Here is a 119,402-nt window from a genome sequence, read left to right as displayed (position 1 = left end):
AAACAACATTAGCATTCACTGAACTCTCTCTGGAGTGTATCATAAGCTATCACACTATTTTATTGTGCCAGGTTCAACTCTCTACAAATAAAAATATGCGATAAATTGTTTTCAAGCCAATGTATGAATTGATGCGATGTGGCCCCGACCGAGAGAATAACTTCAGTTAAAAGCTGCGTGTTTCAGCTTTCAAATTAAAGTGTTTGTTGGTACATGTATGTGTAAGCTTAAACTTTTTTTTAGAGATTGTTCCGAATCATAAATTTGATCAATTAGGGACCAATTTGGAACCACGACCATTAAAGAAATTATAAAGTGATTTTGTCACTGATGGTCATAGCGACCAATTTGATATCACATATGACCGTAAGGGAAATTACAAAGTGAGTTTGTCACTGAGTGATGGTCATAGGGACCAATTTGGTACCACATATGACCATAAGGGAAATTACAAAGTGAGTTTGTCACTGATGGTCATAGGGACCAATTTGGTACCACATATGACCATAAGGGAAATTACAAAGTGAGTTTGTCACTGATGGTCATAGGGACCAATTTGGTACCACATATGACCATAAGGGAAATTACAAAGTGAGTTTGTCACTGATGGTCATAGTTTGACAAAACTGAACGTTATACTGTAAGTCACTTCATCAGAGCAATGAATTAGATACTAAATTGACAAACACAGCACCAAAGTGCTGACGTCTAGAGCTAAGGCATCATTCATGGTTATAGGGACCATTTTGTTACCACACAGACCATTTAATGAAACTAATCAATTGATTTTGTCACTGATGGTCATAAGGACCAAATAGGTACCACACCTGACCATACTACAAAATGACAAAGTGAGTTTGTTACTAATGGTCACAGGGACCAATTTAGTACGGCAACTGGCCATGCTACAAATTTTCAAATGGTTGTAGGGACCAATTTGCTACCACACCCAGGCTGCATATTACACGCAACATGTGACGCTCGAGGCTGGCGGAAATACAAGGCTGGCGAAAATACAAGGCTGACAGCCCCATTCAAAATAGACGGTCAGCAGTTATAAATTGAAAAACAACATACTTGCAGTGGGGTACATTGTTGTACCCCAAGGTTTTAGAGTAAGATAATTTTGCTTTGACACCACATAACAAATTTAGAATTGTTTGTGAAGATTTCATGATTATGTGTTAATCCAATGGCAACGTCAAAAATGACGATATCACAGCCACCATCATCTGACCATAAATGAAACTACGCTTTAAGTTATTGAATTGACACTGATAGTTGTAGGGACCAATTTGGTGCCACAGGTCGACCATGTACAACTACAAAGTGAGTTTATTACTAATGGTCATCACGACCAATTTGGTACCACATATGACCATAAGGGAAATTACAAAGTGAGTTTGTCACTGATGGTCATAGGGACTAATTTGGTACCACATGATATGACCATAAGGGAAATTACAAAGTGAGCGCTTGTCACTGATGGTCATAGGGACCAATTTGGTACCACATATGACCATAAGGGAAATTACAAAGTGAGCTTGTCACTGATGGTCATAGGGACCAATTTGGTACCACATATGACCATAAGGGAAATTACAAAGTGAGTTTGTCACTGATGGTCATAGGGACCAATTATTTAGTACCACATATGAGCATAAGGGAAATTAGAAAGTGAGTTTGTCACTGATGGTCTTAGGGACCAAATTTGTTACCACATCTGACCATTTATAGGGAAATTACAAAGTGATTTTGTCTCTGATGATCAAAGGGACCAATTTGGTACTACACCTGACCATGCTGAATATGGTAAAGTGATTTGGCCACTGGTAGTCACAGGAGCTATTATACGCTACCACATTTGACCATATCACTGTAAAAAGTGATAGTTATTGGGCCAATTTGGTACTACAATTGACCATACTTAAACTATAAAGCAAGTTTGCCACTGATGGTCATAGGGACCAATTGGGTACCACACCTGACCATAAGTGAAACTACATAAGTTATTGAATAGTCACTGATGGCCATAGGGACCAATTTGGAACCACCTATGACCATAAGGGAAATTACAAAGTGAGTTTGTCACTGATGGTCATAGGGACCAATTTGGTACCACATATGACCATAAGGGAAATTACAAAGTGAATTTGTCACTGATGGCCATAGGGACCAATTTGGTACCACATATGACCATAAGGGAAATTACAAAGTGAGCTTGTCACTGATGGTCATAGGGACCAATTTGGTACCACATATGACCATAAGGGAAATTACAAAGTCAATTTGTCACTGATGGTCATAGGGACCAATTATTTGGTACCACATATGAGCATAAGGTAAATTAGAAAGTGAGTTTGTCACTGATGGTCTTAGGGACCAAATTTGTTACCACATCTGACCATTTATAGGGAAATTACAAAGTGATTTTGTCTCTGATGATCAAAGGGACCAATTTGGTACTACACCTGACCATGCTGAATATGGTAAAGTGATTTGGCCACTGGTAGTCACAGGAGCTATTAAATACTCTACCACATTTGACCATATCACTGTAAAAGTGATAGTTATTGGGCCAATTTGGTACTACAATTGACCATACTTAAACTATAAAGCAAGTTTGCCACTGATGGTCATAGGGACCAATTGGGTACCACACCTGACCATAAGTGAAACTACGCAAGTTATTGAATAGTCACTGATGGCCATAGGGACCAATTTGGAACCACCTATGACCATAAGGGAAATTACAAAGTGAGTTTGTCACTGATGGTCATAGGGACCAATTTGGTACCACATATGACCATAAGGGAAATTACAAAGTGAATTTGTCACTGATGGTCATAGGGACCAATTTGGTACCACCTATGACCATAAGGGAAATTACAAAGTGAGTTTGTCACTGATGGTCATAGGGACCAATTATTTGGTACCACATATGAGCATAAGGGAAATTAGAAAGTGAGTTTGTCACTGATGGTCTTAGGGACCAAATTTGTTACCACATCTGACCATTTATAGGGAAATTACAAAGTGATTTTGTCTCTGATGATCAAAGGACCAATTTGGTACTACACCTGACCATGCTGAATATGGTAAAGTGATTTGGCCACTGGTAGTCACAGGAGCTATTAAATACTCTACCACATTTGACCATATCACTGTAAAAAGTGATAGTTATTGGGCCAATTTGGTACTACAATTGACCATACTTAAACTATAAAGCAAGTTTGCCACTGATGGTCATAGGGACCAATTTGGTACCACATATGACCACAAGGGAAATTACAAAGTGAGTTTGTCACTGATTGTCACAGGGACCAAATTTGTTACCACATATGACCATAAGGGAAATTACAAAGTGAGCTTGTCACTGATGGTCATAGGGACCAATTTGGTACCACATATGACCATAAGGGAAATTACAAAGTGAGTTTGTCACTGATGGTCATAGGGACCAATTATTTGGTACCACATATGAGCATAAGGGAAATTACAAAGTGATTTTGTCACTGATGATCAAAGGGACCAATTTGGTACTACACCTGACCATGCTGAATACGGTAAAGTGATTTGGCCACTGGTAGTCACAGGAGCTATTAAATACTCTACCACATTTGACCATATCACTGCAAAAAGTGATAATTATTGGGCCAATTTGGTACTACAATTGACCATAGGCCTACTATAAAGCAAGTTTGCCACTGATGGTCATAGGGACCATTCTAGATTCACACCTGAGGATACTACAAAACGACAAAATTGAGTTTGTTACCGACAGTCAATAGGGACCAATTGGGTACCACACCTGACCATAAGTGAAACTACGCAAGTTATTGAATAGTCACTGATGGCCATAGGGACCAATTTGGTACCACATATGACCATAAGTGAAAGTATGCAAGTTATTGAATTGTCACTGATAAGGACCAATTTGCTACCACAGGTGACCATGCTGCAACTATGAAGTGAGTTTATCATTGATGGAAAAAGAGACCAATTTGGTACCAAACCTGACCACCAGAGGGGAGGGGGTGTTAGGGGGGCGTATTCAAGTTTGGTTTTGGTAGGGGTGTGCCGCTGATAATTTGCAAGTGGTCCCATCAATATACCAAATTTATCTGTTATCAACAGCAGATAGCAATGTGTGGTTAAGTGTTGAGAACCTGTTTTCTACAGTAAATAGCAATGTGTATTTAATTGTTATCTACAATACCGTAAAACCCCGTCTACAAGCATATAGTGTGCTTCTGATGAAAGCTACATTAATCCAGTCGCCATTTATGGAGTTTGAGCAAATAAATTACGGATCCAAGCATATACAAACAAGTATTATTTTAAGACCGATCTATTGTATTGGTATATTAACGCTTGCTTCGAATTAATTAAGCTTTTATAAAAAACACTATATATGCTTGTAGACAGGGTTTTACGGTATATAGCAATGTGTGTGAGTGCTACAAAAACTAATAAGTGATTTTGTCACCAAACTCACCCAGGGTACCAATTTTATACCACACCTGTCCATGCTACCAAGTGAGTTTGTTACTGATGATCACATGGACCAATTGGGTGCAACACCACACCATGTAACTATTGGTTATATTTGGTTGACCATGCTACAGAAATACAGAAGTGTTTTTGATATTGATGGTCACAGGGACCTATTTGGTTCCACAGTTGACCATGCTACAGAATTAAAAGGTCTTTTGATATTGAAAATTATTTGACGCTTTGACTGTGAACACCACGACCAATTTAAGCACAACCTATATTTTGCCCTTCAAAAAATCGAATAGGCTAAAATCGGGCTAACCATTTACAGCAGCGCGAAATCACGCTATGTCAGTTTCGCGTGCGTGAACTGTACCATCGCATCAAATGCGCGCACGCGGAAGGCATGGTGAAAAGTACTATTTACGGCTTGGAGGTACTATTTACGGCTCATCCGGGACATTGCAAATTACTATTTACGGCTTAGAGGTACTATTTACGGATAGGAGTACTGATGGTAGAACTATTTTTGGTCATGTGATCCACTTTTAACCAATCAATGAACAAGAATATATTAATGAAGCATCCTCTATTCACATTTATTGGGAATATGTTTTGTTTTAAAACAAATTTTTTAATATTTTAAATGAAGATATGCATAAAAAAATAATATTTTACATTAGTTATAATTTCTATTTAAGATTAATGGTGCAAATAAGAGCTAAAACTTACAAAAATCTAGGTAAAAATGACCAATATCTATAAAGCGCCGACAGAGCCTGTCGATATCCCATCATGCAAGTGATTTCGGTCGCCTGCTGCGGAAATTTGTAGTTCAAAACTTTGAAAATCTAGACTTTTTGTCAATAAATATTGCAAGAATTCTCTGTAAAAAACAACTTATCTTAATTTGAGTCGAAAGGCAGCTTCCCACGCCTTTTCAAAGACACTAGAGTAAATTTAGAGGTAAGCTTAAACTTTTTTTCGCAACTCGTATATGCGTATTTCAAAATTCGCAACCTTGTCACCGACAATGTTTATATTCAGCACAAACTGACACAGACCTACATCTACATCTGTGGGGCTGTAGCTACGGACGGTCTAATTAATTAAGGTTAGAGTGGTCTAATTAATTTTTAATGAAGTCCATGGCGGCTGCTTTGCCTTGAAGCTTTATGATATAGGCAAACTGTTCCAACTTTGTATTGTGCGGGGAATGAATGTAGATATGCTAGGTGAATTTAAATTTGCCATCAAACTGCATCATTTTATATATCAAATTAAAGCCCTTGAGTAAACAAAGCCAAAACTGAAAACCATTTTTTCATAGCACTTTCCGTAGCAAAGTTACATCTTGTCAAAGATTGACTTTCATCAAAAAGTTTCAGCTAGCAAAATTCCCCAAAACGGCATTTCGGGGTGTTTCTAGATCTTAGTCTCATTATGATAGCAGCTTTTTTTAATGGAAATGCTATCCAAATCCCTCTAAAATTCCATGTGCGGGTGACTTATCACCAGTGTCCAAAATAAGGAAAATATGGAGCCGGAGGTTATCCTGAGGGAAACAGGACGGTTCGCACCCTTTCAATTTCGGACCCGTGCACTTTCGCCCCCTTTCAATTTCGCACCCGTGCACTTTTGCCCCCTTTTTAAACCGCGGGTAATGTGCTGCTGTTGATTGATGATGCACGATCGATCGCTTCAACTCCCGGCGGTACAGTGGGGTGTTGTATGTGTACAGTATTGGTTGACTGTTTAGTGTTGATTGTCTGTGTTTGCAGTACCGGGAGTCCAGCGTGTACAAAAGCAAATAGTATGTTTACCCGGGATGTTGATGGACTCTCCGGTTCGATTGAATTTAATAGGCCTATATTATTACAATATATTAAATGTGCTTCGACTGAAGATTGGTATTCATTATGTTTTTGATTTGTTATTTTATTTTACTTAGGCCTATTTTATTTCATTTCTATTTTATTTTATTTTAGGCCTATTTATTATTTTTATATAATTATTATTATTATTATTATTATTATTATTATTATTAGGCCTATTATTAGGCCATTTATTATTATTATTATTATTATTATTATTATTATCATATTATTATATTATAATATTATTATTATTATTATTATTAGAATTATGTTACCTTATTAGTACTTTATTAATAGCTATATAATTTAGTGTTAAATTATTTATGGCCTATAAAATTTATATAGGGCCTAATATTGATATGGCCAAAAATTTGATGGCTTATAATTTATAATTTTATCCCATCTTTATGTTGCCGAATTGATCTTCTTTGACATGAAACTAATGGGAAAAAAATATTTAGCAAATTTCTCAAAGACAAATCATCACAAATGCGCACAAGCAAAACAAATGCCTGGCAGCAGCTTTGCGATAATGCTGTGCTGACTTTCGCCACCTTTCTTCATCGCGAGTATTAGCTGCCACTAGTACGCGAAAGCGCCGGGCAAGACATGGGTTCAATCAATGCAATGGTAGCTTACGGTGACTAGGCAGTAGCACGCATATATTCGTTCCCAGAACATACCCGTACATTTTGCTTGACAAGTCTCCGGCCACGCTGTGCTGCGTGACTGTATACATAAGGTGTGACTTCTTCAACCCATTATGTAATGAATGACTTACGGGAAAGCGCCGGGTATGGTGTGGGTTCAATCAATGGTACCGCAAACAGACTCGCAAAAGTGCCATATGCCTAGTGACGACGATCGATTGCTTGACAAGCCCCGGGCCCAGGGTCAAGCGTGCGGTATAAACTTTTCAAGAAATACATGCATACAAAGATATTTATTTACGAACAATATGTTACGATTGCACATTGAGAAATATTACAATTGCATCCTTATTCTTTGCCAAATACAAAATATTATTAATCAGGAAAGTTTTCTGTTCGTTTCAATGAGAAATGTAAATAATGAACCAAATGTTTTAACTTTTATGTCTTTTAATGAATGATGTATTTCGTCTGTGTTCTTAATTAATTTAATATATATATATTTCTACAAGTGTTACATAAATTGTATAAAACAAAGAAATGTAAATACTTTTAATGAATTTTGATATATTTGATGTATGATTTTTTTGATGTTTATGTTTAAAAATTCTTACATATACAATGTAGGGCCTATGTATAATTCTACAAATTGTTATGTATATTGTTTTCATGACACAGGGCAGATTTAGCAGATTTATCTGAAGGGTAACCCTGTATAAATATAGTTTTAATAAATAACATAAGTAAACAAACAAATTTGTGGAAAAAATGCTATCCAATTCTGCATTGTAAATGATTGACATTTATATGTTCATGATTAATTTTGTTTACCGGCCTGTCAATCACGGACTCATTATGACGATGCTTCATTAACACAGGGGTAGAAATAAGGGACCATTTCCTGATAGCCATCCGGGCTATCTAGCCATTTTTTCTGATAGCCCTGAAGGAAATTCAATAGCCCTGAATAAATACATTGTTTTTGCACAATTCAAACCAATCGTTTGTTCAAATATTCAGTTATTAGTGAGTAACCCTTACCCCCCCCCCCCATAATGAGGGGTAGCACTAGGTTTTAAAACCAGGGGCCCCTGAAAGTGTTAAAAATATGCGCTCAAATCCTAAAATGAAGGGTTCTTAATCTCGAATCTGTCAAGTATTGAATGTACCGTTTTAATTAATTGGTATCAGATTTTGTGATTTTGGTTACAATGATGTGTTACCAGTATAGATTCATGGTATAAATAGTTAAAGCCTGGCAAAAAATGTGATCTCGCTTTTCACGCCACGATTCTCGCCTGTAACCAACTATCTCGCTTTTTAAGAGAGTTCCCAAGCAGTTTACTTACTATAAAACTGTTGCTTTATGCCATAAAAGTTCGCCGAATTCCACAAAATGCAGTAACTTCGGCAAAGTGCAGAATTCAACACCATTGGCACCACATGGAACCCATGCATTTCTCAATAAAAAATGACATTTCATTGCAAATGAGTTCAAGTTTAGGCCAAATATTATGATATTTATTGAATTACTGGAGTATGATGACTATAAAACATAATTCAAGGGCAACTTTTTGTCATTTTTTTCCTTCTACGGCCGATCATTGTGTCGTATTTCACCGATGGCATATCTCTACACACCACCCATAAAGCATTTCTTTCCGATCCCTAGAATTAGAAAATTTTCCAACTCATGTACGTGTCATCATTCAGCACTGCAATAACTTAGCAGCAGTGGTTCTAGACAATATCGCAATCTGTGTAATTATGCCGGCGGTGTGTATTTTATTTCTATTTTTAAATTATGTTACAATGCTACGGTGACTTCATTTCAACAAATATCGTTACATTGCATTTTATGTTACATAATTTCTGGACAGGCCGTAAATATTGGAGATCGAAGCTTTTATTTTTCTTTCACATGTTTTCATTTTTCTGCGCAAGATGAAACTCCCCTGTAGCCCGACGGGCTACATGGAGATAAAACCCAATAGCCCGACAGAAAACCTAATAGCCATGGCTATCGGGCTATCGCTTATTTCGACCCCTGATTAACACCACGGCATATCTTACGTGGTATCTTAATCCGCTTTATACTTTATACCGACAATTTTAAGGCAGGATGTTTGAACTCGAAGATGTCAATAATGTAATAGCATCTATTTCTTAGATATTTTAAGAAGATCGTGTAAAGGGGATGACTTTCTTTCTTTCTTTTTTTTTTTATAGTGCCTTTTTTTTCTTTTCTTTTTATCAAGAAAGCTGCTTTGTCTTTTGAAACATGTCTTGTTTTTGGATGTTGCTGCACATAATAATTTATCTCTTTCTTTCTTCTTCTTTCTTTCTTTCTTTGTTTTTCTTTCTTCTTTCTTTCTTACACTTACACATTAAAGTATTTATTTTGGAACTTAGCTGCAAACATTATGAATTGCAACTAAACACAGAAACGCTATATTCAATTTATTATTATAACTATTATTGTTATTATTACTGTTATTATTATTATCATCATTGTTATTATTAGGGGCTGTGCAATAATTATGAGCCCTGGGGGAGGGTAACATTGGGGTGGGGGTGCAAGAAATGTTTGACGAGCCGCAAGGGGGAGGCAAGCAATTTTGGCCAGCCGAGGGGGGCAAGTGATTTTGGCACACATTCATGTGGCGCCTTTTAAATAAAAACACTCTAAAAATGCTCAGGAAAACAGTACGGAAACGCGTTAATATGCAAATTATCCTGCTGGCCTCCGCCGCAACATATATCTAGACCATTTAAGGTTTGAAAATTGGGATCCCAAAAATTTGGCATGTGTAAGGGGGGGGGCAAATATTTTTTGGCGGGCCGAGGGGGGGGGGCAAGCGATTTGTGGCAGACCGAGAGGGGGGGAAAGCGATTCTTGGCGGGCCGCTCGAAATTAACACCCGGGGAATAATTATTGCACAGCCCCTTCCCAGCAAACACAAAACGTTTTCGACATCATTCGCAAAAGGTTATAAAAGGTTGTCAGAAAACCTTTAAATGTCGGGTTATATAAAGGGTACATTAATGGTATAAAACGCTTTTATAACATTAAAAACATTTGTTCGTAATTTACTGCACAGCAAACACAAATGTTTTACAGAAAACATTTAAATGTCGGGTTATATAAATGGTATAAAAACATTCCAAAAACATTTTTGAAAACTTGGTGCAAATCATTCTAAACATAATGTTATTTTGGGGTTGAAAAATATTTTGCAACAAATGTTTGCCCAAAATATTTACAATAACGTTTTTAAAATGTTTTTGTGACCTTTATATAACCCGACATTTAAATGTTATTAAAACGCTTTTGTAAATAACATTTTAAGAACATTTCTGTGTTTGCCTGGTGCAAATATTTTAATATGTTATTTAAGTGTTGACAAAATATTTGGCCAAAAATGTTTGCAAAAATAGTTTACAATGACATTTCGAAAACATTTTAAAAATATTGTTGTAGTGTGTTTTCAAACAAAACGCTTAAAACGATTTCATGACCTTTTATAACCCGACATTTTAATGTTATTAAAACGCTTTTACCTGAACCAAAACCCAAAATATAACTTATTTAAAACGTTTTAAAAACGTTTTTGTGTTTGCTGGGTTATTATCATTGTTATTATTATTATTATTCTTATTATTATCATATTATTATTATTATCAGAATATTATATTTTTAAATTAACTTTGTTTATATTATTATCATTGTTATTATTATTAATATTATTATTATTATTATTATTATTATTATCATATTATTATTATCATCATATTATATATTATTAAATTAACTTTGTTTATATGTTTTGTGTTACTCCCCCATTGGATTTTGTGTCATACTTTCATTGTTTTTAATTTTATCCATTGCTTGTTGACACTTGTATGATCCTTTTGGATCCATCCTTTGGTCGTCAGTTGAAACAAATTTCCCCTGTTTTTATACATATTATAATTAATAATTAAATATAAATTTATTATTATTACTATTTATTATTATTACTATTTTATCATTGAATTCTAATTATTTCATTATTTTGGGTAAGCCTGCTGCTAAAATATCTGGCCTGTAATATAATACGGAAAAAAAAAATCGCTCCTCTATTTTGTTTTAAAATATCCTTTCTTTCCTTCCTTCCCGGGTTTATCATGACTTAATAAGTGCATGCCAGACGGCCCAGTACTATACATACTACACCGCATTGCCGGGAGTTCAAGCAATCGATCGTGCATCAATCAACAGCATGACAGCAGCACAATACCCGCGGTATAAAAAGGGGGCGAAAGTGCACGGGTGCGAAATAGAAAGGGGGCGAAAGTGCACGGGTCCGAAATTGAAAGGGTGCAAACCGTCCAGCATTCATCCTGAGGATAACTAAAGCATAAATTCTGCTTGTCCTCACTACATTTTGGTTGTCCCCAAAATGTGTCATCCTTTTGGAGGTAAAATATAGTGGTTGTCCAGGGGATAAGTACTTAGCTCAATATGGTTGTCCCCAGTGATTTTTGGACAAGAGGACAAGAGGATAAGTGCTTATTTCGAACACTGCTTATCACCATAAAAAATCATATATTTGGGTCAAGTGAAGTATAGAAAACATATTTATGTAGGTTTCTTTCTTCGGGCACTTGTTTTAAATTTCTATGTAAAAATGCATTGACATTGTCGGCGAATTTGACTGACTAGCAAATGTGTTAACTAAGGTTTGCCTGGGTTACCTAATGAATGAGTGGCAATCCTGACTTGTAGTCTAGACCACCCGAGCTATATGGTACAAATTGCAAATTTGGCATATTAAAACTTTCGCAACAAGGTTAAACATGTTTTCAACTGTGCAAACGTACCTTTTATTCCATCGAACAAGCTTTATTTTGTTCCAATATTCATGTTTTTATTGCTATTTTTGACCTAAAAGAGCTGGTAACAAAACCGGTGATGCCAGGTCCGAAGTTTTCGCGTAGCACAAGCGCTTGATGTACGCTCGTATGGACGGTAATTTACGCTAGCGTATCATGCATTTTCAAGCGTATTTGACATCGTTTTATTGCGTGACGCAATTCTGCATTTATTCAAGATGGCGAATTTCTCGAAAAACATGATGTATTTTACCCCGTAATTTCCCTCATTACTCAAAGCCCTGCCCTCTTTCACAATATTTTAGCTTCTTGGATATCATCGGAAACATAGATTAGTAATATTATGAAAAAATTAACGATTTAAGCTTCTTTTAAGTTACTTGTTAAAAAACGGGTAAAAAATCGTTTTTATCTTGTTGGATATTTTTGCTTTTAGTTTAAAGCTTGACTCCTTAGATGAAACTTTTAGTTTAAGCTTGTAAATTTGTTAGAATATTTAGTGCTGTAATCGATAAGCTTTCTGGGTATCGATATGTCGGGAGGCAAACATCCGACATGTCGATACTATTATCGATACTCACGCAGTTTGAAACACGGATTTGAGTTTACCAATTTTATTATCAGTAAGTTCCAGAAACAAGTTAACAACAAGTGTATTGAAGCCTAACAGCTAAAACTACATGGATCATGCATGGGAGACGGTAATTTGAGTATTTGACGGTAATTTGAGACCTGATTTGAGATAATCTAAGCATGTGTGCCATGTCGTTTGTGTATCGATACTGACATTGAGTGTTTCGACATGTCGGAAGTCTATGTATTTTCCGACTATCGATACTTACGACAATCGATTACAGCACTAAGAATATTAAACCTTGATGAATAGTAATATTTGAGCCCTATAGCGCGGGTGGTCTAAAAGTCAGGATCGCCGAATGAGTACGGTATTTATACACGTTTGTCTTGTCTTGTCTTTTGTACTGCCCAACACCCACTTCAACAGCGAGTCAACCGGGCAGGATTGCGATGCGCATGCAAATCTTTCTTGACACTGGTAGGCATGTTCACAAAATTTTCAAGTAGGATATTTCACATGGAAATTATTAAAAAGGTGATTATTTAACAAAAAACATGAGGGGTCAACCATGTCTGTAGGTCAAAAATTAGCGGGTTATGGGCTTAATGTCTGTTTTAAAAACTGCACTTTTCTGCGGCCATCATTGACAATGCCTTACACTGACTTACTGTACTTGTAAATAAAGCATGTAATGCATCATTTTTTATTACGATGATCCATTTTACACAAAGGCGATTTTATTTTATGAAATCTAACTTTCACTGCATGCTGACTTCTGTATCAAGGATAAAGTACCAGCACTTTTTAGACTACGCCGCCAAGTTTCTGGTGTCCAAATTCCAAATTTGTGTATTTCCCTATGGGGATTACACAGTTAAGCCATTGACTGTGAGCTACTGTGGTCGCAACTTTTTGGATTGAATGTCGCCCTCTATTATAATAAGTGGAGAGAGCGTGGCGCAATGGTTAGGGTACTTGCCTTTAGTGCACATGTGAGGTCCCGGGTTCGATTCCCGGCGGTGGCGATTTGCTTGGATATTGACTTGGATAAAAAAAAGTCTGAAATTAATTGGCAGCTTCTGTAGATTAAATTCAGACTTCCGCTCTCCCCATGGTTCATTTAGAATTGGGTAAATGAATCATGAAAGTACTCCCTCCTTCAGAGGGGACGTTAAGCCGTCGGTCCCGTACCTGTACATGTATCTCGCAGTCAGTTTAAAAAAGAGTAGGGTGTTAACCCCTGACTGTTCCAACTCCGCCCCGGTGTTCAAATGGACCCCAATGGAAATAAGCTTCAATATAGGCTTTCTTGGATTATCCAGGGTTGTCAAAACCCGAACAAACCAAACCAAATTAAAAAATAAGCAATGTGGACATGTCTAACACTGGTATGGTTATGGTTACCGTGATTGTAGTAGGTGGCGCTGAACAGCTGCTTTGAATGATTTCTTTTCTTGGATTGTTGATATTGATTGTGGCAGGGCCAGGGCGTTCCAGTCAATTAGGGTTTGTGGAACAAATGAGTTCTTATAGCAGTTCTTGTTGCAGGATATAGGGATGTAGTTGTTTATCTTGGTGATTGGTTTAGCCCAGGCTTCCCGTTAGTGGACGCCAAATTTGGACGCCAAGTTAGTTTCAGATGGCCGGTCGTATTTTGCGTCCATCTCACATGCATGTGGATGCAGACAAAACTTCGAAATTAAATCATATTTCCCGCTATGATTGGTTGCGGCGCGTTAGCGGCGTCAGGGGGGTGTCGGAGGGGGATGTGCCCCCCCTCCTGCAAAACTGATTTTTTTTTTCAAATTACACCAAAATGACACGATTTGGTGCACCACTTTTCATATTTTGGAGTTTTTGGCGACTTTGGAGAACCACTGGACCTATTCTCAAGTACTAGGATCATTCACAGTTAATTTGAAAAAGAAATGGAACAAAATTGCAAAAAAAATACAGTTTGTTATTCTTAATACGCAAACCAATACGCTAACTAATGTTTACCTCTTCATCTATCACATATTATAAATGCTTTGGTTTTCCATGCATTTATAATATGTTATACATAAAGTGGTTTGCATATTAAGGATAACATCATAACAAATATAAATTTTGATGAAATATCAATCCAAATTCACAATTTGATAGAAAATCAATCTCTGAAATATATTGAGTCCATACTGAACAGGACCTGTTGAAGGTATTTACATCTCAAAAAAAGTAACTACCCCCCTTAAATAATGGCCATTATTCAAAAATGTGAGATTGTATTACAAATCTGGAAAATGTGTTGAAGCAGAATTTATTTTGACACCTCATTTGTAATTTACTGTCTAAATATTGACATCACAGCGTACATTTAAATCAATATAATGTAACCCAAGATTTGAAAGTTGCAGTAAATCTATTGATTTGTATTCAGTATAATGGAAGGAAATCTGTGTAATGATATCTGAGTGTTTTTGTATTGTTGTAATTAAGTGCAACTTTCAAGTCTGGACCTCACTTCATTAAATTGACTGGTGTTTTATTGTTTTCTGGGCTATCGTATCAAATGAGGTGTCAAAATGTGCACAAATAAATTCTGCTTCCAATACATTTTAGTGATTTTACAGATTCGTAATACAATAGCTTGTTTTTGAATATCACATGTGTTCACATGGAAACAATCGTGCAGACAATATTTACAGTGCAAGTAAAAACCAATGTACACTGTATCTGTCATGATGGGCTGTTGCTGTTGACTGCAGCCACTAAGTTGTGACCTGAAGTTGGATCTCTGGGTATATTTGCGATGATCTGCCCACTGTTGATGAGAGTCAAGAGACCATGTTGAAAAGCTGTATCCATACCTATCTCCATTAAATTTTTTCAATAAAAAATGTTATTGGGAAACATGAAAAATGTAATTCCTCCGTATATACTTACTCTATGTACCTCAATTCATGGTGCATGACGAATTGACGATGACCCCTAGTAAATTGCTTAAGTCCATGAATGGCTCGGGACACAATCTTTTAAGTGAATGCAAGTGATTGGGGAATAAGCTCCGGGTATGACCCCCTAAAAAATAGTTTTTTGCTATTTTTGTGATGAAAAAAATGATTAAAACAAAATTAAACAAATATTTAATTTTTTGTGTGCATCGTCAGTTGTGGGCGGGTAGGAACTCAAGGATTTTTGATCAAATGCTTCTCGGGTCCCAAATATTGGTCATATCAGTTGCAATGTAGTAAGGTGAGATGTAACTTTAGGATAGTAATGCCCACTTTAGGAAACAGTGCTGGCACCTTACAGAAAAGAAACTGGTTTTTGTTCATCTGATCTGTTTTTAGTTTGAATACATTATAATTTTTCTTTCTTTTTAAACAGGTCAATTTGATTAAAGGATGGAATTAATTAAAACAGCACTAGGAGTACTATTTTTCAGTCTACTAGATGCAGTCACCAGCTTCCTCTTGCTGATTCATGGTAATCAGGTGGAACGATTTACCACAGAGGCATCTTCTTTTACTGTCAACTCTAGTTTGCTTGACCTCTGGGCACTTTCCATTATTCGTGTGGCAGTATGTGTGGGATCATCCATTGGAATAGTATGCAATCCTACTGATGGATTGCACAGATTGAGTAAATCAAAGATAGCAATAACTCTTACAACAGGCACCATGGTGATATTTACTGTAATCAAGCTATTGATGCATTCAGAATTGCCTGATTGGTACAAAGATCCTTGGTTCTGGAGTCTTATGGTATGGACGGTGCTAGCATCATTACTGTTCTATGGTTGTTGGCTTTCTTTAGTAAATGTGAAAACAACTTCTGTGCGACATGTTAATAGTGTAAACGTCAACATAAATGAAGGTGATCAGGAATGCCTAGTTGGTAGCACAACATCATCAGTGTCTGATTCAGTTGAGGATGAGGTAAAGTGCACAGATGAGAGTGAAGAAGATGGGGAGAAGAAAAATGAAGGCAGTCGAAGAACACTATTGAGATTGCTTTCCTACTCAAAACCTGACTTACCCTACATATTAATGGGATTTGTTGGTCTACTGCTTTCTTCTTCTGGTAAGTTAAGAAAATTGTGAAACAATTGTTTGTTTGTTTACTTTTTTGTTTGCTTGCTTGTTTGAATCAACAGCACTAAAATAAGCACTAACATAGTGAGCAAGGCCTTAGCCAGATTAGAATGTTTATTACCAGTTTGAGGCTCTACTCAATATGGCAAAACCATGCATGGGGTGAATTGGGTAGTTTTTGGAATCTGGTTAAACTCCTGATTGTGAGGTATGTGTAGCCATTTAAGCACACATCTATTTTCACACAACACTTTTTGTATAAATAGAGGGATTTATAATGTGCGATTTTCATCTTCCAAGTGAATCTGAAGGTGCTGATTGTGAATTTGTGAAGCACAATTGATTGCAGCTATAAGACAAGGATGTGAACTGGATAAAATGAGACAAGAAAATGGGAAGAGATCCAAATATCATGTACTTCATGCAAAAATTTAACCAAATTGAGTCGGCAGTGTTTTGATTCATTGTTAGGAGATCCACTGATAAGGACCTTTATATGGTTGTACATAATTTTCTTCTTTCCTTTTTCTTACCAGGTAATATCTTCTTGCCTCTTTATACAGGCAAAGTGATTGATGGAATTGTTGTTGAGAAAAACAGGGCCAAATTTACCCAAGCCATTGTCATCATGTGTCTGATTTCAGTTGTTAGGTATGATATCAAACTGCATGCATGCATGAAGCCACATCTCTTACATTGTACCTACAGGTGCAAACTTGGGGCTTCTTTGTATAACTTCAATTTACTTAGCACTCATTCAAATACCATTCATAAATGACACATTTTTACGTGCAATTGTCTTAGTAAAATCCGGCCCAAAGATGCTTGTCTCCCTGAATTGTGATGCTTCCGCCGCCACTGTTCAAACACCATGCATAATTAACACACTACTGGTGGAAACTTTTTTTATAATTTTCTTTTAGCTTGTAAATTTTAACTTTTACTCTCATTTATTTTAAGTCATAATTTCCAGTATGCCCTTTTACAATGTTATTTCAGAACTGTATTATGTGAACAATCCATCACCATTCATTTCAAATTTGTTGGTGTGGCCAATTTTCAAGTACTGTGGGTCTATGCCTTGACACAAATGAAAGATTTTGTTTTCAAGAACTGAATGGTTCATACTTTGTTATTATGTCATATCATGTTGTTTTAACATTTTTAAAATTTCTAATTTAAGACCAAGAGTTATATAAGTGGTCATCAGGAGCCCACAAGGTTACCATTACTAGTTTTGTGGGGTGTCACCCTAAAAATTGTTGCATATAAAGCAATAATAATGCTTCGTTCGTACTCAACATAATATATATTTACTGCTTAAGTTAACCATTTTGTTCACTGCTTATTTTAGTGCCTTGGCTGCTGGTGTACGGGTTGGAATGTTTAGATACACCATGAGTAGGCTTAATTACCGTATCAACAATCTACTCTTCCAATCCATCCTAAAACAAGAAATTGGTTTCTTTGATGTCACACGAACAGGTAAATTTTATACCAACAAAGGTGGAGTGTGTGAGTGTGTCCTCAGTGAATATTTTACCTTTTAACCCTCCTTTTATTTGCAAGGAATTATTTGGGTATAAAGAATTAAAAGAAATGAGAAACATGGGTGTTTCGTCTCAAGTTTTGTTGGGTGTAAGCATCTTCCTGCATGCTTACTAATCCTAACCAGTTACCACCATGAACCCATCAAAACTGTACAGGCTGGGTGCATCCCCTTCAGCAGGTGTGGTGGGCAACACATAGGGCACTTCTGGCAAACATCCCCTAAAGGGCGGTAGAGTCAATCTTATTAACATTGTAGCTGTTCCAATATTTCATAACCTAAACTGAAAAGCACTGATATTTTAACCAAATTCAAATCAAATCATTAGCAATTCCCAGTTGATTGATCACCATGTACATGTAGCTCAGAGTCTAGCAGTCTGCTGTACTGAATAAATGTTGGCACAGATAATATTAGAAGTCTTTTAAAATAGTTTTGGCATTGTCACCTTCAAGACACGAAGTTAGATTTATAATTAGGGAGTTTGCTGTGAATATGGACATTTGCATACCATTTTTGACCCTGATGTGGCAGTGATTTCAGTGCACATTTCATTGGGCGCAGCAAATCGCTAGAGTTCGCTCAAAGTGCTGGTGTACACACGCACATGCTTAAAGACACCGCATCTAGATGTGCAAGCAAAACAGCTTTGACGTTACTGCCACATCGGGGTGAAAAATCATAGAGGTAGCCTGTGTGGAGGTGATTGCATAGTAACTACCAGAACCAGAGAACCATCTGGGACAATCTGTTGTAACTTGGGGTAGGGATCTGCTGTGTTATTGTTGCATATCTTTTTAGTGTCATATATGGTTGTGTAAATTTGTACAAGTGTTTCAAATCACTACCGGTACCTCAAAAAACATTGTACTAACTGCTGAAAATGTAGGTACAGCCATTGAAAACATTTCCGGTAAGTAGTAATTATTTATGCGGTGTAGCTAACAGGTTTATTCATGCTCTCTACTTTGTTTAACCATGATTGGTAGTGATGTCATCACATGTGCATATTTGCTGGTCAGCAATGGTCGCATTATCAAATCATGTGCAATAACCTCAGAGTGTACACACATACAAGGGTGGTTTGTCGGCTTGCTTGTGGCCAGATGCTTGTGCTGCCACCTCACTAAGTATTAACATCACTACCAAACTCAAGTTGAAATGAAGCATAGAGCCATTGATCTACTTAAAATTTGCACAATATTCTTAATAATTATTCTTAAATAACAATGCTGAACTAAAGTATCTTCATTGTCTTCATTTTGTCCATTTAGGTAACATAACATCCCGTTTGACTTCAGACACTACAACCATGAGTGAATCACTGTCATTGAACATGAACATCTTCCTCCGCAGTATAATCCAGGTATATGTATGAACCTTTTTTTAGTTGTTGTAGGGATTGTCACAAGTTTAAAAGTTCATGAATAAAACTAATGGATATTAGTTTTTATGAAATGTTAGTTTTCAAGTTTTCAATAAATAAGACTTGAGTTTACAACATAGCTAGAGTTACTCATAAAATGTCAATCATTATAATGTGTGAATTTATTAAATAGCGTGGAAGTTGTAGAATGCCAGCCTTTCATAACACCTCTCATGAATATGAAAGTGTCTTAAATTTGGTGAAGCATCTAAAGATATGCCTTAAGCACTTTAAATTATCAAAGACACAGTTAGGAAAATTCCATGCCAGTGCTATCCTCTGAGGAAAGGTATTTATGTCTCAGGTGCCATCTGAGTGTGCTTGAATAGGCTGACCATAACAGTGTTCAAGTCTCACAAATTCGCCTATCTGTGCGAACTTTAAACATTCAAGTCATCAGCATTTATGCACTTGCTTGCTTCCCTGGATGTACTTGCTTATACTTTGCATTAGCTAATGTACTGAACATTGCATCAGACTTACAAATCCAATGGGCTAAGTCCTACCTTCCTCAGTACACTTAATCCCGTAAAATTATTTTATGTGACAGTAAGTTTGAATATCACTTGTGTTTGTCAAATTGTCAAACTTTGTAAAATGTGACATTAACCCTAATCTAATCCTCGGACCTTTCCATAATCTTATAAACATTTATGTATTTCAGGTTATTGGATATGTAGTGATGATGTTTGGCTTATCATGGAGACTTACTGTATTAGCTTTGGTTGCCATTCCCTTGTTAGCTGCTATATCGGATTATTACGGTGACTATTGTGAGGTAAACATAAACACCTGAAATACTTGTGTAGTTTGTCTACAACCATAAAATACAATTTGGAGATTCACCTTATGTTTTGTGTGTGACATTATAAGTAGACATTTACAAATTGTGCATGTCATGTAATTAGGAATGTAGTATTTTTACTGTAGGCAAGTCAGTGAAGTCAATGTGGATTTCATGGGCCTAGCTTCACATTGTGAGTATTCACTCCAAGTGTGAGTGTTCGCTCAAAGCACTAGTGTACATCCATATTTAAAGACACTGCATTGAGCTGACTCAACGCTTTACAGTCACTGACTTGCTGCAAGTAAAATGATTATAGTCTCATGATTTACTTAAAGGGCAATACAGATACAGCTACATTGTATGTACTTGAAGTGGTGTACACCTGTATACCGGTAGTTATTCTGAGGTGAATGAGTATCATTTTTACATTTCAACAAACACTAAAATTCATCATTTTATCCTGTATAGCTTTATTTTTTTTTGTTATTTCAACTTCAGTGGTAGTGCTGTGTGTATTTTGCTGGTTGTAGTATTGAATCATGCATGCCAGCCTGATCCCAAATAGCATATAACACAATACGTTCAAGGGTGGTTTGTCATCACACTTGCGGTGTAAACATGTGAAAGCATTGATGTCAGTACAAACCTTGAGTACAACACCCCATGTTTCTCATTTCTTATACTTTTTAAACATATTTTTCCATCAGAAACAAACTAAGGAAGTCCAAGATTCTTTAGCGAAAGCAAATAACATAGCTGAGGAGGCTGTTTCTACCATTCGCACAGTGAGAAGCTTTGCCAATGAAGATGGCGAGGCAAAAGAATATGCCAATAAGCTGTCTGTGACTTATAAACTAAGGATCCAATTAGCATGGGTGTATGCAGGGTACATTGTGTCTAATCAGGTAAATTATGTGCTTATATATGCATATGGTGCATCTTGAATGGCTTAATTGATGGTACATTTATATAATGAGTTTTATTCATTTTTGTGTTATCTGTACTCTTCTACCACAACAAAAGGGCAACTGTTTTTTTATGCAGAAGTTCTCCCCTGTGCTGTCTTCAGTCAGTCAGTTGATATACCACCTGAAAGGTCTCAATTTCAAACCTTAACCCTAAACAACCCCTTTAAAATTGGATTGCATGTACAAGTCCATGCAAACTAACTAAGTGCATTCAAACACAAGTATATAATTGTAGAAAATGTAAGACAGGTACAATTTGCCATGAAAGTGATTAGAGGGTTGAGGAACTGAAATATGTCAGTGTCTTTGGTACACTTGTCTGTTCCTATAATGTACTACAGAGTTGCAAACTAGTGCTACTTTCAGAAATGTTTGTACTGATTTTACTAAAGAATAGTGGAGAAATACTGAAAACAGGGTCGTAGCTAGCCACCCGTCTGGCCGTCATTTTAGACGGGGAGTTTGCTCCTGGGACGGGCAAAATTAATGCCTTTCACAGAAGCTATATTATAAATTGTATGTTTTGAGAAGCTAATTGACCTTTTTAGTAGACCCAATTTGTAGAACAAGGCCATATCAACACATATTTGAACTCTTTGAACCCCCAATGGGCTATAGATGTCTGGTAAATGTTTTGAAGGTCAAATTAGGACAGGCAATTTTATTCAAATGACGGGCAACTCTCAATTTCTAGCTAAGACCCTGACTGAAAATGGTACAGAATACTGTTAATACGTTATACGTTTTGGTATGGAAATATTTTGTATGGAAAATACTGAATTTAATTCAATTGAAAACATATCAGTCATAGTTTTAATGCTGATGTTAAGAATTATTTGTTGTTAATGGTGTGTGGTGGAGAATATGAGACTTAAAGGAACTTTCAGAGATCAATGAGGATCAAAAAATAGAAAATTGTTTGAAGTTGCCTTAATCTTTATAGAAGTATTGACAAAATATGAAGAAAACTGAACTTGCATCTTTGGGATCATGTTCCCTATTGGATTTGAACAGGAATTCCTTATGGCCGAGCATGTAAAAGTAAGAAAATGTAGTGTCTAGTTTATTCAGTGTAAGGGTTAGTTATACATTAGTAAGTATTCTAAAATTGCAAAAAATTACATGAGTTGGAATAGTGTAGTTGGGATTGACAGATCTCTGAATGTCCCTCTAACCACGAAATACAAACCTTTTGATGTTACCTCATTTATTTGGTTATTTTATTGCAGTTTTTAGACTTAATGTTTGAAGTCTCTACTCTATTCTATGGTGGCCATCTTGTTTTGAATGGTGTGGTGAGTGGTGGACAACTGGTATCTTTTATACTCTACTCTTTGGAGTTAGGAGGATCTCTTGAGGTGAATACCCTGTGAACAGTTCTGTGATATAAAAATATTAGTACTGATTCCAGCTGAAGCAAAGACAACTAGTTTGAATTTCTCCTTTCCATTTTGTCCTCACCTACAACAATGTGTTGTGTGGGTTTTATGTTATGGCATAGATGGTTTGGTTGGTCAGCTGATCTACAGCTTACACATAATAATGGTTGAACTTCAAGCTTGGTTGGGTTGAAATACTATATAGTTGATGTCAGGTAAAAACTTGATAGATAGCATATGTGCTTACTATCAAGTGTTTTTGAAAACATGAAATTGTACCATAGTCCGGCGCTTTACCAACTAAGCTAATGGGGTTGGCACACAATTTGCAGGTTTACTTGTTCGTATATATGTGTATCAATGATTTGCTCAATATACTTTACACTTTTGTGGATGGGGCTCTTCATGTTTGCATGTTTCAAAAGTGCTTGATAGTAAGCATATATGGTAACTATCGAGTTTTTGCACCATATAAACAAAAGGAAGGTGTGAAAAAATAATTATTAAGTTTTAGCGGGTTCGCTGTTGGACAAGTTTAGAACTGTTCTAAACTTGTCTGACGACGAACACACTTACTAGTTAGTTGTTATGAACTCCCATCGTAAAAGCCTATCCCACAATGTGTGAAAAAATGTTGTGTCCCTCATATACTAAGACCACACTATTATGCAAGTTCAAAATTGGAATACTTACTCATCTTATTTTGACTTCATATTGTGCACTTTTATTTGTCATGAATTGAGATCTATGTAAATGATACTTTTTGAAAAATTAGGTATTTTTGGAATAAATTAGTGCCAACAGGCTAAAACTTCCCTATCATGCATATTAATACTTATTTAATAGTGTCATTGATTCTGGGATTCCCTTTGTTCTAGGTGAATTTTTTTTACCATAGATCTTCACCATTTGCTTACTGCTCCAGTCTACTGGGTACCTACAAGAAGCATGGGTATACTGCTAGTTATGGACAATTTTTTATCAGACTTGAACTCGCCAAGGACTAAAAATAGAATAATTTCACTAAATCAAACTTTGATGTGTTGATTTTTACAGAATATGTCTAGTGTTTACACTGGATTAATGGAAGCAGCAGGAGCATCTGTTAAAGTGTTTGAATACATGGACAGAAAGCCCAAGATTACTAACGATGGACAAGAAATGCCCTCTGACCTCAAAGGGCATATAGAATTCAAGAATGTGACCTTCGGATACCCATCCAGACCAGATGCAGATGTTTTAAAGGTATTTTACCTCATCTAAAGATTCCCGCGCTCTGATTGGTTAAAAGAGCGGGCATAGTTTTGACTATGCCCATAAAAGTAACTATTCCCGGGCATAGTTCTGCATGTGCTTTGTTCCCAGCGTAAAATGTTATTACGCACACGTTTTTTTTGCGCGCTATAATTACGCGGAAATCGTCTGTGCCGTTCGCATTGAAACTATTACTTTCTCTTTCCAAAATCGATGTTTTTAACCAAACAGATGACAAGAATCTTAAGATTTGGTATATAAAACAAGTATTGACTGCTTTTTATTCGGGGTATGGTTAAAATTATAGGCCCGCGATGATCTCAAAACCATGACTATGCCACAAGGCTACATATTTGTATACTATTCATTAGGTAGTTACATGTGGGTAATGTAATATTCAATATCAAAACTTTTTCTTGAACTACCTACCAGACAGCATCATGCTTTTCTGCACCTGATGTCTGATATAGGAGAAACTTCCACATGACTCGGTCCTTGTTAGCAGCTTCCGCTTCTTCCACAGACCGGTGGCTTCTTACGCAGACCACCTGATGCCATTTTCTTAAACTAGTGATTAAATTTGTGATCTTTCAATAACTTGAGCATATACCATTACAACTAATCATGAACATGTGAAGACGCCAACATCTGATTTGAGAACATTTTGCAACATTTGTTCAATACGGGTGTTACTATATGCATTCTATCATTATTTTACTATATCTAAATGTTGACTTCTTGGAGCAGTTTTATCTGTTAATTTAAACAACTACTGTGATAACATCAAAGTGGATGGTCCGACTGTAACGTAATGGCATTTTCTACCTCATATTTAGGCCCATCACCTAAACATTCTATTCCAAGTTTTGAGTTATAATATTGCTTCAGCGATTTGGATTCTAGAAGCACAAATTGCATCATAAAGGCCAATCTTATTTTTGTTCATACTCCCTGAACAAAGGGTTATGAGAAACATGAGCTTTTGCCTGATACCAAAATCTACATTTTGACAGGGTAAAGTGTGGGATTGAGACTGTCAATTGAGTTAACCATCTTTATATACCTCATATATAGATTCCTGTCATCTGTTTGGTTGAAAGTGCAGTCATTGAATTAACTATGCACGCAAAATGAACTATGGACTGGTCCATGGAAATGAACTATGGACCGGTCACGTGCGTCACGATCAAACTGCGCACTTTCCCAGCGTAAAATGATATTACGCACGCGTTAATGTTTTCACACGCTATAAATACGCAAAAATCGCAGATTGTAATCTGTGTGCCGTTCGCATTGAAACTATTAATTTCTCTTCCCAAAATCGATGCTTTTAACCAAACAGATGACAAGAATCTTAAGATTTGGTATATAAAACAAATATTGACTGCTTTTTATTAGGGGCATGGTTAAAATTATAGGCCAGCGGTGATCTCAAAACCATGACTATGCCCCTCGGCCACGCCCGGGCATAGTCATGGTTTTGAGATCACCTGGGCCTATAATTTTAACCATGCCCCTCATAGCAGTCAATATTTGTATACTATTCTTTCCTATAGACATAATGTAATTGGCAAACCAAAGGCTTTTGCATATTGCATAGGATTTTGCACAATTAACAAACAACTAATTTATTATTAAGTAGCGGATGAAAGTATGAAAAATTTTTATTCACATTTTATCATCACCTATCTCTCCAACTTTATTTTATGCAGGATGTTTGTTTCACAGTCTCTCCTGGTGAAGTAGTAGCTCTGGTGGGACCCAGTGGTGGTGGTAAGAGCACCTGTGTTAGTCTATTGCAGCATTTCTATGAGCCTCAATCAGGAAGTGTAATGCTTGATGGAATACCTGTTAATCATCTTCAACACAAGTATCTACATAGTCAAGTAAGTCTCTCTTTATATAGCTGGGAATATGGTGAAGTAGTAGCTTTAGTTGGACCCAGTGGTGGTAATAAGAGTACCTGTATGAGCCAGTTATTGCATATGGTCATTTTCACGGTAAAGGGTGTAACTTTTGATTTTTAGGGTCAAAATTTCAAACCACTTAAATATGTTTCTGTTTACTGTAATCATGCATAGAAGCAACTTAAATTCCAGTAAAATAGTGTTTCAAGGCTTAAACCTTTTGATTTCTGATAAAAAATTTGACATTTCCATAACATTTTGGCTAAAATCTAAGAAAAATGTATTTTACTTAAGCTCAGAAAATTATGACATGAAAGCTGGAATACATGTGAAATCCCATTCCAAAGTAAGTCAACAGATATAAGTTAAATTTTATACCATGTTTTGCTATGTTTGTAATTGCAATTTTGAAAATTTTTAACATCAAGGGTCATTTGCAATGGAAATTTCCCAACCTTAAACATATTTTTTAAGTTTTAATTGGGTTCCTAAAATAATTTAAATGTCTAACTTCATGTACAAATACTACTTGATGAAAGGAACCTCCCAGCCAAGTTTCACAGAAATTGGAGTTATTTTTTAGAATTGGCAATTAAAGCGATTTGTGTTTCGGAGGCTTCAGTTAACAACACAGGTGATCATAAAAGTAAAATATTTGGCTAACTACTACAAGTTGACATGAAAAATAGGTAAAAAATATCACAATTACCAATTTTCATGCTTTGCTTCTAAGTATTGAATTTCAGTTGTGACAAAAATTAAATTATCACAGCAAGTCATTTTTTTTTGTTTGGAGGCTTCATGTTTACAATGGTTAAACATGGCAGAAGTAGTTTTTTTGAAAACAACACTGTTGGGATCATCTAAGCTGTTATTTTCTTGTGTGTATTGAATCAATGATTCTATGCGGCAGATATTGCAGATTTATAACATGATAATTTTTTCACCCATTTGTTAAGTATGGTGTTATTTGCATGTGAAGCCTCCAAGCGGGCTTTCTTGGATATCAGTATATTTTTCAAGCATTAACCATAATATCAATTTTTTTTAAATTTATGACATTCTGCACATATCATGCAACAATTACAATGCAGATATCAATATGGAACATACCAATTTAGATATGCATAGATGATAATTAAGTTTACTGTTGTTTCGGAGGCTTCATTTGTTTCGGAGGCTTCAATTGTTAACGGAAAGTTTGTATTGGGTCCCATTTTCAAACGGTGATATATATCTCCATGATTTAAAAACAAGTGACTTGAGGATCTACTTTGCTACATTTTGATAAATAGATTGGATGAGCTCTTTTATTTATATTTGCCCAAGCTTGCTGAACAGTTTGTTTCGGAGGCTTAAAAAAAGTTAACGGAAAATCGGCTCTTTGAAGTCAAGATTTTATAAAAATTTTAAAAGCTTGCAAATCAACTAATTTTTGTTACCCATTTCAAGTTAAGATATCAACTGTTATGAATCAAGAAGAAGTGAAGAAATAACCAAGAATTATGAACCAAAGCTATACCCACAAAGTTTGTTAACAATTGTTAACGGAAAATGAAGCCTCGAAGCGACAAATATCGAAGTCCGGTTCTCAAAAATACAGGGCTGTTCACAATTAAATCTAATGTGGCAGTGTTTACTGAACATATGACCGTACTTTCAGGATAAGAAAAATTATCCATGAACTAACTGAAGAAAACACAGGGTTTTACAAAAATGTTACTGTTTTTTACAGTTTTTCAAAATGGCAATATTAGGTACATTTAAGCCTGCTAAAACTGAACGCAGTAACTCCCGAAGATGATTATGCTACCCAAGGTAGCTGCTAACTAGATGACTTATGTGGCCAAAAATCATGGAATTCTGTGTCTTTATTAGAAAACTACGGATCAAAATGTTAAAAATCCAAAGTTACACCCTTTACCGTGAAAATGACCATATCTATGAGCCTCAAGCAAGAAGTGTGATGCTTGATCAACTCCAACACAGGTATCTTGGGCTTTCCCAAACTGTCTTATTACAGCATTTGTATGAGCCTCAATCAGGAAGTGTGATGGGATACTTGTGAATCAATCCCAGTAAAATACCTTCATAATCGAAAGTACATATGTCATATTGCTGGAGTGATAAGTAGAAAATTAACTGCGTCGACATTTGATGAAGGAAGCAAAGAAGCGAAGAATAATTAAAATGTCGTAATTGAATATTTTATTACACGAATTTTCGGGCCTCGCCCTTCGTCAGGTGACAAAAATAGTGTTGTGAGGCCTACACAAGAGAAACATTTAAAACATGATTAAAAGCGCGCGCCAGGTGAATGGTGGGAGCGACACGCATAAGCGACACATGAGCGACAAGCGGGTAAAGCGTATACAAATACAGCGTTAAACATGTTTAAGTTGGAAAACAAAACGCGCAAGACGGAAAAAATAATTATAAAATGCGCAAAGCTGTGCAAGTACAAAATTTTTTTTTTATAGGCGCGCAAGCACAAGCGTAAGCCTAGGTAAAAAGCGCGTAAAGCGTATACAAAAAAGAGCGTTAAACATGTTTAATTTAAAAAATGCACGCATAAAACAGAGAATACAAAAAATATATAAAACGGGCATAGCGGCGTGAGGCCTAACAAGCGAGGCCTAAAGGTTGAAACGCGTGGAGTGAAAAGGGGAAACCACGCGAAAAAGTATAAGAAAAAGGGAGCGCTGAAGAAAATTATGATTAAAATTTAAAACTGTTGAAACTAGCATTGAGTCCATTGGGTTGAAGGGTGCGAGTCTGAAGATTAATTTCTGTTCCATGTCTCTTCTGGCTTGGTCGTCACCGTGGCATTTGTAGACTCGGAAATCTTGATGTGTGTGGTGTTGTGTCCACTGCCGGAGAAATGTTGAGCTACTGGCAAACCTGGCATCTTGAGGCGGATTGATCTAAGGTGTTCTGTAAATCGATCCGCCATTCGTTGTTTGGTCTCGCCTATGTACAAGATGTTGCACTTTGTACACTGAATAGCGTAAATGACATTGGTGGTGGTGCAGGTGAAGGCTTCGGTGACTTTGACTGTTTCTTTAGGTCCCACGATGTTATCGGTGGATGATATATGCTTACAAGTGTTGCAGCGTGGTCGGTGACAAGGTGATGTGCTGCCTTCTTGGCGTCTGTCGGTAGGGCTGGTGAGAGAAGAAGTTACCATCTCATCACGAAGATTTCTATCGCGCGATAAGCACACAAAGGAGGCGATGGGAAGATTTTCTTAGTGGTGCTATCAGCCTGTAAGATGTTGGTATTGGCGCTTGATGATCTTGGCAATTCTGGTGTTGAGGGGATGGTAGGTGAGAACCAGAGGTACTCTGTCAGATGTTTTTGATGCATTCGAAGTTAAAGCATCAGTCTGAGTCATGTTGTTGGTACGATGAAGAGCTGCATTGGTGACTGATTCAGGATACCCTCGTTGGTGGAAGAAGGATGTCATTTGATTGGCCTTGCTGTCAAAGTCAGTGTCATCATCACAAAGGCGGCGTAAGCGCAGTAGTTGTGAGTACGGGATGCTATTCTTGCAAGCAGGAGGATGACAGGACTCATATTGGAGGTAACTGTGTGAATCTGTAGGCTTGTAGTATACAGACGTGGAAAGATGGTCTTTGTCAATTGATATGAGAATGTCCAAGAATGGTAGGCTAGTGGTGGATATCTCGTAGGTGAACTCTATGGCTGGATGGAAGTTGTTGGCATAGTTCATGAATTCAATTAAGTCTTGACTGGAGCATGATGAAGCGCCCACGCAGTCGTCAATATATCTGTGGAAGAACTCTGGTTTGGTGCCGTTATAGCTGTCAAAGATTTGTTGTTCTAGGTGCCCCATAAAAAGACAGGCGAAGCGACATCCCATCCTAGTTCCCATGGCGACGCCGTTTATTTGGTTGTAGTAGTTTCCATTAAACTCAAAGAATGAGTTGTTCAAGACGAGTTCGCTAATCGCAGTAAGGTAGTGGTTGAATGATGATACTTCTTGTCAAGGTTGAGGAAATGACGGAGAGCAGAGAGACCGTCTTTGATGGGTATGGATGTGTACAGAGATTTAACGTCCATGGTGAAGATGTGGTGCTGATCACTGCTAAATCTGAATTCTTTGAAGATCTTAAGTGCTTCTGTTGATGTTGTACAGACTGAACTGACGGCCAGCAGGCCAGATCCGGCCCGCTGACCAGTGCGGTTGGCCCTTGAACAGCTCAGAAATGTACAGTAAATATAGCAATCAAAGTGTATTTGGCACTCAGATACAAAATTTTTTTTGCCCTCCATGGTCCACGAGCAAATATAGTTGAGAACCCATGGACTAAACTCTTGATCCAAACATGTTTAGATTAAGTAAGATGTTATGAACATTTTAAGATGTTATATGTGGCTAAAACAAGCAATTTCTTTGTTTCTTGCTGTCTATATCTGAAAACCAATTGCTTAAATGTGATGCCAATTTCAGCAACATGAAAATATTTACAATGTGTAATCCTGAAAGGTTTTAATGTAGAAATTTAACAGGTAATTTGGGACTCATTTAGCTTTTATTTCAAGCTCAACAGCATGTTGTATTGATGTAATTATTCTAATTACTCTGTAACAGGTAGCAATGGTAAGACAAGAACCAGTACTCTATGCAAAGTCTATCAATGACAACATCAAGTATGGATTGTCAGAGTGCTCTGAGGAAAGAATACAGGAGGCAGCAGAACAGGCGAATGCGCACAAATTTATTACGGAACTAAGAGATAAATATGGCACACAAACTGGTGAAAAAGGAGCACAATTATCAGGTACAAAAGTATTAATGATTAAAAAAATTGTTGATGTATTTTTTTTCTGGTATGTATTATGTTGTTGTATGTTTATGATTTTATGTATGAATTTCTGTATTACTTCCCAACTTTTTGCAATAATCAGTTTTAGCATTGTATACATAATTATGCTAATAATTTATCATCATTAAAGTAAGTTTTTTAATACGTCTGTGGTCTGTGCTCGATGGTAATTACTGATCGTGTAGATCAGCCAATCAGCATTAGCAGCATGATTGTTTATTACTTCTGAGTTCATGCTTGTGTTCGCCAATGCACAGCACCATCCCAGGAAGTATTAAAAAATGTAATTTATGTATTATTTTATGTTTTATGTTTAACCGTACCATTTCACCATTAAGAATCCAGTGTTATTGACTTTGGTTGAAACATGTTATTACACTGGGTTTCAGAGAAGAACGGCAGTCCCTTGCTCAGATTGACGCGAGCGCCCTGTTAATGAGCGACATGCGCGGAGCTTTGTGTCACTTCAATGGTGCCGATCTGTGCCAACCAATGATTTGACGCACAATCGGCCAATGAGATTATCGGTCTGTTGCTATGATTGTCAGACGATTGATTCTGCCAATCAGAACCCCACTTCCGTGTTTTCACTCTGCACGCTCTCAAAATGTAAACAAGTGCCGTTCTTCTCTGACAAAAGCTTTAGATTAGGATTGCAAACAAACATCCACATGCATATCAACAAATAAAGAAGCAATCACAACAAATAAATAACAATGTGGTTTTTACCCAAAAGGTGCATGTTATTGAGTGAAAAGCCATGTTTGCTCATCTTTTTCCTTAATTTGAACACTGATGGTATGTAGTTATTTAGGCTTATTTTGTGAAACACGAAACGGGGGAAAAAAAACCCCAAAATACCCCTCCTCAAAAAAAGATAATCTTTTTTTGTTTTGTTTTAATTTGCAAAATATGGTAAGTCGCCATATGTTCTGTAAAGGTGCAGATCTCTAAATGATGCTAAATATAGTGGTTATGGCCACAGAAATGACCAACAATATTCAAAGTGTGCTTTGTGTTTGTTGGTTTGGTTTATTGTTCTCTAAATCACAAGTAATAATTTGTGACATACATGTACCTTGATTCATTTTCTTACATAGGGGGACAAAAACAGAGAGTTGCCATAGCAAGAGCATTAGTGAGAAATCCCAAAGTACTATTATTAGATGAAGCAACAAGTGCATTGGATGCTGAGAGTGAACATTTGGTAAGTAAAATGATTTTGGTGATTAAGCCAACAAAAAATGTGTTGTGTTGCCCTTACATGAAAATTTTGTACAGAAACTGGCGGTCGTTTATTGTTTTTTTTTTCATGTTTTGAGAATATATCGCATGAGTCATGAAAATAACGATTGAGCTGAAAGGGAGTTCGGCATTTTCATGACAAATTTGGCATATTCTTGTATAACATAAAATAAGCCATCCAATATTATTATTAATATTATATAATTTCAAGCTTTTTCGATGCTCTTTGAGTGCCAAAGTTCCAAAATAAACATGTTGGTGCCATTTGGAAACCAGTCCTTTGCCGGCAGTACATGAAAACAAACTCCGTAACCAATCCCGCTTTTGTCTCTCCGCATGCATGGGTATGTCACGTAGCACGCTGCGAGTTGTGCGCCCCAACGCAGAATAGGCGTGCCTGTTCAGTATCAGAAAATCTTGCACAGTATTCCTGTGTAGTAGTAAAAGATTGTGGTAGAGCAAAAAACTTTATTAAAACAGCTTATACCTGTGAACATTTTGTTTTCACTTTCTTTAATGTTTGGCAGTATTCTCTATTGAATATTTACATATACTTTTCTTTTCATGGATTAATGCTTATCAGGTCCAGCAAGCTTTATACCAAGGTTCCAGAGATAGAACAATTCTAATAATTGCACACAGACTCAGCACAGTGGAAAAAGCAGATAGGATTGTTGTCATAGACCATGGCAAAGTGCTAGAACAGGGCTCACATCAGCAACTCATCAGGGATGGTGGAATGTATGCCAGGCTGGTACAAAGGCAGCTATTGGTTGTTGAAGACAATGATTCCACAGAAGAACCAATAACGTGAAGGCACAGTGAGGCATTGTTTAAGCTGTTATGTTTCTAATGAGAATTGTACTTAAGAGGAATTTTCAAATGGGGTTACCTGAAAGAGTGAACACCCTTTGTGGAAGTTTAAGGTCATGTCTTTCTTCTGGTGTGTCTGGATTTCAACTGGAATAGCCCAATTACCACAATGGTGAGTTGTTATTTCACCTGAGGAAGCAATATCTATCTCACTGTTAAATTTTGTTCCTTCATAGTTATTAGTATGCAAAAGGGCCAGACTGGGAATTGAATGGGAATTGAACCCATGATGCATGTATTACCTTTATCTGCATAATTATAGATGTCTATGTCACCTCAGGTGATATTTTATATTAACAAATCTTTATCTGCATATAGATATATACATATTTATTTTTATAAATTTTTAAAACTTAACATTGCTCCGGTAGAGAATGGTTCTAAAGCTACTTGGAAATATGGTGTGTAACTATATGATATATTGTTTTGTGCATGTTATCATAATTATGATTAAGCAAACTGGACAATAGTGCAAAGGGAATGATTATTTTATATTTTTGTACCTTTATTAAGATCACATGCTACCTGTGGTGTATACGCGTATGTGACATGATCAAGGGGAATGAGTAGACTGCTGCCCTCAGTCGTCAACCGTCTGGATTGACGACTGAGAAAACTACGTGGAAAAAAAGTGACGGATTTTGCAACAGGATTCCTGTGGCATAGAGCATGCGCACAGTTGTGTCCAAATTGACCTTTTGACCGAGTTTGTTGTTTTTAGAAGTTCAGAGCGCGATCTTGTCACAGCGGCGCGGTACAGCGACGCTGCACGCTGGCGCCGCTAGTCAGTCGGCCACTGGCGCACAACTGAAGTCGCATTGAATAGTTTTCAGAAGTCCGTCATGATATTGGCTGTAAGATAATCAGTCGTCACTACGAAGCATACACAGTACATGCGAAGTGTAGACGGCTGATTGGAATTAGTCTAGGGAATGAGTCGGATGTCGCTAATATTGTTTTTGAGATATTGGCAAAAACAGTGTTCAAATTCTTTTGTTTTATATTGTTTTCAGCCATTGATAAATTGCACATAACTCGGTAACCAGATGTCCGATTTTGATGGGGTTTGCATCAAAATGTAGCATTTGTAAACTGCCAGAAAAAACTTCTAATTGAAAATAGCCGACATGCGACTCATTCCCTTGATCATGTCACATATTATCATTGTAATATTATCAACCAAGTAATAATCCAAGGGAAAGATATGTAACAGTAATATTTTGTTTGTTTGTTTGAAATTCTATTAGTGAAATTCTATTATCAATATCAGTGATCCATGTGAAAGTCTCAAAATATTTGAAATCTGTAGGAATAGCTTAAAGGTGAAGGATAAGTGTATATGGATAACAAAACAGCAGTGTATAGTCTAAATATCTACCTCAAGTCACTGGCACTAGCTTAGTGTGGTTTCTTGCGTGTACATATGTGGCACGTTGATGGTGCGCGTAAAAGTATGTACACACACCAAGTAACACTAAGCTAATTACGCAGAACACGTTGGACTTCAAAGCTAGTGCTGGTGATTGAAGGTAGCTATATGGACTATAGTACAGTGAAGATATAAGAAGCTCCATTTAATTGCATGTTGACAGAGACCTCCAACATTGACTAGAAGTAGAATGTCAAATTGATCCTATGACATGTAGAGTAACTTTTATGTGTTTTATAAGAATTCATAAAGCTGATTTGTTATGATTTTAGATTTAGCGGATCACTGATAGTGTCTTTTGCAGACTACAATGTTTCAATGTGATATGAAGCTTACTTAAACTAGACTTGTAGTTCTTACAGATATATATAAATAATGAATAATGAATATGTTCATGCTGCATGGATTAATGACACAGTGGATATTAAACACATGTTTACACTTGATAGCATCTGAAATATTGATATGAAAGTAATACTAGTATTAACATAATATTCAAAGTTTGAGTTTAATCAATTCAAATATTGAAATTTATTGTTTAATTTGTTTGATTATTAGTAACAATATAGAGTGAGGAAATTTGATGCATGCTGTTGGAGTTGAGGCTTCATTTCCACTTGCTATAGTTTCATTGTATTATTTGAATTCTGAAAATGGATTATAACTACCAAATAGGAAATAAATTGTTATCTAAAATGTCAATTCAAATCCAGTTCACAAAGGAAATTAAACTTGGCTGCAATGTATTCTTTTTGTTGATTAGATAATATTTAAAATTCAGTTGCCTAGATTAAGAAATATATTGGTGTAGCCTGGGGAGATAAGGAGTTACCCTGAAAAATAAGCATTTTCATTCCATTCATTATAATCAACTTATTCATTATAATCAACTTTATTCAATAAATCTTCAATAAGAAAATAATTAACGGGTTACAACATGTGTGTCAAGTGTTAGATTGGCATTTAATTGAATGCTAAAAATATGTTCACATATGGTGTGTGTTCACAAAACATTGACATTTTGCAAAGAATATAATCTAGAATTTTCATATTCATTCTGAATATCAAATTTTTTAGCAATATACATTTATGTGTGTAGTGACCAACTTGGTTGTCAGAGCACATCAACATTAATAAGCAGTTATGCTTATAAATGAAACTATCTCTTGTCAATTTTGGCATCATGACTAGCTATACCAATGAAATTTTAATTGCTTTTATAACAATATATTATATATACATTTGATTAAAAGCTGATTGTAGTACATATGTAAATGGTAACCTTTTATGAAATTTACACTACAGCACAGTAAATTATCCTGTAACATGTTGTCATGTTGTAGTAACATTCATTATAAAACACGATATTGACTCCTTGCTTTAAAAATTATATAATTTTATCACAGAATCCCCTATTGGATCAGTGATGGCACCAGGAATTTTGTCCGGGGTAATGGGGGGGGGGGTGGGGTTAAAGTGAAATCTAGGGTGCAAAAATCTGAAAATTTTGCATGTTTAACCCCAAAGATTTTTGGTTCTGACTTGGTTCTTGGGGGACAACACAGAGATGAAAAGCCTAGGTTTAGGAAGAAAATGCCCCCATGCTCCCCTTGGTTATGTTGGTGTTGCCACTGGGTAGCATTATAGTTTTGTCAAAATGTAGCCTGCAATCTGAAATATTGACATTGAACTGTTAGTGCACTTTCAGTACTGTTGCTACCTACTCAAAGGGTAGTATCATGTGTGTGATGTAAATCTTTGCCAGAGTAAGTAGGAAAGTGCAATTATGTATTATTGATATAATTGATTATTTTATATTCAAGAACTTTAAGATGATCATAACATACGTATGATTATTGTTATATTTTTTTATATAAATCCTTTGGAAGAGTTATTATGGGTTTATGACTTACAATGTGTTTAGAACTTACAATGTACATGACTTTTGTATGTATTTGCACTGGCTGTTTGAGCATCAGTTAGATGCATTGCAAGTTAACCCATCTAACTCTAACATATACATCCTTTGATGGGTTTGGGATTACAATATGTGTAGGACTTATCATGTATGTACAGTATTGTTTGTATCAAATGATCTCCCTCTAATAAACACCCCCCTCCAATTTGTCAATGAAAAATTGCCAACAATTTCTATACTTTATCATATGAGTAAGCTTAAAACTTGCATCGGTCATGTCAGTGACAATCGCTAAATTGCATGGACAAAACCTATTATGACTCAAACATTTCATTGCCTTATTATGACAGCATTTTAGTAATTTCATCAGATTCTTGTTTGATGATGCACTTATGGGTGTAATTTTGAAGCTTTTTCACTGAAAATTCACTTCTAATAAACACCCGCTTTTGGCAAAATGCAATGCCCCCAGGGCGTTTATTACAATCAATACGGTATTTGTACTGGCTGTTTGAGCATCAGTTAGATGCATTGTAAGTTCAAACCCATCCTAACTCTAGCATATAAATGCTATGGAAGAGTTATTATAATATATTAGGGCTTATAATGTATGTATTTTGTACTGATTGTTTGAGCATCGGTACCTATTTATATATTTATTCTCCGGTGTCTCCTGAGCATTGGTTGAGATTGTTAGAGCTCACTTTCCTATTGATTGGGAATGTATACCATTTTTCACCCTGATGTGGCAGTGATGTCAGTGCACATTTCATTAGGTGCAGCTTCAAATTGCTAGCATTCGCTCAAAGCGCAGGCATACACACGCAAGTGCTTAAAGACACCGCATATATGTGCACACGGAATATATGTACTTATTACCAGAGTATATAATCAATTATATTTGCCTGTAAAGATATCAAAACACAAACTTTGAATATCAAGTGAAGTATATTGGATCATATTTAAATACAATTACAATTACAATTTATGAATAAATTTAGGAAATATAATGAGTGTTGAATAATTATGTGGAATTTCAGAATGTAGTATAGTATAGAATACTGGTATAGATGTACTAATCTCAATACATAATGTACATGAGGACCAAACCAACTTTGCTGTGTTACCCTTTGTGACCGACCGAAGTTTTTACTCTACAAATTTATACTGACCTTAATTTTGTAATTTTGGATTTACATGATTTTTTGTCATGTCTCATATTTTTGACAATTCTAATGCTAAAATACAAATTCATGCTTAAATTGACAATTCTAAATATTTTCAAACATGACTTTAATATATCTTTGTGCAGGTTTATAGAATGGCTGATTGTTCTGAAGGATAATAATCCAGACTGTCTGACTGTCCCAATTTTACCCACTTGGGAGGGCAACACAACCATCAACTTTTTGAGGGCCCTACACACAAGTAATGTACATAAATAATATTAGTAATAATTGCCGGGAAGGGTTGCTGTCCATTTTAAGCTGAAATAACAAGGTAAAGTGAAAGAAATCCCACTGGTCATTTTGAACATTTAACATGCAGTTCTATGGGAGGAAACAAAGTTAAAATAAAAAAATTATGACTTTATATCGAACTTTGCGCTGTTGACCTACAAAGACAACAAATTTGGACGATTTCATTTAGGTGCAAGTTGGGACATGTGTAAACATTACAGCTATGCCAAAAAATATGGTTTGAAAAGAATTAACTAATTTCATATTATAAGATCGTACATTATGGCTTTAATGCTGAGGCTCTATATATATGGCCTGTTCGTCAAAGAAGTCCCCTTATAGTTAATATAATTCTAAAAATGTTTTTTAATATCATCTAGTATTGACAAAGTGCTTTTAAAAGAAATTGCATTTGGCTCCTGAGTTTTGTAACCTTTTATGTGTATAGATTTGTGCCCAACTTATTATGACAACAGCTGTAACAGACATTGTGTCCAAAATATGTCTCAAGTGGTTTGGTCTGTTGGTTTGTTGTAAGGATGCCTGACAACAGATTACCACACCAAGTATATCACCATGACATACAAGATGGATGAGACTGGCCACCACTGTGTTGGAATACAACAGGATTCTTAGCTCCCTGTCTGTAAGGCAGAACAGGTTGCAAACAGACAAGAATGGAGGCAGCACTCTTGCAGTAAAGCCAAGGAACAACAAATTCTTTGCACCTAAGTCAAGTAAGTCAAGTTTTATGTTTTATTTTTGCCCAGAGGTGTAGCCAAAGTAGGGTACATTAGTATCTTCTGACCTGTGCTATAGATGATGCGACGGCAATGTTTCTATAGAATTGCAGATTCATACGTAGTGGTAATAAAATGACAGTAAATTAAATTAAACTTTAACACTACTTGTTTATTTTCACCTACCGGGAGCGCTTTCGAGGAACTTCTTCATCATCAGCCGATGTTGTTGGCTCTGATGTATTTCTTGGAAACCGCTAGAGACCAACCTGATCAGGTGACATCACACTCTATGATGTTACCGAAGTCAGAAAAGTCCTGCCCCTGGTTCTGCTGGGTTTGTCCCACACAGGATTTAGTTCCAATCCTATATCTCGGTTAAGTGAAGGCCCTTGCTTCTTGATCTGGATGGCTTCCAGGACCCTCCTGGGAAAGTCTTTTGTATCTTTCTCCAGTCACGTTGTCCCATTGTTTTTGGTGCATGTTCTTACTCGCTTTTACGTGTTCTTGAATGGCCGATTTGGAACCAGCTGCTTTTGACTTGTGTTCCGCAAGTCACTTTTCAAGCTTCCTACTGGTCTCACCTATGTATGCGGCGTGACAATCGGACCCAGAGAGAGATGTCATAAGATCACATTTGCCCTATAATTTTACATAGGGCCTGCACTTTGGCTCGATATTTGAAAGGGCGTGAATTCATTTTTGGATACGCCCCTATTATAATTAGGTAATACTCGACTCACACACATTCCTTATATTAATATGTATATACATGTACCACATGTAGTCAATCTGTCTGCTTTATCTGTATTGTGCCGTTCTTAAGCAACTACGGTAGTTAAACACGATTTCATCAAACATTATAACAATAGCTCTTTTACAGTGTGCAATCATCCCGGCAATAATTGGGCAATAATAGAGGATGTGCGTGAAATTATTGATTGGCTCCATACAAAGGAATTGAACCGGTGTCCTTCACGTAATCATGGCACAATGCAGTGCATTCAATCAAACGTTGTCGTCAACCTATTTGATCGTATTTGTGCATTTGTTATGTGTGTGAGACGAGCTGTCGCAGTAGATTGCAATAGCTTGTAATCATGCTTTTGTTGAATGAATTTGAGTACTCCGCCATATTTACGGTATGATACGTCATAATCTAGGTGATTATTTGCATTGGATGTCTTGAATACACTGGCGAGGTTGTGTAATAATCGGATTAATGCTATAACAGTAGGTGAATACAAGTTTTGAATATATCGCGTTGCAAAGACCCATTCAGTGATCCCAGCGAAAGTGGAAAAAAAATCAAATTGTTACTTTTACAAAAAAATTTCAATGAAAAAAATTGGCACAAAACCCAAGAAAACGGCAGTATTGACGAAGTTGAAGCCCCATTCAAATACATGTAGCTAATTTATATATACTGTCAGTATATAAATTACAGATTCACGTAAATGCATTATTTTTGTCTTAAATAAGCCTACACGGCTTAGGGCTGAACCACTAGCAGAAGACACCAAGTTGATGTTTAATGACCTTTGACATTCTTTTGTGGCGAGTGACATGGTCAGTTCAATTCACGCCGAGTGTCCTTGACAGGTTTAACTCTGCTTCGGTGGTCATGAAAGAATTCAAAAGATAACCTCTGCCCCAACAATCCCAAGCAATTGTCTGAAACTGCTCTTCGGATGATGTATCATAAGAACTCAGTCGTCAAATGATGATAGTAATATAATGACCAAAAGATTTTTACTGACTATATCATTGAAGACTGAGTTCCGCAGTCTTGTACAAAATCTGAATTTGATGATTTTTACGAAATGAAAAAAAAAAAAAATCACTGAATGGGCCGTTAGTTCCCTCCTCTCCTTACACTGGCAATATGGATCAAAGAAAAATAAAGAAAAAATAAAATTAAACAAGAAAAAAAGACAAAGAAAAGAAACAATAAAAGAAAAACAAATATGAAAAGTTCGAACAATATTTGGTTTATAAAATTAATGTGACCGTGATGAGGCTCGAACTCACCACCTTCCGATTTAAAGTTCAAACGCTAGTGTACCAAATTCTGATGCCTTACCAAGTGAGCTGTGCTCCTGAGATCTGAAATAAAAATAAAATAATACACTGTATACCTGCTTGTGTCGGTAATTGATTTGCTCAAATTCCATAATGGTACAGTGCAACAGAGCAAAAATGCCCAAAATTTAAAAGCTATATAATTTATGACCACTATACACTACACATAAAAATACTAATACAAGGGAATTTCAACGTAAGAATCCAAAGAATTAAGTACCAACATGCACAGCTTTGTCCTTATATCACATTTGGGTTTTTAACAAAATGTTATCAAACCTCTACTGTGATTGGCAGCTGCACAAGGCATCTCTTTGATAGCTGATCATGGCCATCCATTCAGCAAGTGGCTACTAACTGACCTTGACAGGCTTGAATGAGCACTGTCATCTGCTACAAAACCATCACACTCTAGGACCTGGTCACTCCATAATGCTACAGCTACAGGGAGCACAGTACTTTGACAATGGAATGAAAGACTATTATTATTGATTAGGCGCGGATTTTAAAAGTACAGCTCCTATGCGTGTATAGCAAAAAATTGGAATAGAATGTTTGGAATCATGTAACTAAAGTACTAAATGCATTCTGCAAAATGCGCTCTGACCAATTTATAAAGCATTTCATTAGCTTTAATTTGACATATTGTTTGACATATTTGGAATTATGGTAAATCATTAAATAAAATATTTATTAATTAATCAATTATGTCAATTAATTAAAAATTTAATGCAAATATGCATATTTTCTCTGACAGAATTGTAGGATTTGACAAGAGCCATCTTTCTTGTAAGTTTGATTCTTATAACATACCGGTATCGTATTGCGTCCCGTTATAGTTGCAGAAAAAAAATATGCGTGCAGGACACACATACGCACACACACACCCAGAGGATCGTACCGTTTTACAATCGTATAACATTCATTGGCGCTAGTAGTAGTACATTTCAATTTTCTTTGCTTTACCTCACTTCTGCTCAAAATTAAAAGGGGACATATCTAGCTGACAGTAAAAGCTTACATTTTATGGAAATTATGTTTAACTATTTGCTTAAACAGCACAAAACAGATAAAGCAGACAAATTTACTATACATATGCCTATACATGTATGGTATCATGCCAGGGACTGTTTAAGAATATAACATTAGATTTATGATATTTACTTGAGGACTGTTATTTATCAAAAATGTGAAAAATATCAAATTTTAATAATTTGTCATAAAATTTGTATTATATCGTGAATTTCAAACAATGAAATTTATTTGATATCAGAAAGACATTCTTCAGTATTCAGAATGCAATTCGATATGTCTGATGTGCTCTCATGTCCCACAAAAATACTATCAAACGCTCAAAACGCTCATTCCAGATCCCTTAATTTGGTTAATTTTCTTTTCTTGTTTTCTTTCTTTATTTTTCTTTGATTTATATTGCCAGGGTAAGGAGAGGGAACTAAAGGCCCATTCAGTGATTTTTTGATTTTTTTTCATCCCGACGATCGTAAAAATCATCAAAATTTTGGACATTATTATGACTATCATTTGAGGACTGAGTTCTTATGATCCGAGGAGCAGTTTCAGACAATTGCTTGGGATTATTGGGGCAGAGGTTATCTTTTGAATTCTTTCATGACCACTGAAGCATAGTCAAACCTGTCAAGGACACTCGGCGAATTGAAAGACCATGTCACTCGCCACAAAAGAATGTCAAAGGTCATAAAACACCACTTTTGTGTCTTCTGCTATCTAAAGGCCTATGGCTGATTTTGTACCTTTCGTCATTGTCATAGATGTGCTAACATAGCTTGCTAGTGCAGTGGTTCAGCCGAAAACCGTGTGTCTAAGACAAAAAATAATGCATTTATTGAGTCTGTAATTTATATACCGGTACTGACAGTATATAAATTAGCTACATGTATTCGTCAATACTGTCGTTTTCCTGTTTTGTTTTTTTGCCATTTGTTTTCATCAAAAAATTTATAAACGTAACAATTTGATTTTTTTTTTTTCACTTTCGCTGGGATCACTGAATGGAACTTTATAGCGCGGATTATTCAAAACTTGTTTTTACCTACTGCTATATAGTATTAATCCGATTATTACATAACTTTGCCAGCGTATTCAAGACATGGGTTATGTAGGGATAAACTGTACATGCGTATAGAAGCCCTGCATGCTTTTATCGATTGGCTCCAAACAAAGGATTTGAACCGGTGTCCTTCACCGTAATCACGGCGCAGTAGCCTACAGTCCATTCAATCAAATGTTGTCAGTGTGCGAGCGAACGATGTATAAATCTGGAGGTCACATCATCACTTATCATGCTTATTGTAAAAAGTTTGTCCAATGCATATACTGTGTGTATTGTTCCGGGTATTGTCAATACAGTGAAGCAAACAGGTATTATATTTTGAAAAGGCCGCTATAGTATATTCACAGGGGTGTCTTGAATGGCCAATCATATGGGACATAATCAAATTGCAGTGACTACTTCCTTTGTTACCACATGTCAGTCATCTTGTGATTATTGGACCATGTAAACCTGCAAAAAACGAGCCAAAGTGCAGGCCCTATGAATCATGCCCCTTATAGCAGCCAATAGCTGCAGGTCTGTTTAATACTATTAAAACCAATTTTGTTTAACAGGTATGTGGATTCTACATTCTATCTTCTGGTTTGGTAGCTACTGAGTATTGCCGTTGACTGCTATGAGTAAGGCCCAGTCTCAGATAGGTAAGATTTTATTTTCTAAATTTGATCTTGTGTATTATCAATTATACATTTTTGCAGCCTTTTTTTCCAGATATTGTTAAAATGGTCCATTCCTATGTGACAAAATGATTGAAACTTTGTACAGAGAAACAATAAGTACATTCTATCTATTTCATTGTATATGTATATTTATTTATTATTTTATTTATTAAAACCATATTTATACAGGGTTACCCTTCAGATAAATCTGCTATTACAGGGGCCCTGTGTCATGTCATAAAATATAAAGTACATAGTAATTGGTAGAATTATACATATTAGAATGATTAAAATACAAACATCCAAATAAAACCATATATCAAATACATCAAATATCAAAAGTCATTAAATTCATAAAGTAAAAATCTTTGGCTAGTTATTTACATTTCTCTGTGTCTTAAAATATACATGTAATACTTGTATACATAAAGTAATTAATAACTTAAACATCCAAACATACATCAACTTATACATCAAATAATATCTAAAGCCATTAAAATCATAGTAAAGACATTGGCTAGTTATTTACATATTCACTGGGTCATAAAACATAATATATGTAGAATTATTAATAACACTCAAAATATAGAAGCATACATCAAAATACATCAATCTTTAAAAGTCATAAAGTAAAACTTTGGCGCATTATTTACATTTTTCATATATACATTTTACGAAATATTAAAAGTTCAGAAATTATTGTGAAGTGCCCGTTTGAACAAGTTTGAGTTGTAATTTATTAACCTTAAATGTTGTGGCATTTCATTCCACGCTGTAACACCTCGATAATGAAAAGTTCTTTTTCCTGCTTCTGACGACACCTTGTTATGGTAAAGACATAGACCTGAGCTTGACTTTGTTAGGTAGGCGTGGTGGGTGTTAACATAGGAAAATTTAGTTCGCAGGTAATCTGGGGCATTCCTGTCAAGCATTTATGAACAAGATTAATAAGATTGATATGAGAACGGTTTTTCAAAGTTTTCCATTTCAGAACATCATACATATCCAAAACACGTGCCCTTGGGCCTTCGTTAAGTACTAACCTCACAAGTCTATTTTGGAGAACTTGTAATTTGTTACTAAGTTCCTTAGAGCAATTATTCCATACAAGATTGCAATAATCAAAGAACGGCATTACGAGTGTATTGGCAAGTAATTTGGTAACTTTGGGTGGAACAGACTTTCTTAATCTACTCACAAGACCAATACGCTGAGAGATCTTTTTACAGGTATTGTGAACATGATCATCCCACTTTAGCAACGGATCAATCCATGTCCCAAGATACTTAAAATTGTCAACACGTTCAATGTCCTTACCACTTATAGATAAATTTATATTTTCACATTTTTCTATGCCCTTTTGTGTACCACATATCATGTATTTAGTTTTTGAAACGTTCAGAGAAAGCTTATTTCTTTCTAACCATTTTTCAACATTATTTAAATTGTCATTTAGTTTAGTGCACATATCATCAGCACATTTACTTGAATACATAAGTGCTGTATCATCAGCATAGAGTACAGTCTTACATGTGAGATTACTTGACAAGTCGTTCACAAAAATAGAAAATAACAATGGTCCCAAGATTGTCCCTTGAGGGACACCAATAGTAATACATTTTTGATCAGATAGTGTTCCTCCAATTGCAGTAGCCTGTGTACGCTCTTTTAAATAGGATGTAAACCAAGTAAGCTCCACATCACGAATGCCAATACCATAGAGCTTTTTCAACAAGAGATCGTTTGTGTTGAATGATTTGGTCTGAAGCCGGACTGATTACTGGAAAGAATATTATTTTCCTGTATATAAGTGTACAATTGTTCATGAACTGATCTTTCCAGGATCTTTGAAATGATGGGAAGTACCGAAATTGGCCGGAAGTTATTTAAGTCATCCTTGTCGCCACCCTTATGTATGGGAGTAACTCTAGCCTCCTTCCACTCGTTTGGTACTTTACTGGGATATTATCCATACCAGTTGATTTACATATGGAAATTGATTTCAACTCCTTGAGCACATAACTTTCTGTGATTTCTGTGAATCTAAATACATTACTACCAATTGATCCAAGGTTGTTACTCATCAAGTCACAGTCGTGATTGGTACTATTCATATTATTTGCATCGATAATTTTGTGTCCAATTGAACAAAAATGATCATTGATCTGATTTGCACGATCAATACTCTCACTCTCATTATCATTTACAATAATACTTTTACTTTTTTTACCAAGACCACCATGATCACGCAGTGTTTTCCAAAGTTTGCGTGTATTATTTGCATTATCATTTATAACCTTTCGGAAATGTTCCTTTTTCAGATTACGGTTCAGTTCATTAACTTTGTTTCTGATTTCTTTTGCATGTTTCCAGTCGTTTGTATCATTAGATAACTGAGCCTTTCTCTTTAAATAATCTCGTTCATGAGAAAGTTTTTTATATTCAGGGGTTATCCATGGGGAAGATAACCTTTTACTTTTCTAGTCTTAAAAGGTGCGTGCTTGTCACAAATACCAAGAAACATATTTTTCCACAGCTTCCAAGCATCATCTGGATCATCAATGGCAGTTATATTTCTCCAATCAATACGTGACAAATCATTAGTAAATTCCAATTCATTAAAATGCTTATAACACCTACTTGTAACCGTTTTTGGTATCAGTTTCACCCTATTATACTTCTTACACATCTTAACTAAATAGTGATCACTTACACCATAATATACCACTTCACAATTTGAAATCTCTTCTGGTTTGGAAACACAAATTAGATCAATTAAAGTACTTGTCGTTTCTGTAACTCTGGTCGGTTCATCGACAAGTTGTGAGAGTTGGCTATTAGTACAAAACTCATGAACTTTTTTGTAGGTATTTTCAGATAAACAATCAAGATTAAAATCACCTAATATAACAATGTCATCAGCATTAATACTTTGTACCTTTTCTATTTTATATGGCCAGGTTTTGGGGTACACTTTTGATGTCCTTTGAAAGGTCCATTTTGGGTATAGTAAATGGTGACAAATTCCTGACTCTTCCATAGAACCTAGAGTACAAGAATATTGATGGGTCTCATTTTGGCAAAGAGATGATAATTTTTTCAGGACTTGATGGACACATCATATTTAAAAATAGATTTTTGAACTGTAAAAATATTGGCAAAAAACTCATAGAAGTAGGCCCTACCTTTTGGTCTTAAATTGATATAAGTCTCGAAAAGCAATGAAGGTATGATCACCTGGGTTGTGTCAAATGAACGAGAAAACAGGAAAGAAAGTAATAAAATATCAACCGGCCGTTTGACACTCCTCACAAGACCTGGGTCAATATTTATATTTTAGGCATTGTTTCAAATTAAATATCACAAAATCTGAACAAGGTTTGTCCCCTCATGTGGTGTCAAATGAAAGAGAAAATAGTAAAGAATGTTTTCCCTACCTGGGTGACACTCCTTAAAAGATTCAGATGGTGCACCTTTTGCAATTCGCCAGCGAAGTGCTTACATAACTCCTTGGTAACTGGATCATGCACCTTTTGGAATCGGTAGTGCGTGCCATAGACTTTGTGTTGCGATCATTTCGATCGTGGTGCAGAACTCAAAAGCATGATCCAGTTGACAAATGCTGGCGAATTATGCAATGGCCATAGTGGCAGCTATGATAAGGATGAGTGCAGTGCATTAGTCAAGATAATGACGTTTTTCAAAGTTGAAAATCTTTTAAAAACCAGATTGTCTCAGCATCAGGGAAACTTGGGCATTCATGTGCAGCCAAGTCTGGACAATTATCCTATCAGTTCCACTTGAGCCATATCAAGTCCTCTTGAAAGTTTATGCTATTGATTTGGGTCATGGTATTGGAATGATGTAGGAGTTGTTGTGTTGTTATAGCAACAATCCCAGATTCTTGGCCATTCAGATGGCACTTTAGTGGGGTGCTGCCAATCAGGTCTCTGCTTTAATTCCATTTCTTTTGTTGTGTTCACACCTTTCTTAGTAAACCACTTGCATTTGCTCCTCCGATCATGCTGGACCAAAAAATTGTTGTGCTCTTGGTGGTGAAAAATAATACTGTTTGTCTGATGTGGTAGCATTTTATAAAGTATAGGATTGATAATGATGTTACTTAAGCAGTGGATGTGATTATTTTATTAATATTTAAGTGTATAGAAGCGCAAATCAACATCCACAGAGCAGCAACTGGTTTCATCATGGTCACATTGGCATTGGCCACCGGCTTCATGTTAGAATCAGCCAACGGCTTCAATTTATTTACAAGCAGGCAAGTAATCAACAAATTTATCGGTAATACCAGAGAAGATGTAATAAAGAGGAGGGTCAACGGAATTATATCCTTGAGATAATCCCGTAGGTAATCCTGTCGCATCTATTCATAGTCCTTTATTCTCAAGTAGTTAGCCTTCCACTTGAAATATCCTATGATGTTATGTGTGTGACCGCCCATGGTTGACCACTTTTCACTTCAGAATAGAAAATATTTCCAATGTTTCTATAGAGAATTTGTTAAAAAGTATGAAACGCAGCGTGTGTTAAGGACCTGCTGCTTGGATGGGATACCACATGTGGATAATACAAGAAAGAAATCGAGTGCTGTAAAATTTCCCCCAAATCCACCGTTTTTTGTAAATATATAAATTTCTAAAGAAGAAATTTTTAGGATTTTTTTAGAGAGGTGATGATTGTTGATCATTTCTATTTTACTATTTTATGTATTTTCCTGTCATTTCCTGCCAACCCAATAAAGATATTCTGATAATTGATAACATTCTTTATCATAAATAATAGAGTCTGAAAGTGGCAACAAGTAGCAAAAATTATAATTTGCCATGGAACTTCAGTCATATTTTATCTGAAATCTGACAAGATGACAGGGTCTGCATGCATGGTGTGTATGGCATGATGACATGCACACACTGACCTATCCCTAAAATCAGTTAGCTGCAACTTGTGTATCACACCCATCCCGGTTCAAACCCTATTGTGGTATTCTATTGTAAAGCAGCTAAATAGGGTGATTCATCATTTACTTTGAGTGAGCGGTCTCACACATAATTTGTTTGAGGATAGCTTGATCAACCTCCTCTTTATTACATCTTCTCTGGTAATACTTTGCATGAGATAATGAACCCTAGTTACAGTCAAGTATTTTATAAGTTGGATGTTATTAATTAAATCCAAGTCTCCAAAATATTTAGTGTTGGCTGTAATTGTCAAGTATTATATATACAATATATACCATTTTCTTTTTGGCATTATTAGATCACATATGCAAATTATTGGGAATGATTTACATGGATTGCATGGTGCTCGAAAAGGTCAACCTGTAGTATGCAGGCTGGTTCTATTACTGGAGATACAAATTTATATTATTACTGAATATAAGCCTTTAAGTTAAGAATAGCAATCATGGTAGTATACCTTAATCTTCAAGTGTCTATTACTAGATAAATTCTAGGAGTTGCGAATGTTGGAACATCAGGCTTACCAATCATGTGATATAATCAGGCATAAAGGTTTCAAACAACGGGGAAGGCACATGTAGTTTCTTTTTGCTGTTTGTTTCTTTGTGGTTATATTTCAGGAGTAATGATGCCCCGCTGATCTTGCACATCAATTGCAGTGAGGTTTGCTTCAAAAGACAAAAGACCTGTCTAAGCTGTTCGGGTTATCCAAACAATAGAAGGACTCTCAACGCATAAATAGGCGATTAAAAGGCTGTGAAGAGTTTCCATGTGCTTCTTTTGTCCAGTTTGCCATCAACATTTAGAAAACTAGTTAAGACCCAGGACACGATCATATCAGTAAGCAAATATTTTGTTGCGGGTCTGAGTTATCCGAACTAGAATTTGGTTGGCTATGTGAATACTACTTAAGTTGTGCAAGCTGATTTCTTGCATTCTTCAGTCATGGCAGCTGTGCATCAGCTACATATAATGCGCCACAAAAGATAAGAAGAAAAGAAGAAGACTGAGAACAATAAATTTGCAAGACCGGTAGAACATTTGATACAATGAATCAAGCAGACTTAGATTCTCATTATTTCCACAATCAAGAAGAACAAGACTTCATTCTAGATGAACAATTTTAATCGGATACCAAGGTTTTCTTTCTACAAAACCTCGCTAATTTCTTGTTCTACCTTGGCATCAATATCAGTCATTATTCTTCTGCAAATACGGTCAGTCGCAAATAACGTTAATCCAGTGACTCAACTAGACTCGCAATTCCTAAGACTCTGAAATTTGACTTTATATTATATTTAAAGCAGCTAAATCTGGTTATGTATGTATGTCTGGGTGTAAAACATTCAGTAATTAATAGAAAATGGTAACTGTGTGGTTATGTGCAAATAAATTGTTCTTTTATAAGGCAAAAGACAAATCTTAATGTTCATCGGCACACATTTTCTAAATAAATAGACAATGTGCATTGTATCTAAATGATATACAAGATATCTTATACTGCATAGGTTTGCTTCCGATGAGCTATTGGCTTCTATGAAATATCAACAAGGAATGTGCTATTTTAATTATAAGGTATTTTGTTTATGCATCAAAAATTTATTGACCTGATATGACATCCTTATTAAGTTTGAAAGTTAACCTGCCTTCTATAGGTACATGTAAAGATAGCTCTTTTTACAGATCCTAATATGTGGTAAGAATTGCAAATCTGCTCAAAAGACTAGGTCAATATTAATGCAAGAGACAATTTTCATTATTTACAAGTTGGAAATTGACTTCATAATGACGGTATTAATTAATGACGTAAAAATATGTCTTATGTCTCACTTAAATAGAATTGTCTGAAGTCTATTTGATATTACTATTAATAAATCTTCCGTCATTTATGCAACAAAAAAGAAGAAATTGATAAAGTCTAGATTAGAGTGCCAGGTTGCTCGCAAGACAACTATAAGCACACATATCATGTAAGATAGGTTAAAACATCAATAGACCTATAATAAAATTATATACATTAAGTATTGTTATGGATGGATTGGTCCTTACATTATATCGAACATATTTAATAACCTCTTGGTAATTCAATATTTGTTTTATGTTGTGGTTCAAGTAATTCAAACTTCATTGTATTATTTTATATTTTCTTTTACTACAAGAAGGCACAATTTGTAAGGTGAATGAAAATAAGAAAGGAGAATATGAGATTGCAATTGGTATCAACTATCAAGTTAAAGGAGAGGTAATTATTCATTGAATATTCTCTATTGTTTACATTGATCTGTTTAAAAGATAGAACATTTATTTAGTTCTGAAACTTTTCATATGCTTAATGTAGACTTTTTCTCACAAGCAAAGGGCAATTTCTAAAAGTGACATTGACAATGAACCCAGGCCACTTGTCCAAAGAAAATTCAAGCAAATGCTTGATTAATTTGTAGTACAGATATTTTTTCAGTTCCTGAAAATATTATTAGTAGATATTAAACAATTCAATTTCTACAATTTTGCTGTACTACTGGGTATAAAAGGGGCTGGTTAAGTTAGCAACTATTTTAAACTGTGTAATTCAGTAATTCACAGCACCTTGTATTGTATTGTATTGATCATTTCATAGCGAGTGTGAATAAGTTACAATGTAAATGTCACAGATACTTTTGTAGGTCATGTACTGTTCTTGAGTTATGTTGTAAAGAGGGCTGAAACAACAACACTTTTGTAAAATGTACATAACTCATCAAGCAAGTTACAGAGTATTTGATTTGTAGAATGAACTTTTGCAAAACAACAATGCATTATTTTTCAATAACATATTGATAGCGAGTGTGTAGAAGTCAAATGTCACGGTTATACTTTTGTAGGCCCTGTTGTCCTTGTGTTGTAAAGAGGATTTAAGCGGCAACACTTTTGTAAAATGTTCATAACTTCTCAAGCAAGTTTTCAAAGTTTTATAGAAGGAACTTTTGCAAAACAACAAAGTGTTATTTTGCAAAACAAAGTGTTATTTTTAAATAAGATATTGATAAATCAAGATTCAAGATTTGGCTGCTTGGACCGACAATACCGCATCTACCCTTAAATTGCTTCAACAAGAATAATTGTTGATTATTGTGGGTGAGCAAGCCTATACAGTGCAATGCACTTAGATTATTTTGACATTATTATAGCGGTGGCAACTTTATTTTGTTCAAAATTTAAATAAGCAGAAAAGATAAATAGTTTCTGGGTTAGTATGTTGCCTTGTGATATCCGTTTCCGGACACTATTCATGATCTTATCATTAAATGTGTCCTGAAATTGGAACTCTTAGAGTTCTGTGTTACTTGAAGGTTAGAGTTTGGTCAGATAGGCATTTTACAAATTCGGTTTCAAAATATTACAATGAGCACCCATTTCAGGTTTTATTCTCAAGTCAGATAAAGACCAAAATATCTCTTGATAAACATATATTTCAAGTTTCAGGGGAAAGAAGAATTACGCATCGCACACTAGCACAATTAAGCATGAATTTACAAATGGAATTCCCTTGTTTATATATTTCAAGGTCGGTTGAAGAAATTCCAATAAGATAATTTTGTCGAATTGTGCATTGTTCATTTAAAAATAATGTATGTTACTTAGATAGTACAAAAATTACACTTGATTATATATGGAATTGTTGATCTATCTTTAAAAATATACATGTACATTGTATTTGATAAGTTGTGCTATACACGCTTGAAACATGCGTGATTGTATTGTATTGTAATTATAGCTTAAACAACATTGCGTTCTAATTTTATACATATTTTGTGTATAATAGACATATTGATAGAGGTAAAATATTTAAAGAACAAGTAATGTTAAACCGATACATGTATATGCCTTTATGCTATGCATGGGCTCCCGATTATTTGTTTCAGAACATAGAGTTTGATGATAAGCATCCGAAAATTATTGTCTTTGATTCAATAATCTTTGTGTCTATATTATTAGGGTGCACCAGTGAATTTTCTGTGTTTTCTTGTTTTGCCTGGCTTTTTGAGATAATAATCGTTAATAAGTCTATATATTCATGTTTGCCAATAGCTTACATGCATGTCTTAATTATTTTATTTTAAATAAACCATTGTTCATACTTTGGTCTAAATCTATTATATTGTTTCGCACTGGTGTTCAATAGATTTTTGTTAAGAAAACCGCAGAATGAGTAAACCAATATTTGTCTGGTCTTGGGGCCTACCCCAATGCCTAGGTGATTGTTCACTACAATTATTGGTGGACACTAACAGTAAATTAAGAGTTGATAGCCTTCCATTGTCATCAGAGGGATTGAATTGGTTCAGGGTTTTTTTGATGCATTTTGGTGCATCCGGATCTTTTGTTTTCCACCTTTGTTAATTTGCTTTTTGGGGGGGGGAGGGGGAATTATGCAAGTTTCTCCATTGAGAAACTTGTATGGCATTGTTTCTTCTTTTGGAGATTTCTGTTTATTTAATAATTGCGTTATAAATATTGTTTTCCAATTCAATCCTCTGTTTGATCCAAAGAGGTATCTGTATTTGCTTAAGATGAAATTTGGTTAAATGTGATACAGAAGTCAATTCTTGCATGTCCAGCCTATATGGTTGGCTTGTTGTACACATTTTTCCAATAATTCTTGTATTGTGTTATTAATAATATTTATTGGAAGATAAATAACTATTTATATTATGTCTTAACTGCTATGAAAGTGCTATGATTATTATATTATTATTATATTATGAAATCTATCATTATTTATCATTATTTATCTCAATTATATTTATGTATATGAATATAAAATTGTTGAATGGTCATAAATAGCTTAATAAATGGTCCTCATGATCGGGAGGGCAAGGCGGAGTCTAATTATTGCTTTGGTGTTGTGTTTTCCTGATGTCTCGAGACAATGACGTTTTTCAAAGTTGAAAATCTTTTAAAAACCAGATTGTCTCAGCATCAGGGAAACTTGGGCATTCATGTGCAGCCAAGTCTGGACAATTATCCTATCAGTTCCACTTGAGCCATATCAAGTCCTCTTGAAAGTTTATGCTATTGATTTGGGTCATGGTATTGGAATGATGTAGGAGTTGTTGTGTTGTTATAGCAACAATCCCAGATTCTTGGCCATTCAGATGGCACTTTAGTGGGGTGCAGCCAATCAGGTCTCTGCTTTAATTCCATTTCTTTTGTTGTGTTCACACCTTTCTTAGTAAACCACTTGCATTTGCTCCTCCGATCATGCTGGACCAAAAATCCCACCCACCCTCCCAGTAGCTGGAAGGGTAATTCAGTTATCTCATTTGTCCAAGATGCTTCAATAAAAGTATGTCAAATTATGCTACTCTCCGCTTTGTCTGGAGTTTTCTTCAAATCCTAAAGAATCTCGTCAGTAGATTGTCTCCACTTTCTACTACGCTTTGTGATGGAGTCTCGTCAATACCTGATGAAACTTGTCTGTAGATTGTCTCCACTTTCTACTACGCTTTGTATGGAGTCTCGTCAATACCTGATGAGACTCGTCTGTAGATTTTCTCCACTTTCTACTACGCTTTGTATGGAGTCTCATCAATACCTGATGAAACTTGTCTGTAGATTGTCTCCACTTTCTACTACGCTTTGTATGGAGTCTCATCAATACCTGATGAGACTCGTCTGTAGATTGTCTCCACTTTCTACTACGCTTTGTATGGAGTCTCGTCAATACCTGATGAAACTTGTCTGTAGATTGTCTCCACTTTCTACTACGCTTTGTATGGAGTCTCGTCAATACCTGATGAGACTCGTCTGTAGATTGTCTCCACTTTCTACTACGCTTTGTATGGAGTCTCGTCAATACCTGATGAAACTTGTCTGTAGATTGTCTCCACTTTCTACTACGCTTTTAATGGGAAATGTATGCTTTTATGGATTTTCTTCAAATCCTGAAGAATCTCGTCTGTAGATTGTCTCCACTTTCTACTGCGCTTTGTATGGAGTCTCGTCAATACCTGATGAAACTTGTCTGTAGATTGTCTCCACTTTCTACTACGCTTTGTATGGAGTCTCGTCAATACCTGATGAGACTCGTCTGTAGATTGTCTCCACTTTCTACTACGCTTTGTATGGAGTTTCGTCAATACCTGATGAAACTTGTCTGTAGATTGTCTCCACTTTCTACTACGCTTTGTATGGAGTTTCGTCAATACCTGATGAAACTTGTCTGTAGATTGTCTCCACTTTCTACTACGCTTTTAAAGGGAAATGTATGCTTTTATGGATTTTCTTCAAATCCTGAAGAATCTCGCCTGTAGATTGTCTCCACTTTCTACTGCGCTTTGTATGGAGTCTCGTCAATACCTGATGAAACTTGTCTGTAGATTGTCTCCACTTTCTACTACGCTTTGTATGGAGTCTCGTCAATACCTGATGAAACTTGTCTGTAGATTGTCTCCACTTTCTACTACGCTTTGTATGGAGTTTCGTCAATACCTGATGAAACTTGTCTGTAGATTGTCTCCACTTTCTACTACGCTTTTAAAGGGAAATGTATGCTTTTTATGGATTTTCTTCAAATCCTGAAGAATCTCGTCTGTAGATTGTCTCCACTTTCTACTGCGCTTTGTATGGAGTCTCGTCAATACCTGATGAAACTTGTCTGTAGATTGTCTCCACTTTCTACTACGCTTTGTATGGAGTCTCGTCAATACCTGATGAAACTTGTCTGTAGATTGTCTCCACTTTCTACTACGCTTTGTATGGAGTCTCGTCAATACCTGATGAGACTCGTCTGTAGATTTTCTCCACTTTCTACTACGCTTTGTATGGAGTCTCATCAATACCTGATGAAACTTGTCTGTAGATTGTCTCCACTTTCTACTACGCTTTGTATGGAGTCTCGTCAATACCTGATGAGACTCGTCTGTAGATTGTCTCCACTTTCTACTACGCTTTGTATGGAGTCTCGTCAATACCTGATGAAACTTGTCTGTAGATTGTCTCCACTTTCTACTACGCTTTGTATGGAGTCTCGTCAATACCTGATGAGACTCGCCTGTAGATTGTCTCCACTTTCTACTACGCTTTGTATGGAGTCTCGTCAATACCTGATGAAACTTGTCTGTAGATTGTCTCCACTTTCTACTACGCTTTTAATGGGAAATGTATGCTTTTATGGATTTTCTTCAAATCCTGAAGAATCTCGTCTGTAGATTGTCTCCACTTTCTACTGCGCTTTGTATGGAGTCTCGTCAATACCTGATGAAACTTGTCTGTAGATTGTCTCCACTTTCTACTACGCTTTGTATGGAGTCTCGTCAATACCTGATGAGACTCGTCTGTAGATTGTCTCCACTTTCTACTACGCTTTGTATGGAGTTTCGTCAATACCTGATGAAACTTGTCTGTAGATTGTCTCCACTTTCTACTACGCTTTGTATGGAGTTTCGTCAATACCTGATGAAACTTGTCTGTAGATTGTCTCCACTTTCTACTACGCTTTTAAAGGGAAATGTATGCTTTTTATGGATTTTCTTCAAATCCTGAAGAATCGCGTCTGTAGATTGTCTCCACTTTCTACTGCGCTTTGTATGGAGTCTCGTCAATACCTGATGAAACTTGTCTGTAGATTGTCTCCACTTTCTACTACGCTTTGTATGGAGTCTCGTCAATACCTGATGAAACTTGTCTGTAGATTGTCTCCACTTTCTACTACGCTTTGTATGGAGTCTCGTCAATACCTGATGAAACTTGTCTGTAGATTGTCTCCACTTTCTACTACGCTTTGTATGGAGTTTCGTCAATACCTGATGAAACTTGTCTGTAGATTGTCTCCACTTTCTACTACGCTTTTAAAGGAAATGTATGCTTTTATGGATTTTCTTCAAATCCTGAAGAATCTCGTCTGTAGATTGTCTCCACTTTCTACTGCGCTTTGTATGGAGTCTCGTCAATACCTGATGAAACTTGTCTGTAGATTGTCTCCACTTTCTACTACGCTTTGTATGGAGTCTCGTCAATACCTGATGAAACTTGTCTGTAGATTGTCTCCACTTTCTACTACGCTTTGTATGGAGTCTCGTCAATACCTGATGAAACTTGTCTGTAGATTGTCTCCACTTTCTACTACGCTTTATGTAGAGTAATTTATGCTTATTTGAAGTGCCTTTTTGGCTTGATTGTTTTTGTCAGTGGATTATTTCATTTATTAATATATTTTTATAGTAAATGTTGGCTGACTTTTCAATAATTACCAGCTTATATAGGGATTTAAAGATTTAATTCATTGATAGAGTTGGCATTGTTTCTTCTTTTGGAGATTTCTGTTTATTTAATAATTGCGTTATAAATATTGTTTTCCAATTCAATCCTCTGTTTGATCCAAAGAGGTATCTGTATTTGCTTAAGATGAAATTTGGTTAAATGTGATACAGAAGTCAATTCTTGCATGTCCAGCCTATATGGTTGGCTTGTTGTACACATTTTTCCAATAATTCTTGTATTGTGTTATTAATAATATTTATTGGAAGATAAATAACTATTTATATTATTTCTTAACTGCTATGAAAGTGCTATGATTATTATATTATTATTATATTATGAAATCTATCATTATTTATCATTATTTATCTCAATTATATTTATGTATATGAATATAAAATTGTTGAATGGTCATAAATAGCTTAATAAATGGTCCTCATGATCGGGAGGGCAATGCGGAGTCTAATTATTGCTTTGGTGTTGTGTTTTCCTGATGTCTCGAGACAATAACTCTGTGGCACTTGAAGTATGATTATCTTGAGGAATGCATTTGCACAAGTTATAATAACCGCTATGGCTGCCATAACTTAGTAATTATTCATGTATAAAAGTATAAAAAAATTTAACGGTAAGACATCAAGGAATCTGAATATAAATACAGATTTGGTGTAAAAACAACAATTTTGAAGAAAATCACAACGTATCTGTGCGTCAACAAATTGCGCGACTACACAGCGATTCATTGTTGCACGTGTGTACCCCGCTGGTACAACAAAGATTTTCTCTCTTTTCAAATTGCGAACACGAGTGAAATAGTGAAATAAAATCCATAAAATAATGCAGTTGGGGTTTACAAATCTGGATTTTCTTTCCTTGTATTGATAAAAAACATAACAAAGTACATACATATCAAAAAAGTTCAATTTCACGAAAGAAACAATGTCTAGAGTACACAGCCACATTAAGCTCTGCTCAATAATAATACGATCAGCAAGCTAATACATGCATTGTAGTCACTGGAATGAAATAGCAATTTTCTTTGTTTAACCTTATTTGTTTGGCTCAAAATTAAAAGACGACATGGCGATCAGTGAAAACTAACATTCAAATAGGAATAGATTCTTTATGTAAATCGCATATTATTGCTTTAATGATTAGCAGCCGCGGAGTCCCGTATTTGCCTGTACGTGGACTCCCGTATTCCATTCCAGTTTTCATCTGTTGTCGTTCACCGGTTGTCGTTCACCAGTCATTAATTAGGCCTATGCTAAATGCTGGTGAAATCTGTCATCCTTCATATCCTTTCAAATTTTGCTACATATTTTGACATTATTGTTTTTCATTTTAGTTATGTGACAAGGGTTGGATCTCATACATATTAACAATAAGCTCAACTGATATGAAAGAAACTTGCTAATAATAGTAATAATGATAATAATGGTGTGACTTCAACCTTGGTCATGGTTGAGCAGGTGTTACTGCGTGGGCTTGTGTTTGCAAGTCTTTTGCAGTTTGTTGCTTCCTGGTGCGCAGTGCCTAAACCTGAAAGTATTGCAGGACACATTTGATATCTCGATATCATTGATTTTGGATGAACATGAAGGATGTGTGAACCAAGCATGAAGATAATTATTTTTATTTTGTTGATGACCATATTGCTGGCTGCTGTGGCCAGTGCACAGGGACAAGGTTTGTCACACATTTTCTTATAATTGCTGTATGTTTGAAAGATGGTGAAATTATGTTTATGAAAAATCAAGTTTTGTATGCTTTGCAAAACTCCTTTCCAAATAATATAATAAAGGCCATATCATCTGCGATCAATATGTAGCCACAATTGCACACAGTGGCAGTACCAGAAATTTCTTTTGGGGAGCATTGGGGGGGGCACAGTGTCGACACCCTCACGATAAATATAAATTTAATACTCCATTGGTGAGCGACGGGCGAGTGGTATTTCACCGAACGCAAAAAAAGGAGTTCTATCTGATTGGCTAGCAATCGATCGCTTAGATCGCTCAGTAGTGAACTACAAACTCAAAATGGAGCAATGTATTCAATTCTATTGAAATCAATATTTTATTATTGACGTAGATAAAGAGAGTGATAGTGTGTCAATAATGTACATGATAGAGCACCTGGATTTTACATGTATTTATGCGCGAGTGTTTCGGATTACTTGTTAATCAATTGTTGAGGGCGGCATTGCCATCCAATTAACCGTATCACCACATACACTTCTAGTGCCCGTTTCTATTCATCGTTATGTATTCTTCTCCCGTGCATTATTTTTGCGAACTACCCTTCATAGCCCAAATTATATAAACCTGCACGCTAAACAATGCATTATCTAAAACCCTATATCAGTCCCAGAACAATGCCAAATATGGATTAAAAGACCTTTGACCTTGGATGTACAACAGCATGTTATGATCTAATGGGAAACTGTGCACATCAACAAACACCATTTCTATCAAAAAGGCAACAGCCGATATAATTTGAAACCACATAAATTACTAGAGTTGGTTCTTCTCTTGGATTTGGACCAAGCTTTAGAATATCGACTGTTGCGTTTTGAAATAAAACAAACCAGAAATTTATCACCCATTGTAAAGATATGGCACATGTACCGAATACATGTACATACATTGGCTGACCTTGTGGATTTCCTGGCCCAGCCATGTTAACCACATAAGGAGATTATACGATTAACCTAGTGCAGCTATTGTCATAGCAGGGTATTATTATGTAATACTCCTGATCCATATTTGGCACTCTCTTGGACTGTATATAGTAGAATTAGGTGGCGCTTTCGACACAGAGGTCACATAACTATAGAATTGTCTGTTCGGTATATATACCATCAAAAAACTACGAATATACATTCTGTGGTGTTAAAATGGTATAGTTACAAACGGTGTTCTATTTTGCAAATATCATCGTCATAAATTATGATAAATGACCTCAAATAAATCAAACATCAAATGAGAATAATCGAGCTTCTATTAATTAAAAAGGGCCAAAAACAGGTGGATCATAATTATACAAGATGACACCATTGCAAAATATTCAGCATTTTATAAATGAAATACATGTAGGCCTATATCTAAAATAACATGGCCGGGCCCGGGAAAAACACACTAGCGCATAATATCATTATCATGCTTTATAATACTGAACAAATTGTAAAATCCCAATGTCGTGTGTTTTAATATAAGTAGATTTTTTAAAGTTCAAATTATAGAGCTATAAAGTCCAGTTGATATGTTTTTTTTCTCATCTCAATTCACCGTAGTACTAGTCAGACATCTAAATTGATCGTTTCCAGGTGAACTGGTTCAGTGCTCTCTGTGTTCGAAACCACGATATTAAATGATCACAACATAAAGTCAATTGGTTAAAAACCATGCGTGAATAAGTTGCTAAAGTATGACGTATGACGCAATCGATACCATTGATAGTTAACTTATACAGGGCAAAAATGCAATAACTCCACGGCGCGTGCGATTATCTTGACTAATGCATTGCACTCAGTTCATTATCCTTATCATACACGCACCGTGGTGGTGACGCAGTTTGTTATCGCTCTTGATGCCTGGTGTATTATACAGTATAATAAAAATTCCTTTCAAAAAGGAATAGGGCGCCCAATGTGAGCTTGGACGTGATATGGTGAATTCCATGGCATGGTGTTTAGATTTGATATTATAATGATTTTTTCTAGGGAAGAGTAGAAGATGATAAAATGCAAATGTGTTTGATTGGGGAAGGTGTATCACAGGACCGTTTTGGATGAAATAAATTGAATTGGAATGAAGCTGTCGTGTCAATTTGCGATTATGTGGGGTGGGGGAGTTTTTGGGGCACATTGTAGTGATGATATTGCTTTGGATATTGAATATTGTTGAATTTCGTTATGCATGGGGGTATATGATGGATAGTATATAGAAGACACAAGTAAGTAAGCCCCCCTGGCAAAATATTGGTGGGGGGTTATCCCCCACCCGGGATCTACGCCTATGTTGACCAAAAGAAAAGGTTTTATGAATGTATAACGTCTGTGATACATATACATCATCTACTTGCTAATACACTGAAAATCTAATAGAGATGAAGGATAAAAAACAATTACAGAACATTCATTCTTCATAAAAGTAGCTATGGGTATACAATGTTTACAAGATAAGAACGTTAATGTTAATGAACGTAACGTCTTTGATACATAGTTGTTAACACACTGAAAATCTGACTAGAGATTTACAATTTGATGATATCCAAAAGAATACTTAGCATTGAAGAATTAAAAAAAATTACAGAACTTTCATTTGTTAACATACACGTAACATCCTCGACACATCTAGGATCCGCATAATTTGTTGATTAATGTCATAAACAGTCACAAAAGATTTATGGTCTGATCATTTTATCATTTTAAGGGGGACCCGATATTGCATTTGGAAGAACCAGGCTTTTCAATAACTATCAAAACTGCTGGGTACCAAACATTTTGATACAGCTTGTACATGTTGTATAGTAATTTATTCTAATTTCCATGCAAAAGAAGCCAGTTGTTTCACCCTTAAAACAAATACACCATAATTTTCAATTACACCATGCAGATAGATAAGACCTTGGTAAGATAAGCATGTTAATTGTTATGTCACTATCACTATCTTGATCTTGATAAGATGCCTACTCATACACTGTACCATGCTGCAGCGTATTAAACAAGGACAACTATACAACATACATTTGTACATTCATTGAATGACTTTGAAACTTTGGGTACAAAAACTCATACTCTGCAAGTTAGGTCAACTTTTGCACTATGATTGTTTATTTGAGGTTATTGGACTATGCCAATGAGACTAGGCTATTGTGGTCCATAGTGTTGGTCACCGTCTACCGGGTTCTAAGAGGCGGTAAACTGTTTTAAGCCCGTACAAAGGCCACAGGTTATTTGGTGTTTTTATAAGTCCATTAATTTTGTATTTTAAACAAAGAATATACGCACAAGATTTTATCCCATGCATATCAGAAAACAATAATAAAATAAAATCCAAGCAAATTGTGGTTTTATTTCTGAGCTGGGCATAATTTTAGCAAAACAATTGCGAAGTAAATCTAGCAAGAGTGAAATTAGAAGCTTTTTGCAAAGTCATGCCAATAAGGTGCGCCCTCTTAAGGCGGGCGCCCCAAAAAGTGAGAAACAGAACATTACCAGAAATAATGGGCGACTCGGAGTGTTGTTCAGAGCTGGTGAAATGTTTAGTTGTTTTTAGGTTGAGATCCGAAGGATCATAACCTCACACCATCTAACATTTAGGCAGTCCTGAACAACACTCGCCCATTATTTCTGGTAATGGTCTATTTTCAACCGTTTATCTTACATGATACGGTGAACAAAATTACATTGTTTGCCACTGAAAATATATATAATAATTCAAATGAAATTTAATGACAAACTTCAATTTCTTAAAAACACTAATACATTATACATAATTAATTTTTTTAAAATGTATTTGAAGTACTTTGGTAGTTCATTCACTTACGTGGATAGTCCCACTTGAGTGTATTCACTCTTGACCATTGTTATCCAAATGATTAATGAATAATGCAAATTGCAAATAATTGAATTTATAAAAGACGGGCAGTGATGCCACCATGGGCTAAGATCTGTTTCAACACCATGACATTTATATCTTACACAATTGTGTATAAGCAGACATTTCAAGAAACAAGTAACGTAGTGTCCATTCGATGAAAATTGCTATCTGTTTATTTATCAATCAATCTGTGGATCTATATGTACGTAGAGTCCTTTTCATCAGTTCATAGTAGTTCTAGATTGTCCATATTATTTCGTTAAGTTCGCTGTTTTTATAATATGCTCGCCACCTCTTCATTACTCTAGATAACGTTTGGGCGACCAACTTTGAACAAAATAATTATAATGGATAGTAATTGAATAAAAAGGGCTATACTTATCAAAAGGTCTTAGGCTCGATTCTCATCCAGATGATATTTATTTGCATTGTTAATGTTTTGCTATCTAATTCTCACACGCATATAAATAATTGAGTACTTATTATCATTTTTATTATTGTTTTATTTTATTTTGATACAACCTGTAACTTGACTATACATGCACGTATCCTTTTAAAGGTGTATTAATAATTATTATAAAGCGATCTTTGAATTATCTAACTTTAATATCGTATACGCGTGTAATTTGGTCAAATGATTACGATTTGCTAATAAATTGTCTACTTTCCATTTATTTGATTAAACAGAATCACCATATACCAAAATGCGGCTGATATACAGCACCAGCCTCCTGCTAGTCATCTTCAGCAGTCCATATGTTGTAGGGCAAGATGGCACGGGTATGGGAGCATATGAAGGTAAGTTTGAAGCCACACATTGAGAATCGTTGTTTCTCAAGTAAATGATGAGAGACTAACATGAGGTGTAAATACCCCCTTGAGCACAGGGTTGCAATTAGGTTCATTAGGGTCTGATTAAATGCATTACATAGTGGGATTACACTTGGTTAGTTCTTCTAATCTGTTTATTTAAGATAAGCGCTCCACAGACTCCGAGTATTGCACGTACAATATTGCATGCAACATATCTACGTTATTTAATCTATTGCTATTCTATTTCCAGTAATGTTTAAGTTCTAACGAATGTTTGATGACGAAAAATCGATAATATGTTACATGTAATATCTAGTAGAAATATATTATCGATTTTTCGTCATCAAACATTCGTTAGAACGTAACCATTACTGGAAATAGAATGGCAATAGATTAAACAACGTAGATATGTTGCATGCAATATTGTACGTGCAATAAAAAGTCTGAATACTGCTTAATGGCTTTAAGTGGTTATTGAAATCTTAATGAAAACAAGTGTTTAAGCTTTAAAAAGAAGATTTGGCTCTAACTAGAAACCTCTCTCACTTTTGACCTTTCGTATATATATATCCCCCACCCGACCTAAAAGTTTCAGGTGTAGATAGATATACATTTTCCCCCAAAAAGACCTAAAATATTTGGGTGTTTTGAGGATAAATATATATATCTTCAATGCGAAAGGTCAACATTTTCATGTGATGGACGGCTTTTCCTCCCAGCTACATACACTTAACTTCGAGGACTGTTAAATATCAAAAATATGAAAAATGTCTTATTTTTAATAATTTGCCATAATATTATTTTGTATTATATCACAAATTTCAATAAAATTCCCTTTAAAAGGGGAAGCCAGCTTCAATGCAGAAGAGGTCTTGTAATTTAATAGTGTGGGTGGAAGGCATTTTAGGATCACTCTTTTTTATGATCCATCATGTTCCATGACAGTCCACCAAACCAGGTGGTGGTCGCATTGCATTTTCATCGTCAACCGTGTAATTGAATGGGATTATTTTGAAAATTTAAAACGCTTGAAATTTCACAAACAAATAGGCCTATATGTAAATAATATAAATACAACCTAAAACCATGGGGGTTCGATAATGAACCCCACAAAACTAACCGAGTATTTGGAAAATGCCATACGGCCAGGCGGTTTCACAAGCTTCCGGCTCTATCATGCCAAAGTATTACTTTGATCATGCCATTCGCCGCCTGCGCCAAACCATCAATGATAAGAACATGCACACAGAAAAACCAAACATTAACTCCTATAACTTCCTGTCAACTCTTTAATTAATTATTCCAAATTGTTCTGTCTTTTTGTCTTTTCTGCCTTTTAGGCTACCCTTAGCTCATTATTAATATAAAGAAATACACTGCAGTTTTTAGTTAATTGGCTAAAAACTGCCATCCTACTTGCCTTATACATGCACATTAATTTTATATTAATTTATATATTAATTCGAAATTTATACATAGCACATTATAAAATGTATAAAGACTGATATTGTTCAATAGGCCTACATGTATATCAATTGTACCCATATCAAAAATAGGCCCTGAAATTACATCGAATTTTTCCTGTTGAAAAGACAAAACTGATGTTTAAGATATCAATTATATCATAAATGACATTTTGAGTCATTTTGATCCATAAAACGATACATACAGGATATAGGATATTTTTACTTTGACTTTTAGGTCCATAAAGGTTTTAATCATGTTATCAATACACTCACATCTCATGCTGTGCTGATCTCCAGGAGGTCTGCAAATGTAAATCTAAGAACGCCTGATAACAAGGATACTATCATTTTCTTTTGTGGAAACTATTATAGGCCTGGCATATAACTTTTAATGTTATATTTCCTTCAAACCATAACTTTTGAAATTCTCACTCGTTTTTATTTGTTGAAACGGCAAAACATACTTTCTTTTTCTTACAAATCGAATAACAGGTCATACATATATTTTCACCATAAAAAGTTCCGCTAAGTAATTCAAACCAATGCTAGTACCCCGTAATCTCTTTAGCAAACAAAGACGATCTCCGAATTAGATAGCCAGCTCTTAGCTGGCGAAAAATCAAAAATTATTTGATATCAGAAGGGCATTAATCGTATTCAGAGGATGATTTAAGCACTTCCCACCACCCCACTGGGTTTACTGTGCAGCCGGCGAGCAGTGTGAGTAACATGACACTACTGCTATGCTATGCTGCATACAAGTGCATGGTTAAATTTGAATTTGCACAGTTATATAAAAAACGCTGTGAAGATGCTGGTCGATTTCACATTTTATGGTATCTTCAGAAGTTGTGAATTATCCTTCAAACACACACCACTTTTGTTCTGAAATCGGCCAAGTAATAATGACACACGGGCAATTCCAAAACAACATATTTTGCACAGAGTTCAATGGGATTTGAAAAGTAAAGTAGCAGTTGAAACTCTAAAGATAACACTTTCGCAGTGCATGATGGGGCTTCCTTAAATCATCCTCTGAATCGTATTCAATATGCAATTTGGTGTGTCTGATGTGCTCTCAGGCCCCACAAAATACTGCGCAAAGGTGGGCGACTGATACCTTTAAAGGAAAGAAAAATGACCAGAACAGTACATGGCAATGTGTGTTTGGAGTGTTCGTTTGCTACATTAGCAATAAAACTTTAATTGGTTCAATAAAAAAAAGGTTGGTAGATCGAACCCTCCTAAATTAATTAACTATTAACATCCATGTGATAATGACATTTTTCTCTTTCAGATCTAACTTGTGCAAGCAACCCATGTCAAAATGCCGGTACTTGTCTTAGTGACATGTTTGGCCTTACATTCTTCTGTCGATGTAATGGCCTCTATACTGGGAGGTTATGTGAGCAGCAAATTTCCGTGATAGGTGAGTAATGAATTGTCCCGATATTACTCAAACTTGCTATTTCATAAAAGGATCAAACTACTAGTACTACTCACCTTTTTAGAAGATCTTATTTCTGTTTGTTGCTTATATTCCCGAAAATGGTTGCCAAAAGCGTTCACATCTATATGATTTTAACAGGAAGACTATGTTGCTCTAAACGTATTAGGCATGTGCCGAACTTTTAGGTGATGTTTCTCCTTCTAAATTAATCAGAATCCAGCCAACCGTCATGCCTATTTACTTACTTACTTACTTACTTACTTACTTACTTACTTACCTACTTACCTACCTACTTACCTACTTATCTACTTACCTACTTACTTACTTACTTACCTACTTACTTACCTACTTACTTACTTACTTACTTACTTACTTACCTACTTACTTACTTACTACTTACTTACTTACTTACCTACTTACTTACTTACTACTTACTTACTTACTTACCTACTTACTTACTTACCTACTTACTTTACTCTTTTGAATATACACCTAACAGCATCCTATAGCACCACATCTCAAATGCATCTATCTTCTTCCTGTCATTCTTTGTCATTGCCCAGGATTCGCACCAGTATGTTGCAATTGAGAAGACTGTTGCACGAATAACCGTACCTTAAGGTTGACTGATAAATCACGACTCTTCCAGATCTTTGACATACTCGGAGTTGTTGTCCTTGCCATGGCTAATCTTCTTTTGATCTCAGATGTGCTATCACCTTTGTTGTCAATCATTGAACCCAGGTATTAAAACTGTTTAACCTCCTCAATCTTTTGGCCATCTATCAAAAGGTCCTCTCCAGTTCCAATTCTGAATGCATTTCAAAAGGGCCAGCAGTTCAGCTCTACTGCTGCATATTAGGGTGGTATCGTTACCATACCATACCGCCAAGTTTGACTCCACCAGTTCTGTCATGATGTCTTCTGAATAAATGTTAAACAGGTTTGGAGACAATATGCAACCCTATCGTAGCCCTCTTCCAATCTTGAACCATTCGGTATCTCCATTACTTGTCCTGACTGCAGATTCCTGGTCCTCGTATAGTTGACTAATGAGATAAATAATTTGATCCAGGAATTCCACCCTTCTCATTGTCTTCCACAAGTGGGGATGGCTGATACAGTCTTAGGCCTTGCTGTAGTCAATGAAGCAGATAATTATTAAGTGCTAGTTCGTGATCTTTACACTTCTCAATTATATTCCTGATGTTTACAATCTGATCTCTAGTCCCTCTTCCTTCTCGAAAGCTAGTCTGCTCCTCAGAAATCTCCTGGTCTAGTTTTAGCTTTAGCCTTCTGATGATGATCTTTAGCAGAACCGTTAATACTGGCATGACATATCAAGCTGATGGTACGATGGTTGGCGCACTGTAGGTTTTAATGCACCTGTGACAGTCACCAAAGCCCTGTATCTTGCCCTGATCAGAAGTGATCTTGAGTTTGGTAGCTGCCTCTGGAGTGGTACTTCCAGACACAATGTTGAGTAACTGGAAGGTGTCCAGAGGCGAGCTACCAAATTCATTGTGCACAATCCTGATCTGGACCATCGGGAGCGCTTGTGTAAATTGAACTTGCTCACTCTTACATTACGTAGGGAGCAGCTTGACTTTTCATTGTTTTTAAGTGTATTACCTTTTATGTATGACCTGGACATTAACAAACATGTCAAATTTTGCAACTCTGGGGCTGGACAAGTGCATCCCACTACGAGATCATCTTCTGCTCCTCTTCTTCTGAAGGTTCCTTTTTGTAGGACTGAGGCATTCAAGTCATCTTTTTTCAACCGCATCTTTGTGGAATCAGCTTTCCCCTGGTACCAGGTCTTCTGTTTCTTTTTCTATTTTTAGAACTAATGTGGTTCTTTTTTAAACTCAAACTTTGAATCAAATTTCGAAGCCACTAATACTTGCACGTGCGTAGTTTTCTTCATGTAACTGTGCAGTCGTCCGTGGACGGAATGGAGGAAGCATCATCTTGACATGCTCTATATATTTTTTACCTTATTAATCACTTTCTCAGGTAATGAATGTGCGCAACCGTGTCAAAATGGTGGTAATTGTGTGCCTACCGTCCCTGCCAGACCTGCTAGTGGCGACCGGGCCGCCACCGCCGCAGCTTCATTTGTCTGTCAATGTCCAAATGGTCTTAGAGGACCAGACTGTACGACACGTAAGTATATGATCTGGGATAGGTACCAAACAATACGATGAGGGTGATACGTATAAGATTAATCAAGAACAACAACAGTATTAATAAGAACAACAACAATAACAACAACAATATTTAAATAATAATAATAATAATAATAATAATAATAATAATAATAATAATAATAATAATAATAATAATAATATGTAACAAAATTATAATCATAATTAGGCCGCTGTGCACTCTCAGACATGCATGTAGTAAAGTAAAAGTGCCATAACTTTGTAATTACAGACATTTAGTATGGAATATTTGTTTGCAACATTCCTAGACTAGTCTGGAAGGGGTCTGCAAAAACCGCACGGGCTAAATTTTAATTTACATTATGGTGCTCATGATGTAGTGAATTAGCCTAAAATGGCGGATTTAAAGAGACTTGAATTTGATTTTTGTGGGGTAAATTTCTGAATTTGAGCAACATTATTCTGATATTATCAAATTCATTTTGAGGTTTGAGGTGATACATTCTGAACTGAAATACCAATAAGTGTTCGTCAGAACTGAAATGCACTTGTAATTTACCAGTTTTAAGTGCGAAGAGCTTTAAAATATGGCTCTTAAAAGTGGTGCGCACTCAGAAAGTTTGAATGGCCTCTGGGACCAAATTTTATAACTTACTGTACACAAAGAAACAGCGTGAGTTCATTGGACAACCAGGAATTCTCGCAGTTGCTTTGTACCGTAAGTTTATAACATTTGACCCCAGGGGCCATTCAAATTTTATGAGTACGTACTACTTTTTAGAGCCATATTTTAAGCTCTTCGAATGTTTATAAAATTGGTAAATTGCAAGTGTATTTCAGCTGTCATGAATGCCAATTGCTGACGAAGTTTAGGAAATATCAATATCACCTCGAACCCCTATAAATTTGATAATAACAGAGAAATGGTGCATAAAGTCCGAAATTGTGTCCCCCACAAAGCTCATAGTTAGCCATAAAACCGCCATTTTAGGCTAATTCACGACATTATGATCGCCATAATGCAAACTAATGGAAAGTACATTTTCCATCAAACAATTATTCTACACCATATCTTGACACACCCCAATTAATATTTAGCACGTGCGGTTTATGCAGCCCCTTCCAGACCAGTCTTGGAATGTTGCAAAAAATATTCCATACTAAATGTCAGGTCTGTATTTGCCGATTTTAAATTATTGCTGATATGATTGATTATAAAATGATAAATGTATTTCATGTAAATTCATTTTCATATAGCTGGAAATAATGCGTGTAATTCAAACCCTTGTGAGAATGGCGCGACCTGTATTGAAACAGCCACAGGATATGTATGTTTATGCCCCGCCGGATATGAAGGAGTAACTTGCGATGGTCAAACTGATCTAGGTATGTAGACAGATAGCCTAATAAAGCAAAAAAACTGTATTTTTGTTTGAGCATTGACTACTATTGAATTGTATTCATGTGTTATGCCATCACCGCATTAGAAAGTGCTTAATACTTCTTAAAACAATGGTCCGATGTCCAACGTTCATTAGTCTTTAAAAGTGGGTCATATATCAAATCATGTTGTCAACTGGGAGGACTCCAAGATACTTACTTGGAAAAGAGCATATCAGAAGATCCAGAGAAGTACGAGAAGCGATGGAGATCAGAAAGGGGGGGGGACAAAGACCATGAATAGAGAGGAAGGCACTTATTTCCTAAGTCACGTATATGACCCACTTTTAAAGACTGGATACAAGACCAATCACAACCGGAAGTCAGTTTCCCGGCAAAGTGGATCAGATGTTTCATATCTGAAGAAGTCCTCCGACGTGTAGGACGAAATATTAGAGTAGTAAAAACTTACTGGTTTTGTCAAGCGAAAACTTTTAATTTGAGAAATCTTAAACATTATACTTAATTCACAATTACCCCAAGACAGAGAATTTCCAAACGTGGACTAAAATGTGCGATATTTGTCTGCCCTCAGAGAGGATCATTTATTCAATACACATATACCAATATTTCTACATAAATGCAATAGTTTGAAGTACTGATCATTTACATCACATAATTTGATAAACATCTTTAGACCTGAGAAAAACTCTCATAGCCACTACCTCCCGGTAAACCTACCACTGAAAGCTAATTAACAATATATAATATAATATTAAGGTTTGAATAAATCGGAGAGCAAACATTATCCATAGCCACTACTTCCCGGTAAACATACCACTGAAAGCTAATTAAGGTGGTACTACACCCCTGGCCAATTTGTGTCTATTTTTGCATTTTTCTCAAAAATTATAGCGCATTGGTGACAAGTAAGATATGTATATTATAGGGCAAGGACTACAACTACTGCACTGAAAAATTTATTTCCCCACAGACAACAGTTGTGGAGTTACAGTCCAAAATGAGGGAAAACCAATATTTGATCAATAAATCAATAACTACTTGTCTTGAGTCACTGAAATTCCAGTGTAGTAACTGGATTGCTTGCCCCTATAATATACATAACTTTTGTTACCAGTGTTTTATTAGTTTTTGAGAAAAATGCAAAAATAGTCACAAATTTATCAAGGGGTGTAGTACCACCTTAACAGTATATAATATAATATTAGGGCTTGAATAAATCGGAGAGCAAACATTATCCATAGCCACTACTTCCCGGTAAATATACCACTGAAAGCTAATTAACAGTATATAATATAATATTAGGGCTTGAATAAATCGGAGAGCAAACATTATCCATAGCCACTACTTCCCGGTAAACATACCACTGAAAGCTAATTAACTGTATATATTATGACCTGGTAAATCATACCGATAGCCATACATTCCAGTAAAACTACCACTGAATGCTAATTTAACATAACATAAATATTTATCAAGTTAACCTAATATTAATTATTAGGCCATATGATCAGAATTGGTATCATTAACATGATTAAGAAATAGTATAAAGATCAATAAACTGCCAAACAAGTTTCTTTGCAAAAGAAACTTGCGATCCCCCCCCCCCCCCGAGAGGTGGGCGGTATAGCATGTTAATTTAGGTATAAGTTTTGCCAGTTTCTGGTTTTAGTTTAATACATGTACCAGTGATTTTTTGGTGTTAACAAGCACTACATATTATATTCTAACCCAATTGGGCCAATGATCAGTCTATTGATTTTGTCATAAATTTATTTCTAGATGGCTGTATAGTACCATTTAACTTCTACTTCTGTAGATAACAAAGTTAGCTAACTAACTTCTGTAACATAGAAACATACCGTGGTTTTGAGTTTATTCAGCACGATCAGATAGTTAATATTAGGCATATCACCTCAAAAATAATCGGCCATATGATCAGAATTGGTATCATTAACATGATTAAGAAATAGTATAAAGATCAATAAACCGCCAAACAAGTTTCTTTGCAAAAGAAACTTACTACCTCGAGAGGTGGGCGGTATAGCATGTTAATTTAGGTATAAGTTTCGCCAGTTTCTGGTTTTAGTTTGATACATGTACCAGTGATTTTTTGGTGTTAACAAGCACTACATATTATATTCTAACCCAATTGGGCCAATGATCAGTCTATTGATTTTGTCATAAATTTATTTCTAGATGGCTGTATAGTACCATTTAACTTCTACTTCTGTAGATAACAAAGTTAGCTAACTAACTTCTGTAACATAGAAACATACCGTGGTTTTGAGTTTATTCAGCACGATCAGATAGTTAATATTAGGCATATCGCCTCAAAAATAATCGCAGCAAAAACACGTTATTTAATGTTCCTACATTAGTGAACTTTATTAAAGCATCAAAAATCAAAAAACAGAATTGAAATCGGTCAATGCATTGTGATGTAGTGTCAATTTAAAGATGCTCGTAGATGGAATGAAATCCTGCCACAAATGGCTGTAATGACAAAATTGGCACATTCCGAGATTTTGAAGGTTTATTTGGACGCTTGCTTGAAAAAGCAGCGTTAATTAAAATATCACATGTTAAATGCCTATCTTTCCTGACTTTGTTACAGAAAACAAAAATCTATCATTGAATAATTATAATAAATTAACCAAATATACTATTTTAGCAATTTCGGCCAATTTGCAGACAAATTAAATCTCAAAAAATGACTAAGTTCAGCTAATTAATATGCAAAATTGATGCCAATAGAAAACCGTACATGATATAAAGGTGCGTTTTTTTGCACACATGTATACAAAGTTCTTTCAATTGATAACAAAAAATACACAAAAAGTAATATTAATTATGCAAATTAGGTAATTAAAGCTAATTATGTATTTATGATATTATTATTATGCAAATTAGGCATGAGTAATTTTTTTTTCAATATTAATGAACGTCTGTTCATTCATCATAAATTTTTTAAGTATGATCCTGTTATGAGGTTGAATAAATGAACTGCAGTTAATTATTTAAAAACAATACAAAAAAATAAAAAGTTTGACATTTTGACGGTGTCTGGAATATAATTTTCATTTTTACTGTAAACATGGTAATTGGTATGTGTCACCATTACTCAAAGCCAAGTCCGAAAAGTAAAAATAAAAATTCAGTTGCAATGAGACTTTAAATTAACATTTTGTCATCTGGTTTAACATGGGAGGACAATCGGTAAAATGAACAGCTATTCTACTGTACAGCGTATACAAAAATAGTATGGCCTTGGACACACACAGTGGCTTAGAGCTATTGTGGTTTGGAAAATTACTCCCTAAAAATATCATTGATTAATGTTTTGCTTCAACTAATTTAGTTTTAGGCAAATGCATTTGTTGTCGACGGAAATAATTTACATGCTAAGAAAGATTAGTATTTCAGCTAAATGGTGGTAGGTCCCTTTACTTCAATAGGCCTATATTTACTGATTTATGAGCGATCTTCAAAAATCCATAAAACAGGCAGTAGCACTTAAACAAAACAATTTTTAATTTTTGAGGACCCGATGTTAGCCTCGGAAAGGCTTCACACACCATATATTAAAAATTTGGATAAATGAAGCATATGAGGAAATTCATTTATCGACATGGATGTTTTCTAAAATTGGCCAAATTTGAAGTGCGCCCTTTTCAATTCACTGTTATGCTTGCATGATCCTTCCTCCTAAGCTGTCCTACACGTACATGTACCCTGCTAATTTCATCTCGATCCACTCTGATCAATTGCAGACAAACAAGTGACGTTTCAAATGAGCTCGGCAGCCAACGTCACAGTGCACAAACAAAGCAGAGAACGCCCGTTGGATACAACAATACCATAACAAAGGGCTCAGCCATTCTCTGCTGGGGTAAATTGGTTCTATTTAGACAAGCTAAATAAAACCGTATTTTGATGCAATTTGTAATGTCATGACTCCTTTCAGAGTTAATGTAGCCGAAGTCCAATATGAAATGTCCAGGTATAACTTTTTACTCATGACATCATCCGATTACGAGGTTATACATTTCTAAAACAATTTATGTTCCTATTTCTTTTGCTGAAACGAGTAATTTCAGGCAAGTTACGATTGAAATTTGACTCTGTTGTGTGAGATATTTGATATTTGACCTACTTGACTCTATTTGACTACCCTGTTTGCAAATGATTTGGTACTTCTCAAATGTGTTTGCTTTTGGTCAAAATGTTTTAATAACAGACATTATGTCGCGTTAAATAAGGTCATGAACATGTTTTAAAACGTTTCATAAGAATTGACATTAAAATAACAATGTCAAAATAATGTTATTGTAAAATATGTTTTGGCAAACAATTTTGCAAAATAGTTGTCAACACGTAAAAACGTTATCTTCGAATGCTCTGCAGCAAGTTTCCAAAAATGTTTTTGAATGTTATTAAAACATTTTATACCCTTTAATAAACAGTCATTTACACGGTTTCTTTAAAAATGTGTTGTGTTTTTTTGCTGGGGCACCCTAGTGCAATATGACAATTGACTTTTTATTCCTAGCAATGAGAGGGATACTTTGAGGTATATTACAACATGATAAGACAAAGTTTAAATTTTGGCCCCATTATGACCTTAGACATGTTAGACCTTAGAATTGTCGCAAAAACCCTAGAATTGCTACCCAATTTGAATTTTACCAGGCTAAACTAACGTGAATCTTTGGCTACACCTGGGTATAGCTGCACATTCTTAGGATGGGCTGCAAACCCTAGAATAGCTGTCCGGATTTGAGTTTTGCTAGGGCTATACCAAAGATTCGGAGGCTAAACTATGGGTTTGCTGCCAATGACATTCAAAGGCACAGGCTCCAAAACCCTTGAATCGCTAGGGTTTTGATGGTTGTTTTAAATTCGAATTTTGAGCTCTACCTTGGTATGGATACAAAACCTAAGAATCAGCAGCCGAAACCCGGGTATATCGACCGAATCCTAGGTATTGCTCAAAATGATGCACTTATACTTCCATGTGAGTAGGCCCCAGTGGCACCGGAAGAATTAAAATTTAGGAGGGGGTCAAGGACGAGCATATTTTGTTCCTGTTTTACTAGGCCTTTTTTTCACCGGTGAAGCGCGCGAAATATTTAAATTTCAGAATATTAAAGGTGTGTTCTGCTATTTATTCGTGTGCAACATTTTGTAATTGTACCCTATTGGGCCCAAAACATAGTATTTTCCGTGCTAAAAAGTAAGATGCTCAGGGCAATCATGGGGGATCTCCCTTTGCCAAAATATACATGACCCCTCCCCGGTCCCCGTCACTCCCGCTTCCGCTGAGGGAAACAAGATCCCATGATCATTCAGATCATCAGGATATGCTAATTAGGGTCAGGGGTTACGGGGTTAGGCCCCTGGACTTCGTCTACCATGTCCACCCGCTTGCTACGCCCCTGGGCATTGGCAGCGCCAAATTACCGCACAAAGTGGACATTTACGTGTGTTTTTTGGGGGGTGCCTCAAAAGTACCCCTTTCCCCCGTAGCGCCGCCACTGCCCCTGTGCCCTCGTGAAATAAAGTCACAAACAAATCGGCTAATTGTATTGGAGACGAACATGACGAAGGATACGCTACACTGGCCTGGCCGGACGATACTTCCCTACCATAGACTCCATAAACATCTAAACATACCTTAGGCCTATTTATTTTGAATAGGCTATACATTTCATAAGTTTAGCAATAGCTAACAATAGGACCTCACAAGGTTATGCACAGAAAAGAAAGTGTGCGCACGGAGCAGCTTGTACCAGATGCACATATGTTCTCTATTAAAATGTAGCGTGATTTTAAAAATCATATTTGCACTTTTTTTGTTGCAGGCCTTTGTGGTGGCACATGGTCCTCGCCTACTGGAGTCCTCACATCTCCTAATTACCCCGGTTCTTATCTCAATAGAGACAGCTGTATGTACTTTGTAAACGTACCTTCAGCTCAACGTATTATTTACTACTTTGTTGATTTTGAAGTGGAAGAATTCAGAGATGCACTGGAATATGGTAGAGGTTTTACATATGGTGTGGTAACGACGATATATGACGGATATCTTACTGCAGAAAATCGTCTCCCGCCACCACAGTCTGTTGACTTTTCCGAGTCTGCAGTACCTATATATTTCTCCTGGGTAACAGATAGAAATATTGAACTTAAAGGATTTCAACTACAGTATGTGGCAGGTAACTGATGACCCTCATTATAATTATGATTCTGTCACTTATAAATTCAATACAAAATTCAGAATTAACTTTGTGTGGTAACCTCTGCAGGGATTCCTTGACATAATAAACTTTATGATACTTTTGAAACTGACATTGATATCATATTAATTTAAAGAGGAATTCCCACGAAATGAATCAATCTTTTTGATCATTTCAACTATTATAATATGTAGTTAATTAGTTAGTCAGCCATTATAGTTATAGTCAGTTATTCGGGCTCAGATAGGGTCTTTGAACGGTATTTATATTTATATAGAGTAAACTCTAAATATGGACCCATTGTTACAGCTATCTTGTCATAGAGGTACCAGAGAAAAAGACATGATCGAAGAAGTGGACAAAAATCAGCGACTACGTTACCATAATAAAATCATTATGGTGTGTCATAAAGAGGACACGAAAATATTAAAATGCTTTTTTGAATCCATTTTAATTTTTAGATGTTGATGACTGTTTGACCGGAACTTGCATGAATGGAGGCATGTGTGTAGATTTGGAGTTCGATTACAGGTGTGAGTGTGTAGGTGGATTCCAGGGTCGAAACTGTGGAGTTCGTAAGTAGTGCAAGATTTCGTATCAGACAAAATCAACCACATGGCTTTGCATATGTATTTCTTTATGGAGAAGGCGAAAAAGCAATAATTTGTAATTTGAACTAACTATCTTATGGTTACATTAAAGGAAGGTGACCTGATATATTTGGAAAATCAAATTCTTTAAAACTTATGTATAACCTAAACTGTTGTCCCTTTCAAGCATTCATGCTAAAAGATCATGTGTATGTTCATTGTAAATGCGACTAATTCTTCATGGAATTACTGACATTTAATACAGCGTTAAACTGGTAGTCTAGTGTTTTTATGAATGATAATCATCATGATCATGTAAAAAATAGTTATCAAATGAAAGATCCTATTTTCTCACTAACATACTGAAATTAGGAGTTTCAAGTCGGTGTATTTTCCGAAGATATCATCAAAAAACTGCTGAATTAGTCCAAAATGTGGTATACCATATTTGAGACTAATTCGACAGTTTTTTGACGATTATTATTATTATTATTATTATTATTATTATTATTATTATTATTATTATTATTATTATTATTATTATTATTATTATTATTATTATTATTATCATCGTTTATATCATGCTTATATTTCAGAGGCTAACGAATGTGAGAGCGCACCTTGTGTAAATGGCGGGACATGTATTGATGGCGCCTAATTTGTATATATGCCAGTGTGTGCCGGGTGGACAGGAACTAACTGTGAAATCAGTAAGTTGAAACTTAAAACCAGCAACAAATTGAGCATTTTCAATTTCAAAGGCATTTATTGAGAATGAGACAATAAATTAAATATCAAAACAAAAAATAGATCAAACTCAGATTTTTGCACTTTTGTAGGAAGTACAGTTGTGCTTATATGTAACGTGCAAGAGATGAGACCAAAACGAACTGGTAATGATAATGTGAAACTAGAGTCAATGTTGGTGGTTTCTGGGTGTACACTTATAAATCAAGCGTTTTATTTGAAAAAAGGTCTAATGAGAATTCTAGTTTTAACTTTTATGCTACAACCACAAATTTCAAATATCTTTACGTTTTCTCTGCATGAGATAAATGATGATAGGGCCTTTTACACTTTAATAGATGGACAACAGTTTCTCGATGGCTTGTCCATTGTCAGGATTGTCACATTTCACTACAGACATAATCTTTAATTATACAGGTCTTTCACGAAAGTTCTTCTGTGTTGAAACATTGAATGATTAAAGTTTAGAAACTTTTGATCCAAATACAAAGAAAATATTCCTACCTCAGAATTTTCAGATGACTTTCAATCTTTTATAGCAGTCAAGTTAGCTCAATCGATAAGGCGTTCGACTATGGTGCGAGAGGTTGCGGGTTCGAACCCTGGCGGTGCCTATACGCCACATGAAAAAATTGAGTTAGCTTGAAATTCCCTTGGACAAGGAACTCACTGCTAATTTGTCTCGTTGTAACCCGTACGAAACTCGGGGAGCTGATCCTGGTTGCGATGGTTATTTGTGGAATGTCTAGGGTGTGCGCTCTTGAAGCAGCAAAGTCCCTGATTTGTTGTTTAATGGTTTGTGGAATGATGTGGGGCCGTAGTGGTCAGCGACAACCTGTAAAGTGTGCTGAGGCTTGTGGATCAACGTCTAGGCCTTGTGCCTGTGCGTAGCGCACTATAAATCACTGCGCTTTTTTTTTTTTATCAGCGAGAGTGAAACTGTGATGTTTATAATCAGATCAAAATCTTGTAAACTCCAGGAAGTTTGAACATGTCCCCTTCTTTGTTGAGAGATGACTGGTTGACTTTGATTTGCATTGTAGCCATCATGGCGGGGTATTGACTCCTCGTTCAAACTACTTTGGTGTCTGTCAAAGATCTTGACCGGTATAAGTTCACAAAATTTCAAGAAGACTCAATGTTGATTTAGTTGATTTAGAGGAACTGTAAAAGGTTTTCTATGCTCTAGATAGTCTCGTCATACAGGATCTATTATCTTCTATATTGTATTCGTAAAATGAATGACGACTATGGCATGCATTCGTCTTATGATTTTACCATGTACGTTGGTACGTTTGCTTGGGTTATTTATGGTCATATCGAGGGAACAGAACCAGAAAGCCGTATGTGCAACTCTCACTCTCTTATTTTGTATTTAATTTTGTCATGATTAAAGGACTGTATCTTCTATTGTGCCCTGGCGACTTTATGCTCATTTTGTGGTAGCCGGTGATTGTGAGTTGAGGCTTTCTGGCTCTCAACCTTCGATATGTAGTTGCAACGACAGTAGCGTTACGGTGACGTATTTTGCACATGCACCCGATCGCTCTATCGGAAAAGACCAGCCGAAATAACGATCAGAAGTAGCGTCAAATCGCTACCACTTGAACTTAATTCGGTCAAATCCCGGGGTTTTAAGCATTTCGAAGGTTCAGAACCAGAAAGCCTTAACTCAAAATGACCAGCTCTCATAAAATGAGCATAAAGTTATGACAAAATATATACATACCAGACATGTTAGGATGGTCCTCGCTTTGGTCCTCAAAATTCAATATTTTGTCATGATTAATGGACTATTGTGAGTTGAGGCTTTCTGGCTCTCAACCCTCGATTTGAACAACACAAATCGCGATTTGTAGCAACGACTGATCGCTATGATATGGGAATTATTTATCAATTTTAGATATAAACGAGTGTGCATCCAGTCCATGCCTGAATGGAGGTATATGTTTGGATGGCATCAACAGGTACGTCTGTCAATGTGCTGCAGGTTGGACAGGTGTCAGATGTAACCTGAGTAAGTATTTATCTCAGATGCATTAACCTTAACAGCAACTGATCAAACTCGAGAGTTATATAAGTAGTGCAGTAACATAATCTAGTTGCTGCTGATGTTGTCAAATCTCAAAAGTGTATTCCTAGCTCATTACGACTAACGCTTGTGGTTTTTGAGATATGGATGAAAATTTGAATTCAAAGTCGATCAGACACTTGGACTCGCAAGACCTACGGGGACAACATTTGAATTTCTTGCAAGTGTTCCCCTAAATCTAGTAAATTTCTCTGTTAGAAAACATATTTTGTTGTGAATAAACTGGTATAATGTGATATGAACAGTTAGCGCATTCGTGTAAAATTATGCATTCAGTCAAGGGAAATAGAACAGATGGGTATCATCTTAACCTGTGATTTGATTTACTAATTATTCATGTCCATGTTTCCAGATATTGATGACTGCGATCCCAACCCATGTCTGAATGGTGCTCCATGTATTGATGGTATCAACGAGTATACGTGTATATGTGTAATTGATTGCGCCCAAATAAATAGGGGTTAGTTAGTTTGGGTTCAATAAAAATTAGGATCATTGACAGTGAAAGGTAAATTTTCAGGAAAAAATATACACCTTTTGCACAAATATGTGCAATTTGTAGTAATAGCGCCCCCACTACGACACTTAGTTACCCGGTCAAAGGTCGTCATTACTCGTTACCAGGCAGGCGGCCATATTGGGGCTACCGAATAAATCACATTGACATGAACTCTACACCGCTTGTGTCTGTCGCCTTTATCGTTATTTCTACATGGTGGCAATCGGTGTTTGACCCATGAGCCATGCCAGACGATGGCCCTACTCCTCCGCCAGGCGTTCCGGCATCACATCTGCCTCTGCCGGGCGAATTTCAAGGCGCAAATGGGGCACAGCAAACCGAGAACTGGTCAAAATGGAAGCGACGGTTTGAGAGATATAGACAAGCTAGCGGTCTTATCAAACAGTCCGAAGAAGATCAAGTCTCATTGCTACTCTATTGCATGGGCGATTCAGCCGACGATATCCTGGTGACTCTAGAAATCGACGAATCCAAAGCAACTTATAAAGAAGTTATCACGGCGTTGGATGAATACTTCGATGTTAGAAAAAATACAATTGTTGAACGTGCGAAGTTCAACAGAAGACAACAGAGACCTGGTGAGCCCATTGAAAAGTTTATCCAAGATGTATACAAACTTGCTGACGATTGCGAGTATGGTTCACTCAAAGACGAACTTATCAGAGACAGACTGGTTGCAGGGGTAGCTGATGAAGCTTTATCTGACCATATGCAACGCAAGGCCAAACTAACCTTGATAGAAGCAGTCAGAATTTGTAGACAATCTGAAGCTCGTAAGCAAGATAGAGGTCTAGTTCGCGGTAATGGCGCAAGCGTAAGTGAAAGTCAGTCAACAAATAATGTTGATTATGTGAGTAAGCCCAATGCAGCGCAGCGTAGTGGTAGGCGATATCAGGGTCCCACCCAGGGTAACACTTACAGGTCCAATGTCTCAAGGTCTGCACGAAATGTGAAGGTAAACACACATACAAGTACTAATCAATGTCAATGGTGTGGCAAAGAATACCACCCACGTAAACACTGTCCTGCCAAAAATGCAAAATGTAAACAATGCAATAAGCCTGGTCATTATGCTGCAGTATGCCGTGGTGGCTCGCAGTCACACTCACAGGTAAATGAGTTACAGGTAGAATTTGATGAGGTAAGCTTACAGGATGAGTATTATGGTGATATGGATAATGAATTTGGCATCGATGACACACCTTTCCTGGGTGAAATTTCTGATGTTGATGCCCCATTCCTAGGTGAGAATTACTATGATGGTCCTAGTTCAGACCCATATGACGACGATGAATACTGGTCAGAAGATGTGCACGTGAATAACCACAAAACAAAGTTCAAATTAGATTCAGGTGCAAAAGTTACTGTAGTCAGTGAACATCTGTCTTGGGTTAAGAATGAGAAATTAGTGCCATCCCAGGAAGATCTTTTCGGCCCAGGACACATCAAGATCCCAGTTGTCGGTAAGTTTGTGGCTACTCTCCAGTTTGATGGTAGGAAACTTGATGAAGAAGTATATGTTATAAAACATCAGAAATGCTGCTTGCTTAGCAGGAAAGGGTGTTATCAGTTAGGTCTAATAGCAAGGGTCAATGAAGTAGGCCTACAGGAGTCTAGTCCTAGTGCAAATTTCCAGGAAGAGTTTCCCGGATTGTTTAAAGGTCTTGGGAGAGTCAATGAGAAGTATAAGTATCACATCACTATGCGTGATAGTGCCAAGCCTCTATGCCTGTACACGCCTAGGAAGGTCCCTCACCCATTGTTGTCCAAACTCAAACAAGAAATTGATAACATGGTTGAGCAAGGGGTCGTGTCACCGGTCAAGACACCTACAGAGTGGTGCTCAGGTATTGTTTGTGTTCCCAAAAGTAATGGTGCAGTCCGGGTTTGCGTTGATCTCACAGCTTTGAATAAAAGTGTGCAACGGGAGATACATCCAATGGCTTCAGTTGACTCGTCACTTGCAAACCTTGGCAGCAGCAACAGCAAATTCTTCACAAAGCTGGATGCCAACAGCGGGTTTTGGCAAATTCCGCTGGATGCGGAATCACGTCTGTTGACAACCTTCATTACGCCATTTGGGCGATTTTGCTTCAACCGCTTGCCATTTGGAATAAGCAGCGCCCCCGAGATCTTTCAGAGGATGATGTCCAACGTCCTGGAAGGCCTTGACAGTGTCATATGTCATATGGATGACATCCTTATCCACAGTGCCACACAAGAGGAACACAACCGCCAAGTGAGGGCGGTATTGCAACGCTTGCAAGAGGCAGGCTTGACTCTCAACAACAAGTGTGAATTCTCAAAACAGAAGATCAGATTCTTGGGACACATCATTGACCATAAAGGTCTCCAGGCGACCCTCAGAAGACATCAGCGATTGCTGAATTCCCTGCTCCAACAAATATTACTGAGTTACAGCGATTCATGGGGATGGTCAATCAGCTTGGAAAATTCATCCCAGGATTGGCTGAAATGACAGAGCCCATGAGGCAACTTCTGAGGAAAGAGACAGCATGGTACTGGGGTCCACATCAGCAGAAGTCTTTCCAACAAGTGAAGGATATCTTGATTTCTCCACGCATTCTTGCACATTACGACCCAAACCATCCAACAGTTTATAGCAGCAGATGCTTCCTCATCTGGAATCGGCGCTGTTCTTTTACAAATTCAAGATGACGGTAAACGTCGACCCATCAGTTATGCTTCAAGATCCTTGAATGAGACTGAACAGCGCTATGCAGTTATTGAAAAGGAAGCCTTAGCAGCTACTTGGGCGTGCGAGAAATTTTCTGATTATGTGATGGGACTAGAGTTCACATTGGAAACCGACCACAAGCCACTGGTACCACTGCTGAATTCTAAAGAATTAGCAAAAATGCCACCACGCATTCAGCGCTTCAAGCTCAGAATGATGCGGTTTAACCCATGAGTCAAATATGTACCTGGAAAGCTACAACGATTGCAGACTCACTTTCAAGAGCACCAACAGGTAGACCCCTGGTAAGTGATAGTGAGTTGGTCGCTGAAGTTGAAACTTATGCAGAAAATGCTATCAAGGAATTACCAGCGACTGAGCAACGTCTCAACGTCATAGCTACGAGTCAGAAAGCTGATCCTGAATGTGCTGCTGTCAGAGGTTACTGTTCAAATGGTTGGCCTGCATACATGCCCCATGCTCCTCTCCTCCGACAATGGTGGGAAAATAGAGCACACTTAGCAGTCATAAATGATCTCCTTCTGTATGATAATCGCATTGTTGTGCCTTCTTCCATGAGACTTGACATCCTAAACTGCATCCATCAAGGTCATCTTGGGGTCAGTAAATGTCGTGCTAGGGCGCGTACTTCAGTATGGTGGCCAGGTATGTCTAAGACTATTGAAGAAATGATTCGTAAGTGTGTCACATGCGCAATTCACAGACCTGAGACAAAGGAACCTCTAATGCCTTCCTCTCTACCTGAACGCCCATGGCAGAGACTAGGTAGTGATCTCTTCCAATTTCAGGGTAAAACATATTTGATTGTGGTAGACTATTATTCTAGGTGGGTTGAGATAAAGAAACTCAGTGACCAGACTTCTGAGAGTGTCATAATAGCCCTCAAAGAGCTGTTTTCACAGCATGGCATTCCGGAAATTATAATGTCGGACAATGGCCCGCAGTACAGCGCGTCACAATTCAAAGAGTTCGCAGCTGCGTACGGGTTTACACACATAACCAGCTCTCCAAATTTCCCTCAAGCCAATGGCGAAGCAGAGCGTGCGGTGCGTACGATTAAGTCGCTTCTCCGCAAGAACCAAGACATTTATCTTGCACTTCTGACCTATAGAGCCACCCCTCTTCAAAATGGCTTTGCACCAAGCGAGCTATTGATGGGCAGAAAACTTCGAACTCAACTCCCCATGCTACCCAGTAAACTGCTCCCAGCTGTACCACAGCCAATCAGTGAGAACGAAAGTAAATATCGTCAAAACCAAGAACTGAACTTTAATAAGTTTACATCGGGCAAAGAACTTCCCACATTACACCCAGGTGATAATGTTTATCTTCGTGATAGAAAGCAAGATGGACAAGTTGTACAGCGTTCTCAAGAACCGCGTTCATATCTTGTCAAAACTTCTGATGGAACTGTGTTTCGTCGCAATAGAGCAGCAATTGTTTACACTGCTAAAGAGCAGCAAATGACTGAACTAAGTACTGGTGAAGAGTCAAATACACCAGTCACTCATAAAAATCAAAAGACTGTGACCAGTGATTGTCATCAAGAAGCTGCAGTTGTGGAGAACCCTGCCAGTCCAACACAGTCAACACCACCAAGACTTCGCACAAGAAGTAGGGAGATTAAACCTCCAAGCAGATTTAAAGACTATGTTATGAATTAACTGTGGGCAGTTAAAAGACAGGAAGCTGAAAACAAACTTGACCAAATTTAGGTCCCAAATGTACAAAAATTGATGTTGACAATTGCATTTAAGTTTGCAAGTTATTGTGTTAAAGTTGTTTGAAAACTTTTCAATTTGCATGTTTTCCCAAATTAAGGTGCCAAAACATTTAAGGAAAATATAACTTGTCAGCATAAATCTGTCATTTAGAGAATATTTGGGAGAAATACATGTACACCACAACATATTTGGTGCCAACAGACAGACAAACATTTGAATGATTCAATAAATGCACCCGAAAGCATTACATACACAGACTTGGTCAGTCTGAACAAAACCAGCAAGCAAGACGATTACAAGATGGACAATGGACATGTATCTTCTTTAGCAAAAAACTATAGACCGGACAAAAGATTTATTCATGTGTGCTGGCCACACTTGTTTCAATCTACAGGCACAAACTTGTTTGTTGATTTGAGAGTTGAAAGTTTCTAGTTTTCAAGTTTAAGTGTTAACTTTAAATTCCAAAATGTTGCCAAAAATTTGTTTGCAAAATTTGAACCTGGTGGGAGAGAAGGAATACATTGAAGGAAACTTGTGTACACTCCCCACAGGATTTGTGCCTAAAAAGGGTTCTTGTTAAAAGTTGAACAAAAACAAGAAATGCCTCTAAAAGACAGTACAGTGCACAGGACACTTAAATTGAAAGAAACTCACAGCGAGTCATATTGCTAGCACAATATAGTTTAATGATTCTTCATGAGAACTGGACTCATTACAAAGTCTTAATCGACATGAGATAACGCTTGGTTATCTTAAAGGGGAGGTGTAGTAATAGCGCCCCCACGACGACACTTAGTTACCCGGTCAAAGGTCGTCATTACTCGTTACCAGGCAGGCGGCCATATTGGGGCTACCGAATAAATCACATTGACATGAACTCTACGCCGCTTGTGTCTGTCGCCTTTATCGTTATTTCTACACAATTTGCAAGCTAAAATGGGAATTTATTATACCGAAAATAGTAATTTCTTGATCCTGAGAGTATGACCGTACTGTGTGCACTGCGTAATGTCACAAGTTTAGTGGAATAACACAATAGCGCGATTGGTTGTGTATGCACAGGAAATGCAGCGCTACCCAAAGCATGTGGTAGGCGTTGCGTGCCGATTGAGCTCTCAAGATCGAGAAACTATTATTTTAGCTATAGATCAAAACTTGTTATTTTTTGGATCACATGGAAATTTATTTTGCTGAGAAAATATCTGACAGCTAAATATCCTTTAATTTTTCAGATATTGATGAATGTGCATCTGGTCCTTGTCAAAACGGTGGTGTATGTATAGATGGTATCAACCAGTTTAGCTGTATTTGCCCAAGTGGATTTACTGGAATATTTTGTCAAGATAGTAAGTACAAATGTTGGCCATTAATGCTTAAATTGATAATATTTGAATAAAATACCAACAAAATAAAATATATGTGAAGTGAAAGAAGAGAGAAAGAGATCCAAGATATAATGGTAGTTATAACGAATGACACTATACAGGGTGTCCCAGAATGATTTATACCGTGTTTGAACAAAATATCAAATATATATTCAACAGTGTATCTAAAGTGCAATACAATGACACATATGTCTTCTACTTAGTCTGTGACGTTCATGGAAATAACATGATTCGTTTTGATGTGACATTGCTATTACTGAAAATGGACGAAAACTGCACGTGTGTAATTTACAGCGCAAAGGATTCATAACACATGGGTCCTTTATCACCATCGTCCGACTGCACCCTGCAATATATTGGAGAAATCCTACATTCTTTTATAGGAAATACACCAAATTTGGCACAGGTGTAGAGCTTAACGCTGAATAATTCTTGATATGGAATTAAGTGAAACATTTCAATATGACTTCAGATATTTAGGTGGAAAAACATACTTTTTATGTGATTTTTACCATAATTTTTACCCAAAAATGTCATTATTACAAAGGATATAACTTCCACAGGGATACTCCGCAGTAAATTTTTATCTTCTCCGTTACGCAGCTGTGGGTTTGCCAATATATTGTGGACATAAATACATACTGTGACACTAAGGACAAACCTTTTCTATACTTTTATGAAAATCCATCTCTGGATGATGAAACTCACACACTGCAATAATTATCTTCAAAACTGCAGCCAAAGAAAGAATAGTTTAAGGTCACTCAAGCATAACAAATCCTTTATTCTATACAAGGATTGCTTAAATAATCGATAGATCATAAATAATCGATAGATATCGACTATTTAGTAGAAGTAAGAACAGGACACATCAAATATATGGCATAACATTTTCCAAATAACTTTGTGCTGAACGGTTAGTAATTTTACAGGTTTTCAAAATAGGTAGTTTTGTCAAAACTTGGAATTCACCATTTTTACACAATATCCTGTAACTTCCATTAGAAATGTCCAATTTCTAAAAATTCCTCAGATAGCTAAATATATTTGCTTAAAAAGTTACCTTTTTCAGAGTCTTGGTTAGCAGCGACGTAGCTTGCGACACCATCACGGCGTCTTCATTCAGCGTAGTGTTTACAATCCTCCGGTCACATGACCACCCGGTGAACACTACGCTGAATGAAGACGCTGTGATGGTGTCGCAAGCTACGCCGCTGCTAACCAAGACTCTGAAAAAGGTAATTTTTTAAGCAAATGTCAAGAATGACAGAGTCCAATATCAGTATCCATGCTACCAATAGTAATGCCCTTCATACCTAAAATAATACAACTTTCCCGGTATAAATCATTCTGGGACACCCTGTAGAAACATTTGTTATCTGTACTTAAAATAGATAAATAAACCCTTGGATTTATTGATCATTCTGCACTATGACCCAACCTGGGGGATGATATAAGTGGGGTGACAAACTCACAAGACCACACGCTTTACAGAAGTAACTAATTATTTACTGTATTTCCTTTATTAAATACCCCAGGGGACAGGGGTGTCGCATTTTCCAAATGGAGAGCATTTATTACAAGAAAATTTATAATATAAACATCTCATATGAATTTGTCCTGTTCACTCAAGCTTCATTATCAGCACGACTTGTTTTCAGGTCAGAAAAGGCTTAAAAGCTTTGATAAATGAATGATTTCACAAGGTTTTGCAGTCTTTTCCTTTGAATGGAAACATCTTTTTTTTAATGAACGAAAAGGGTTTGTTGAAGCTTAATTTATACCGATCTTGTAGTATAAAATTAAAATATATATTTATATCTTGTAAAAAACTCCACTGTCATTAATTTTTTCTGTTCCCAATTTTCACCAAATTTCCTGTGGAGTGAACATTTTTAGTCCATGGTGTCCGGTGTCCTCTGTGTATAAATCCAATACAATTGTGCAATTTCGTGATTGTGAAACATTGGAAATACTATTGTTCTAAGCTTACACGCCTGATACGGCCGGCATGGACATTTATTTTCGGTCAGTATTTCATAGAGAATATGATGCGGGCATTTAATAGAGGAAATATGGTATTACCTTTGACATGTCAAATTTATAATAATCTTACTGTCAAGATTGTTCTATTTATGATTGTATTACACTATGCTCTAATGGTATACTCTGGTCTTTGTTTAACATTCTCTTGTTTGTTTCTGTTACATTATAAACTCAGTTATTTTGTGGACTGCTGTTGTCTCCAGTTTGTGTAGTGTTTGTCTTCTAACATGTAAAGTTGGGAGCATGGATCATGGTCTTTGCTTTTGTGATGTACCTCCTCCATTGTTTTTGTTTCCTAATCATATTGATAGTATAAGAAAGTTTATATTGCTTTTATCCCTTGTTATTCCTTTTGATGGAAAGTAATTGAATGAATGAAAAAATGTTATTCCTATTGACAATGATTTCACAGCAGCTGTATCACATATAGACTAAATACTTGACCCAGGTTAAAACCATGCAGGAATATCATGTGCATCTTAATGAAACTTTCTCACAGTCAGGCCCGTAGCCAGGGGGGGTACAGGGGTGCAATCCCCCCAAATATGCCAAAGGCCCAAAAAGTCTCCTTTTTTACCCAAAAGGTCCTATTTGCGAGCGCAGTGAGCGAAAAAATAGAGGTTTTATGCCTTTTTGGTCCAAAAATGTCCAAACATGCCCCCCCGTCCAAAAAGGTCCAAATTTTGAAAAAAAGTCCCACTTTTTCAAAATTAGCACCCCCCAAATAAATCCTGGCTACGAGCCTGCTGACACAGTAGTAGTAAAGGTATAAATAATCTTTCTTCTTTATCTGGAATGAAAATCACGCTCTTTAATAAAAGTCAATTCAATTACTAATTTCAGATGAGAATGAGTGTAGCAGCAGCCCTTGTCGTAATGGAGGTACATGTACTGATGGTGTCAATAGATACACATGTCAGTGTCTTCCAGGATATATAGGACTTAACTGTGAAATTGGTAAGTATTGTCTCTTAAAATACTTGTATAAATTTTGTCATTCTTTTCTATATCATAAATAATTATATGTCACTTTCTATAAGTATAATTGTGTAGTCAACATCCTTAGGGATATCAAATAAACTTGGTATCACAAATGTTCGGATCAAGTTCTGTAAAGTGTGCGGAGGCTTGTGGATCAACGTCTAGGCATTGTGCCTGTCCATGGCGCACTATAAATCACTGTGCTTTTTTTGTGCTATGATCACAAATTCATGCTGGTATATAACTTTATTTTCAATGAGGTTCACCTTTAATGATATTCTAAAGAAATCTGTACATATAACTAGTGCTATTACATGTAGTAGTAATAATGATGTTTCAATCAGTACTTCTGATATGGAAAATGAAAATTCTCATGATGTTTATGCCAATGGTGCAGACAATGGAAATCTTGATGATGAAGAAATTACTAGTGTCACAACATGTGACAACAATGAGTGTACAAACAAGTGTTGTAAGGTAAAAGATAAAAAATAGTACCGGTAAAAAAAGAACTGAAACTTTAAAACTGTAAAGAATGTCAAAATTTGCAAGAAAACTGAAAATGATTTTTGTGGTGAGTGTGTAAGAAAAATCTTAAAAATGATCTTTATGTAACTTGTAATAATTGTACTCTTGATTTTCACCTTAGATGTGTTGATGATAATGATGTTAAGCTAAATAATAATTGGTATTGTAAGAATTGTTTTCACAAACTTGCTAATGATGAACTTCCTCTTAATGAGGGCTTTATTGATTTAAAGTGTAAGATTAGGAAGGGTCTTAAAATAGCTCATTTAAATATCCAGGGTTTAATTCACAAAGTTGATGAGGTTAATTTCCTTTTGAATGACAATGCTATTGATGCATTATGTATTAATGAGACTTGGTTAGATAAGGATGTTGATGACTCAGAAGTAGAAATAGATGGTTATAATACTTATAGACTTGATAGACAAAATGGTAAAATAAGGGGTGGAGATTTATGTTATGTTAAAAACAGTATTTTGTCAAAACAAAATGAGGATTTATATGATAATGATATTGAAGGTATTTTTATTGAACTTAATTTAACCAACACAAAGCCTATTTTAGTTGGCAGTATTTATCGCCCACCAGACTGTACTGTTGATTTTCTTGATAATCTTGATGATATATTTAAGAAATGTAACAATTTATATGATGATGTATATATTTTAGGAGACTTTAATTTAGATCAGGTTAAAATTGGTAATTTAAGAAAAGTGACAAGGTTGGCAAACAATTCTAATATGAAACAAATTATAACAGATTATACAAGAATAACTGAAACTAGTAAAACAAAAATTGATTTAATATTTGTATCAAAACCAGAACTTATTATCTCATCTGGTGTTCATAGTTTAGGTCTTAGTGATCATTCATTAATATATGCTGTAAGAAAATGTAATAAGTTGAAACTTCCACCAAAAATTGTAAGATCCAGATGTTTCAAAAACTTTAATGAAGCAGATTATATTGATACAATCAAAAATATTGATTGGGGTAGAATTCGTAATATAAATGATGTCAATGAAGCACTTAATGAATGGCAGTCTTCATTCAATGCTGCCTGTGACAAGCATGCACCATTTAAGGAAAAGAAAGTTAAAGGTTGTTTACCTGAATGGGTGAATAGTGAATTTTTGAGACTAAGTAAAGATAGGGACTACTATTTTTCAAAAGCACATAAGACAAATAATGCTGAAGATTGGAGTAAAGCAAAGTCTCTTAGAAATAAAGTAAACAATATGAAATATTCACTGAAAAAGAGTTATTGTAACGAGGCTATAAGTAACAACATAAATAATAGTAAAAATCTTTGGAAAACAATTAAGAAAATTATACCAAACAAAACATCAAGTATACCTACAGCAGTTGTTAAAAAGAATGGTAATTACTCAGGTAACAAAAGGATATGGCAAATGAGTTCAATGAGTTTTCACTTCAATAGGTAATGAACTTGGGAGTAAATTTAATAATAACAATGATAATTATGTATGCACTTGTAATACTATATGTTCTCATCAAAATCATAGTGTAAACAAATTTAGTTTTAGAGCAATATCTAATGAATTTGTTCTCAAACAAATAAGTAAAATGCAAAATTGTAAATCGTCAGGATTAGATCCATTCAATGTAAGGTTATTAAAGTTGGCTGCGCCTTTCATCTCAAAATGCCTTGTTCATATTTGCAACCTGTCTTTGAATGGGTCTACTTTTCCTGATGCATGGAAGAAGGCTAAAGTAACTCCAATATTTAAATCGGGTGATAAAACTAATGTTAGTAACTATAGACCTATCTCTGTATTACCAATTGTATCAAAGATCATTGAAAGAGCTGTCCATGATCAATTATATGAATATATGAGTAATGTAGGACTGTTATCAAATGCTCAATCAGGATTTCGTCCGAATCATTCCACAACAACAACCCTTCTAGATGTGCAAGATTACATTTTAAAGAATATGGATACAGGTTATGCTACAGGCGTTTTATTTATAGACTTAAAGAAAGCATTTGATACTGTAAATCATGATATTCTGATTAGGAAACTTAAACAATATGGGGTATATGGGGATGAATTATTATGGTTTAAATCATACTTAAACAACAGAGAACAAACTGTTAATGTTAACTCAACTCTTTCTGACTTTAGGCCAATTGATATTGGTATTCCTCAGGGCTCAATTTTAGGTCCTTTACTGTTTATCATTTTTGTTAACTGTTTACCTAATGCTGTGTCTGAATGTAAAACTGTAATGTATGCTGATGATACCTCTTTAATGTGTAAAGCTAAAAATGAATCTGATCTTAAAATTCAAATGGAGTCATGTCTAAGTAGGGTAGCTGAATGGTTCAAAGTAAACAAACTCACTTTAAATGTTGAAAAGACTAAGTTTATGATCTTTGGTACAAACAAAATGCTTGAAAAGTTCAACAATGTACATTTATTATATAACAACAATGATATTGAAAGAGTAGATGAGTTTAAATATCTAGGTGTAAAATTTGATAGCAAGATGTCTTGGTCAGCTCACGTTGATAATGTTAGTAAAACTATTTCCAAAAGAACTGGTATAATAAAACGTATAAAATATTTCCTTCCATATAAAACCACTGTAATGTTATCAAATGCTCTTGTTATTCCCCACTTTGATTATGGCAGCATGGTCTGGTCAAATTTTAGTGTAGAGTACCATAATAGGCTTCAGGTACTTCATAATAATTTAGCTAGAATAATTCTCTCAGCAGATATAAGGACACCAACTAATGATTTAATGAATACATTGCAGTGGGTTAAACTTGATCAAAGATGGCATAATACTCTATTAATGACTGTTTTCAAATGTTTAAAGAACGAATATCCATCATACTTATCTTCTCAATTTGATTTTGTTCATGATAACCATAATCATATAACTAGAAATCATACTTCTAATACATTGATTGTTCCAAAATTTAAATCAAATTCAGGTCAACGTACTTTTCACGTCAGGGCAGCCTATGCATGGAATTTTTTGCCACCGACAGTAAGAGCGCAGATGGAAAATATGACTTTAGGCCAATTTCAGTCAAAAATTAAAGAAATTTAGGCCTGTCTTTATCTACATTTTGTTCATTTGCTTGCTTATTTTTTGTATAAATATAATTATTGTATTTCTGTATTTTGAATCATGGTATTTATAATTTTCTTGTATTTGATGATACCATTATACTTATTTGTAATACTAGTATATGTATGCTATTTTTGTAAATATTGTGTATCGTAATATATTTTGTTGCTATAACATGTATACAATGAGGGCCTGCTTGAAAAGCAGTGTTTGTCACTGAAGCAGTATTACCCTCAATAAAGAAAGAATAAATAAATAATAAATAAATGCCCCAAGCATGGTGTAAATGCACAACACTGCTGTGTGCCTCATACAAAAACCTTGTTGAATGTGCAAAAGATCAAAAAAGATGCAGACGACGCATATACAATTATTACGCCCGATGCATGGCATGTAACTTTTTTGTGAGAGATGTCACTTTTCCATTTTGATTGGAGCCCATATTGGACATCTAAAACATGTCAACAGTTGTTGATAACAAAGTCAGGACCATTTTAAAACAATTTTTGTCTCCGTTCTTGAAAATGCTTCCGCCTCATTGGGGCTTCACCCCCTGACCTCATCCCCCAACAGGGCGCCAGCATCAGAGCATCCAGACCTCACCTTATTTTCCTTTATTTTACAAAGACGCTTATCTGATTTATGAAATTTAGCATTTATTCTTCTACTTCCATGAGCCACTTTTGAGTAGAAGTTGGGACTCACTCATCCTCTTGCAACTAATGTATAATAATATACTGCACCTATATCATTTTTATATGTTACTGTTTTACTCTAATTTCATTTTAAACTAAATAATTACTTTCAATTGCTTTTATATCACATACAGATATTAATGAATGTCAAAGCAACCCATGTGTAAATGGCCAGTGTATAAATGGTATAGCTCGCTACGATTGTAACTGTAACCCAGGATGGACTGGAACTAACTGTGATATAGGTAAGTAATTACATGTTTAAAAAATTAGTGTGTGATGCATGATTCTTTTGTCCCTTGTATAATTACACTACCCAAGTGCTGAGTTTGGTTTTTGTTTACAGGTTTAAAGATGATGGCAACAAAGTAGAATTTCAATTATTGAGTATAAGCAAATATTGATAAAGAAAGAAAAAATTACCCTGTACAAAAGAATAACGACCCTTTTTTCCCAGTCTCTGTTTTTGCATTCTAATTGACCAAAAATACATATTTTCAAACAAATCAAGCTATCAATTAAAACCTGCTTAAACATGTAAATTAAACACCACAATAGCTTAATATTGCTAGTTACTCATTATTTTAGCAACTACTACAGGTATATTAACCAGTAAGAGATTTTACTTTATATAAAAAAAAAAAAGGTAATCAACCGACCAACCTTATTTTTTTCAAACCATGTGAGGCCAAACATACACTTTTGGGGAACCTTATTGCAACACTTTTAGGCAAATTTAGGTGGACAAGTTTTCTGATAAAGTTTCTTGGAGTGATTCTCCTGCATTTTTCTATACCGGTAGTTGTTATTAAACGTAATCATGTCATAGTAATGTGAAATATTTATATTATTATACAATCGTGGAAATAAGTCTGTGTTGGACTCTGCAATTGATTGGTGGGGGAAGGGCAGGGATATAGCTTATAGGAGGGTGTAGAACATTATTTGAAAAACATCCATTAGTTTTTTCCATGATTGTAGATCTATTTTCATATATTGATGCATGTAGTTAAGTCCATGTGTTACTGGAAATATCTTTATTGTTATCCCTTTCAGATATTAATGAGTGTGAATCACAACCTTGTCAAAACGGTGGTTTCTGTATTAATGGCAACAACATGTATACATGTGCATGTATACCAGGATGGACTGGCACAAATTGTCAAACTAGTAAGTGTAATCATGCTAATTAAGTTTATAAATTGTTAATGTGTGCAATGGCGAGGTAACCAGAAATATAAATGGGTTTCTTGTGAAAAGCTAGTTTATATTTGGGAGTACTAAAAAATGACTGGATCTTTTATTAAATGACGATTTTCATTCCTCACTAATATGTTACAATTTAATGTTTCAGATATCAATGAATGTGCTAGTGGCCCATGTCAAAATGGAGCTACATGCTTAGATGGCATCAATAGGTACATGTGTCAATGTCCAGCTGGATATGAAGGAGTCAATTGTGAAATTAGTAAGTATCAATGTTAAAGAAAATATAGATACTCACAATGAATAATTTCATTGAACTTGATTTGGGAAATATTTGTTTAACATATACATTGTAGCTGGTCATATGTAACCTTTAGGTTGAGGTTGGTCCAGGGTTATGGGGCTGGTACAGAATGCCAATTGGCACGCTTTGGTGGATGAACAGGTTTTAATGCAAATAGGCTGAAAAAAATATTGGTCAGGTCAATTCTGTTGTAGGGCGAATGAGATGGGTTACATTAAGATTGAGAAGGGAGAATCTTTAGAATTCAAGGCATACATTTTAGTATACACCCCACCTTGCATACCCACACACATCCATATGGACAATATAATGATATACAAAGCAGCAACATTTTTTAAACACATTTAATAAGTAAATAAATAATTGTTGGTGATTTAACGTGCGCTACACCTTAGTACCAGCTCACTTCAAGAATTATTTTGCTGCCATTAGGATATGTCAAAATCATTTCCGCTTCACCAAGTCTGCAACTGATGCACATGTATTCTAAGCCAACTTAGTTTGTGATTACCCCTAACAGCTCCCCATTTTACACATGGGTGGAGTGAAGCAAAAGGGAATTAAGCCGTCTTGCCCAAGGACACAACAAACTGGCTGTGGTGGGGCTCGAACCTTCAACCTTTTGATTATGAAGCTTGCGCCCTAACCATTAGGTGACCAGCTTCCCAAACTTGACTTAAAATGTAAAATATTGTAGGCCTAGGTGTTGGAGCTTAAAGTTAGTGGGGAGGTGGAGGTAAGTATGGATTTAATACCATTTTGGTTCACACTTACAACATATATCAGGGACAAACATGAAATTTTGTGAATATTTGTGTAAATTTCAAACATGTATCTCCACAAGGAATGAGTTCTCCATTGCAACAATGAACAACTTCATAAATGTGCCCACACAAGGTATGCGCCCTTTTGTAAAGGGTGCCACAACAACAACACGCCCTGCATTTCAGTGGCATCCTCATCATTTTCACCATATTATACAGTGTTTGTAAAAGCTTTTTTATATTGTAATTATTTGTATAGATGAAATATGATGAAATAAACTGAACTGAACTGATAGTATGCATACATACACTATACTTATTATCAGTTCGGTGACATTTTCTCAAGAAAATGGAGACTAAATGTGCATGAAATGTCATTTTCAGATACTGATGAATGTGCTAGTGGACCATGTGTGAATGGAGCATGTACAGATCTGGTAAATGGCTTCACATGTACCTGTGCACCTGGATGGACTGGAACTCTTTGTGATACAGGTAGGCTAATTATACTGCTCTTGCTCCAACCAAACAAAGAAAATAAAAATTACATCAACTTTGTTTTAATGCAAAAAACATGTAAACCAGAACAGTAAAACAATTATGTGAAATAGAGGATGTAAGAGGCTGTAACATTTCCTCTTTGAACAACTGTAATTAAAGCTCAACTTTTAACTATAAACATCTTACTTCACAGCATAAACTGCTGTTCCTGACTTTAATAGACACAATATGGTACACATGGAAGTAATGAGTGTGTCCCACAAGCATTCCCTAAGCATATGATGTTGTAAACTATGCACAACTTGAAAAAATTAAACCAACCACAGTATGTGATTGCTAGGGTCAGAGTATCTGTGAAGTATACACATGCATTGGTATGGCATCAGGACATATGCACCTGTGTCCAAGAATTAACACAAGAGAAGTATTCATGGATCACCAGGCACATGGGATAAACCTATAATTGTATGCTTATTCATATGTTAAGTTAATAGCACTGATGCTATCAGCTCTGACAGTTTGTATATCTGCCTGTATTTCTCAACAGATATTGATGAATGTGCCTCAGGACCTTGCAGGAATGGTGGTGTTTGTCTGAACAATATCAACTTCTATGTGTGTGCCTGTTTAACAGGATATACTGGAGTTAACTGTGAAATCAGTAAGTATAATTATATCTCAATTGTGATGCGATCAAGCAAAATCAGTCAGAACTCGGAAATATTGATTTTGAGATATAGCCAAACAAAGGTAATATTTTCTTTTGTTTCCTATTGTTTTGGGGACTCTTTAATTGCCCATATCTTTGGAACTGGTTGCTCAGTTGTAATGGGGTTTTCTGCAAAATGCAGTTTTGTAAATGCTCTTTACTATCCTGTAAGAAACTGAAAATTTAATGTTTCCGAGTTCCGACTGATTTTGCTTGATCGCATCACAATTATAGCTGAGGTAACATGTCACATCATAGCAAATTGTTGGGCCATTGTTCTATACCTGACAGTACATATGCGTATTCGCCATGTTTGACCATGCCAAATCAGATATAAGGCAGTAAACAGCAAAGTTATAATATAATGTACCTTCCAGCATATTGATATGACATAGTTATATCTCATCTATATATTTGTATGAATATTCAATATTTGCCTGTACAAAGGATCTATTGGATTAGAATTTGGAGAATGGGGAAATTATTGTTTTTTAATCTTTCTTTTCTTATTATTGTGTAATTTAATATTATTATAGGCATGGCATATCAATTTAACTTCAATAACTTTTATGAAAGCCCCTTTTATTTTAAGTGAACTTGGAAATTTGACTACAGTTTAATGATTTTTCAACAACTCTTCCTATACCTTTGTACAGGAGCCAACCGTTGTTAAACCGTGATGAACCCACACTTTTACTGAAGCGTATCTGTGAACGCGAAGCGAGACTACGCGTTACTACGCGAGAGCGTAAAATTCGTCATGCCTGGAACCTTTGTGCGTATGCCAGCTTAACAAGTTGAATTCAGTATTTTTCAGGTAGCGGTTAAACATTGCCGTTGTATTCTGTAGTTTTATTGCTGATATCAAAAGAGAAATCATCGAAGTTTTTGTAAGGCTGTGGCAATGATTAACTGAAATTCCTCGTAAAATAATCGTGAATTATACGATATTTAGCTTCTTTTCGTTGTTAAAGGGATTCAATACTCGCGTCCGTCGTCTGCGTGGTTTACTTCGCGAGGGCAGCTTTAGCTGCCCGAGCGAAGTAAACCACGCAGACGCGCCGGACGCGAGTTATTATGCTCCATCATGCTCCATATGTGGTGCTATACAGAGGGCAGTGACATTATAAGTGCTGAATTAAGTCACTTTGAGTACCCCCCCTGACAAAAAATGAAAGGAATAAGTACCCTCTGACAAAAAATAAAATCAGAAGGGCAAAAGAAAAAAAAGGGGGCAAGAAGCCCTTTTCTACCAAAATTCAGCCCGAATGGGCCAAAATAGTGTAAAATACAAAATTTTTGCACATTTTTATAGATAAAGCCCATTTCCATCCTGATAATGGACAAAAATAGTGTAAAATACCGATTTTGTACGCGCTACGCGTGCACATCGTCCATATATGGTATGCTGCAACTGTAATTTTTTTTGTCTGTGCCCCCGAAATTTTATTTTGCCCCCCTGACCAAAAAAGCTAGCTATGCCCCTGAAAAACGGTTATCAGAATAAAAATAATTCAGATGAATCACAACATCATACATTTTGAACTGATGCAAATCTGTATTTTATTTGGCTTATAATTGGCAAAAAAAAATGATTCATTTTTTTGTTACTTCATATGTGTCAACGCTTGTGTAAATTCACTTAAACGAGAGCAAGTCAGACATTTACACAAGTAAGCACTGTGCCCAAATACGTGCATGCCATACTATGTCAGTACATACTTCTTTTGCCAGTTATAAGTGGAACGAGCTATAATTTGGTATCAGTGGCTATATAGAAATAGATATGTAATAATTGTTGTACTTTACATTCACTAGATGTTGACGAATGTGCAAGCATGCCTTGTCAGAATGGCGGACAATGTAGAGATGGTATTGGTGAATACACCTGCCAGTGTCTTCCAGGCTATGAAGGAGTCAACTGTGAAATCAGTAAGTTCATCAAGCAGCGATTTATACAAATTTAACGGCATTACCGATGACCCAAAGTGTTAATGTATGTACAGGTCTTATCTTATGATGTCTGAGGTTCATTTCCAGGGTATGTGCCTCTTTTGCCTCTTTCTCATTTCTTTAATGTTGTGTAAATTACAACAGCAAACCATTTATATGTATTTTGTTGATTTGTTAGATTATAAACATGACAATAATTTGAATTTTGTTAATTGAATTATTTATCATCAGATATTAACGAGTGTGCTTCAAATCCTTGTCAAAATAATGCGCAATGTGTTGATGGCATAAATCGCTACACCTGTAACTGTCTACCAGGATACACTGGCGTGTTCTGTCAAACAAGTAAGCTGAAAATATATTTGTACAAGTATGTTAAAATAGTTTGTAGTGTAAGAAAGATGTACAATCCATTTGGGTCATTTGCTGTTTTGTTGTTTGCTTTACTCACATATTAATTATTGGATTAATAAACCTGATCAAGTAAAAGCTGATACAATATATAAGGGGCAAAATTAGATTTTCATTTGCAGTAAGTGATTTTCTTCAAAATTTATTAATTTCTAAAAGATTCACAAAGTTAGATGACTACAAATTCAGATCTCTATTTTTGACATTTCTGAAATATATTGTTTGATTTGTGCATACCTTTACAGTCAACCTAATCTTCAGTTTCAACAAAAACTCTGCACTCACCTGGCGAGTTATAATGTCTCTCTGCACTCACCTGGCGAGTTATAATGTCTCTCTGCACTCACCTGGCGAGTTATAATGTCTCTCTGCACTCACCTGGCGAGTTATAATGTCTCTCTGCACTCACCTGGCGAGTTATAATGACTCTCTGCACTCACCTGGCGAGTTATAATGTCTCTCTGCACTCACCTGGCGAGTTATAATATGACTCTCTGCACTCTTTGTTTTGACCACATCTTCTGAATCCAGATTGCTTCCTTTTATTGTTTCCTGGTCGTATCCTGTTAATCTTTCACCAATCTGTTTTTCCCCTTAGCCTAGAACATGATTTGCATTGAACTAAAGTATGTCAGAGGTCATTTACTATAAAGGTTACAATTTAATCACATTTTGTGGATTTGATTTGTGGGTTACAAGCAGGTGATTTATAGGTCAGCATGTGATTTCTTAAATTTATGTTCAGTTTTAATTTTTCTATTCCAGATGTCAATGAATGTCAATCACGCCCTTGTCAGAATGGAGGTCGATGTGTTGATGGAATTAATCAATATACATGTACCTGTCAACCAGGATGGACTGGACTTAACTGTGAAATTAGTAAGTAGTCAATAATTCTACTTGAAAAGGTGTTCCTTCAAAAGACGTAATATTCTATTCTTACACAAATGATATTAATTGAACAAGTTCTTAGTATGTATTCACCCACAGATAAAAGATTAGTTTGTACATTAATTTTAATATTTTCATTTGTGTCATAGATATTGATGAATGCTCAAGTGGACCATGCCAGAATGGGGGTGAATGTATTGATGGAATCAATCGCTACACATGTAACTGTCAACCAGGATGGTCAGGAACTTTCTGTGAAATAAGTATCTATCTTCACTTGGTTTCAAAGTCATAAACTGGAGAGGTACCTGATCCTGTACATTCATCACCTTTAGCTTAAGGCAACCTAGAGTATGCAGATGGTCCTGATTTTTCCCTCATGGAACTTATTCATATTTTTCGAGGAACAAGCTAGCTCATTGTTAATGGGTTGCATTTTGTATAAAAGTCATAAATATTTGTTCATGATCACAAAGTTGAAAACAATAGTACTATAGCCAAAATAACAATTTCTCGATCATGAGAGGATGTACCTTCTGCGTCAGCGTACTTTTCATAGAATAACATGATCGCGCGACCTGCATGACAGAACCTTGACCTTGCCTAGCAACGACCGTGTGATTGGTCAATTCTCAAAAGCTGTTTTGGATGGTATCAATGGGTTATGTCTGTCAATGTCTTGTAGAGTATACAGGAATTCGCTGGGAACAGAGACACAATGAATATGCTTCTGAACCATTTTGCAATAGACTCTGGAACAATCTCCAAGAGCCTGTCAGTTTATTTTACAAATTCACATTTCAATTTTAATATCAATCTGTTTTTATTTTCAAAATAAAATAGAATGTAATGTGAAATTATACACTGTGAACAGATTTTGAATGTGCCACAAGACCTTACCAGAATGGTGGTGTTTGTCTGAATCAAATCAACTTCTATGTGTGTGCCTGTTTACCAGGATATACAGGAATTAATTAATTTACCTCTTTATTTACACTTTTTAGGCAGGGTAGCCCCTTCAGAAATGATAATTAGATCACAATAGCTATTAATGAGGTGATATATCATATCAAACAGTTTTGTTGATGCAGTTGTCACCATTGTGTAGTGCGTGTCTTTGTGTAATTTGTAGAAGGCGGGTTTGTTTTTTGATGTTCCTCCAAGATTGTCTTTGTATCTTAATCATATTGCTTAATATATAATTTTTTTATTCCTTTTGATGGAAAATAAATAAGTTGAATGAATGAAAAAATATTAAGTTACTTCTATTGACTTATACAACTGATTGACTTATACAGCTTGGCACGGGAAAAAAACCTTGCATCTTAAAAATATGTGCATCTCAATGAAACTTTCTCATGGAAATAGACTCTTAATAATCTTCCTCAAAATGCCTCCACTTATTTTTAGAAGCACATAAATATCTGAGACTTGGATGAGTCTAATACTGATTAAACAAACATCTCAAATATCATCAAAATCTACCATGAATACAATGGCTTAATTTTCTGCCGTGGGTATAAATAAAATGAAAGGATTTAAAAGGTAAAGAAACTCATTACCCTTAAACAATTTTGGCGACTCTGTCCTCATTTTGCTTGACCAGTGCACAAATCAAGCTTATAACCATTAATACCGTATTCATTCTAATAAGTGCCCAGGGCACTTAACAAAGTCATTTTGGGTGGGCACTTATTTTTTACCTGGTTTACCTAATTTTTTCGTAAGGGTCGTTTAGAGACAAATTTATGTATGTTATAAAAGGGTCCTGAGATGTTCTAGCAGCTTTTTTGATGCAGAAAATGTATTACAAGTTTACACAGGACTTCTAGTCTTCTAGCTATTTCACTATATCGATGTCTATCCGTCACTTCAACATTATGGTACCCTTTAGCAAATTGAAAATACCCTGGGTGGGCGCTTATTGGGGCATGGGTGCTTATTGGAACGAATATGGTATATCCATTAACATTTTGTTATGTTACCCTTTTATTCCAATTTCATTTTAGACTAATTGTACTTTAAATTTTTTTAAATATTATATAGATGTTAATGAATGTCAAAGCAACCCATGTGTAAATGGCCAGTGCATAAATGGTATAGCTCGCTACACATGTATCTGTACCCCAGGATGGACTGGAACTAATTGTGATATTAGTAAGTAATTATACTATGTGATCAAGAGTGTAGCCAGGATTTATTTTTGGGAGAGGGGGCAGATTTTGACAAAGTGGACCTTTTTTTTTACAAAAGTGGACCTTTTCCCAAAAATGTTGGACTTTTTTGACCAAGAAAGCACAAAGAACCTAATTTGATCTAAACTAAAAAGTATGAAAAACCTTTATTTTTTTCACCCGCAACGCTCTTAAGGGAAGGGGTATGAACGTTTGGACAGTATTTATTGTGGGACATTAGAGCGCATCAGACATATCGAATTGCATTCTGAATACAACGAATGTCCTTCTGATATCAAATAATTTTGATTTTTTGAAATTGCAATGTAATACACATTTTATGGCAAATCATTAAAATTGATATTTTGATATTTAACAGTACTTGAAGTAAACTTTATAAATCTGATGATTTATACTTAAAGTGTATGTAGGTGGGATGAAAAGCCGACGATCAATTGAAAATTTTGACCTTTTCATTATTGAAGATATGGATTTTTTCCCCAAACACACAAAAAAAAATAGGTCTTTTTGGGAAAAAAATCCATATCTTCAATATAAAAGGTCAAAATTTTCAATTGATCGTCGGCTTTTCCTCCCAGCTACATACACTTTAAGAATATATCATTAGATTTATAAAATTTATTTCGAGGACTGTTATATATCAAAATTTGAAAAATATCAAATTTAATAATTTGTCATAAAATTTGTATTATATCGTGAATTTCAAAAAATGAAAATTATTTGATATCAGAAAGACATGCTTCATATTCAGAATGCAATTCAATACGCCTGAGGTGCTCTCATGTCCCACAAAAAATACTGTCGAAATGCCATAAATGCTCATTCTAGATCCCTTAAAGTGGACCTTTTTGGCATTTGCCAAATATTTTTTGTTTTGGGGGGGGGGCCACAACACTCCTGGCTTCGCCTCTGGTGATGTGTCAGAAATGTTCTAGTGTGATTCACATAGTAGTTTTTATGATGATACCAATAAACTAAAATTGCAAAATTTTTATAAATATTTAAAAATGTTTTATCATATTTAGAATAACACACAGTGTATTTATTTACTTTGGCTAGCTTTAGAATGACTGCCACCACAAAGACATCACATGATCAGGATCAGGGGTAGTTTCAAGGATTTGATTTTCAATAAATATTAACACTAAATCAAATATTGGAAACACAGACAGATTACTACAACACTTTTAGGCAAAATTAGGTAGAATTGAACAATTTGTATTGAAGTAATTTAAAGTGATGCTCTCTGATTTTTTCTATGCCCAGGTAGTGATTATTAACTAATTGTAATCATGCCATAGTAATGTGAAATATTTGTATTATTATCTAGATCTGTTTTCAGATATTGATGCATTTATTGTTTTTCCTCTAATTGCTTTCAGATATTGAAAGATATTGATATGATATTGCTCTAAAGGATTCAGTATGACATCAATGTGGCATGTACATCACTCAAATGCCATATTTCAGTATTATACGCCCATGTTGAGTAAACTTTGTTTGTTCCAACATAATTAACTTATCCAGATTTTCACTTATCCGGCCAATGCTTGGGCATATTATGGCTGGATAAGAGAGGTGGGACTCTATAATAAAATTATATCTGCTCTTAATCTATGCCTCAAAATTGCACTTGTTGTTAGTGTGTTCATTTGCCTTTACAGAAATAATAATACAATTTTATTAAATTTGTCTTGCAGACAATATTGAATGTGGAAACTTGTCTTGTCTTAATGGTGGACGATGTGTGGATGGAATCGAGGGATACGAATGTCAATGTGCTGCTGGCTATACCGGTGTTATGTGTGAAACTAGTAAGTACATTTTCTTTGTAGGTATGTATAGTACCCCGAAATAGTACCTTCCTAAGAATGAAATATGAAGGAATTTAATCCCATCTTTTGTATTCAAATGCATTCTGATGCAATTATAATTTTGTTGAAGATATCTCTTAGAATAGAATTCACGATTATAAACTTAATGTTAAGTGGTTCTCATGATGAGAATGATACTATAACATTTATTAAGTTGCTGTCGCTGATGCAGTTGAGGATCCAGAGAGGACAATCAATATTTCCTAATTATGCTGAACATGTATCTTCAATTATTATTTCATAATCAGACAGCATACACTAAGAAAACATTTCATTCAAACAAAAATTGCTTGTTTTGATGATGTTTTCAAATGTAAACATTCAATTATTGAAGAGGTATAAAGGAGTTTACTTCTAGAGCCCATTGCTATTCACCGGTATGTATTCTTTTCCTATACCAGAACATACCAGGGATTTTTAAATAGGGCAGTTTGTCACTTTTAAACTTGGATCTTTGTCCAATCAAATGTTTGTAACTTTACTTCTTCAGGTCACATTGGATTCAATGGGATGTCATAATGTGCAGGGTTAGATAGTGCATCTATTAAAAAATAAATTTACCCAAAGTCCCAAATATGGTTCAGTTTTAAAATTAGTATTTTTTTCCAAGTGTTTGGATACTTATTTGGCACAGTATACATATACATGTATGTAAGGATGGACTGGAACAAATTGCGAACAAAATAAGGGAAAACACTAGCATCATCATCACTACCACCACTACAAACAACAACAAAAAGAGAGTAGTAACTTGTGGATGGGTGTTGTAAGGGTGGACTCTTTTGTTGTAGGGGTAGGTTGGTGGGGTGGGGTGTGGTGGGGTAAATAGGGGTGGGTGGGGTTGAGTAGGGTGCAGTAGATAGGGGTAGGGTAGGGTATAGTGGAGGTAGTGGGTAGGGTGAACATTTTTGCACCATCGCCGATTTTGCAGGAAATTATAATGGACAATGTTCTCTTTCAAACTGTCAATAAAACTTCTGTTGCCAAAGATAATCGCAAAACAGTCGGTCATGAAAGCAGACAAGGCTTGTGGTACTTTTCTACAGAACCTCCTTGTTTCCTTACCCTGTGATTGATGCTTGACATATTCTGAAAACAATTACCACTTCTCATTCTTGTTATGCATTGTTTAAAGTATAACTGATATTTCTGGTATGAATTAAGATAATGGGTCTGATTGCTCTACATTGATCTTTGTATGGGCGGAGCCATAGGCGGAGAGCCATACTTTAATTTTGTTTTGCAATATTTGTTCGCACGTTTAAGGGTTTATCTAGCCACTGTATATATTGAAAGTTGCAGGGTATATAGTATGTATTCGAATGAAGAAGTAGATAGATTTTCTATAATAATATGTGTTCAGGAGAGGAGATATTTAACAAAAACAAAAACACCCAAGTCCGTCAAATGCACGAATAAGAATACGTGTATATAGTATAGGCCTATCCACCATTGGGGAATTGCCGCAGCTGATTAGAGTCGTTCATTTAATGCGGTACATGATTAGAGTCGTTCATTTCATGACGGTAAATAGCGGGCAATGGGTGTATTTTTTTGTTTGCTTTTGTGTTGCTTTTTAGAAACACTCGCGCCCGCTATAAAGTCGTTAATTTGTTTGCACAGACCTAGTCTCCTACACAGCCAATTTGTGTCGGGCGATCCGAACAAACATCGTGATAGTTACATACAGTCTGGCCCGAGGCACAGACTATCAAGTGTTTATTTACCAGTGACCTTCAATAAAATCGATACTGTAGTACAAACATGCTATATACAGGGTGTCCCTGAAAGAACTGTTTCGTCAGAAACTTAATTGTTTGGGTATTTTAACGCCACAACTAAAGAAAACTAAATACTTTTTGAATTTTGACAAAAAGACGAAATATTAAGATTAGAAATTTAATAACGTGGCATAATCACTGCGCATCATAATTTTTACTTCATTTACTATATAAAACACATCTTTTGACTCATTATGACCCCAGATTTTTTTTCTTTTTTGAGAAACAAAAATCCTTCCAAACTTTACATAGAGCCAAAAATTTACAAGATTAAATTTTTTATTTTGGCATAACAATTCAGGGAATTTTGTTTTTGTTTGTTAACGTTTGTTTTAATACGCAATCACTCGGGCACACCCTTTCCAACGAAAAATGAAAACTTTAATCTCAACATTTAATTTTGAGCATGGAGAAAGGAAATCATAATTTCCCTCCCGTTTCTCCCCATTTTCCCCTTCTGTTTTTACTTCTCTTTTTTTTCATTTTGCTTTTCACCTTTCCACATTTTTTCTTCTCAGACAACCCTTGTTTACCAAAAGTAATACATTTTATTTAATTTATGACGACACAGCATTCTGTCATCCCTGTCTAGCCCCGCTCCAAAGGTCTGACCTGGTTATTAAACCGGCGCAGGCCAGATGTCAGAACTGCAAATCAAATGCAGCAAGGTAGAGGTTGTAATATCGTGCACATAGCTACCTATACCTTGCTGTGTATAGTGAACAGAGCATGTGTATTTTGCTCACTGGCAATTGATACAAACAGAAGGTAATAAATGGATCGTTTTCGAAGTTTATGTTGTGATGAAGTTTGGCAGTCAACATGTGCGATGATGCCGAGTATTAGGGAACAAACCAAAAGATCAATGACGTCTATACTAGTTTCGTTTAGGGGTGAGGGGGTAAAAATACTCGATTACGTTTGTACAAAACCATCGGTCTGAAGAATGTGTCATTATTATTATTATGTCAAAATTTTCAACATTTCATTATTACGTTTCTGGCAGGGAGGGAGGGGTCGGCTGAGAAATGAAACTAGTTACGTTTATAGGACGTCATCGATCTTTTGGTTTGTTCCTTATAGGGTCTACAGGGGTTTTAACAACATGGTGTATCGCCTAAACTTGGTCAGTTGTATTTGTAGAGCTGAATAGATTTTGGGGTCATCCAAGGTCACCCAGGGTTCATCTGAGGTCAAATGACTAAAAACTGTCATAATGGTACGAAACTTGGTGGGTATAGTCAACACTTAGAGTAAAATTTTTGGATGGTCTGTTCGGGGTCATCCTGGGTCTCCCAGGGGCATTTGAGGTCCAATTACTAAAAACTGTTATGGGCTCGAAACTTGGTGGGTATAGTCAACATTTAGATTCAAATTATTGGAAGGTCGTTTCGGTGTCATCCGAGGTCACCCAGGGGTCATCTGATGTCAAATTACTAAAAACTGACATAACAGCATTAAATTTGGTGAGTACAGTCAACATTAAGAGTCAAATGTTTGGAAGGTCATTTTGGGGGTAATCCAAGGTCACTTAGGGGTCATCTGAGGTCAAATGACTAACATCTGTCGTATGGGCATGAAACTTGGTGGGTACAGTCAATATTGCTAGGAAACTGTCTATACATACAAACTGAACTTCCACCACACGGCTCGGGTTGTTTTGGTAAAGCAATACCAACACCTGTTGTGAACTCGACACCACGAGGGGATATCCCATATCCCAACCCGTGCTCTGGGCATCTTGTAAAAACATTACACAGCCGAGCGGCCTATTTAATACATTTCCATATTATTTCCTTCTTTAATCACCCCACACTCCCCATCCACAATCCAGGCTTCGCCCATACAGGGTTCTGAAAAGAAACTCACATCTAAACACAACCACTACCATACCATCACCCAACAACCTTACACACCAACCGCGTATGCCGAAAACCGCGCAACCCGAGAACCGCTCTAGTTTATTTTTATGTTTGATATTAAGGACCAACATGTTTACCAGATGAATTTGCTTGCGCTGACAATGGATCATGTGTCTTTGAAGATTGGGCATGTGATGGGTTTCAAGACTGTTATGATAGCAGTGATGAAGATGAAGCTTTCTGTGCTACCTGTCCATTTAAATTCCTCTGTTCAAATGGCCTTTGTATGGATAAAGAAAATGTCTGTGATGGAAGAAATCATTGTGGAGATAACAGTGACGAATCTCAAATCTGTGTTGGTAAGTAATTAAGGGTAGACGAGGTATTGTTGGTCGAAGCAACCTAAAATTCGATTTTCATTATCTAGATCAATATATAACACCTTGATGTTTTGCAAAAGTTCATTCTACAAATCGTATACTTTGCAAACTTGCTTAATTTATTGTTTTTAATGAGTTACGTACGTTTTACAAAAGTGTTGTTGTTTCAGCCCTCTTTACAACGTAACTCAAGAACCGCAGCACCTATAAAAGTAAATATGTGATATTTTAATTCTTCTACATGCTCGCTATGAATTGAGCAATGCAGTTTTTGCCAAAGCTCACTACCATTCGTAAGATGCTGTGAACTACCAAATCACAACAGTTTAAAATAATTAATAACCTTAATTGAGGTCTCTATACCATTTGTCACCTTGGCAAGGTAGTGACGCCAATACAATGAGTAAAATTTCATACGCCTGTCTGTGCAGTGTCTTTAAAATGTGAACGTTTGCATGGCCATGTTTTGAATGCTTATAATTTGAAGGTGCATGGGCTTGCACAATTGAATACCTGAGTGGAAGAAGGGCCCAACTCCATCAAAACTGTTTTTGAGATATTAAGAAAAAACTTAATATTTGGAAAAGTTTTGTAGACAGAATATTTTCATCTTCAGGGGATATTTAATACATGAACATACAATATTACATACATTCGAAATTATATTTGATGTTTCCATGGCAACGGTACTGGTCTTAATACAAGCTGGAGTTGGGCCCTTCTTCCGCTAATATATTGCAAGTGCCAGTTCTGTAACCAGATGTGTTATAAATAGGCACAGAAATTTAATATTTATCCATTAATTGCACAAGTAGAAGCATGTAATATGTTAGCAAGAAAGTTTGTTGTAGTGAAAAGCAGATTTCATGGATGAACAAAATTCCTCTTTAACCCAATATTTGTGGATGAAGGGCACAACTCCATGGAGTTGGGCCTTTCTTCCATGAAAACCATGATTAAGTGTATGTGGAAGACTATTTAGAGAGTGGATTTTGGCTCATCTTTCACACACAAGGAAGAACAGTCTGCTGGCAATAAAATGCTGGGTCTAACTCATTTTTGTAAAAAAATGGAGTTGGGCCCTTCTTCCACTCAGGTATTCAATTGCATCATCATACCACTTTACTATGACATAGACATAGAAATATGACCCTTTTTTGGAGGGTGTTTTAAATATGACTTGTGTTTTGTTGCAGAATTACCTGCCCCAGCAATACGAAACATTGGCGGAAGATCCATCACACTCAATGTGGATCGAGATGCACCAGAACTAACAGGTGAACCTCGGAGGGCTATTACAAAATACGTAGTAACACTAATTTCTCGAGATGGTAGCCTTTTACACACAGTGTATGTTCCTGCTGAAGCTGGTGCTGAGATCAGAGTAACTGGTTTACAACCAGAAACGACGTATGATGTTTTAATTGAACCTGTCATAGATACTGAAGGGCAAGGAGAAGAATCATTTGATGTTAAAATACCTCTATTGACCTTTGAAACAAGTAAGTTGGCTATGGTAGTTTACTTTTGGTTTACTGAGGTAACTAAGGGCATTTTTCGCTTCGCATTGGACCGTATTATTTGGCTCCATTGTAAGGCAAAAAAAAAAAAAAAATTGTTTGTTTGTCCTCCACAGCTTTGAAAGAGGACGTGCGGGCGGGCGGATTTTTTTTTTTTTTTTAAATTTTTTTTTTGGATTTGGCGTATTCCTGGACCTTGCTAGAGCTATTGCTACAATCATTCATGGTGACTTTAAAAAAACCAACATTTTGTTTCTTTAATATGCAGTTAAAGTTATAATTTGTGTTCATGTCATAGTCTTTTAATGATTTCAACTGCAATGTATTTTGAAGTCACTAAAAATAATAGACTATGACATGAACACAAGTTATAACTTTGCATATTGAAGACACAAAATGTTTTTGGGGGGCTTTTTTATATTTTCAATCATGAAAGATCTTAGCATTTAGCTCTAGCTAGGTCCAGAGATACTCCAAATCTGAAAAAAAAATTGAATTTTACTTAATTTTATAAAAATTTAAAAAAAATATAAAAAAAAAAATATTGGTATATGAATACAGGCCTTCATCTGAGGAGCGGGCGGTGGAGGACAAACAAACAACTTTTTTTTTGGCCTAATTGTGATATTTGAATGCTTTAACACATTAATTGTCAGGAAATGAATTGGGACTATTTTTTTGCAAAAGTATTTTGTTTTTGGGGCGCCCTCTACGGAGGCGTCCCACAATATTGGCATGTACTTGTGAGTAGCTTCTAATTTCAGTCTTACTAGATTTACTCCGCAATTGTTGTGCTATTTTGCTAAAATTATGCCCTTGCTCAGAAATAAATCCACAATATGCTTGGATTTTATTTTATTATTGTTTTCTGTTATGCACCGGATAAAATGGTGTGCGGATATTCTTTGTTTAAAAGACAAAATTAATGGATTTGTAAAAACACCAAATAAATCGAGACCTTTGACCTTTGTAACCACTTTGACCTTTGTAACCAGTTTACCGCCTCTTAGAACCCGATAGACGGTGACCAACACTTTGGATTACAATAGCCTAATCTGAATGGCATAGTCCAATAAGCTCAAATAAACAATCATAGTGCAAAATTTGACCTAACTTGCAGAGTATGAGTTTTTGTACCCAAAGTTTCAAAGTCAGGCATCTTATCAAGATCAAGATAGTGATAGTGACATAACAATTAACACGCTTATCTTACCAAGGTCTTATCTATCTGCATGGGGTAATTGGAAATTATGGTGTAGCCTATTTGTTTTAAGGATGAAACAACTGGCTCCTTTTGCATGGAAATTAGAACAAATTACTAATACTATACAAGCTGTATCAAAAAGTTTGGTACCCAGCAGTTTTGATAGTAATTGAAAAGCCAGGTTCTTCCAAATGCAATATCGGGTCCCCTTAAAATGATAAAATGATCAGACCATAAATCTTTTGTGACTGTTTATGACATTAATCAACAGATTATGCGGATCCTAGATGTGTCGAGGATGTTATGTTTATGAACAAAGCGTTACGTTTGTATTTTCAACATTGTTAATCATTGCTACGTGTATGTTAACAAATGAAAGTTCTGTAATTATTTTAATTCTTCAATGCTAAGTTAGTAAGTATTCTTTTGGATATCATCAAATTGTAAATCTCTAGTCAGATTTTCAGTGTGTTAACAACTATGTATCAAAGATGTTACGTTCATGTACAAAACATTAACGTTCTTATCTTGTAAACATTGTATACCCATATAGCTACTTTTGAAGAATGAATGTTCTGTAATTGTCTTTTATCCTTCATCTCTATTAGATTTTCAGTGTATTAGCAAGTAGATGATGTATATGTATCACAGACGTTATGATGTATATGTATCACAGACGTTATACATTCATAAAACTTTTCTTTTGGTCAACATAGGGTAGATCCTCTTCTATACTATCCATCATATACCCCCTGCATAATCTAAATTCAACAATATTCAATATCCAAAGCAATATCATCACTACAATATGCCCCAAAATTGAACTCCCCACCCCACATAATCGCAAATTGACACGACAGCTTCATTCCAATTCAATTTATTTCATCCAAAACGGTCCTGTGATACACCTTCCCCAATCAAACACATTTGTCTTGCATTTGATCATCTTCTACTCTTCCCTAGAAAAAATCATTATGATACCAAATCCCCGGGACCAAATCTAAACACCATGCCATGGAATTCACCATATCACGTCCAAGCTCACATAATTTGGGCGCCCCATTCCTTTTTTAAAGGAATTTTTATTATATAGGTCATTACCCATTTGCAGCAAATTATCCTCCCCCCCCCTTCTTTTTTATTTCTTATTTTGATGTATACATTATTTGTTCTTATGACAGAAGCAGATTTTACAACAGATGCAGCCACTACAGATACAGGAACCACAATGATAGGTAACAAAATTTAAACTTTGATCCCACTTTTAATGTTTCCTTTTCAATTCACATTATCAAGGGATTTATCTGAGATTTTTTATGCTAAATATTTTGTCCAGTTTCACCAAACAATCAATAATTTAACTGAAATGTTATTATAAAATATCATTTCTATTTCACAAACATTTCAAATAACTGCCTCTAAGTGTAAATTGTTATCATAGTGTCGACTGCTAGCGCTGATACGAAAACCCTGGTTACCAAATTCAACATCCTCACTCGCACCATTTGTGTCAAGTACAGAATTACTTTAATTTTATCTTTATTATAGGCCTACATGTCATGTTTTATGTTTACAATTAACTTGAATATTTTTGTCTGTTTGTTAGCATATCTATGCTTGTTCAGGTTCCAATACAAACATCTGAAGTTTTGCATTTAAGGGTGTTCTGGTTGGGCAAGTCACTGGTAATCCCTATAACTTCAAAACATCCCTGTTAAAATTTCTTTTGACACTATTAATATCAGTTGCACAAATATCTAAGAAAATAATGCAAATTACGATATTTTGTTAAAGATTCACTTTGCCTGGACGGGTATGAACAATGCAACAGTGGTGAGTGTATTCAAGAAGTATTTTGGTGTGATACCTATCCTGACTGCGTTGATAGAAGTGATGAATTACAATGTTGTCCTCATACAACTTTCAACTGTGCTAATGGGAGATGCATTGAGTGGGATCAATGGTGTGATGGAAGGGTAGATGACTGCATGGATAATAGCGACGAAGATAATTGTGCAGGTAAATATGATTGTTTGGGACTTACAATAGGTTTAGGACTTTGGATGCATAAATATTACTGAAATGCACCACAGCCAGTCTGCAGGGGTGTATGTAGTTCATACATAAATCAGGGAGCCACATTTTGGCAGAATTGCTCATTTCATGTTGAGTCTTAAAAATTGAAATTATGGTAGATTATTCATATAGCACAATTTCACAAGATCATTTGCACTTTACAGGAAGTCACTGATCTGTGGCCAAAGGCACCTCTTATATCCATTTATAATCTTTTGCAAGGTCCTTTGTAAGCATTAACCCTCGTATGTATATGCGCGTGACGTCAAGTATGTGCATAGTACCTTGCGCTGGACGGTTAGCAGAATGCGTAATTCATAAAACAAAATGTACAAAACATATCATTCAAAGTAGTCTACTTCAAAAATGTTTGTTGAAAAACATTTCTACTTTGTTTCACAAACCCTGCCCAATCAAAAAATGCCACCTACTGTATACAGTATGCCCCAAGAATAGGATTTTTTTTTCGGGATTGTGTGCTTACCGGGGGTACTGGGACCATAGACCCTTGGCATTTATACTGGAACTCAGGGAATAGGAAATACTGATTTTGAAAGAGCCTAATCAAAGTAGTCTACGTTCAAGAATGCAGTTGGGTGATAAGGCTAAAATATTAAACAACCTTAGTGCACTGACCGACTACCATTCTGGATTTATATTACCCTGTGTACCATTCTCAATTTTTGTAATCCACAATGGGTAACTTGCCTCTCTGCGGTTGGATGTAATAACTCCCCTTTTTTTAATTGCCTTCAAGCTTATAAGGTGCCCGAAATTTGCTCAGCTCTCACTTTACTAATGAACCTAATGTGTAAGCACATGGGGCATTTTTATTTGAAAATTATGACATTGTTCATATTTTGTTTTGATTTGTTTAATATTCCCCAAAGAACACATTGTATAAATCACTCTCATGGTTCAGAAGTCATGTAAAGCTGTTGGCCCTGTGTACAGGAACTTAGGGTCATTAGGTGTTGGAACTATTTGAAAAGAGAAGGGGACCGTTCCCAGTTCTGAACTCAATCCTAGTTTCCAGGATAAATTACCTGTAGAGGCCCTAGTGCACCACATAAGGCACCAGTGTGTACAAAGCAAAAGTGATTTGGGTAATTTTCCTCCAAATAACACAGTAAATACAGAGACAAAATTACATTGGTTCACCAGCTTTGTCACACCCTATTAAGGGATGGGGTATGAACGTTTGGACAGTATTTATTGTGGGACATTATAGAGCACATCAGACATATCGAATTGCATTCTGAATACGAAGAATGTCATTCTGATATCAAATAATTTTGATTTTTTGAAATTCGCAATGTAATACACATTTTATGGCAAATCATTAAAAATTGATATTTTTGATATTTAACAGTACTGAAGTAAACTTTATAAATCTGATGATTTATACTTACGCGATGTATGTAGGTGGGATGAAAAGCCGACGATCAATTGAAAATTTTGACCTTTCATTATTGAAGATATGGATTTTTTTTCCCAAAACACCAAAAAAAATTAGGTCTTTTGGGGAAAAAATCCATATCTTCAATATGAAAGGTCAAAATTTTCAATTGATCGTCGGCTTTTCCTCCCAGCTACATACACTTTAAGACTATATCATTAGATTTATAAAATTTACTTTGAGGACTGTTATATATCAAAAATTTGAAAAATATCAAATTTTTATAATTTGTCATAAAATTTGTATTATATTGTGATTTTCAAAAATGAAAATTATTTGATATCAGAAAGACATGCTTCAGTATTCAGAATGCAATTCGACACGCCTGAGGTGCTCTCATGTTCCATAAAAAATACTGTTGAAACGCTCAAAACGCTCATTCCAGATCCCTTAAGGCAGATGTTTGCAGAATTTGAATATTAACAGGACTAAATAATAGTACACGCATCCTTCATAGCATATGCGTCCACTGGCGATCAAGCACACTTTATGGCACAACACCTACTCAGCCTTTTCCCATAAAGCTGTATATTAGTAACCGTATACAGCTCTATGACTTTTCTGATTCCTTTTCTCTCTCTCTCTCTTCCTTTTCTATTTTATGTTTGAAAATGTTTATTCTGTTATTAATATGTTTGTAGGTTTGCTGTAAATTCAAGGAAAGAGATTTAACTACAGTAACTGATTATATAATTGCAGGTTTTACATACTATAGAATAGTATATAAATAATTATTACAGTAATTAGTCATATCTATTTTCCACATAATGCAGAAAAACAAATATTCAAGTATAGAAATTTGACACATGTTTTTCAGTGACATAGTTTGGATTTTTGGTGGTAATTGATACTTGGTCTTCAAAACTGACAAGTAAAAACACACATTTTATGATACAATATTGCATGATTTTTAATTAGTTGTTCTTTGTAAAGATGCAACAGCTATACAATTCAATTGCACAAAGGGCCAAATTTCATCAGGAGGACAATCGCCCCTTCCCCCAGCAGCTATGTCACTTATGCTTTTTAATACATTTGGAGTTCATTTTGATCCCTAGTTAGAAACTTCTTTGCCAGCCTATGAGTTTTACAGTGAAATAGTTGTGTTGGCCGACCTCTGATTTTTACAGTGAAATCGTTGACACAACAATATCAGGATAAAGTCTGAGGTGAGGGCTTGGTAAGAAGACGTAAGTCTACAAATGTTTTGAATAACTTTACTGTACTTTTGCACACTAATTTCAGGTCAACTTCTTGTTATCAATAAGAGTTGTTATTCTGATGTGTATTTTTATTAAGTTGTTAATATTCTGTATGTTTGCTGTATAGATCAAATGGTACGTATCGCAATGCATTTTGGTAAGAGTATATTCTTATAAGCAAAAGAGCACTAATAGGAATCCACTTTTGAAGGTAGGCAAATCCTTTGTTTTCTAGCGGTTGCTGTCTGCAGGTTTCAGTTTTTTCATGTATTAGTAAGAGAATGGTTGAATCTGTCACATAGATGAAATTATGATGACAATTTGCAATAATACTGTGCGATAGAATGTCTGTGCACTACATGTAAATTGCTTTACCCATTTTGCTGTGCCCCCTCTCCAGGTGCCAACAATTCTTTGCACCCACCTGTTTGTACATTTCAAGTTAATTTTGGTGATCTAATGATCCAAAGATGAAGGCTAAACAGTGGCATAGCCAGGGCACTAGCGCCAATCCGGCTTAAAATATGAGGGGGACAACCAGCCAAAATTGTTAAAAAGTGGCTAAAAAGAACAAAAAACGGATCATTTCGACGAATTGACGCCCATGAGTCAGGGGTGGGCAAAGAAGGACAGCTGTCCCCCTGTGAGAAATCTATACTCCCACCCAATGCTGGCCACCCTGATATGTAAGATTTTTATGCCTTTTATGTTCTTTTTAGCCTATTTTGACTATTGACTTCAAATTTTGCCTGCCTTTAAATTTGCTTTGCCCCCTTCCAGTTGCCCCTTCTGAAAAAGTCACAAGTCCTGGCTATGCCACTGAGCCTAACATGGTGTAGACTAGGTGGGTGATGTGAGCCTAACTATCAGATAATTGAACCTACACGTATCACCTAAACAAAATTTCTCGCTCGGCTGTGACAAAAAGACCTTTACTTCTATTTTTTGTTTTTTAGTGATACACAACTTGAAATACAAGTTGTCTCCCTGGGCATACTAGTTTATAATAATATACTTCTGTAATTTATGTATGAGGTTATTTTTCTATAATCACCTATTTTGTTTTCATTTTTGTAGGGTTGTATGTGTCGTGTTGATTGGATTAATCATGGGCTTTGTAGTAGCAAGCCTCTATATAGGTAAGCAAGCAAATGATGACATGTAAATCTGTATCACAGCACCAGGTTTCAACCTGAACTTACTTTGTCTTCAGTGCTGAGTATTTGCTTTATATTTCAGGCAATAGTTGAGGTCCAATGCCCTTTAACCATTTCCAAAACCTCAGATCATGTGGAGGCTATTTGGAATCTGTTACACTAATTACAGAATCAGAGAACAACTCTAAAAACAGATCAGAGCTCAAAGAGGACTCCATTCATCATGTGTTTGAAAATTAATTTATGTCATGGGTAGGTGTTTAAATATGAGGATACTTTTTCTTGGGTTCATATTTTAGGCGGAATTAAAAACTGACTGTCTTGTTGCATTCCAGTGTTTTTCATATTGGTCTTCATGTGGCAACATTGCCAATCATTTTGGTGTCCTTTTTACTGATAATATCAGAGAGTTGTGATAGCAACTCTTCTAAATGTTGCCTATGGCTTATATCACTTTTGTTTGGCTTTTCTTGTGTGATTGAGGGGACCATGAATTGAGATACTGTAAAACCTCATTTACAAGCATATAGAGTGTTTTTGATGAAAGCTAAATTGATATGAAACAGCCATAAATATGTGCATGCCAATACAAACTCCATAATATGGTAATTTTGTTTATGAAGGGCTACCTGGATAAATGTAGCTTTTATCAAGAACACTCTATATGCTTGTAGATGAGGTTTTAGTTGTAACCTTGTACAGTCAAGTTTTAATGGGGCAAGGAAATTGGTTACCTTCAGGCAACTCAAGGGCGGATCCAGGACTGAAAGAATTGAAAGAACTTTGTATATATATGTGTGCAAAAAAACCAGCACCTTTATATCATGTACGGTTTTCTATTGGCATCAATTTTGCATATTAATTAGCTGAACTTATTGAGATTTAATTCGTCTGCAGATTGGCCGAAATTGCTAAAATAGTATAATTGGTTAATTTGCTATAATTATTCAATGATAGATTTTTTAATTTTGTTTTCTTTAACGAAGTCAGGAAAGATAGGCATTTAACATGTGATATTTAAATTAACGCTGCTTTTTCAAGCAAGCATCCAAATAAACCTTCAAAATCTCGAAATGTGGCAATTTTGTCATTACAGCCATTTGTGGCAGGATTTCATTCCATCTATGAGCATCTTTAAATTGACACTACATCACAATGCATTGACCGATTTCAATTCTGTTTTTTGATTTTTGATGCTTTAATAAAGTTCAATAATGTAGGAACATTACGCGTTATATAACAGCATATGTGATTGGTCTATAGGCGGGCATAAACAACGTTTATGCCCTGCTTTCTGGTCATAAACAAGCAGCGTCAGAACCGATGAACGCCACAAGTAAGATATACTGCTGCAGATGCTCGCGAGCTATTTACATAAAGCTTAATGATGTATGCGATGTTCATGAGCGCCCAAACACGGTGGACTGAGCAAGTAAACGTTTTCTTACAATTAGCAATGGAAAAACTTTTAAACAGGATACAAAATTGGTAGTTTTAGTCTAAAATGACGATATTTTTTAGGTGTGGAGGAAAATAACAGCACGCAGAATGTTACGTATGTATGAACGGGGGTCATTCATATATTTTCATGACTAAACGTTGTTTATGCCCTCGGGCTAAAGCCCTCGGGCATAAACAATCGTTTAGTCATGAAAATATGAATGAACCCCTAAATAATGTGTTTCTGCTGCGATTATTTTTGAGGTGATATGCCTAGTAATAGGCCCTGCATATCATCGGGCCCGAAGTAATTTTCACAAGACCCGCCTTCAAGCAATGCCTAAAATAATTGCAGGCTATATTATAGGGCCTATACTTCCGGTCGACCAGAGTGTGTGGTTATTTACTAGGCATGGACCTACTCAACTACGTGCAATTTAACCTTTTCTCTCCTCCTTTTCTCTTCTCTTTTTCTCTTTTTTTTTACCTCTTTTTTCCTATCATTTCCTCTTTTTTTTGTGGGAGGAGGGTCCGCTCCCCTATAACCGCGCCTGCTGTAAAGTTAGTGACCAATACTGGGGTCCAGGGTGTTGGAAGGGGGCAGTCCACTTGCCTAGAGAAATTTTGCATTTCTGAACTCAATTTGTGTGATTTGGTGCATACTTTTTCCTGTCTTTCTTTCTTTTTCTCATTCTTTCTTTCTTTCTTTTCTCTCTCTCTCTCTCTACCTCTTTGCGATTCATACCCTGGGGTGCTGCAGCCACCAAAGCACCTCCCTGGATCCGCGCTTGAGGCAACTCACCTTTATGGTTTATCCTGAAAGCTGCTTTTAAAAGGGCATTTCGTGATCCACAGCCTCATCCCCCCATTTTTCTCAAAAAAGTTGAGATTTTTATATCACTGGAAACCTCTGGCTACATAATGTTGATGTACAAAATATTTCTTGCAGATTAATTTGTTTAGCAAAGATATCGTGAAATTCGAATTTCGTTCTGGTGCACCAGAACGAAATTACAACGCATTGTCTATGGAGCAGTGTAATTCACATAATCATGCATAACTCGCGAACGCAAAATCGGAATCAACTGAAATTTTGGGAATAGGTTTTTTCCATGGATATCTAATGAAAAATGACATAAATAGAGGATGCTAGGATCACGAAATACTCCTTTATGACTTAAAACCCTAAATATCATAGGCATAGATCATGAGGGGATGGGGCCCGGGGGATAGGAGGGGGGATAAATCCCCCTAATATTTTGCTAGGGGGTTGGTCCATACAATCATCCCCCAATGTTGACGCCTGTATGTGGATATCTGACCAAAATAACAGCATATTTGGCCATTTTAGCCCCAAAAGTGCCAATTTTTCACGCTTTGCGCAACTTTATTCCACTTTTGCACCATATTTGTTAAGGAATATTTGGATATTAACGTTTGCACAGTATTTTTGTAGGAGCTGAGATTACACCAGACATACCATAAAAACCTGTCTAGAAGCATATAGAAGCGCCTGTGATGAAAGCAAAATTCATGCAGGCGCCCTCCACAATATCATACCATTATGGAATTTGAGCAAATCAATTATCGACACAAGCAGGTATACAATGTATTATTTTATTTTCATTTTGTATCTCACGAGCATAGCTCACTTGGTACACTAGCGTTTCGGGCTTTAGATTGGAAGATGGTGAGTTCGAGCCTCATCATGTTCAATCTTTTCATTTATATTTTTTTACATTCTTCTATTAAGACTCCTTTCGTGTTCTCCGTTTTCATATTTAGTTTAATTTTTCTATAATTGTTTTCTTCTATTGTTTCTTTTCTTTGTTTTCTTTGTCTTTT

The 119,402-nt window shown here is 35.8% G+C and overlaps 3 protein-coding genes and 1 long non-coding RNA gene across 4 annotated transcripts; all 4 read left to right on the top strand.

Annotated features, from left to right (window-relative positions):
* Positions 1–5,308: 5,308 nt before the first annotated feature.
* On the top strand, positions 5,309–33,471 carry LOC140159057 (ABC-type oligopeptide transporter ABCB9-like). The gene is made up of 13 exons (XM_072182390.1): positions 5,309–5,463; positions 15,846–16,541; positions 17,089–17,203; positions 17,907–18,037; positions 19,376–19,467; positions 20,192–20,305; positions 21,022–21,219; positions 22,512–22,640; positions 23,718–23,906; positions 25,628–25,801; positions 30,438–30,627; positions 31,773–31,879; positions 32,501–33,471. The coding sequence occupies exons 2-13, from the start codon at positions 15,863–15,865 to the stop codon at positions 32,729–32,731; spliced, it is 2,349 nt and encodes a 782-aa protein (XP_072038491.1). The 5' UTR covers positions 5,309–5,463; positions 15,846–15,862; the 3' UTR covers positions 32,732–33,471.
* A 4,718-nt stretch (positions 33,472–38,189) lies between these two features.
* On the top strand, positions 38,190–69,287 carry LOC140164775 (delta and Notch-like epidermal growth factor-related receptor). The gene is made up of 5 exons (XM_072188146.1): positions 38,190–38,334; positions 62,681–62,791; positions 65,570–65,701; positions 67,742–67,891; positions 69,151–69,287. Exons 1-5 carry the CDS (start codon positions 38,190–38,192, stop codon positions 69,285–69,287), a joined length of 675 nt encoding a protein of 224 aa, XP_072044247.1.
* A 6,112-nt stretch (positions 69,288–75,399) lies between these two features.
* LOC140159041 (uncharacterized) lies at positions 75,400–76,778 on the top strand. The gene is made up of 3 exons (XR_011859845.1): positions 75,400–75,512; positions 75,995–76,108; positions 76,720–76,778. It is a non-coding gene; the product is annotated as an uncharacterized lncRNA (long non-coding RNA).
* Positions 76,779–76,789: 11 nt separating this feature from the next.
* Positions 76,790–116,072, top strand: LOC140159032 (uncharacterized). Its single transcript, XM_072182359.1, has 20 exons — positions 76,790–76,833; positions 78,774–78,887; positions 85,161–85,274; positions 88,203–88,316; positions 92,803–92,913; positions 93,725–93,838; positions 94,023–94,136; positions 95,327–95,437; positions 95,991–96,104; positions 97,971–98,084; positions 98,337–98,450; positions 99,282–99,395; positions 99,557–99,670; positions 101,454–101,564; positions 103,303–103,416; positions 107,242–107,478; positions 108,696–109,001; positions 111,405–111,458; positions 112,018–112,242; positions 116,038–116,072. The coding sequence occupies exons 1-20, from the start codon at positions 76,791–76,793 to the stop codon at positions 116,055–116,057; spliced, it is 2,472 nt and encodes an 823-aa protein (XP_072038460.1). The 5' UTR covers position 76,790; the 3' UTR covers positions 116,058–116,072.
* Positions 116,073–119,402: the final 3,330 nt, after the last annotated feature.

The sequence above is a fragment of the Amphiura filiformis genome, chromosome 1 (assembly GCF_039555335.1).
Source record: "Amphiura filiformis chromosome 1, Afil_fr2py, whole genome shotgun sequence".
Lineage (NCBI taxonomy): Eukaryota > Metazoa > Echinodermata > Ophiuroidea > Amphilepidida > Amphiuridae > Amphiura > Amphiura filiformis.
Note: the sequence above shows the minus strand (reverse complement) of the source record. Positions and strands in the feature narration are given on the sequence as shown.

What these genes read in the sequence shown, in the direction of transcription:
- LOC140159057 (XM_072182390.1), top strand. Translation starts at nt 15,863, where the DNA reads ATGGAATTAATTAAAACAGCACTAGGAGTACTATTTTTCAGTCTACTA. An exon ending in AAAAGGAGCACAATTATCAG is followed by an intron (nt 30,628 to 31,772) that starts GTACAAAAGTAT and finishes TTTCTTACATAG; the next exon opens with GGGGACAAAAACAGAGAGTT. An exon ending in ATGCTGAGAGTGAACATTTG is followed by an intron (nt 31,880 to 32,500) that starts GTAAGTAAAATG and finishes AATGCTTATCAG; the next exon opens with GTCCAGCAAGCTTTATACCA.
- LOC140164775 (XM_072188146.1), top strand. Translation starts at nt 38,190, where the DNA reads ATGAGACTGGCCACCACTGTGTTGGAATACAACAGGATTCTTAGCTCC. An exon ending in ATTCTTTGCACCTAAGTCAA is followed by an intron (nt 38,335 to 62,680) that starts GTAAGTCAAGTT and finishes TTGATTAAACAG; the next exon opens with AATCACCATATACCAAAATG. An exon ending in AGGACCAGACTGTACGACAC is followed by an intron (nt 67,892 to 69,150) that starts GTAAGTATATGA and finishes ATTTTCATATAG; the next exon opens with CTGGAAATAATGCGTGTAAT.
- LOC140159032 (XM_072182359.1), top strand. Translation starts at nt 76,791, where the DNA reads ATGCCAGTGTGTGCCGGGTGGACAGGAACTAACTGTGAAATCA. An exon ending in AGGAGTCAACTGTGAAATCA is followed by an intron (nt 98,085 to 98,336) that starts GTAAGTTCATCA and finishes ATTTATCATCAG; the next exon opens with ATATTAACGAGTGTGCTTCA. An exon ending in AGGAACTTTCTGTGAAATAA is followed by an intron (nt 99,671 to 101,453) that starts GTATCTATCTTC and finishes AATATTATATAG; the next exon opens with ATGTTAATGAATGTCAAAGC.